The sequence below is a fragment of the Lagopus muta genome, chromosome Z, assembly GCF_023343835.1.
Source record: "Lagopus muta isolate bLagMut1 chromosome Z, bLagMut1 primary, whole genome shotgun sequence".
In the NCBI taxonomy this organism is placed as follows: domain Eukaryota; kingdom Metazoa; phylum Chordata; class Aves; order Galliformes; family Phasianidae; genus Lagopus; species Lagopus muta.
The window spans coordinates 56,824,689-56,941,714 of NC_064472.1; the positions used below are offsets into that span (position 1 = coordinate 56,824,689).

A 117,026-nucleotide genomic window follows, 5' to 3' on the forward strand; every position below is an offset into this window, starting at 1 on the left:
CATGTGGGATAGCCCCACCTATCATCTGCTTTCATATATTAATTATACATTTATGCTTAAGCTATACATGTGTTAGATTTCCAGAAATGATCATACACAAATGGTGACATTGTTTCTGAAAAGTTCTCTGCATATTTCTCTGCCTTTCTGTTCTTGCATATTAGGTATTATGAGTCTCTCTTGGTGGTTCTACACACCTCTTCCTATAGCCTTCCTCACTTGTCCTTTGGTTACATCTTCCTTCAGGTATGCACACTGCAGAGGTGGCAGGGATGACTCGTTTTTTGTTTTTCAGTCTCTCAGTTCTTGACCACATAGTTTCTGTTTGTTTCTTCCTCATGTCTGCATTTACATCCCAGGTGTACCTCCTGCAGCTGAAGCAGTGCTACCAAGATTGCCTTATAATGTTTACTGTTTACAAATATTGGCGTAGTGATAATGGCAAGAAGCAAAAGAGAAAGGGAGAAAAAGAGTCGTTTCTGAGCCTTCTACTGAAATCATCTGCATAGGCAGGAAGTAAAAGCAGTTTTGAGCCTGGAACCCTGATATAGGTTCAGTGTTGTCCCATACAGTTAAGTTTATGTGGGGTCCAGAACAGTCAGGATGTATTTGCACTAGGAATAAACACTGTCTCAGAGAAAGCCCCTCCCAAAGGATGTGTTTTATGAGGAGGAGATGTGAGTGCAAGCCATCCCCATGTTTTTGAGGACGTCGAACATACACACCAGATCTTTCTACTTTTATTGATGCTTCATGAAGTAAGTAAGACACTAAATAAGGTCCTCTAGAGAGGCTCTGCATGGATATGTAGAAATATCAAAACAGAAATGTTATGTCTTTTTTTTTTTTTAATTTTTATTTTTAACCAGTCTGAGTGCTGTAGGAAACCTGATATTGCTCACCCGGCACTGCCCTTGAATGGCAGACAAATGGTGTTTCTTCATCAAAGACATGCCTCAGATGAGCACAGATGTAGTTTTCTATTTAATAGATGGTACCTTTTGTTATGCTGTTATTGCCCATAGAGATATTATTGCTTCTGTGGCTTAAAAGCAGTCCTTGCTTTGAAAATTGTGGGTGTGTGTATTATATTGCCTTTGATTCTCTTTTCTGCAGGGCTCTTTTATTCTCTCCTTAGTGTCTCAGCTTTGTCCTAGTGTAACATTTCTCCCAGAGGGCTGGATAGATTATTCTTACTGTCTGAAGAAGCGTTTGGCTGCTGGGAAACATAAGCAAATACCCCTTCAGAATGTCACATATATTGTACTTCAGTTTCAAAGTAGAACATTAATGTTCATCCTTCATTTTTTATGAGAAAGTCTCAGCAACTGCTTCTGAGTATGGGACCTTAGTGTACATTTGATACACTCTATTGATTACACCCTACTACAATGAGGTGCAGTCAGAAATAGACAGGATCATCCAGTATTTGGTAAGAAATACATTAACGCACGTCTCCTTCATACTATATTAACCTGTTACCATATCTCTTCTCTCTTTTTTTCCTTTTCTTCTCCTCTTTCCTCTTTCAAAACCTGTCAAGAAATGTGGGCTAGTACAGTCCCTGAAAGCAACAATCATGTTCCCTTGTGTTTACGTCTAGATTTATGTCAAACTACCTGGAAATGCAATCACTGAAGGGACTTGAAAATTCTCATTTTAGGTAGACTATAAATAATACAAATTACGAGACAAAATCACATATGGTTTTCTGATAATGCCTGTTGCTTTCCTTCTAGATAGCTTTTTAGACTCTATAACATCCTGACTTTTACCAAATCTGTTCTGTGACTGTAAAACAGTTGTGCCTGTTGATTGAATTACCTTGTGGCCATTTAGTGCAGCAAGTATGTGAATATTTTGCCAAACACAAAATTACAAGAACCTGGGAAGGAAACTTCTTCACTCAGTTGCAGGGTAGAAAAAGTATTTATTTACTATTTTTTGCTATGAGTGATGATTTCAAGGACTTTGAGATATATCAGGTTACCTTCTTACTGTGCAGGGAAGTATACTGGCAATTTCCAGAAATGCTAGTAGAAGCTAAGCATGTTTGTCCTGTGTGAGATAGGAATATGCTCCTGTAGTTGTATCTCTTTAGCCAGAAAGGTGTCTGGAAACGCCAAAAATGCTCCCATCAAATTTTATAAAGGAGGAGTCTGGCATTTGCCACTGCAGAGAATTTGCAGAGGAATAGTGATCGGTCAGCAAGGCAACTGCACCAGAACAGTCTTTGTCAGTGCTGTGTATCTTCATGCCTCTCTTCTTGCAACTGGGAATTGCCCTCAGTGGGGGTGCAGTGGATCTTCTGTATTGCCTTTTGTCACAGGTGAAACGGTAGATGACAGCCTGCAGCAGTTCTAGATGCTGGGGTTTATTTATATAAAAATCACAGTGCATGATAAGCTTCCTAACTGGTGGTCTTGTCTCATGTCTCTGTATTAATTGGATGACTCACAATGTGCTGCTTCTCTTCAGTCCAGCTATCAGCAAATTTATATTCATTCTCTCCTGGTTGCGGCTATCTTCTGCCTGAGAGTTCAGAAGATCAGTTATACTCTTTCATTATCTCCTTCTCCCCCAACAAGTACACTCAATTTTGTGCCGTTCACAAGGACTTTCTATTTAATTTTGCTTGTTGTTTTTTTTATCCCGTGAGTCCATGGTGTCAGCCATTCATTTCTCACCACAATGCTGTGCCTATCTCACAAACAGCTTCTGCACCAACGCCTTCTGCACCTCTTGGTACTTGATTTGCTTGTGAAAAGGTGCTGTGGGCCTCTGCCACTACCAGCAAACACGAGTGCCATCCTGACACCTCACTAGGCACTATTATCTTGTTTCTATCAAATGCTGCCTACCCTGCTTACTGCTGGGAAATGTTAATGGGGTAGAACTGCAGCTAATACAGGGATGAGCAGTGCAGCACAGCAAGAACCACAAGAATATGGTGCCATGCAGCTCAGTAGGGTTTTTCTGTCAGGAGACTGTGTGAATCAAGGTGGTGCTTTTCATTTCCTCATGCTGCCATCACTTGTCATAACATTATACCCTGGAGAGAGATGCAGATGAGCAGTGAACACACAAGCAGTTGTTATGAGCTCAAAAGTTCCTCAGGGCTGAACCAAAGCCAAATACTCTCTTATATCATAGAACTAGATAACTGGTTGGAGAATGAGTAACCTGCTTAGATCACTTCATAAAACAGTCAGGATCAATTTTAATTACACTTGTGCTGATAAAAAGTATTTAAATTTATGTATCATTTGTTCTTATCATCATCTCCTCATGGGATTTTTTTTCTAGTGTCCATTATACTTTTTCCTTCTGTGATATTACAGCTGTGGTTTTTTGTTTTACCCACTATGGATATGAGGAACAGCTTTTTTCCTGCTCTTTACAGTAGACTCTTACACCTTTATGTGATCTGTAAGGTCTTTCAGTTCCACAGCCTTCAAGCGATGGCTTGCCCCCCACTCATGTTGTGGAAGATGTTAAGAACAACAGTGCCATTCTGAAAACATTAGTGGTATCACGACTTTTATGTCCTACATCATTTGTGTTTTACTATATATTTAGAAAGCTAAGTAAGATACTCACTGCACTATTTGAACTTGCATTTGGGATAAATGTTAATATTAAACTTGCACTGTCATTATTCTCAAAGACAACAGGTATATGCAACTCTTCTCAGGTTGTTCAGTGCCTCTGTAAGAATTGCTGACTACAGCTTAGAATTGCTGAGAATAGCTTAGAACTGCTATAGCACAGTAATTCCATGTCTCTGTCATTCTGGATAATGGGCTTGGTGGTTTGTTTGGTTTTGTTTTTTTTTTTGCAGAAGGAATAGTTTGCCACAATTTCTGCATTTTCTTTCTTCCCATAGCAGTCCTTTGTGTTTACAGAGCAAAAAATAGCCTCCTAAACTTTGAAACTGAGATTAACTATCTCCTGTTTAGCACAAGCCACAGTGATTCATGTTGATTTAAGTTACCGAAGTGTTGTAGCTATATGTCTCTGAGCATCAGCCTCAGCATGGAGACATCTCCAGAAAGTGCTTTCCTAAGATTTAGATTTACCCTCTTCTCAACAGCATCCTCTGGAGGTCCACAAAAAAGATGTAGCGTACAACAGTGCTGTACAAGCTGTACAGGAGCAAGTATTCACTTTACAGATGCTGGACTTTGTCCATGCACCATTTCTTTTTATAATTCTCAATCCAAAGACTCTGTTTTTCAATTGGCCAATTAAATAATTAATGAGAGAGCTTATGTACTTCACCTTTTTCTATTTCAAAAATTGAGATTAAATATCAAAGTGACATTCAAGCTAAAAGACGGGGTTTCCACCATTTCTGAAGTCTGGTAATAAGAACTTAATTTGGAAGAAAGGAGGAAAGAGCAAGGTACTTCTGGCAGTTAAAGAAATTAATTACCATAATAACATCACTGCTGTATGTCTCTACTTCTGCACTGCAACAGCTCTACTTTTACTTTAGGTGGTCTTGTTGTACAGATCATTTTATCTCTAGCCATGAGCCACTGAGCACTACAGGATAGGTGCTACTCTTCCTTAGCAGTTCACATATACTTTCCCTGTAGAGCATAAAGGAGATCCTGAACGCCATGGATGTGTCATCCAGCAACTAATTTGTCATGTGCTTGGAAATCATCTCAAGATTTGTTAGAATTCTAATTGTGTGGCTCTTTCTGGCCTTCAAAGAGAACATTTTCCTTGCCTCAATTTATGTTAGACAGTCTAAACTGAAATAAATGGGGAAATAGTGAATTCAGCACCTCTTGGCACAGCAGTATTTGTCTCCCATTGGGATACTCTTCAAAGGCTAGAACAGGTGGAGGTGGTGATATAAAGAGAAGACTCTGTCTTCAAGGCAGAGTCCAAGTGCATGGCAAAGTGGCATGTTTGCCATACCTGAGGCGGCTCCAAGGATGTGTTCTTTTTTTTTCAATACTTTGCTCTTACACTCCTGCATAAAGGAAGAAGGATTGTATGCACATACATAAAATGAAGAGCAACTAAATCTTGAGCACAGATTTAGAGAGAACTTGCTACCATGCAGTTCAATACAAGTATTTCCTCAAGAACTACATTTTTCTATAGTATTAACTCCCTTGGGAGCAATAAAAGAAGTGTGAGGGTTGTATGTACACAACAAAAGTGGCATTGTCCTTTCTCCTCAGCTTTGGCACAGCTTCAGTTGGTTATATCTTTGAGGCTAGGCCTCTGCACATCAAGAAATACGAAAAATTTAATGCAGTCCTCAGAAGAAGAACCTGGGAGATAAATGATACAGAAAATTAGGCACAAGGGATTCAAGATTCTTATTTTTGAAAAAAAGATGTGCATTGGACCACTTTTGTGATGGTTTTTAAAAGAGTGTTGGGCAAACACATAATGAATTTCAAATCAGTATTCCCTGGGAAATATATAAATTACCTCCAGATGGATATTCCACGCTTAGGTTTCTTTCTGTGCTGGAAACTCACTGGCCACTCCATCCTTGCAGAGTCTCTGTGTGAGTACATCATCTGGGTTAACTTTTAAATGTGATTCTCAAAGACGGACTGTGCTACACAGTGCCAGCCTCTTCCTAACTCTTGAAGGACAAATACAGAATGACAGAGGCCAACCTTCATATTTTCCAGTGCATCCTCACATCTAGGAAATTTTTCTCAGCTTTAATGAAATCACAATTCAAAGACTAGATTTTGTCCTATTTTAGTCAATGCCTCTCTATCTGTCTTCCTGCAGATGGAATGTACCTGCTGCAATGGACAGCTTGTCTGAACTGCTTGTGCAGCCAGTACTTCGGTTTGTGTAGCTGAGGACATCTTTTATGTCACAAAGAGAGAGCCAGTACAGTGCCATGCATTCCTACCACCAGTCTGGAGATTTCTGCACAAAGGAGATATCTGTGGACAAGCAGTGAAGAAACCACTGTTCACTTTCTCAGAAGCATGTGTAGATGCTGTTTCTCATCAAGCAAAGCACTTCTTTCTGGTATCTCTTCCCTCTTCCTTCCTGATGAGGATGCTGAAAGGAAGATCCAGGAGACAGCACTCTAAATGCTGGGAGGAATACAGTGCATACTTCTTCCTTTGATCTTCATTGGGACTTTCACGTCAAAGCCTTTCCAGGACAACCTCAAAGGATTGATTATGTGAGAAGTTTTGGTATATAACTGAAATAGTAACTGAAAAGTAGGATCTGGTCCTTCTCACATTCACAGCTGTACAGATCTATAGGAAATCTGGGGAAGTCAGTGCCATTACTTCTATTTAAGTGCTGTGGAAATGAATTAAGAATCAAACCTACCACTTCTGAGTATTTCTGCATCTGCAAAGGAGCAATGTATCACTTGTAAGTGTTTATGGCTCCAGGAGATCTTGAACAAAACTGCAGAATCAGAACATGGAAACTGTGAAACCCACAATAAGCCTTCAGAATGAAAGAAAAGCCCAGCATCCAGTGCTACAACTGTCATTTTTAAAAGTAAAAGTGCCACGAGTGTTTAGAACAGGAAGATTTGACATACTGTGTATCACATTCCTATTTTGATATATATATATACGTCATTTCTAAGCACACACTGATGTATAGAGAAGGGAGAACCTTTTGCATTTTTGTATCAAATTTGTCCAAATTGCTGTTTTTTTTTTCCCCTCATATTTTATGAAGAAAGTATTTGTGGTTTCTTTGACAGTAAGTGAATGTCATCCATCTTTTTGTTGTTTTTGCTTTCTTTCAGTATAATGTCATGTATATGCATTTCAGGTTCTGCTTCTCCGCTGGAAAGGCAGGTAAGAATGACAGTTTATACTCTAAGTAGAGATGGACATCATTAATCCCTTGTGTGGATGTTGCACTTCAGAAATGGATGTGTGTTTAACTTGTACTAAGTGAACAGTTAGTGCATGAATAGTGCAAGAATAGCAAATATTAACGATATTTCTGAACTCAGATTGTAATGCCTGTTACTACCATTAGTGATAAGCATGGATTTTCAAAGAATGATAAGGAGAAAGAGAAAATACTTCTGATATATTTTGTACGGGATTTAAATTTTTAATATTGCAGCTAGAATTGTTTTATTGAAAAGGCAATCCATCTAGTTTGCCTCCAAAAACAAAGCAGTACATGGAGACTGCAGCAAAAGGCAGAACCTGGGAAGGAGAGGAGAAAAAAAAAGTCCTATCAACTCTTTTGTGATATTCTTTTTAAGAATTTGAAGTGCTATCATATTAAACTTTCCCCAGACTTCCACCCAAACTGATTGTGTATTATATCTAAATAAGAAAACAGTAGAGAGCTTTGTAAGAGCCAGCAGTGATTTGTTTAATTAAGAGGAAGTTCCTCTCAGTTCAAGCAGATGGAAGAGGGAGGTCAGGGACTTTACGCTGTCGTTTCTCAATGGTTTTGTATTCAGCTGGGTGGGCCCCAGCGTGTACTGATGGTTGATACAGTTCCTCAGCTGCTGGACTTGGCACATCCCCTTGCTGAACTCCAAGTTTTTTTCTGCCTGCCCATTTCTCCAGTCTGTCAAAGTCCTTACAGGTGGCAACAATCCGCTGATGCAATGTTCCAGGTCCAGGTACCTGTCCCAGAAGAGAAGAAGACCCACATACTCCAGAGGACTTTGTGTTCAGAGATAACACACCTGGCAAAGTCACGAGACTTCTCTCTCTTCCCTTCTGTTCACCTCAATTGCAAGTCTCGCCTCAGCATTAGGGTAAGGCCTTCGGTTCAATTCTAATTATGTTGTATTATAGTGTGTTACCTTGCATTCCGATACCTTATTTTATAAATTAGATTGTTTCTCCTCAGATCGTTGCTGCTGTTTTTTTTTTGGGCCCAACTTTCTACCCTATTCCCCTTTTTTCCTTTTTTTTCCTTTTCGTGGGGTGTGGATCTGTGGATCCCTCCACCCCAGTAGTCACAGAATCAGGCTGAACCAGCCCATAAGCTGCTGACTCTACTGGTTACTGGCATTCCAACTAGATCTTGCACCACTCGTCACCACCATCTAGGCCCAGCTGTTCAGCCAGCTTTTAGTGCATCTCACTGGCTGCTTATCCAAATAATTTTCATGAGAATTTCAGTGCATAAGGACATCAGGAGATGTACTGAGTGAGTGCTGTGGATTACTACAAGTCATGGTGAGCAATACTTCTGCACATGCATTTGTGGTCAGTATGCAAACATACACACCTATAAAAGGTGGTGCATTTGTTGTTATCAGAACATTTCTTGAGTGATTCTTATCAGCAGCACAATTTTTTGCACTTAAAGAGTAAACTCTAGCATGAGCTAAATAATAGATGTTAATAAATGACAAAAATGAAATCTTGCTGTTTCAATCAACAATCACAACAGGTACATCTCCATTTTCACAGCAATAATAGTCTTTCATGTTGATATGAGTGGTTTGCCTCAAAGAGCTGATTGCATATTTTAAGAACTGGGAGGTCAGACCTGCAGAGAGCAAGAGAATGTAACACTTGAGTCAGAAACAGCATTTCTTGAGAAGGAAGACTTTCTGGTTTGAACTCAAATTGTCTGTTGAAAGAAATCTAAATGATTATGACAACTTGCTTTATATCTGAGAAAAATAATAGAAAATAAAATTTCTGGAATTTCATTGAGCTGATTGGACTTGACTGGGATGTAGGAGCCTGCAGTCTAGTCACAAAACAGCTCCTATATAAACAACAATTTTCCAGTCAAAATGTATGCAGCAGAAGCCCCACATATTAAAAAAATCTGTGTTTCCAGCTGGTTGCCTGTTCTTGAAAGTAAGGAGGAAATCCATGTATTTCTGAAAGATTATTTGTATCAAAAGTCTTTTAAACTGTAAGATATACTGCCGTTCTCTTTCACAGATGGAAATCACACTGCACTATACACTTCACTTGTAAGAGAGAGGCTGGAATATATCTATTGATATAATGTAGAAATGTCATGAAGAAGACAGAAACTCAACAAGATTCAAGATAGCTGATTACACCTAATTATTTACACCTAATTATTTACTGCATAGAGGATAGGGTTAAACACATTAATCTGGGCTGTTAGGTCACGAGGTTAGGAATGAACACCCTTGTTTTCTAAACTCCTTACAGCACAAAGGTATGAAGTCTAAGAGTGGCTGAATCCACTCCTAGTCCTAGTCCCAGAGCTGTTAAACAGTTTATGTCCAAGGGATTACACGTGCACCATCAATCTAATTTATAATCTCAGTGAAGGTAGCAAAACAAAAACTATTGGCCACTTACTAAGGTGTTGGCAAGGCATCTTGATGACAAGTTATAAGGCTTAAGAGATGTCTCTACTCAAGGAGGGATCCTGCCTTCATCCAGATGCCAAGCAGGAAAGCCCATGAGGCTGTTGGGCTGTTCACTGTTCAGGAGGTTAGACGATCAATTCATAGTCATAGTATTTAGCTCATGCTCAGCTGGACAGTATTGCTGTTAGTATATAATACTGACAGTACTGCAGTTGATATCTGTCTTGGTGATGACTTGATTGATATTAGTTCTGAGCAAGGTCATGGTACCTCTTTGTGAGCAAGGCCTTGGGCATAATGGACGCACTGAAAGAGACAGTTGCAGGTGGTGGGGGTGAGCACACTGTCACAAGTTCGTGTTGTTGAATAATGTAAGCATTGTAGGACACAAGAATATGGTTGATGGAGGTACGGGGATTATAACTTTTGCTTTTTGACACTGTCATTATTTTGTTAAATGACTGAAACTAATTCACATACATTTCCACATCTTTGCCTACTGTGCCATTTATTTGTATCATGCTATAAAGAGAGTTGAAAAACATCATCACAGATTATCCCTGCCAACTGACTGACCTTCACTGATACAGAAGTCAGGAAAGAGCTTGCTTTCAGTTTGTGTATCTTTGTGGACTCCAATACATCCTCAGCACAAGCAATATTAGTTCAACCAGTTCAATTGAATTGTAAGTTGCCATCAAACCTTCTCCAGAAACGCAAAGCGTCATTGCCATGTCATACAATTTCCTATCTTTGTAAAATATTACCATATGGTGATATGATAACTAACATTGTGGTCCTCTTGAATTTAAGTTCTTTAAAAAACCTTTAAGGAACTAACTCTACCTGCTCTTCCAAAACTTGAAGGCTTTTTTCAAGACAAAACTGGAGTCAGCTGTTTGGTTGAAGCAGATTTAGTAATATTTCATCTTAACTGAGAACTTTCAAATAGAAAGTTTGAGCTAAAGGCCCATAAACTTGTCTCTCTGCTTGGCACTGCATCTTCCTTCCAGGACTTGTTGGACATCACACAGTATTCCTCACACATCTGTCACTTCATTTTCTTTATTTCACTCCATCAATACCATAATATTTAACTTATCCCTCATCGCGTGGGGAGATCAAAAGTCATATTGGTCATGCAATGATGGCAGGAGAATATGCTATATTATTTTTGATTCCTGCTCTATACACTCTAACTTTGGAGGGTTGCATCCTAATTTTTTCATACATTTATGGCCTTTGCTAAGGGAATATTTGGGAGAATTTTCAATACAGTGATGTATACTAATGCAGTTACCATGAATTAAGGTGCAACAGTAAACTGTCTACAAAACTAAAACAAACAACTTACTTAGAAGGGGTTTATTGTGTGGTTTTTTGTATTCGCAAATAGGAAAATCCCTGGAATTTTGATATTTGCATTTACATTATTGAGTTTAGCATATCATTTCAGGGGAAATGAAGAACCTACACAGTCCCAGAGCAATTTCTTAAACTTTCTGCCCTGCTTCTGGAAAGAAATCAAATGAATGACAGAATGGAACAGATTGGTCTCTCCTAAAGGCTAGCTGGTAAAGCCCCCAACAGTGTCCCCAGTAAAGAGGGAAATGTCTAAGGAGAAATCTTAAGAGGCTCTTGGTCTCTCTTTGGCTATGATATTTCTGTCTGTGAATAGACTGAAGGCATCATGCTGCAGAACAGGGAAGATGGTGTTCTCCCATTTGCACATGGAGTGATCACACAGACGGCAGTTACAAGGATGGCAGGTGGCTGCTTTCTCAGTACATTGTGCTGAAACCTGAAGAACAGTTGTATGAGACAGCTGCAGTAGTATTGTAGTATTGTTAGTAGAAATTTTCATGCTTACTCTCAACAGACAACCCAACTTGGATTTTCATTGTGACAGCTGTCACAGCTGTAAATTGCAAAGAACATGGCAGGGCCACTGCACTGTGACTGTTGTGGATTATCTGCCTTGCATAGGATTCATCTTAGCTGGTGAAGATTGGTGATACTATTAAAACACGATATTTAATGTCCCTGTGCTCCCACTGCTCTATCACAGTCATTAGCTGGAACAGCTACAGATGTAAATTATATAACTAACACCTTTCTGATAAAATTACATAGAATTTATCTGTATTGGCAACGCTCACTACTAGTAATGATATCTTCATGCTGCTCTTCATCCAAACATTTTGAATTATATTATCTGTGACTGCTGCATAGAAATTAATCACATAGAAATATGTTTTTATGGGTATGAATTTATCTACACAAAGAAAAATGAATGCTCTGTATAGAATGTCTCGAAAAGAAAATATTAAAAATGCTTTAGAAAGATAAAAACTTCCTATTTTAGAAAAGGATGACATGCATTTCAAAGCATTCTGTCTTCATTATTTCATTGTCTTCCATGCTCTCAAATGTATAGCAATCCCTATAACAACACTAAATAACCCTGAGAGCCAATTTGAAAAATCTGTAGAACATTCAGATATTCAAGTTTCCATTGCAGGAAGTTGTGTCCAATCTGAGGACTTCTTTCTGATCATTTTTGTAATATATTTCTGAAGAGACAAAATGTGTCTGAATATTAACTAGGAAGCTGCTTTGCTCTATAGTGTTTGGTAGAACAATGTTAGAGTATGTCTACTCCTAAGCAACTCATCCAAGTTAATAGAGTGAGATCAGCTTCTGAAGAACTGACTGGTAATCAGAGCCTGCTCACAGCGCTCTGGAGAAATTCTTCTCTCACCACAACTCAAATATAAGCTGATATTCCCTGAGTCAGGTTTTTGAGCCACGATTTGTGTCTCTGACTGGCTTGATTGCAGATGATGTTGCTCAAGCAAAACTTGCTCATATCTGAAAGCTGTGATATCTAGAAATCTTGTGCTTGTGACACAGGATCAAGAACAGTAGTGGACATCTGTTCTTCCCTCTAGCAGGGGAACTGCAGAAGACATTGTACTCTTCAGTTACCAAGGGTTTTTTGAATTTACACCTCCTTTATTGAGACATGCTGGGGCAGAATGTGAGCTGTCACATTAACAATGTCACTGCAGAGTTCAGTGAAAAAGAAACAGCCCATATGCAAAGTGAGAGAACATCTTTTTAAAAGGCTTCTTATAAAGACTAGAAACAACATCAAAATACATCTTAGAAATCTCCTGAGGCATTTGACTTGAAGAACAGTTTCAAAGAGAGTTACAACATCCAGCCATTACAAATATGGCTAGGAAGTGAACTGGACTTTGTATAAAGCTTTCTTTCTACTCCCATGAAGAGTCTAGAACAAAGTCAGTTGCCTTCAAGGAAGAATATTACCATACGTTGTAGGCAGCTCACTGAAAAATGGATTGTTTGTGTAGAAAGGCTTATTCTAAACAGAGTGGAATACAGTGGAGTGGAGTGGAGTGGTGTGGAGTAAAGTAGTTCAGTTAGAAGTGATGCATAAAGTACAGTTGGTTCAACTGTCTGTTCATTTCAAGATTAAGTAAAAGTTAAAGAATATTAATGAGGACGGTATTCAAATGTCTCTTGAGCACTGGCATAATCTGGGGCACCTGGCTAGTAAGACTGTTCCAATGTTTGACCACTCTCACAGTAAAGAAATTTTTCTCAGTGTCCAATCTGGTGCAGCTCTGTACTGTTCCCATTCTGCCATGGATTCCCAGGAGGAGAACCCTGCATTCCCCTCTCATGACACTGCAGGGAACAGTGAGGTCACCTCTCTGCCTCCCCTTCTCCAGATGAGGTAGCCCAGTGCTCTCAGCCTTTTTTCACACTACGCACCTTCAGTCTGTCGCCTGCTTTGCTGCCCTTCTCTGGACACTTTCAAGGACCTTCATGACCTTTTTATATTGTGGAGAGCAGAATCGCATGGGGTGTTGAAGATGAGGTCACATCAGTGCTATGTATAGTGGAAGCATCATGACTGGCTGTGCAGTTGCCTCTTGGCTGCCCAGATACAGTGTTGGCTCATGCTGAGCTTCTGTCACCAGCACACCCAGATCCTTTCATGCTGAGCTATTCTCCAGCCACTCTTCGCCTATCTGTGCCCATATCTGGCATTGCTGTGTACTTGCTGTAAAGATGGACATGTTTCTTTGTTAAACATTATCCCACTGATGACTGTCCAATGCCCTAATATATTTACATCTCTCTGTAATGCCTCTCATCTCTCCAGGATGTCAACAGCACTATACAGATTAGTTTCATCAGCAAACTTGTTGAGATGCTCTCCTGCATCCTCCCAGGTTCAGGCTGTATGTTAGGAAAAATGTCTTCTCAGAAAGAATGGTCAAGCATGGAAAAGGCTGCCAAGGGAGGTAGACACCATATAAGGATAGAAGACACTGTCTCTGGAGGTATTCTCTGGAGGTATACGCGTTTGTGGTGTTGAGGGTCATAGTTGGCATGATGGTGATAGGTTGATAGTCAGACCAGATCTTAGAATTCTTTTCCAACCTTAATTGTTTTGATTAATAAGAATCTATTAATAAGACTCTATTAATATGGTATTATTATTAAATATCTTTATCAATAACTTAAATAGTGGAATTGAGTGCACTCTCAACAAGTTTGCAGATCAAACAAATCTGTAGCTGACACAACAGGAGGAAGGAATGTCATCCAAAGGGACTGCAAAAGCTTGATAAGTGGGCTCGTGAATTTAGTAAGATTCAACATGGCCATAGCACAAGGTGTTGCACTTCAGTTGAGGCAACCCTAGATATATGTACAAACTGCGAGAACTCCTTGAGAGAAGCACCGTGGAGAAGGGTTTGAGCATTCTGGTGGATGAAAAGCTGGTACTGAGCCAGCAGTGTGTGCTTGTAGCCCAAAAGTCCACCTGCACCCTGGGCTGCATCCTGGGCCATCAGGATCAACAAAGGGATGAGTACTGCATCCAGGTCTGAAGCTTCCAGCACAAGAAATACATGGAACTGTTGGAGCAAGTCCAGAGGAGGGCCACTCGGAGGGCTAGAGTACCTCTTCTATAAAGAAAGGCTGATGGAATTGGCTTGTGTCAAACCTCTTGTCTTGTGTCAAATCTCTTATCTAAAGAAGAAAATGTTCTGGGGAGACCATATTGCTGCCTGTCAGTACCTAAAAGGAGCTTAGAAACAAGATGGAAATAAACTTTTTACATGCTCCAGTAGTGATAAGGCAAGGAGGAATGGTTTTAAACTGAAAGAGGGATGATTTAGATTAGCTGTTTGGAGGGATTTCTTTACTCAGGGAGTGGTGAGGCACTGGAACAGGCAGCCCACATAAGCTCCATCTCTCAGTTTGAGTGGAAGGACTAAATCCAGAATCGTACAGAAGGACCCGCCTCAGGTGATGGAAGCAGAAAGTCTGGAGACTTACCCTAATTTAATCCTTTAAGTCTGCTACATTTAAGATCTGCTCTCACAATAAGATGACAGTGGGGACACTGGATATTTATTTTAAATACTATGAGAATTGCTGAAGCCAGTGAGATAAAATCCCCAAGAAATAACTTCTTGATGATAGAACACAGCATAGAGTAATGTGTAATGGTTTTACTACTTAAATATCTCTTTCACTTCTCTTCTTAATCAATGGTGACATTCACCATGGATCCTCAGAAATTCATTCTCAGTCCAAACTGCAGTAAGGTTGGTTAAACTGATGAGACAGAAGTGTTTTGTGATGGTCTTCACAGCAGATTTGAGATAGCATCAGTTTTAATTCAGATCCTGGTCTGCTCTCACTAGCTGTGACATTTTATTTTATTTTAGCAGATGTGTTATTTCTTGAAGTTTTCTATCTCTTTGCCTATTCTTATTCAAACATATGTTTACATCCACAGCAGGGATACACATTGGGCAGAGAAGTAAACTGCCCTACAAGAATCTCCACAAGTAGATCTCAAGGTCTCTTGTGCTTTAAAGAGCTCCTTTCTTGCTTCACATATGCATAAAAACATTCCACGTTTCTGAGGTGGTATCCTCAGCTGCTATAAAACAGTCCCTTCCCCCTGTGGTCAGATGAGCAGCAATGGAGAAGCAGTGTGGTACACCCTGTTTGAACCTTGGCCCATGTCCATGCTGGTGGTGCTGTCTGCAGACCAGATCTTCTGTTAGTGCCTGGGCAGCACTGCTAGAGTAAGAGGAGCTGGGTCAATTTACATCACACTTATCTTGGAGAGATGTCAAGAGAGCACAGGGATTTTAACACATAGAAAACACTCTCACCAAGTTTCAGCCCCTCCCTTTACTTTTGAATTTATATACCTTATAGAGCTGTTAGCACTGAAGCTAAGGTCTAGCAGTCTCCTCTTTGTATCAGTTCCTGGGAAGGACACACAGAATTTGGTAGTTTTTTTTTTAATTCCATCAACATTATCCCATCCTCCTGCCATGAAGGCATCTGGAAGAGTGTCTTTGCACATGGTAAGTCAGGACTGCCTGCACTGAAGTGATAAAGTTTTACTAAGTGCATATGGAAGCCAAGAGAGTAATCTCTCCATTCAGCACATACTATTTTTAGGGTCGGAAGGACAGCCTCCCTTGTATGCCACTCACAAGGTCTGCTGTCTAAGCCCACTAGGACAGAAGCCTAGAGGCACAGGAATCCCTGAAAAAGACAGCAAGTGTCTCTGCAATAGAAAGAAGGGAGCATAAGGAGACCATTCTAATCCAATGCAGAGGAATTCTGGTGCCCCTGGCTCTGAGCAGCGTAAGATTGACAGGCAGTGCCACACTCATTCCTGCTCTGAGAAGTGGCCTCTAAGCCTTCTGCTGAAGCTTTGGAGGGCGATAGCAACATAGAAGATGTCCATTTTGCTCTCAGTTTCTCTTCTCTCAGTCTTCATTTTTCTTAGTACTCAATTTTATTTTAATTTCTCTCCTTTTTATACTCCCCACTGCAGCTCTGTCTTTGTTGCTATTGTTCCTATCTCCTGGTCAAAAATCAGCGAATATTTTGCAGAAGACACCTCTGATGCCCACTCTCCCATTTTCCCTTTTCTTTCTTTAAGGTTTTGAACAGGTCCATCTCCCCCTGAGCAGCCTCCTGTCAGCACCTCAGTGAGCCATTCTCCTCATGGCAAAGCACAGACAATGAATCACAAGGGTGAGAATCAGAGTAACAAAAGCACCACCAAGAGTTCATTTTAATTGCAGACATGGACTGATGAAACAAATTGCGCTTCCCATGTGAGGGAAGGGTGGGTGGAAGCATTTGTTTGACACAAGCCAGATGCTGTCTGTGTGTTGGTAATAATCATCTGGAGTGCTACAGAAGGACCATGGTTTATAAGAACTGCAAAGCGCTGTGACTGAAGGGTAGCCTGCCAGAGCCGGTGTGTTTCCAGGGTGCCTGCTGAGTGTCGGGATCAGTTTTCTGCTGTACAGAAGTACCCTGTTACCTAAAGATAGCGCTGACTCTCTTTTTACCCCACAAGAAATGGAAGTGAGAAGTGGAACTTTTTTTTTGCCCACCCACTTCTGATTTCTTTGACCCTAGGTGGTTTCACTAGCCATGCTCCGCAATCTCTTCATAAACACCTGTGCTTATAAAAGTGTGTTCATTGCCTCACCCCCATTAAGCACAGGCTGTTTGCATACTGGGATTTCAGAGATACCACTCCTCATCGTGTTTTTCTGGGACTGAGCTGTGGGAAGATGAATAGTTTCCTTTGCAGAAGCTTGCAAGAGTTCTGTTAAACTCCTTGTAGGTTTTAATTGGACTTTTTGAATCAACATGAAGATTTATCAGTGCTGTCAGTTCTGAAATACCTGAAGTTTCTTTATTTAATGAGGAAAAATTGATGATAGCAGTAGGGAGTAATGGAAATGAATCCAAAATACTACATGATGCTTTGGTCTTGGGGCAGTGCAAACTGGAAGACACAGTTATTTCCACAAGCTAGACTGCTTGTTGTGTCAAATGCCTCCTTGAAACAGTCTAAGCCAAAGACTCAGAACAAGTTCTGGAAATTCAGAAAATAAATGAAAAAGGAAAAAAAAGAAAGAGAAAAAAAAGAGAAATGAAAAACCTGATTGGAGAGAAAATGTTTTGGAATGATCATTCTGATGCACTGGGAAGGAGCTGAAGATGAGACAGTGGTTTTATTTACCAAGCAGTGTAAACAGGTGTGAACCAGAGTAATGGGTAGAGTAGGTTACATCACCTGCTCTCACAGACCTGCAGACTTCCCCAGATACCTTCCTAGTTTCTTCCCCATCTTTCTTGGATTCCAGTGTGGATTTCACCTCCTTTTAGTGCACTGCAAATGAAAAGAAAGACATGGAGACACACTTCTCTATCTTCCCCTTGCTATCTGCAATCTAAGAAGAAAAGGAAGGAAATTGTGAGTGTGCAGCTTGGCAAATGACCAGTCCACTAGCAACATCTCTAAGGCATGGTGCAAACAGGAGAGACAGAAACACATGTTCTCTTGTTCTTTCAGTTGTAAATTTCCCAGTTCTAAATTTCTTTTTGCTTCTGTTCTTCATAACTTCAGCATGAACTTTACCCTTCAATTCTTACCCTTCCTTCAGATCTACTTCTTTTCACTCATTTCATGCTTGCCAGCCACTCACTTTGGAATGGTAAAGGCTTACTTGATACTTTGCTTGTTCCTGCATTTGCTACATCGATTTATAAGCAGTTTAAGAAATAGCATGAAGGACATTGTAAGTAAAAAGAATTTAAGGTTCTTGAGGCTGAAAAAAATAAGAAAAAATGAATATATCATATTATTCAGTGAGACACCAAATTTATCATATCAAAAACATGAATAATATCATACATAACGATCAAATTTCAGGCTGCACATACTGTCATGGAGCTCGCATAGAACTGCTTGTGGAGGATGGGACCTGTGGTACTTCTTGCTACAGGATTGCTTGTGGGACCTTGTCGTGTTGTGAGTCTGATTACTCATGGCTTTTGTTTTCAAAGGAATGCAGAGCAGTTAGAAAGAAATCCTGCACTCATTCAGTTGGAAGGAGGTGTTGGAAACCTGGTAGTTTTTTTCACTTTTATTTTTTAGTCCTCTTCCTTTCCAGCAGAAGCGAACGTTCCTTGAAGTTTCACATATTTCAGCCAATACCACAGAATCACAGAATCTCAGAATGTCAGGATTGGAAGGGACCTTGGAAGTTCATCTAGTCCAATGCCCATGCTGGAGCAGAAACACGTAAATTACGTCACATGTAGCTATTTTTAATCTCCTGATGATATAAACACTCAGGGGCTACCTGAAATTTAAAACAACATAGAGAGCTCTTACAGCCTAGCATGCTAGGAGTTGGTTCATTGTTTCTAAAGAAATGGCTGAGATTGCTCTTCTAAGATTTGAGTTGTCTCCACCGGAATACTATGACTGAAAGTTAGCATTCAGAAAAGTACATCTGAACTGTGAATTCAAGATTCAGTCCCTCATTACTAGATAACTGTAGTAATCACTCAGCTGTCAGGTTGGAGCCAGTGATGTCATGTCTGTAAATGGTTTTCAAAGGCACTCATTCCCACTGCTTATTTAGGTGAGTGCTGGTGAAACTTTTATTTACGCTATGATGTATGTTCCTTTATTTTTTCTGTTACAGATCAAGGATCTGGCAACTCATTTTCACCTACAAACTGAGCCTGGGTTCCTTGTGTGTCAAGATCATCTTTTACTTCAGAAATGCAAAATTGGAGGATGCTAAGAAAAACCTTGGTTTGACATGTTCATTGAAAGGTGCCACGTGTGTTGTGTCTTTGTGCATTCCTTTGAATTTGTGCAACAGGTGCAAGGGCATTCTTTTGATTCTGGAACACTAAATTCACTTTTTGTACTTTTTATTTTTGGTCAGCATAAATTGCTGAAGCTTGTCATCAATTGAACCTGAAAAAACACTTCACTGCTCATAATTTGGGCTTTGTCCTGATTTTAGAGATCCTTGTTAAGCACTGAAACACGGGAAAAAAAAAATGTTTATTTATATTCTTTTTTCAGTTATTCTGCTTTGATTTTTAAGAAAGTGTGGATGTGATTAATAATACTGGAATTACTATAGAGAAGGAGAAGGACAGCAAATCAGTAGTGCCAGTAGTGTGATAACAGCTGTCAGACTACCAGAGGCAGTGGCCAGAAAAGTGGATGGCTTCAGGGGTCCAAGCCTAATTGTGTTTTCCCTTCCTGGCTGGAAAGTGAGAAGTTTAAAGTAGGATGGCAACCATGTGAAGGGGAGAAGATGTGGATACTTTGTCCATACTGACTTTCTCTGTAATTGTCACCATTTGAACACTTTTATCTTGATGAGGGGGCACTCTGAAGAGCAGAGAATTTCACACGTTTGAGATATTCTAGGATTCTTCATTGAATACGCAAAGTTTCTCCTAAAATAGTTGCGAGGTCTCCTACATATTTTGGGCAGGAAGCCTGTGGGTATACATGGGCTCTCCTGCAGTATGTGGGGAGTCACATCAGTGAATTTGTTGTCCCTGCTGATCTTTCATGTGCTTTCACAGAATCACAGAATCACAGAATCACCCGGGTTGGAAGGGACCCCAAGGATCATGTAGTTCCAACCCCCCTGCCTAGCAGGGCCACCAAACATACACATTCAGATCAGGTTGCCCAGGACCCCGTCCAACCTGGCCTTAAACACGTCCAAGGACGGGGCATCCACAACCTCCCTGGGCAGCCTGTTCCAGGGCCTAACCACTCTCCTAGTAAAGAACTTCCCCCTAACATCCAACCTAAATCTTCCCTCCTTCAACTTAAAACCATTTCCCCTAGTCCTGCTGTTGTCAGCCCTTTTGAAGAGTTTACTCCCCTCCTGGGTGTAGGTTCCCTTCAGGTATTGATAGGCTGCAATGAGGTCACCCCGCAGCCTTCTCTTCTCCAGGCTGAACAAGCCCAACTCCCTCAGCCTGTCCTCATAGGGGAGGTGCTCCAGCCCCCTGATCATCTTAGTCGCCCTCCTCTGGACCCTTTCCAAAATCTCAATGTCTTTCTTGTACTGAGGGCTCCACACCTGGACACAGTACTCCAGATGGGGCCTCACAAGAGCCGTGTAGAGAGGGACAATCACCTCCCTGTCCCTGCTGGCCACCCCTCTCCTGATGGAGCCCAGGATCCCATTTGCCTTTCGAGCTGCCAGAGCACACTGCTGGCTCATGTTCAGTCTCTCGTCCATCAGGACCCCCAGGTCCTTCTCTGCCGAGCTGCTCTCAAGGACCACTCCTCCCAGCCTGTACAGGTGCCTGGGGTTCCTCCGGCCCAAATGCAAAACCCTGCACTTTGCCGTGTTGAACCTCATTAGGTTCACCCGAGCCCAGCCCTCCAGCCTGTCGAGGTCCCTCTGAATGGCATCCCTTCCTTCCACCGTATCAACCGCACCACTCAGCTTGGTGTCGTCAGCAAACTTGCTGAGGGTGCACTCAATTCCCTCATCGATGTCATTAATAAAGATGTTAAAGAGCACCGGTCCCAAGACAGACCCTTGGGGGACACCACTTGTTACCGGCCTCCACCTGGACATAGAGCCATTGACCACCACCCTCTGTCTGCGGCCTTTCAACCAATTGCTTATCCATCGGGTCGTCCACCCATCAAATCCACTTCCCTCCAATTTGGAGATGAGGATGTGGTGGGGGACCATGTCAAAGGCCTTGCTCAGGTCCAGGTAAATGACATCGGTCGCCTTCCCTTCGTCCACCAATGCTGTCACTCCATCATAGAAGGCCACAAGATTAGTTAGGCATGACCTTCCTTTGGTGAAGCCGTGCTGGCTGTCTCGGATCACATGCTCATTCTTTATGTGACCGAGCATGTTGTCCAGGAGGATCTGTTCCATGATCTTCCCAGGGGCGCTGCGGGGTCGGCGTGCGACGGAAATAACTGAAAATGTCTCAGAATCCCCACAAGCCGCATTCAAGTGAAGAAAAGTTGAGTGCCTTGGAGGATGATCAAGAGAGCTTGGACAACTCGGAGCAGTCTGTCAGGAAGAGAATACAACAAAGTGTTCCAGGTTCACGTGGAGATGATACACCAAAGTCTAGCCCTCCTCGGCCTGTGTCAGTGGAAGAGTTAATGGAAACAGCTAAGGGAATAACCAACATGGCACTAGTACACGAGATTGTTGTTAATAGAGACTTCCAGATCAAACCGGCTGAGTTACCAGAACATAGCTTGGAAAAAAAAGTAAGAGAGATTGTGCACAAAGTTTTCTGGGATTGTCTGGAAGCTCAGCTGAAGGAAGAGCCACCGACATACGACCACGCAATTAAACTGTTGGGAGAAATTAAAGAGAATCTTCTGTCTCTTTTACTTCCTGGTCATACAAGATTAAGAAACCAGATTATGGAAGTTCTTGATCTGGATTTGATAAAACAGGAGGCCGAAAATGGGGCTCTGGACATTGCTAAGTTGATAGAATTTGTTACTGGAATGATGGGGACTCTCTGTGCTCCAGTTCGAGATGAAGAAATTAAGAAACTGAAAGATATACATGAAATAGTTCCTCTCTTCAGAGCAATTTTCTCTGTGTTAGACCTAATGAAAATGGATATGGCAAACTTCACTATCGCTAGTATTAGGCCAGAATTAATGCAGCAGTCTGCTGAATATGAAAGAAAGAAGTTTCAGGAGTTTCTTGAGAAACAGCCAAATTCTTTAGACCTTGTCACACACTGGTTGCAGGAAGCAGCAGATGATCTTGCAAAGCTGAGACATAAAAAGTTCCCTCCCCCCAGCACTGCTGTTGGTGCTGCTGGTGGAGCTGCTGCGTTGTGCTCCACTGCCATACAGAATCAGGCATATCTGAAGCTGCTGAAGTGGGATCACGCAAACAGGCCTTTCCCAGAAACAGTGCTCATGGACCAGAGGCGCTTTCAGGAAATACAGCTGGAACTGGAGCAGCTCCTCAAGGCTGGGACTGTCCTTCTGGTCACGTTCAATGCAGCGGGCGCAGCTCTCATCGATGTGCCTGGATTTGCTGAGAAAATCAAAACCATTGTCAGGGTGCTGCTGACAGGAATGCATCTCCCCTCCTTTAACCTGAAGGAGTCTTTGGCCACCATTGGTGAGAAGGTGTGTGCTGAAGTCAACAGCCGCCTTTCCCAGCATGGCTTTGCACCGTTCACAGCTGAGAAAGAGACTGTGCTGAAAGGACAGATCCAAGCAGTGGCCAACCCTGATAACGCCATCTGTAAACTAATAGATTCTCGAATTCAGAAGTTTCTGGAGCATTGTCTTGCATCTAGTCACCAGAAAGCGGTGCCGACTGTTCCTGGAGGATTAGGCCCTATTCAGAGAGAGCTGGAAGAGATTGTTGTCAAGTATGTTCGTCTTGTCAACTACAACAAGATGGTCTTCAGTCCTTACTACGATGCTGTTCTTGGCAAAATACTGACTAAGGAAGAACCCCAGCTTGTAGGGATGCCGGAGGAATCGTGAACACAGTTTGTGTACCAATGCAGTATTAATTTTATCAGCTATTTTGAAAAATTGCACCAGTGTTTTTCTAGGAAAACAGCTCTCCATGTGAATACTATTTCCTTTTAAGTCACTCGTGCTGCCTGATGAGGAAAATGCGTGAATTGCTTTCAGAGAACTCCAAGTCGTGCAGCCTCCAGCTTTACAGCAGGACCTCTTCTTGGATGAAGATCATAGTAGTTAGTTTGTCATAAGTGCCCTGCGAGTGTCAGTGAGACACTGTATTAATTTGAACTGCCTGGGGGCCTGAAGGCTCTGAACACACTTGTATTCTGTCCCTCTTTGCGCAGTGGCCTTCTCAAACTTCCATTCTTCCTGCTGCAGTGTGTTAAGAGAGGGCTACCTGTCTTTCCATCCACTAACATGCCATCATAGCAGAACTGTGTCCCATGCTGTCACCTGACTGCCCAGGTGCATCCTCCTTTTCTTCCTACTCATAATAGAGCTGCTGGAGAAGCTTCTTTTCTGGAGAGGTGTTGCATAAGGGATGCTAAGTTGCAAAATGAAGGAGAACACTACCTTTCTTATTTGATCTTTCCCCTTGTACAGAGAGATGAGCGTTCATGTGCACGCTTCTGAAGAAGACAGTTCTGTGCCAGGGCAGCAGTGGATCTGTGAAGGAAAATCACAGACTTTCATCCTTCACAGTTTTCTGTTGACCTACCAGGATCTGCCGTTCTTTAGGTCAGGGAGCATCTACTCAGTGAATTTCACAGGAAAAAGTAGTGAAGCTAGTTGTAAGAGTACAGCATTTCCACGTTAACTATAATACAACTCAGGCAGCTGAGATACAGGTAGCTCTGCATCAGGAAAGCTGTGGATGAGATCAGTTATTCTGCTAGAAATGTAGAATAAGTTATGTCTCCAGAGATACACACAGAGTATAACTAAAATTTCTACCTCTTCACTATTTAACATTTTCATGACTACTTAACATTTTCCTTTGCTATTATATGAACACCTCGAAAATCTAGGCAGCTTAGCCCTGCAAATTTGCTTCAAATGTTACCAAGCCCTGAGCAATCTGGTCTAGCTGTAGATGTTCCTGTTCATTGCACAGGATTTGGGGTAGATGACCTTTAAGGGTCCCTTACAACCCAAACAATTCTAATAGGAATTCTACTGCAAAAATTTTATTTTCCAAAATAGTGATCAGGCACTGGAAAGAGGTTCCCAGGAAAGTGGTTGAGTCGCCATCTCTGGAGGTGTCAAGAAACATTCAGATGTGGTACTGAAGTACACTGTTTAGTGGGGAAATATTGATGCTATGTAGATGGTTGGACCAGATGATCATGGAGGTCTTTTCCAACATCAATGATTCTGTGATTCACAGGGAGTTTGTATTCCAAAATCCATAAGTACTTAGTAAGAGACTGCAAGCAGCCATAGACTACTGAGGCAGAATGGTTTAGATGCTCTGCTCCTTGCAGTGTCCACCCAGTGAATGCATTCTGTGTCTAACTTGAGCTTTGTCTTTGGAGGAGCAGTGAGAAGGTCCTTCCATCTCTGCAGATTCATTGCTAATCAGTAGAGACTTCTTATCCCTGGAGCTTCCAGTTTGTCTCTTGAGAGAACATAGGCTTAGGCACTCTCTTTATCCTCCTGCCACTGAAATCAGAGTATTTTACCCTTGGGACCAGTAGAAGGAGAATTAGGGCAATACTGAGCTCTGTTGAGAATCCCACTCTTTAATGAGGAAAAAAATGGGATGATAATGACTGTGTTCTAAAATCTCTTTGGAGAAGATAAAATTTAAAGTGCACTGAAGAGAACAAACAGTGATGCACTCGCCTGCCTGACATTTCATCCTTAGATGATGGGTTTTCCTCTGAATTTCTAATTGCCTATGAAATACTATATGTCATCTAGTGGATGTTAACATAACAGAGCGGGAACTATAGAAGAGCTGGTAACTTGTAGTAACTTCATATGGCTATTGTGAATTTCTCCTTGTCTTGCAGCATGATAACAGAAAAAAACAGGCATACTTGCTGATCAACACAGAGACAGAGTAATTGCCCAATTTATTTATTTAATCATTATTTTACTTTATGACAGTGGTTAAACAAGCATTCATCTCCCACAACAACAGAAAATAAGTTCAAAAGATTAGATGTTTAAATTATACTCAAGTGAAGCACATGCTTCATATTAAGTGAGAGAACACCTATCTATAGGGTGAAACTATACAGCTTGCCTTCTGCAGGAAGTTAGGATTAACTATCATACAAGTTGAAAAATGCAACGGAACCTTGTTTTTCTGTTAGGAAATGAAAGAAAATGGATATCATCCACCTTTTAAGAAAACACTATTCGAGGAAGTCCATGACAGTAGGACCCTCCACCCCCTGAAGATTTGCTGATAACTATTGCAGAAAAAATCAAAGATGTAAAGTCCTGTGTTCCTACCAGTTCACTAATGTTTTTGGATTAGAAACATTGAGTGGGGATTTTTGGTCACTTTCACCGACCTACACAGATTTCTGGTTGATCGTGCTGCCACTTGCAGCTTTGTTTGAACTGCTTTTTCCCATCTCCTTATCTTCTTTGCTCTCACTCTGCTCGCTGCCACAAGATACAGTGTCAGTCCTGATTTAAATCAAGAGAATTGTGACAAGCAGGTCGAAGGAGGTGATTCTACCCCTCTGCTCTGCTCTTGTGAGGCCCCATGTGGAGTACTGTGTCCAGTTCTGAGTTCCCCAACACAAGAAGGACATGGAATTGTTGGAGCAGGTCCAGAGGAGAGCCACAGAGATGATCAGAGGGCTGGAGCAAAAAATTGGAAGAAGGCTGATTTAGGAACAAATAATTCGTTACTGTGACAGAGACTGACACAGGTTGCTCAGTGAGGCTGTGAATGCCCCCTCCCCGGAGGTGTCCAAGATGAGGCTGGATGGGGCTTTGAGCAGTCTTTACATGGGCTCCAGTAAACACTTTTTCTACTTTCCAATGCAGAACATCTAGTTTTCTTGTTTCAGTTACACCACAGTTAATTTTATGTATTATTCTTGATTTGTACAATGCAGTTATCTTAAATTCTGCTATACCACCCTTCATGCCATTAGGCAGACAAAGAAAGATTTTAACATTGTTTGTAAAGATTGTGTCAGGATGGTCCTGAACCTAAGGTGAGGAGCAAAGCACCTTGTATGAGAATAGTGGTACAACAGCCACAAGGAAGCCCACGGATATCTTCCCATACTGAGGAAGACAAATCTGTGTTTTGGTTCTAAAGGAAGATGCACAAAGTCAAGGCGATTGGCCTCTGAGGAGGGAAGAGGTAACATTGCCTCTAGGGTAAGTTTAATGAGAGATGAGCTCTGAAAGCAAAAAGTAGCAAAATCACTAAACAGCAAGATCATATTGCATCTTTTGCATCTGTTATTATTTTATTTTAACTGAAAAAATTTTAACCTTTTTCTTCTGCTGCCATGATGGCTACCTGGAGCATTGAGCATCTATAGGTGAGACCATACTCACCCGAGATGTGATTTTTATTTCCAACACTCGAGGGCACTGTTGGCTTAATTTTACGACAGTCGCACTCCCACGGCTGGCAAGGCACACTTTGGATCCCACTCTGAGGAGCCTTGGCCTCTGTTGGGGTATGCATCGTAGGCATCTTCTGATGTTCCTGCTCAGGCCCAGCCTCAGTCTTGATCCCCTCAAGTGGCATGGGAACTCCCCATAAACTATGGCGTCCATGTCTCACAGTGTAGAATAAGAGCTTGACAAGTGCTATTGCAAAACCAGTCCGATTTCAGCATCTTCCAGTTAATGTAAGCAGTTGGGATATTTAAACAAGGATTTCAGAACAAAGCTTCCCCTTCACTATGATTGGAAATACCTTCTTTTCCAAGTGTTGATCTTGACATTAAGTAAAAAAACACAAAACGACAACATTATCTGAATTGCATTTGCAATTGGTGACAACCGAATTATTTAGAATTGTAGAATCACATTTGTGACTCTATCAGGCAAAAACCTGATTTTATTTATTTGTTTATTGGTAAATCAATCAATTCCTCATCCCTGGCCATGTCTATAACAAGACAGTGATAATACCAGGTAATAGCCACGGGACTAAGGGATCAAGAATGTGTCAGCCTTCTGACACCAAGTAAAACTGAAGAACAAATCTAAAATCAAGTCACTTTTTGTTTTTGTTTTTGTTTTTTTTCTCAGACGTGCAGAAAGAAACAAAGGTATTTTGTTTTTCAAAATAAATCAAGGTTTCTCTGTTTTGAATTTCTCACAAAATTTTGGTTCAAACCTTTTTTGTGATATAGCCAACAGACTATTTATGACTCTTAATGACAGGGACGCGTGGCCAATTCTGATGTCCTACATATCAACAGTATTTTATTTTATTTTTCTATCTCCTCTGTTCTATAATATTGAAGGAGACCAGTATAGAAGCTTCCTGATCTCCTAGTGGGGTGCATCTCTGTCATCATTTCCATTTTATGAATGGGAACTGAACTCAGTTTAGGCTTGCTGATATTTTTTGAAGGAACAGGGAGCAGAAGCTGCCTTGCCTGCTGTCTGGCTCAGCAAATGAGCTTTCTTATGAAAGTTTATCTCTTTTTGCAGCCCACTCCGTACAATTATATCACTCTTCCTACAGAGCACAAATACATTTTAAACAACTTAATTGGACTTTTTACTGATAATGTGATACTTATTTTCAGACCACGGACTAAGATGAGCAGCATCTCCAGTAGCTTCTAGCTCCTGTGTTCTCATTTTCTTCACTGAAACTCAAGCATTTTCTTCATCTTTTTGAATTCTTTCTGCAGATTTTTTCATCTCACAGGAACTTGGGAAAGTCTGAAGCATTTCCCATGGAGTCAAGCACATATTAATGGAAGGGGGGAGCAGAAGATTAACAAAAAAGGGGGGGGGGGGGGGTGTCTGATCAAGCTGCAGTGCAGAAATATTTGTCCAGTGTTCCTTATCTAAAAGTGAATCAGTCTGGTAGGCAGCACCAATCAGGCAGGAGCATGTATCCCAGCTCTCAACAAATTACCCATCTGCAGTCACAAACGTCAGGAAGAATTTCAACTGAGACATCCTTTGTGGTAGCTTTTCTATTCCACAATCTGCAGTGTCAGTTGAAAGCTAAAGTTGACAGCAATGTTGGGTTGAACAGATCAGAGGTATAATTGGATATGAAATGAGAACTGGTTTTGACACTGAAAGGTATCTCAGCTATAAATCTGAAATACCAATCTAATGTGCAGGGAGTCAAGCAGGGCCAAGCAGGACACCATCATGGGTGAACAGAGACTCCTGACTTAAGAGTTCAAATATCAGAATAAAATGAAGAGAAGGTAGAGATGAAACAGTGGACCAAGAAGACAAATGGAGACCTGGCCTGTGGGTGCAGAAGTGGAATCGGGGAAGTCAAAGGCCAGTTGGGGCTAGAATTACCTAGAGGTAAGGAGGGCTGGCATAAAGGTCTAGTACCAGGTTTAGATCTGGAGGATGGTGGTGCAGCCTGTGGCAGGGGGATTGGAACCTGATGATCCCCAGGGTCCCTTCAAACCCAAGTCATTCCATGATTGCATGATTACAAGGGCTTCTCTAAACAGACTGTCAGCATGAGTTAGGTAACAAAGTGAAACATGGTCCCAGTACTCTGTGAGGACATGTTGACAGAGGCAATAGAAATTCCTCAAATGAGAATTTCTCCATTCAAGAGTGTTGCTAAGAAAGGTGCTTTGAGTGTTTAGTGAATGGACGTACATTTACATTTACCTATACATGTGCCTATAAAGGGAGGTACATACATTAGCATACTTATGCTCCATGTATATATGATTACATGGAAGGGTAGGTGATACACCTATGATAATACTAGAGCAAATTTGGCTACACAAAAAAAGAACATTTCACTGAAGCTTTTCGCCTTACTTTCCTTTAGTAAATGAGTAGTCAGTACCTTGGAGTCTGACTCTGTGCCAAAACACGTTCTGCATTTGTCCAGTTTTATTTAATATTTTTATCATTTACCCAGATAGTGGGATTGACTGCATTCTCAGTAACATTTCAGAGGTCACCAAGTTAGGTAAAATTGTTGATCTGTTTAAGGGTAGGAATTCTTTGCAGAAGGATCTGGATAAGCTAGATTCATGGGTTGAGTTCACTCTCATGACATTCAACACAGGAAAGTCCTGGGTGCTGCATTTGGGTCACAAGGGTCACAAGGTATAGGCTCACGGACACATCTGCACTTGTTCACAGATGGCTAAACATGAGCCAGCAGCATCTTAGGGCCAACAGCATCCTAGTTTGTATCAGAAATAGTGTGTCCAGAAGGACAAGGGAAGCGAATACATTATTGTAGGTACATTCTTACTAGTGCCAAGGAATGGGGCATCCACAACCTCCTTGGGCAACATGTTCCAGTGCATCACCGCCGTGAAAAACTTTCTCCTAATATCTAACCTAAACCTCCCCTGTCTTAGTTTAAAACCATTCCCCCTTGTCCTATCACTATCTGCCTTTATAAACAGTCATTCTCCCACCTGTTTATATGTTCCCTTCAAATATTGAAAGGCCTCAATAAGGTGGCCCCAGATCCTTCTCTTGTCCAAGCTAAACAAACCCATTTCCCTCAAACTTTCCTCATAGGAGAGGAACCATTTTGAAGGTTGTGCAGCTTATATATACGTGGTCCCCTCTTTGTGTGAAGGTATCATGGCACATGTTTTGCTTTTCTTTGGACGCTGTCTCTACCTAAGCAAACCCTTCTCACAGACGACAGTCCAGCTGCAAAACCTTGGCATGTAAACTCAATCCATTGTGTCAGGCAACAGTTGAGACAGAGGACAGAGAGAAACCCATGGGCCCTGGTGATGAGGTTTGCAGCCCGGTGTGGAGAGAGCTGGCTGGAGCCATGCTGGAGAATGGTTTCTTGCTCAGGAGAGAGCAGTGCATAGCTGCGTCTACCTGCTCCTGAGGAACCCTTGCAGCACAGTTACCCACCCATTGGCTCCTCCTAGAGAAGCTGTTGGAGTTTGGACTGGAGCAGCAGGCAGTGGGATGCTCTGAGAACTGCCTGGACGGTCACACCTAGCAGGTGGTGAGAACAGGAGACCGAGCCACCCATTGCCATGGATTGTTGGAGCACAACAGATACAAAAAAGCTTCAGGCCAAGGCTGCTGACTGTTGGGTGCTGTCCTGCTAAGCCTGAAGGATGTGTGATTTGGTGCTCCATGCTAAAAGAAAGGCAGGAAAGTCCTGCCTCAACTGGGAGCCTCCAGCAAAACATCCGAGGCTGGATGAAATTGTGAGGCTGAGACGCAAGGATAAAGTAAGCCAAGAAAATGGCAGAGGTGTTTGGCAGCCTCCAGCCAGATGTCCTGGGCTGGATGAAATGCTGAGGCTGAGGAGGAATAGAAAACTAAGCCCAGAAGATGACAGCCTTCTTTTGCAACCTCCCGCAAAATGTCCAAGGCTGAACTGAAGAACAAGGCTCATGAGGAAGAGAGAATGAAACCTGGGAAGGCAGGACCTCCTTTTGCAATCTTCTGCTAAGTGCCAAAAGATTGAGATGGACCTCATTCCAGCATCCTCCAAAGGAAAACTTCCAGCTGAGAACAGGTGGCAGTTATTGAGGAGTAACTGATTAGGGGAAAATACTTCTACAGAGAGAGGATATATATTTGAACTTAATAGAAGTTGATAAAACTTTATGTATTCTATTTCAGCTGAAGTTCTGTGATCTCATGTTGATGGGAGAATTCATCTTGTGAACAGGCATATGAAGCCAATTTGCAAAAGTAACTGAGGCATTTTGTGTCTAATACTGAGCCTAACACAGACAGGTACTGGCAGTGTAATCTATCAGTCATTGTCATCTGGAGCACGTGAAGCCTGTGGCAGCTGCAAGAACAGTAACGCAGGCTATTGTCCTTCTGACCACCCCAGGTATTTCTGAAGCCTATTAATGGCATTTTTAGGTCTTGCCAACCCCAGATGGTGGCAATATAAACCTGACTATTCAAAATGACACTGGGTCAGTAGGCAGAGCTTTCTACCCAAGTTTTCAGATTTCGTTTTTGGCAAAAAAAAAAAAAAAACAAAAAAAAAAAACCAATATTTGAAATGGTACAAATGAATCATGAAATGGCCTGGGTTGAAAAGGATCACAGTAATCTCCTCATTCCAACCCCCTGCTATGTCACCATCCTGATAAACAGCTGTTCCCCTTCCTGTTTCTATGCTCCCTTCAAGTATTGGAACGCCACAATGAAGTCTCCCCACAGCCTTCTCTTCTCCAAGCTAAACAAGCCCAGCTCCCTCAACCTTTCCTCATAGGAGAGATGCTCCAGCTCTCCCTCCACATCCTTCCTGCACTGGTGGCCCCGTGCCTGGACACAGTACTGCATATAAGATCTATGAGATATATAAGGCCCTGTAAGATCTGAGTAGAGGGGGACAATCATGTCCCTCTCCCTGCTGGACACCCATTTTTTAATGCAGCCCAGAACACAGTTGGCCTTCTGGGCTGCAGGCAGGCACTGCTGGCTCATGTCCAGCTTCTCATCTGCCAGGACCCCCAAGTCCTCCTCTGCAGCACTGCTCTCAAGGAGATCTTTGCCCAGTTCCTGTAAGTAGCTGGATTGCCCCGACCCAAGTGCAGCACCTTGCATTTGTAATGATTCTGTGATTCTACGATCCTGTAAAAAGTAAGTCTTGGACAGGAAGTTTTGTGGCACTGGGCTGCAGGAGAGTCAGAAAATCATCTTTTTTTAATGCTGTAGGGCAAACATTTCCAGTGCTCAGTCAAGAAGCTGCATGAAGCCCAGACAGCCCATCCCGCAGTCGCCTCCTGCCCCACACCATCATGGTGTCAGCAGTGAGTGGCCCAACCCGGCCCAGGCATGCACCCATCACTTGCAACAGCTGAGCGTCAGCGTGTGTGATCAGCACTGTCTGGGCTCCCCAGGACACGGGGAGGGCACAGTGCAATGCTGACTCAAGCGATGGCAAATAACTGTGCATTTTGATGCAGTGCCTAAACACAGTCCTGTGAACAGTGAAAAACATGTAGCTGTGCTTTCCATTTTGATAAAGGGATTTGAGAATAAGTTTCAGGATTGCAAAAAAATCACTAAATTTGTGGTGTATTTGCAACTCCATTTTCAGTTGACATAACTAAGTGAATGCAAATTTTCAAATGGAATGCATAGAGTTGCAATCAAGTCAAAGAAAATTCTGATCGTGTCACTCTACCAGACTCCTACTTCACAATCACATTTGACTCGTGTCATTGTTTTTTGGAAGTATGCACATTTGTGAGCAACTGTTTTCAAGGACAAAGTACGGAGGAGTAAGATTGAATCAGAAAACTCTGATAGCATCTTGAGAGCTCACTAGGAATTGGTACTGCTTCCCTTGAACCAGACTGATGCATTAGTTTCACTAAAACAAGATCAAGTAGCTCACTAGTTTTGCAGTTGGTTGCTTTCTTTTTCTCTTTTGTCATAAAAAATACTTAGAAAAATATTTTGCTGGTTATCACATTAACTGTATTATTTGTCTATCTTATTTATCTTGTATGCGGCCCAAGACAATTCCTCTTCACTCTACGAGGTCCAGGCATGCCAAGAGTTTGGACGTACATGCTCTAGGGTTCAGTATTAGAGATATATGAGGTTTTTCTCTTAGGAAGAACAAAAAACTAAAGGAAGAAACAAAATTATTTTGGAGAGAGAGAGAGATTTGTTCTCTGTATACTCAATAATGCTCACCTCAAGGGAATTGTGTGCTGGCTTTCTTTGAAAGCACTATGAATGTAAAATCGGGGTGGGATGTAGTTACTGGGACACAGGCTGCTTGGGCCACACGAAATGTGCGAGTGCTCTCTGCTCACGACCCACCTGGAGCTGCTGAAGATCCTAGTGGTGCTCTGTGATAGCTGTCAGTCTCAGTGCTGGCACTTCCATATCCTCGCCGAGGTCCTTCCACCCTCACTGGCTATTCCTTAACTCCCAGCTCCATGCACTGATCACAGGCTTTCTCTGGGGATCTCTGGCACCACAGCTCTGCCCTCTGTGGAATGTTCCTCCTACTCAGTCCCAGTCTCCATCTTCCAAGCTGCACTTGGTGGCAGCGTCTCTCTCTCCTGCTGCTTCCCATAATCAAGTTCCATTATCTCAGAAAGCACCCTTCAAGCAAATATCCCAGCCCATTAGCCTTCTTGTGACCCGCTGTCAGCTGACGAGGCAGAATTAGTCTCTCTGTGATCTTCCAAGTCATGTTCCTTCTGTTGGCCTTTCAGCTTCTCAGACATGACCAGTCACATACTCAGCCAGAATGGACATAACAACGCTCTTTCTGTGTGGGACCTGTCGGGTATTTAGGCAGAGGTTTATCATGCTGCTGACAGATGGGAACTTAAAAGCCCAGACCCCGGCCCTGAGACCTGGGCTGACCTGTCAGCCACTTCTGCAACAAATGACCTCACAGTTGCTCTCTCAGTCAACCTCCTGGTTTCAGCCCACCACTGACAGAGACAGAAGCGACCTCCCAGCCACCTTTGTAGCCCTGTCTCTCCTACTGGCCCACAAGAATCTGAAAAAGAGCTGACTGTCATTGTCACAGCATTCCCACCCATCTCCCTCATGTGGCCTTCAAGCTGATCAGACACATGTCACCTCATGTTCCTCTTCCAACACAATATGACTGGGATCTCAGGATCCCTCCCTGCTCCAGGGAGCCACACGGTTTAGTGTAGGGTTAGGAGAGAAGAAAATGGTCAGGGGGTTGGAGTATGGGTACAGAAGGCTTTGAAGTCAATATGTTCTGATCAGGATTCAGGGATTAGCCTTTCAAGGTGAGGGAGTAGACCTGTTTTAAGAGAGGGTTTGGTGTTCTGCATAGAGTGTCTGATCAGTGTTCATGGCACAGGCTCACTTTGTGGGCTGGCTTTGTTGAGGGCTGGGGCAAAGGTTAGGGTAAGAGTGAGGCAGAGGGACTACAGGTTTAGGCTTTAGCATCAGATTTGAGGTTAAGGTATTGGGATTAGGATACTGACTTTTTGTCAGGGAAAAAGATTGCATTTATAGATAGCACTGTGGGGTAAAGTTGCTGGTTACAAAAATGCATTGTGTCACACTGACTTCACAGAATAACAGAAGGGTTGAGCTTGGAAGAGACTGCTTGGCGTTATCTAGCCCAATCCTTGCACTTGGAGGGTCACCTAGAACATTGCAAGGATCCCATCCAGGTGTGTTTTGAGTATCTCCAGAGATGGAGATACCCCCACCTCTCTGTGCAGCCTGTTCCAGTCACACTCGGGGTGAAAAAGCTTTTTCTTGCATGGAGACAGATCTTCCCGTGTTTCAGTTTGAGCTCATTGTCCCTTATCCTATTGCCAGGCACCACAGAAAACAGCCCAGCTGTTCCTCTTTGCTGGACTCTCTCCAGAAGTTCCTGTCTGCCTCGAACTGGGGAGCCCAGAACAGGACATAATACTTGAGATGTGGCCTCACCTGGGAAATGCAGGGGGGTGGAGATCACACCTCTGATGTATCATCAGCAAGAAGGTAAACAGTTACTTGTAAATCTGAATAAAGACCGGAAAGCAGCACTCGTGGAGTTGGGAATAGCAGCAAACATTTCTATATGGACCAGGCTGATGCCAGCAAACATCTCTGTGTGTTTTGGGCTTCTGTGAATGCATAGCTGATGTGCATTGATCTGCTGAGCAGGACCTTGCACTCCCTGGTCACTTATCTGCCAGGGATTGATGTGTATTTTGAGGAACAAAGCTTTTGGAAGTTGTTTCCAGAGCAGCCCAAGTCACACTGCTGTAAAATGCAAAGCAAAGGAAGAGGCCTTCTCTGAAAGCTGGGGAAAGTTCAGATGCAGACTGAAATCCCTGTAACATCTATTACGTGCTTCAGAAATTTCTCAAGTTTGAATGAAATTAATTGTACGAATGCTTGGTAAGAAGAGTTTCTACTCATCCCATGCCAGCAGTATGGAAGTAGTATGTTTCTGCTAAGTCAGCAGAACAGGACAGCCAAAGATTGAAATTTTCTCCATAATGTTATTGTCTGTTCTCAGAACTGAAAACCATGCGTGCAGAATACTTGAAGAGCTGATGCCAAGTGGATGGAGCCAGGCTCTTTTCAGTGGGACTGTCATGGTTTTATGATCTTTGGTTATCAGTATTCCACATGATAACATCATGCAGAGCACTGGGAGTTTAATTGTTAATGCTCACTGAGCCGAACCAGCCCGTAAACTGTTGACAGGTGCCCAAGACGCGATAAGAGGCAGTGGGCACAAAGTGGAACACAGAAGATTCTGTCTGAACAGCAGGAAGCACTTCTGTATTGTACTGGTAGCAGAGCCCTGGCAGGAGTTGCCCATAAAGGTGGGAGAGTCTCCTGGCTGATGACCTTCAAAACACACCTGCACATGATACTGGGCAGCTTGCTCTAAGTGTGCCTGACTGAGCAGACGACTTCCAGGTGTCCCTTCCAACTACAACGATTCTGTGATTCTCTGAGATGTAGTGTGGCTGAAATCAGTGTTTCTACTTTGGAAATATTTGCTTTTTGACAAGTGGCGTACTTGTTTTGTGGAAATATTCTACCTGAAAGGTTTGGGCTGCTCTAATACGGGCATATCACAAACGTAGCATGTATGCATTGGTCTGAAGTTCATGCTACATGTCATCCTAGGAAAGTACAGCACAAAAGCCATTCCTGATATTTGATGCTATATGCATATGTATTATAGAAGCTAATTTACCATCCTTAAAGTAGATAAAGAAAATAATATTGTTCCCACTGTCTTTCTAAAGAGATCTTTAGCAAAAAATTAATATGTATAGGCATGTGTGAGCACCAGTATTGTCCTTGTTCAAAGTGGCTTTGAAAGAAGTCATTTGAGATGACAAATTTAAAAGTTGGTGTGCGTGATATGACAGGGCTCAGGCAAATGACATAACCAAGTGAGGCAAAGCGCATTCAAAATTACTGAAAGGATTTACTACAGCATGTAATGGAGCTGTCAAGCAGACTAGGTCTCTCATTTGGTTGTTCCTGTTGGCTCACTGCACTAAGTATGACACGGCTGTGCTTTCTCAAAGGTGACAGGCTGTTGCATCCTGACTGCACTGGATTCTGTGATAAAAGTCCTTCATGCAAGGCAATGAATAGCTGAACAGGATACAGAAAATCTGAATCTTGCTTACCTTGAAAAACTGTCTTACAGGGATGTGACGGCTCAAATGATCCCAGAAGCCTAAGGAAATCTGTAGCAGCAAGATGGTGGAGAAGAGTCTTGGTTCAAGTATGGAGTCGGTCCCTTTCCAGCTGATGAGCGCAGTAGGGAAGGCTCAGACCATGCTGTGGAGAATGTGAGCTCTTCAGTTACCGAGCACCATTCATGGCAGTGCTTCTCCTCAAGACCACCCGTGACTTAAAAACTTACAAGGCTGCAGAAGCAGTGGCCATGGAAAAAACAAAGGATCAGGCCAGACTTCAGCTGTAAATGTGATCAAGTGAGTAGCAGTACCCAAAGAAAAGAGCTACATCAGGTAAGCTATTCAGATATGCTTCTGGTTGGTTTGGCAGAGCTCAAGGCCTGAGTGGCACCTTCTGGAGCCTTTTCCATCAGGATTATTTAAGTGCATGGAAGCAGTGAGAGCTCTTGTCACAATGCTGTTTTTCACTGGCAACAGTTCTAGCCACGGTGTGTACTTTCCTACGCTGTGAAGCAGTTGGATACCAAGGGAATAGGCATAGTTTAAATGCCAAGACAGATTACAGCAAAACAGACAGTTTGGAAGGGGCTGGACCACGGCCAGGCAAAGCAGTGCTGGGGGTCTGCTGGTTCTCTCCACGCCAGTTGGTGCTGCAGAGGAATTGTTGTACTTGACCATTTCAGTGGTCTTGCACACCAGTGTGCAGGTGGTGCTTGCTGGGACGGAGCATCTCCACCGCATTACACTGGGCAGAGCCCCTTCCCCATGATCCAGCACACAGTGGAGCACTCTGCCTTGCCCCTCACAGTCCATACGGCAGCGGATGCTGGGGGCCTGGCAGTCCCTTAACTTTTCAGTCCATTAAGTGTTCATGCTCTCTTCCCATCTTGCTGTTGTTCATAAACATGACAGACAATAATCAGAAAACAAAAGCATCTGAGTTCTCTCTTCTGGCAATGCAGCACATTCACAACCAACATCAAAGGTGGGCTTTGGTAATCATTAGCGCAATGCCACGTTTCAACGTGATCAAAGCAACCAGTGCCCAGTCACAATAAAGAAGATGGAGCTCTGATTCAGACGCTACGTGAAAGGCAACGAGAAAGAGAGCTGGGGAGAGGGTGAGAGAGAGCATGTTAAATATAGGGGGGCATACAGCTGAGATATCCTTTTACATCAGAACTGATTTTCATTTCAAACCCAATTACACCTCGGAGCTGTTCAGCCCAACTTTGTTGTCATCTTTAGCTTTCAGTTGACATTGCAGATTGTGGAATAGAAAAAGCTACCACAAAGCATGTCTCAGTTGAAACTCAGGAATCCTGACGTTTGTGACTGCAGATGGGTAATTTGTTGAGAGCTGGGATACACGCTCCAGCCTGATTGGTGCTGCCTACCAGACTGACTCAGTTGTGGGTGAGGGACTCCAGCTATCACCTAATTAATAACAGGAGCCATTTTGCTTGCTCCAGTATAGGGTAGAAAGCTCTGAACGTGGGGATGCTTGACTTAGTGCAGCTGTGTGCCATTAGCCAGAAAAATTAATAAAGCTGGAACCTCAAGTGAAGAAAAGGAAGCAATGTAGGTAAATAATTTGACTGTCAGAGATGGTTAAAATTTAACCCTGATTTTCTCTGACATCAGTGATTCTGGGCTATGTGCTTAGAGCAGGGGTTTGCAGTCACAATCTAAGCAGAAGTGGCAGCATCTATAGCCAGAGAACGGGAAGAAAGGAGAAAGTATGAGGATGCTCTTACCTGAAAGGGAGGACAGAAGATCATCATTCCATGATAGAGTAAGGCTGGGATAACGGAGAAGAATTTGCTTGTAGGGAGACATGAGTACCCCTGCACTTTGTACTCTGACCTTCCATTGTCCCTTGTGCAGCATTCAAGAGGATTGTGCAGTTCCCTCAATGTATTTAAGAGAAAGAAACCGTGTCAAATCTCTCCATTCCCCAACCAGCTGTCTTTCAGATCACATCTATATTATATTCTAGCAGGACAGTATGGTATAAGATGTACGTTAATTAATACTGTGTTGAATGTTAATCTGTATGGATAAGGACAACTGCATCTGCTGTAACATAACCGTAAGCAACTCACAACACTTTGGACGTAACAACTCCTGTACACAGTCATTGTTAAGTAACTTTCAACACAATTATTCAGAATGATTAATGCTTTTTTTTTTCCTGAGGTGTCTTTTTCAATAAACAAGGCCTCGGAATGTGTGTTTGTCATTGTTTCCATACAGTACAATACAGATGGCCACTCCGACAATTCCTGTAAGAGGTGGTTGCCTTGCTCTGAAAAGCATTTACATTTGGGATCCATGATGTCCACTAACATAAGTTCTTGTAAGAGCTCTGACATTTAGAGAAAATATAAAAATTACTTTGATTGCTGAAGTTAATTTTAACAAAACCTCTAAACAGTCTGATGAAGTATGCACTGGATTCCAGTTCTATTGTTACGACTTTTGAATTGTGCATTATGATAAGAAAAACTAAAAACATCTCGAGAAGGCAAAATTTGAGCATAGAAAACTTCCACATTTCATGCTTATCTTTGCACAATATCATTACGCTTTTCCTGTGCTTTACAGAACAGTATGGATATTGAGGTTGCAGAAGTCAGCTGTGTTGAGAGGTAGAAGATGGAAGCAATAGCTGTTTTGCAGCCCAGCACAATATTGCTGTTCACTTTGGTCTGTCTTTCTGCATATGGATGATCCTGGATACCCACTTGCTGCATGGGAGATTAGTGCCTCTGCCTCCTCACAAGATGAGACGTTTGTTCTGCACTACGCTTAGGCTAAGAATATCTACCAAAGCAGTCAGTATGTATGTAGAGGTGATAGGAGACTCATTAAACTTGTGAACGCACTTATCAGAGGAACAGGTGTAAATATATTTGGTAACTTTAAGTTATGCAAACGTGCATTCTACTTTCTCTACAGTCAAAGGTACTGATTATTTTTCATAAGCAGGTCATGTAACGTGCTAGTGACTGCTCAGAAGTAAATATCGCCAACAGCAGTGCAGAAAAAAGTGTTGGACATGAGTAGTATGTACTGTATTTCAAATACAAGTCATCAGTCATCAGCAGGACTGTAGTTGTTGATGCTAGCATTTACGTGACCATGATGAAGAAACAAAAATCACAGTGGCCTACAAGCAAAACATTTGTGTGTTTTTAATTCCTTGCAGGTCCTGTTCTTTCAGCTGTTTTACAGACCTCTGCATATTTCTCAAGCTTATTGAACTTCACAAGGCTCTCTCCTAATATTCCCAAATCCACCTTTATTTTGTATTTACTGGAATGGAAAGAGTGAACTTAGGCATGGATATATACTGAAGAACATTCTGTTGTTTTTTTGTTTTGTTTTTTTCCTCTTTTCTTTCCTTAAGCCAGAAAGTGATCTGCTTCACTGCTGGTCAGTTGGCAGGGAGGAGAATCCAAGAATTGCTGTAGAAGAAGAAAACTGGGAAGAACTGACTGATTCCTGTCACTGCAGAGGTTTTCTCCACTCAGCAGTAGCAAGAGATAAACAGGTATTTATTGCTGGAAAAAAAAATATATCTAAAATTATAAATACCAGCAGCCTATCTCCAACAGATGCAACCCAGTGCCAGTCTTCTGTACATTTGGAAAGCTATTTCTGCATGTTTTGGGAGTGCCTCGTGAAGTAAAGTAATGAAGCTATTGTAAATATGTATGCCGAACTATGGATCTGAATTAAGAAGTGATTAAGTTGTTTTTTCTACATCAATAGCGTAAAACATACTTATTGGCTGCTTTCTGTTTGTTCTCTGTATAGGAAAAGAAAAGTCAACAACCTAAGAGCAAACAAAAACCAAAAGAGGAAGCTAGCCACGTTCAGTGCTGAAAAGTAAGTTGCAAGCACTAAAAAGAAATAAATAATGAAGGTTTCCACAGCAACCTAGGTTCTGTAGTGTAAATTGATGACTTTCATCAATACATTTTGTTATATAATGATAGAACAGATACTCTTAAAAAGTGTTGGATGCATTCGAATTTAGATTATTAGAAGGTTTGGCACGCTCCAAAGACCTGACATCAATTAATTGAGTTCCAGAGGCTTCAAAAAATGCCGTGTGCAGGGTGTGGTTTTCTTCCTGTGGTCAGCCCTGTGCACTGAAGCTGTGTGTCTGGGTTAAAGATCTTATTAATAACTGTATACTGTAAGTATGCCTGCTTGGGTTTCTGCTCCTCAGAGTAATCTGGGAGGCGTTCCAGAAGAGCAGCAGGAGCGCAGCACTGCTCGCTGTCCTTCCAGTCAGCACGGCCTGGGGTGAACACGGGCCTTGAGAGAGGACATCCACTCCTGCTCCGTAGCAAGGAACAGTGAGAGAAGCCCTGTCCCTGCGCCAGAGCAAGATTTTGTGGTGTTTAAACCGGTTCCTTGTGAGCGAGATCCAGGCTGTGACCATTTGGCTGCCCTCAGCTCCCATCCCCCTAGGGTAGCGATTGGCTTTCTGTGCTTTTTAAAAGACCTTTAGCTCGTAGGAGGGTTTTAGGTACTGGTTTTCACCTAGAACTGCCCAGCGCGACGCGGGTCCCACGAAGCCCCGGTGCTGACGCAGCGCGGCCCGACTCTGTCAGCGCCGCCCCCGCGCCTCGCGCCTCGTGCGGCCACATGAGAGAGAAGGGGAGGCGACGGGGGGAAGCGCAGTGTGAGTTGCGCCATCGGTGGCGGGGCGCGGGGGTGCGAGTCCTTCGGCGGCGAAAGGAGCAGTGGCGACGGGGCTCGGGGCGAGCAGCTCAGCGGGACCGCGTTGGGAGAGCTGCCGTGCCGGCGGCGGGCGGGAAGGGGAGGAGGCGACCCACCGGGCGCGGGCAGCCTGAGGCGGGGGTGCGCTGCTGCGGCCGCGGAGCTGCGCCCCCCTGAGGGAGAAGAAGGAGCAGCGCAGCCGCCCCACTCTGCGCAGGGGACACGCGGCCGGCGGACGTCGTAGCGTCAGCAACTTGTAGAGCCCGGGCGAGAAGGAGAAATACGGCGTGGGTAGGTGCTGCCGACCCCCGTCCCGCTGCCCTGCCGTCTTGCCCGGCCTCGGGGCGCCGCCTGCTCCGGGGCCCGGTGGTGCCCACCGGCAGAGAACGTTAGCTGTTCGCTATATAATAATAGAAGTAGGCAGCATGTGCCTGGTTGTCTCCCTAAACATATCATTACCATTAGGGATTGTCTGTATAGGGTTTTTTAAGTTCCGCCGTGGGTTGTGGTCATCGGCTTCTGCAAAACTTCTGCAAATATGAAAAATGCCCTCTGCCTTGCTACAGAGATATGAGCCACGCTGCTGATGTGTGCTTTGGACTGTTGGCTCGCACACAGAAGTTGCAGTGCTGGTGATGCTTCAAGCAAACTCAGGACATGCCAGCAAGCAGCAGAATGCAATGCTTTAGGTTAGTGTAGCACCCTCTTGGTTTGGTGTGTCCCACACAGCTTCTGTAATATGCAGATGAATCAAGAATTCACTGTTGTTTAAGAAAAGCTCATTGAGTGTAGTGTGTTAGAGGAGAAGCTGTGAGGCAAAATCTAATCACCGGGATTATGTAAAATTAACAGACTGCATTGCGCACTGTGTGGTGGTTTGGAGGATGCAAAGTTTCTGAAACTTGCTCGAGTGTGAAGCCCTGGTGTAAAGCCAAGCCTCTTGTCATGGTGCTAAACTTGCAGTTATTGTTGCAGTTTGTGGTTCCGGAAACAATTCCTCATCTTCCACATCGTGTTGGTTTTCCTCCTTTCTGTGGTTGTTTTTCCTTGCTGTGAGATGCTGGCATGGTGAGTTTGGGATTCAGGGGGTTTGAGCTCTGCTCGGCCAGTGAGAGTGGGTGGGAAACATTGTTCATGTCGGAAGTTTGGTGCCACAGGTGGAGGCAGTGCTGAGGCTGCATAGGGAGCTCTGTTAGCCCTCCGTGCCAGATGCACTGTGCTGCAGAAGGTGTAGGTGGAGTTTTGTTGCTGGGAGATGCGCTGCCAAAAATATAAAAGGGAAATAAAGTAGGTTTTGATTTCTTGAAATCTTGGTGATTTAAATTATTCCGCCTCCACAAACGAAAGAATGTGTGCTGAAGGAATTTTCTTGGCATGAGTTATTAGTATGAGCTTCTCTCTTGGGTTTTATTAATTTGTTTGATTTATCACTCTTCATCCCAAGAAACCCACTGTGCTCAGTTGTACTTTTCTCCATGAACTCCTCAAGCTCTGAAATGTTTCTGATGTGCCTTTGCACTGAGGCAGTATGTGTCACATCCTTGTTGGGGGAGGGGGAGGAAAATATGTGTCAAACCCCTGCAACACATCACACAGCTCTCTGGTGAAACACAGCAGTTCCCCTGAGCAGGCCTGGCTGCCTGCTCTGTGCTTTGGGCACAGGAACACTGTGCCTCAATGTAGAGAATTTGGATGCAGTTCTCTTTATTGAAAGCAACTCTTGATTTGTGCCTTCCTTTCATCTCACTCTGGGTGACAAATGATGAAATATGTCGACAGTCCACGAAACTGCAGCATTACCTCTTTAACATGGTCTTCTGATGTGGAATACTGATGGGAAAACCACAAAACTGTGACATTTACATCTTTTTCAGGAGATTTCCCCTCGCACTGTGTCAATACAGAAGGGTTTTCTTGTAGTCTGCAGTGGCTTTCAAAGAGTTTCAGAAGACATTTGTCACTCACTTGCTGGCACCCTTTGCAGCTACACCGACTTGTTACTGCATGAGAATTGATTAAAGTAATTGATGGAACATCAGAAGCTTTCTGGCACTTCCAAAGTTCTAATGCCTGTATAGCTGCAGCTGAAGAAGCCTTGGATGCCTGCAGCTCTGTGCAGCACTGCCTGGCTTGCACAAAAGTCCTCACATACTTTTGCAGCAAAGATACTAAAAAATCGCTTTGGATATTCAAAATAAAGAAGTGGAAAAACTCCATGACGCAGCTGAAGTTCTTCCTTGATTGCTCGTCCCTGCTACTACCTGCAGTCTGCTGCGATCGTTTCTCTTCAGCTCCCTGTAGAAATGCTTGTATGCAGCTCCTGTGCTCCCAGCTGCTGTTGGGAATGAATGCCCTGGGGATGGCAGCAGCTCTCCTGTGGGCACTGCTGGGCACAGCCCATTGTATACACTGCTGCTCAGCTCTCCAAGTGCGTTATTGCAGATAACGAACTCCAGCCCGTTAGTGCTCCAGTGGTTCTGAAGCAGCCTCTCTCTTAAAGTATTAGTTGCATTAGGCTTCTGAAGCAAATCTTCTGTAACAACAGTGAATTAAAAGAAAAAGCTAAGTGGGTGAAAAAGACACTAGTAAATAACTGCTAATTAAAAATATGGCAAATGCTTGTGAGCTGATTACCTAATTAATTAAGCTGCAAATTTTTGCTGCTTTGTATGTACAAGGAGCATTTAGGTGATGCTCAAAAAAAACAAACAACCCCAAACCAAAGATCTACATAGTTGATGCTGTACTTTGTGGCTGACCATGCTACATGTGTGGGTGCTAAATCACAGGGAAGCGCAAAGACCTGCCTGCATGAACAGCACCTGCTGTTGCTTTGTTTGGAGTTACTGGGGTTAAAATCTGTTGATTGCTTTATTTGCATAAAGTGATTTTTGTGTATTTATTTTAATTATTGAGTAGGTAATAGTAAGAAGTAAGTCTCTAAGCAGGAATGCGCAGAACAAATGCTTCTCTTGCTGCTAGGAAAGGCTGGAGCATCTTAATGTCCTAGTTCCAGGTCTGTACTGTAGCTTCCGCATTTTGATCAGTCTCTTCATTTTTTTCCTCTGCTGCTATATATTGGCCTGGGCATCTTGCAACACATAGTAACGTATGGAAAAGCAAGACTGTAAAACTCAGAAAAAGTCTGCCTTGCCTCCATGCAGCTCCTGCCATCGTGCTCAGTTCTTGTCGTGAATTAGTCACACAACACAGGGTTCTCTTGCCAGAAAGATTTTATTGCTCTAATGATCATGATCATGATGTATGTCTCTCTCTCTACTTTTTAAAGCTAGTCTTTTATATTCTAACACGCATATTCAGTACATTTCCACTAACAATCCATTGGCTAGAAAGCAAGCAAATTCCTTAACAAGTCTTCATATCAGAGAATTCATAAGCAGAGGGTTATGACTGGGTATAAGAAATATTATGACATCTTATGACTGGGTATAAGAAACCCCTGTTTATTCAGACTCTCTGTCCTCTCCGGAGCCTCATTACCAACAAGTCAGGACTTGACGAGGCCGAGCTGACCTCTCTATCTCCCACATCTCTTCCTTCTTTACTAATGAAAAAAGCATGATTTAAAGCTTGTATCATTTTCCGAGCACACTGTAGTAAGCAAGGAGTGCAAACTAAAATACAGAGAAAAGCAATAAGACAAACTAACCCTATCTTTAACACATTCTGTATCCACACTCCTGGGTTTCTGAAGAAGCTTCCAAATATATCCAACCTGTCATCAACCTGTAATTTCTTAACTCCTTTCTGCAAATCCTGAATGCTCTTATATATTGATTTTGGATGTTCTGACAAATTCATGCAGCACATGCCATCAAAATCCTGACACCCATGACCTTGAGCTAACAGCAAGAAGTTTATAGCAGCACGATTTTGTAATGTAGCATGTTGTACTGAGTCTTTATCTAGTAGCAGTCCACTTAGAGCCAAGGAAGTAGCATTTGTTTGCTTGGCTAGCCAGCATCCAAGTTTTTTAAGCGTGCTCAATGCTTTAACTGATGCAACGCCAGGGGCTAAAAAGGATGCTGCTGCTATTCCCCCAGGATTCCAAAATTCTACGTTATCCTTGCATTCTGATTGAAAAGCATGTCCAGCTTGCTTAAAGCGCTTTTGATGGTGAGTAATCATAGAGATATTAGGTGTTAGTAAAGTTAGTCTTCCCAAACTGCATGGACCTCCTTTGATGTGAGAGGGGATAGCAGACCATGCTCTGTCCCCACAAATGAGAAAAACTCCTGCTGGCAAGCTAAGCGGATGGCTACTAGATCTTGAGAAGTTAGGTGAAGTATAATTACACCAAGCAGAATGATTTCTATAAGCAGCTAAACTGGAATTAACACACTGAACTAATGATTGGTTCTTTCCGCTGTAGTTAAAATACAAACAATAATCCATTTTAACCGAACCCAACAGTTCCAGTTCTTGTGGTTCCAGATTGCTCTGTTGCAGACGTAGTACCCATCCATCCCATTTGTCGACTACTGCGCTCGTGTTGAATGCTATCTCAGCAATGGAGTTTGGGATGGGCCATTTGTCTAGGGGTTGTCCCACCAAACATGAGAACGGGTTTCCTGGTGACGCAGTTGACAAACAGAGTGTGTCTTGTCCCATCTTGTTGGCGAGGGTGACCCATACGTTCTGCTTTGGTTGAGCTGGAATCCAAAACGCTGATGAGAGCGCGATGATCATGTTACAGCAGATGATGAAAGGGATGGCTGTACCCATCTCAGGCCGGTTCCTGTTGAAACACAAGCATAACCTCAACCCCAAGTTATCAACAAATAAGGTCCTTCTCATTGTTTGGAGCTTATATTTTTTACCATAACCTGTGCTTTTGCCTTGCCAGGAGTTAAGGTATTACAGCCAAAAAAATGCCTGGACTTCTATTGTCCTGCGATTTAGAAAATTGAGAACATAGCATTCTTCAGCTACTCCTTCCTGCAGAGTCATACCCTTGCTCCCCCCTTTTTTGTTTTTGAAGCATGGCCTTTAAGTACCACAGGTTCGTTTGATAATAGCTTGGCCTGTGGGAGAGTGGGGTAAGCCTGTCAGGTGCCAAATTTCTAAAGAGGTCAGTCCTCGAAGGTTAACTCCTATAGAAGGTGTTGGTACAACAGTTTGACAGTCTGCGGTATGTTCTGCCTGGCCTGATCTGTGGTCAGTTGAAAGGCATGCTGCAATGCCTTTGCATTTTGATGATAAAAATCATGAGATAACCATGGTTGGGCAAACTGATCAGGAACAACAGTTGCTCCTGCCAGTTTGTCCGCCTGTGCATTACCCTTGGAAATGGGGCCTGGCAGAGGGGAGTGAGAACGAACATGCTGAATGAAGTAAGATTCTGAGCGATTATCTAGAAGCCATTTTAAGTGCAAAAGAAGTGCAAACAACTGCACGTTAGTTGTCTCCTTTAGATAAGGGTGTGCCGGTCGCATTACAGTGCCTGCAACATAAGCAGAATCTGTTATTATGTTGATGGGTTCTGACCATCGCTCGAACACACTGCATGTTCCACAACTTGTGGAGAGCCGGTGGTGACATGGACGTCACTCTCCCAGGTCCTGGCAGTATCTTTCCATACAATGACTGCGTGGCCAGTCCTGCAGGATCCATCTGCAAAAACACTAAGAGCACCTACAAGAGGGGTTAATGATAATTTAGAAACTGGTAACAAATACACAGTGAGAAGAGATTGTAAAAGCTTGTGCGCTGGCAGATGAATACTGATCTGCCCTGAAAACCCCACCAGTGCACACTGTAGCTGTTGTGACATGCGGAACACAAAGTCCCATTGCTTGAGATCAAATGGAACATAGATTGTTTCTGGATCTGTGCCATCTAAAGCTAATAAATGCTCCCTTCCCCTGCAAATGACCATAGTTACCATATCAACTCTGGAGGTAACAATCTTAGCAAATTTGTGTGGCAAAAATGCCCATTCTAAAATTACCAACGGGTTGGGATCCCCTTGACCCACTGCGCTAACAGTCCATAGGGCTGGAAAGGAGAACTAGTAACAAAAAGACTGATAGGATGATCAGGTTTTCTTCAGTGTTCTGTTTGCTGGGTCATCTTCGAGATGGCAGTATTCAGTACTGTCACTGCTGCTGGTGTCTAATGTTGTGGTGATGATAAGCCTGGATCTCCTTCCAGTAATCTGAAGAGAGGATGAAGACCTGTAGAAATTCCCACTAGGGAACACACCCAATTTATAGCCCCTAAGAACTTTTGCAGATCGTTTAAGATGTTAATTTGGTACTCTGAGTCTGAGGCTGGATTCGAGTCAGTGAAATCCTCCAGCCCAGATGTAGCCAAGGTAGTGTCTTTTGGATTTTGTTCTGTGCAATCTGCAATCCTGCATGAGTTGCTGCTGTTATAATCAGTGACACAACTTTAGTCACCGTCACCTCTGTTGGTGTGGCAACCAGGATATCATCCATGTTGTGATATATGCAGACATCGGGAAACCTTTGGCGTAACAGGAGATAAAACAGTGTCAATAAGTTGTTGACAAGTGGTCGGGCGTTCTTTATGTCCTGAGGCAACACAGTCCAATGGTATCTGCGATGGGGTTCCCCATTGTTAATAGAGGGAATTGAAAATGCAAATGTGGTGCATCATCAGAGCACAGTGGGATGTTAAAAAAATAAGTCTTTTAAGTCTCTTGCTATTATTGGCCATGATTGCGGAAGCATAGTGGGGGAAAGCAGCCCTGGTTGCAAAGTGCCCGTATCTTCAGTAATAGCATTAATCTTTCTGAGATCGGGTACCAGTCTCCATTCCCTCATCGTTTTTTGATCACAAAAGCAGGGGAATTCCATGGGCTTTTAGTCAGCATTATATGTCCAGCTGTTACTTGTTCTTGAACAAGGATATTTAACTGCAGTAATTTTTCTTGGGATAGGGGCCACTGGTCCACCCACATGGGTGTATCAGTTTTCCATACTGAACATGGGATTTGCTGCAAGGCAGTGGCCCCTGGGAGAAATCCATACTGATGGAGAATCCCCACTGTCCCATACAATCTCTCCCCCACAGAGTGACAGGGCCATGTGAGACACAAGGTTTCACGGAGGCAGCTCTGCCTTCTGGCCCAATGATTATAAGAAATGCTGCGCTTTGTTTTGGCACGGTGTGCCCCCCTATGCCTGTTAGTACTGCATTGGGATTCATAAGTGGGCACTGTGGTGGCCAGAGTGTCACAGGGATGATCATAACATCTGCACCGCTGTCAGGGATGCCTATCACTTTTAGCTCTTGTTTCCCTTATCACAGCACGCAAGTCAGATTTGGTCTCCCCTGCGAGACTTTCTGAAACCAGAAAGCCTGAGGTTCACTGGTTGATCCAAAGCTATTGTCACTCCATGGGATGTTGGTTCATTGGGGCGGGTTAGGCTTAAAGTAAATCAGTTGTGCTATATGACTTCCCACAGGGACAGTGCAAGGTGGGGTTGGTGTCCACAGCATTATCTTTATTTTCCCAGTGTAATCTGCATCAATAACACCAGGCAAAACAAAAAGACCCACCTACGTTGCAGAAGACTGTCCGATTAAGAGTGCTGCCATGACATTTCCCAGCGGTCCATAAATTCCCGTGGGGGCTAAGGCGACAGTGGTATCATTTAGGACTGTGTCTGAGGAGGTGGCTAAGTCCACACCGGCACTACCCCGGGTTCTGGCATACAAGCTGCAGCAGATGCTTGAGGGGAGTTTACTGTCATTGTGCACCCCCCCTCGTGCTTCTCTGTGAGTTTCCCACTGGAGGAAGCAGCTGGCCATTGATACCACATTTTGACCAACAATCTCATGCTCTGTGATTGCTCTTCTTGCATCTTGGGCATAATTCTGATTTCCTGTCCTTCCGCAGACACTTTGCGCAAACGTGACCAAATTGGTTACAGCCAAAACATCTGCGCTGCTGGTTAAGAGATAAAGTGGCAGACGCCTGGGCCATGAGTGCAGCTTGGTGCATGTCAACATTTGTACAGGCATTAATAGTGGGATACTAATCAGTAGTGGGATTTTTTAAAGCAAGTAACATCTTCTGGCAATCAACGTTTGCATTTTCAATTGCTAGCTGTTGAAATATGAAAGCTCTTGCCTGCGTCTTATTGACCTGCTTCTTTAGCCAATTCTTAAGCCTGTCCAGAAATGTTATATATGGTTCTTGGTGCTGCTGTTTGATGCTCACAAAAGACTGTCTCTGCTCCCCCGCCTCAGGCACGGCTCAAAGGGCACGCATTGCCAGCTGCTTAACTTGCTGTAGCCCTTCTGCAGGAATTCTCACCTGCTGAGCTGGGGTGGAGAAATTCCCCTCCCCCATCAAAGCACTCACACCTACAGCCCTGAGCGGATTTCTCTGCGGCAGTGCTTGATTTTCAGTCGCCTGGGTCTGCCAATCCTCTGTTTTGATTCCCACATAGTATACTGCATATCGGTCATGATAAGATGACACATCATTTTAAAATCACGTGGTGTGAGAATGGAGCTATTACATATGGGTTGAGTCAAATTCACAGTATACGGGGAACTGATGCAGTGGTCTGTGACCATACGCTGTAAATCTCACAGGATACTACACGATATAGCCTCCCACCATGACTCTTGTTCTGGGTCTGTAATTACAGGAAATGCCCGTAACATATCCCTGTCTCCAGCTTTCCTAGCCTCCTTCTGAACGAGCGCCCATGCATTGTGTGGATCGTGGGGAAACAGATGCAGCTCTTCATCAGTTTGTCGGGCCAGGATCAGTGAGATTATCAGGGCCCTCAGGAGCGTGGTGGCAAGCCCCCCCACGGTGTTGGTAACGAGGGGGTTGCTGTCACAACGGGTAAATCTGAGGAGGACTCTGCAGCTCCTTCATCCTCGGGTGGACTGGGGTGACCAACAATAGGCCCACATGACTTTTTAAAGCTTCAAAAATTTTTCTCCAGGTTTCTTGCAACCCAGACACCTGTAGAGGATATGTCCAACAATTTCACCCCGATCCCCTCCCATGTCTCTGGCTTGTAAACTGTCTGACTGGTGATGGAGGGATCCTTTCTGGTGGCCCACACAAACATTTGCTGTAGATCAGGGGAGGATACTGACACCCCCCGCCGCTTGAGTATATACTGAGAGGTAACTAGGACGTTTTTCTGTTCCAGGGTCATTTTGTTCCCCATAGTGCGCACACTTACCTTCGTCCAGTGAGAGGCAATCGAATAGAAGGGATGATCTTCTGTCCGCTGTGTTTATCTCAGCACTCCCCTATACGGGCTTTCCACGTTTTTCTCAGTGTCTGACGCGTTTTTTCTCAACACCTGACGTGTATTTTTCGATGTGTTCTGGACCAGTCAGTCTTCAAGTTAGGCTGAGTCTCTGGTCTGGTCCCTGTTTGGGTGCCAATTGTCGTGAGTTAGTCTCACGACACAGGGTTTTCTTGCCAGGAAGATTTCTTTATTGCTGTAATAATCTTGATGTATGTCTCTCTCTACTTTCTAAAGCAAGCCTTTTATATTGTAACACGCATATTCAGTACATTTCCACTAGCAATCCATTGGCTAGAAAGCAAGCAAATTCCATAACAAGTCTTCATAATCAGCAGAGAGATTATCTTATGGCTGGGTACAAAACACCCCTGTTTATTCAGACCCTCTATCTCCTTTCCAGGGCCTCATTATCAACAAGTAGAGACTCGATGAGGTCGAGCTGACCTCTCCATCTCCCACAAGTTCTCACTTCCTCACGTGTTATACAGTGAGTAGGTGAAGGAGTACTTTGAGGTGATTGACACTATAGATTCCTTGCATCACCAGATCAGTTTATTGCACGTTTAAAATGAAAAGTTCCAGAGAGATGGAGAAAAGCCTCTCAAAAATTGGGAAAATCTCCCTGTTTGTTGGAGGGGCCCTGGACAGCTTGGTCTGCTGGGTTCAGCCAGCCCAAGGCAGGGATGGGGCTGGAAGGTCCCTTCTAACGCAAGCCACTCTACTGTTCTGTGAGTTGGTAAATTGGGAAGCAATATCAGTCACTGCAATGGGTCCTGTGTTGTGGGATGTACATTGTATTTCATCTTCTCCTTCTTACCTTGCTGCCAGTAGCTGTAATGGTCTGGCAGCAGTAGGAATGTGACTAAGGATATTCTTCGGTGATGTGTCTTGGGACCGAAGCCATACGGAGGCGTGTGCTCAGAAACCTCAGAGTAACAGTTTTCTGGGAGATGGTGGTAGTTGTGGGCTTGCTGATTTGTCTGGAAAACTAGGTGGTCAGTGCATTGGAGTAGTTCTGAGTTCTGAGATTTTGCCCTGAAGAGCACAGCTTTTCTTTGTGGACTTGAGAATGAGCAAATGAATTAATTGGTTGGGGTCATAAAAGAGGTACATAAATGTTATTTGACTGAATGAGAAATGAATCACCCTTCGAAATGCCTGCAGAAGAGAACAGCTCCTGAGGGGTGTGTGAGCAGAGACTTTCAGTATAGACAGGAAAGCCTAGCAAGGCTTCATTTAGTGGAACAAGCAGTGCAGTTTCAGTTCAGTGTACGTCTGTACTTCTGTTACTGAGATAGCCTGTCATTGGATATACTGTTTTGTGCGAAGAAATGAGTGTGTCTTGGCTCATTTACCTTAGAAAACAGCAACCAGACGACAGCATAGCTATTCGTATGAAAAACTGTTCTTCAGAGCTGAATGAGAAGTGACCTAATACTAGTTTGAGATCATCTAAATGCTAGCTGCCCATGTTATGGTAGAAGCTAGCCAAGATTTTCAAAGTACAGGAGAAATAAAGTTGAAAAGGTTTTCAGATAGTGTGTGAAGGCAAGGGACCAGGCAGTTATTTTAGCAGTTTATTGTGTGGTTTGTATGGAATGTTGTGTGATGCTGGTGTAAAGATTTGGAGTGTTGCAATATGGGTTCTAACTTTTGTTGCTTTGATGTTTTTCAGAGCACTTTGCTTGCTCATGGTTATGCTGTAGGGTGTGTTTGGCCAGTGCCTTCAGGACTTCTGGTATTTGCTGGTGGAATGGGGAAAAAGCTCTCTGGCCTGTTCACAATCAGGCTTATCTCCTAAGGATGGCAATTCTCAGGTGTACAAGCTATGTGTCCTCACCTACCAGTATCTCTCCACCAGTGATGAGCAACGTTTTATGATGGGAGTTGGCAGTTTCAGACATACACTTCCTACAAATGTTATGAAAGTTGCTGATGGGATAAGAAGGGAAGAATTTTCTAGTGATTTGCAATACGAATGCAAGTAAGCAGTTGCTGATTCACTCAAAAGAATAGGTAAGAAAGTTCCCTCAGGAGTTTTCCTAGTCCAACTTGTTGGTTTTTTTTTCTGGAGGACGTGGAGGGGGAGCTGTTAGTGTGAGTGTGGAGTGACTGGGAGGCACTTTTTGGGCAGGAATGGAGATGAGTAGAGACTGGCACTGCCTTGGCTTTGTCGTGGGGTTACATATGAAAGGGAATGAGAATAGATTGCCCGATTGTAGGAGTATAGGCTTTGTGCACATTCAAGAAATAAGTTCATTGGTTTACTTCTGTTGTGTAGCTGTGCTTTGGAATAGTCTCAGTGAAATTATTTGTTGGCATTTAAGTGCCCACAGAAAGAGGATCTTTGGAAATGAGGAAGGATGTTTCTTCTCCTTATCTGCATGAGCACATGTGATGGACCTACAGCAGTTTTTCTGATTGGGATGTTAACCAGTGGTTTGCGATAGTTCTGGTGGGAAAGAGCTGTAAAGGCCTGTAGACCTCCAGCCTTTACTATAATCAAAGTTATGTATAGCATTTCATAGATTAAATGGGACATCTTCTCAGGTTGTAATTTTCACTGTGCGAGAGGTTGAAGGAAGCATGCAGTATGATCTTGTTCAAAGGCAGGTGCACTGATTGCTTTTGTTATGATCACTACCTTTTTCTCTTATTCTGTTTCAAAATCCGTGTGCACGCTGAACTTCAAGGCACAGCGATGGAAGACCTCAACTGAGTGACTGATGTTAGAATCCAACCTCCCTTCAGGTGTTTGGAAGCCAAAATCAACTCTATAATCTCTGAGATCCTGGAAGCTCTGTGCAACTGTAGTTCCTTCCTCTTAAGATAACCTGTGTTATCTTAAACAGTCTCTAGTCAAAACACAATGAAGGCGATAGGAAGGCTGATAGCTATGGACACAGCAGACTGAGGGCTTTGCAGCACATGGAGGTCATTTCCTCTAGACCTAATTCAGTGCTTCTTCACTTTCTTTTCTAAACTCTTGGAGCACTGGGTCTTAAGGAGAGCTGTGGCACAGAGGCAGATCGGTCTGCTGTCTGTGGTAAGCTGGTACCAGCACTCTAACACAGAAACAAAGGTTTCTCTAAATCTTAGGATGTAGGGAGGCTTATGCACAGTTTTAGTGTTGGTAGTGGTGATTGATATTTTTTTTTCTAAATTTGCTTTTTTTTTAAAATGCAAGTCAGTGAGTTACCCAGCTTAAGTTCCAGATGATTTTGCCTGCTGTTATTTTAATACTCCTCCCCTTTCTGTCTTCTTATCTCATTAATGAAGCCTCACGCACACATCAGAGCCAAACGAACCGCTGTTTGAGCAGGAGCAGGTTCAAAGCAGTAGTGGCTTTTTACAGGCCCGAGAAGTTCTTCAGTTGCAGACTGTGTAGGCTGTGATATTTCAGCTAGGGCTTTCTTCTGGGGTGCAGAAGCTATGTGTGCTCTTATCTGCCATCTTCGTCTCACCCTTCTCCTGATGGGAAATGTGCAAATAGATCGTAACCACCAAGGTAACTTCACGTGACGGAGTTACTCGGCTGTTAGCCAGCAGGGCTGGGAGTTGTATGGTGTTGTCGGTGTCAAATGGGGGGCTAGGGTGGGCAAGGAGGGCAGGAAAGGGCCTGTTTGTGGCTAGCTGTTTTTGGGGAGCTGTGGGGAAGGCAGCACAGCCATTCCTCAAGGATGCCTGGTGATAAGGCAAGGAGCAGTGATCACTTACTGTCAGGGACATGAGATGAGTTCTTGCAGCACTGGTAGCCAAGTGCTTGAGCAGGCTGCCTTGGGAGGCAGTGCCACCTCTGTTGTCCAGCACAGTTGGTACTGAGCTGCTTTCTTATTGTGTCTCCTGGTGTTCAGCAGTACATTGGAGCTCTTGCTGGCTCACGCTATCAGTGAGGAGTGGTGCAGAACAGCACCACAAGGGGTGGGATTCTTCCCTTTGTAGGCTGGCATGAGGCAGCCCCTGTTCCTGCTCTAGGGGGACAAAAATGGGCTGCCATGTTCTTTCCACACAGAGGGAATGGTGTTTGGGTGGGGGACTTCTGTCTCCCAGGAGAAAATGGGGGAGCTGATAGCTGAGAGTCAATGTACATGGGAAGGGTGAGCGACCAGGACTTGTGCCTGCAGGGCTGGGTGCTCAAAGCCAGCTCCTCGATATAGGTAAGACATAGGTGACGTGCAGGAAGGGTGAAACTTCATCAGAAATCTCCGAGCCCCTCGAGAACTCAGTAAGAATTGCAGCCACATCCATTGAGCCAGTGTGATGCATTAGTGTCACAAAAGCAAGGTCAGGGTCATGTACCTTGCTAGTTTCATTTTTGCTGTTCTCCTTCTTTAATCTGAGTGGAAGCATCCTATCCTGGTTAATAATTCATCATGTAAAAGCTCTTGTGCTCTGTTTGCAGCACTTCTTTCAACTTTTCCATATGGTGTTTTGACTTTTTTGGCAAAGGATATGTTTTTGGTAAAGAGGAAGACTGGCGCATGATGGTTTACTGTGGATCTTATACAGTACTGTATATAGCTGTCTTGCCTATTTTCCCAGGATAGTGTTCTGCTGTGCCATGCAGAGAGGGTTTGGAGGTGCCTGAGCTGATGCCAGGAATTGTTAATATCAGTCCTGGGCTTCTGCTCAGAGTGATGGGAGCAAGATGAGCAATTGTGGGTTAAATGTGAGGTTAGGAATATTCATTCCTATGTAGATGGACTGAATGGCATCTGTCTGCAGTGTGCATTCCTTCTAGGTCCTTCTGCAGTGCTGCCTCACATAGCAGCAAAACTTGGCTACTTCCCAGCTTTTCTGGATCACTTAGAAATATTTTAATAAGAACAGGCTTCAGCGTGGATTTGTGTAGAGCTTCCTGGTCAATCTCAGAAATAAATCATCTTTCTCTCTAGTTTTCTTACTAGTTTCTGATCCATGCAAATACCTTCCCCCTTTGTCACAGCTAAGCTCAGTTTCTGCAAGAGCTTTAGATAGCGGGTGTTTCAGAACAGCCACTTTTCTAAAATCCTGGTAGATTGCATTGACTGGATCTTTGTCATCCATATAGCAAGCGGCTTCTTTAATTATCTAATGTGAGGAGTCACTTAACTGTGGTAACTGTGATTACTGGAAAACATGCCCACTCTCTTCTGAAGGTGCTATGTTTGTGCTTTTTTTCATTCTGTTCTTTGGAAACAATTTCTCTTACTGCAGGTAACTTGTAAGGCCCTGTGTCAGTGCCTTTCCCTAAGCTAGGGGAACATTTCTGAGTCTGTCCTCTCCTGTTTGCTCTTCAGATTTCCAAACTATTTCTCCCCATCTATCTCTTCCTGTGTGATGCACTTCTTGTCTCTTCCTATTCTCTGCCACAGCTGGAGATTATCCTCCTGTGCAAACAAGTTTGTGCCTTTCTCATTAGAGTTTGCAGAGGAAGACGTTTCTTTTGCTGTGGCCCAGCAGTTCAAGCAGCACAGTTAAGGCACTTATGTCCTGGTGATGGCTATGTGTGTGACCAAACCTTTCCCTTTGGATGGAATTCTGGTTTAACTGCTGGCTGAAAAGAACTTCTATGGCATCCTTACAAAGTTCAAAGGCTGATGAGAAGGGGTTGAATCACCCTTATTGGTGATTGAAATTGTCCAGCACAGCAGATTTGCATAGCCCATATCTAATAAACGAACAGCTTCCTTCTAAGAATTAACAAATCTATTGGTATGATTTCTTATAGGACTAAATATATGTAAGTCATTATTCCCGATTAAGAAAAAAAAAATGATCAGAATTTAAAGGTCATTCGTGTGGATTGCTGGAGGGGCAAGGAGAAGGTTGCCAGAGCTCTGATGGTGGCCTGCTGGTGAACCATTGGGAGATGCTTCTCCCTCTCCCAGCTGGGAGAAACATGAAGTGATTTTCTTTAATTGAAAACTGCAGTTGTAAGTTCTTCGTGGGTTCTCCATTACTGCAGGGGGGTCTAGTTGTTGCGTTGCTTGGCTTCCTGGTTAGCTGATGGCAGTTCTGCACAAAGCAGCTCCAGTCATAAGGGATTCAGTGTCTTTGACACGAAAAGGCATTCAAGGTGGAGATGAACAGCAGCTCCATCACAGGGAGACATCTCACCTTTAGCCAAGCACTTGTATTTAAGGGGAGCATTCAAGAGAACTGTGAAAGTCTGGTGCTTACTGCAGGTTGTGGTCCCAGCTCTTGGGATCCCACTGGCGTCACTGTGCTGTGCTGTGTGCAGGCGCTGGGCAGCCAGTCCAAGGGGTCTGGGCCTGTGTGCTGAGGGCAAAGGGCTTGGGTGGCTGAGTTATGTCTGTGCCTGTGTGAGTTGTATGTGCTGATGGGCAAACATGGGAATTGGAGCAGTGGGGAATGAATCACAGTTTTTAAATTTGTGTTTAAAATTGAGGTTAATTAAATTGCCTTCAGAAATGTTTCAGAAGTTCAGTGTGGTAGTTCTTGAAAAGTACAGATTCCTTTTTATTCTGCAGGGTATCCAGTTGAACATCATAGTACACATTAGTATAGGATTTTCCTAGTGTATTAATTGCACAAATGTTAATTGCAATGGTTGCAACTTGAAGGAAATCTGTTACAGCTCTTCATTATTTTCTTTGAAGTTAGGACTGTGTGCTCTGATGCATTGTGCAAGAGAGTAAGAAGTGAGACAAGGAAGTTTTTGTGTCTAATATGAATCTGGAATTGGTGATTGAAGTGATCAAGCCTTGCTTGATTCAAAAGTTTCATAAGAAATGCAACTTTTATGTCTCTGCTGAGCTTAACCTGTGATAAGGGCTGAAATGGAGAATGTGATGCAGAGAAGTTGGCTGACAGGTTTTCTGGGCAATTGTGTGATAGCTATTTTTATTTAGGGAATGAGCTGAAGTGCTATGCTTAGAAGGAAAATTAACGCTCAGATTCAACCCCTGCGTGTCTCCTTCTTTCCCTGCCCTTTAGTGATATGCTCCTTTCCAAGGAGCTGTGCTGCAAGGCTTGGTCCTGGAGCCAGGTGAGACCATGCAGATCCTGGAGAAATGTGAAGGTAACAGTGGTGTCCAGGAGGCAACTCTGTTTGCTATGTAAGAATGTAAAAATGTTTGAATACAGCAGATCTTAATAAGTTGCTGTGGAATAATGACACATCAAATCAAAGCACTTGGATGAAGAACTAGCCTGACCCACGTTTTGTAGGAAAGGCTGAGCGCTTCTGGCACTAATGCAGCCTGATGGGGGAGGGTCAGGGTGTTTTAAGTTAACCATCCATCCAGAAAATATTGACCCCTGACCTGGTGTTGTGTTGCAGTTGGGTCTTGCAAGAAATTTTCATCACATAAAGTGTAGCCTGTGTTTGTTTTAGCCATATTTCCTAAACGTTACTGTAATGTGTTTTGATGAAGCATACCAGTGTTTATAGCTTAGGAATAGCCGAACACACGAAAAACATTAGTTGTGAAACAGAGAGATGCAATTTAGGAGCATGCTGAATCCCATGTTCTTTTTCTTCCTGAAGGAGAATGCCATTGTTAACATTATAGCTGTAAATACAGTTCTTGTGTGGCTGTAGATGTCTGTGTGTGAATAAACTGCACATCCCAATCCCTTGCAGTATTCCTGGGACTAATCTGGCTGAGGTTGTTGCATTTAAAAGGAGAACGTTTTTTATCCTAGCATTCCGAGTAAGCAAGTGGTGTAAAACATGTTTATTGAGAGAGAGAGAGGCTGTGAAGGTACAGTATGAGGATGTTTCTCTGTACGCTGAGGTTGAATAATGTTTTTAATAACTTTTTTAATCCTGAACAATTTAAAAACAAATTCAGAACCCAAATCCACAAATTCCAAACTCACATTCCACAAAACCATGGGGGTTTTTTTGTGTTTGTTCAGTTTACATTCCTGTTTCTTCTCCAGTGCCAGATTTCCTATATAAACATCCCTGCTGCTTGTCAGATGACTGCTTTTTCTTCTCTCATGCCTAAAACTGTCTTTTGCTTTTAAGGCTTTCCCCTTGCATTGAGGGGTTTTGTTCGATTAGCTGCTGACTGAACTCTTCAGTGAAAATGTAACTGAATATTTGTGATTCTTTTAGAAAAGTGGTGGCTTCCTCACCTCTACCTGTAAAGCTCTGAATGCGAGTTTTGCAGTTCAGTGGTGATGTTTAATCCATAGAGAAGCATCTTGTAAACAGTACATCTGGTATTGCATGTGCAAATTGATAGTATTTTATTTAAAAACAGTGTGGTGTAATGGCTGGCTTTCAGGTAGTGGTGTTCAGATAGTTCAGATAGTGGTGTTGATAGTGGTTGCTTTACCAGGTCTTGTGAACACCGCAAGCTCAGGAGAAAGTATTTGAAAAGAATAATATAACTCTGAAGGAATACAGTGATATTGTTGAAAGCAGGCATGATATTTTCAAACCATTTCAAGTAATCCGGGAAACTTCCAAAATTGAAGAAACAAAGGCATGGTATCCAAAGGAGCAGCTTGCTTACAGAAAAGCAAAAAGATAATCCAGTTTGTCTCGTCACAGTGTCACAGTAATTGGGCTGTGGGCTGTGTGTTTTTTCTTTAATTTGGAGGACAGTTCCTCAAAGGCAGTTTGTGGCAGTCTTCAGATCATTGAGGAAGGTAGGCCATCTAGTATGAGGTTTTCCTGTGTGCATGGAGGCTTTAGTGCACGTGGGTTGTTTGTTTGTTAAGCACACTATCCTTTTTTTTTTTTTTTTTTTTTTTTGTGAGGAACTTTTGGCATGAACTTTATATACCCAAAAATGATGGGTTAATTTTGCTACATCTGGAACTGCACAACGTGGAGCTCCTCTGTCATTTCCGTGTGCCGTCCTTGAGCATCACCAATACTTCTGGGCTGTGCCAGGACTGAATATGGGCTACCACAGAGGTTGTGAGTCCCTCAGAGCTGTGGGTACAGGGCTGGGCAGCTGCTCTTGTTGGCCTTGTGGGGTAGGAGTGGTACTAGGTGAGCTCTGGAGCTCCCCATCAGCCTCAGCCACTGCTTAACAGTGTCCTTAGTTGGAGTGAATTGTGCTTCATCTTACGCTGTGCGTTAATTGCTGGGGATTGTTTTGAACAGAGTGGGTACACTGCTGTTAACTCATGCGAATAAGGGTTGAAAGGATAGACATGCGCACGAATGTGCTAGTGACATGGAAAAGAGTTCAAGATAGATAAACAGCAGTGTTACCTGTGCTTCTGAACGTGGGTATTTCTAACGATAATGAGTTACTGAATAACTCTTACAGCAAGGACTGTTTCACAGTGAGTGGTGTGGAAAGCAGTTGTTGCATTTCAAGCACACTGAATAGAAGAGAGAATTTCCTGTGTCAGGTTCTTGTGTAGCTCTGCAGCTGACCCTTGTGGGCCTTTGCAGGGTGAAGGAACAAATGTGCTTACCTGCACATGCGTACAGGTATGTATATGTATGTATGCCTGTATTTGTGTGCAGTGGAGCTTTAAGGCTATTAATGCTAACAATAAATAACTGGTAACACACTAACAGATCCTTTTTTTTTTAATCGTAGTTGGGCAACTTTTTAAAAGCTGCATGGTATAATTTCTGTGTTAGTAGCAGCATTCATACGCCACACATGTAATATAGTTAGCTCCCTTGGTATCCAGCAGTGACAGCATGGCCAGATGAAGGCTTTTGGTGTGTGGGACACCTGAAAGCTAGCACTAGATGGTTTGTTTTGCAGTTTTGAAGAATTCAGTGCTTGAGAGTGGTATCTATGCCACGCTTCCAAGCCTCCAGTGAGATGGCCATTTTCCTCTGCCTTTTGTGTGCCTAGGGAGCATAATTCACTTGGCCCCACACAGCTGCCATGGAAAATATTGCCTGACTACTACGGACAGCAGGGATGACTTCTGGATGGCCTTCTGTGTGGCTGAGGCCAAGATGAAAAGCTGAGATCCGGCTGTGCTGCCGTGGCCCTGCTGGCAGCAGGCTGGGTGGCAGTTGGGTGCTGCTCCATCTGTCACAGCAGGCTGCTCTGGGCAGTGGGCGCCTTTGGGCAGCTTTTGAGGACTGCTCATTGCTGCCAGCCCTCTTCCAGGTCACTGCGCAATGCTAGGTGCATACAGATAGTCTGCAAGTGGCTTACTTGCAGATTAATTGGTAGAAGCAATTATTGATGTGTGCCAATGTGTCCAAAAGATAGCTGTTCTCCAGGTCTGATGGTTACTCAGAAGGCTGGAAAGACTTACTTATCTAAAATTCAACATAAGAAGCTAAGATACATTTATGTGTTAGATACATAATCTAATATATCTGTAAGATCTACAATATGCATAATTTAATTATAATTTCTTAATGGAATAAAAACTAAACGCAGTTCAAATGCTAGTTGTCGGTTGTACAGCTGTCACAGCGTTAGCTATCACGCAATTTCAAAATCTGATTTGTAAATTTAATCGTTAAGTGGTATTCAAGAGAACAGTTATCCTGTCATAATAGAGTTCTTTGGGTTTTTTTTGTACAGTTGTTGTAAAGAAATCATTTTTTTCCCCCAGTAAATTCTGCCCCAGAGTCCTTTCGATTAGAACTGCACTATTGCTATGACTTCTGAGTGGGACACATCTTTGTAAAAACTGCTTTTCAGTCCGAATATGCAGATTTCTAAAATTCCAACACTGTGGATTTCTATATGAACATGTCATTGTTCTTTCCCACTTCTTCAGAGGTTTTGCTGAATTGTAGCAATTCAGAGGAGATTCAGAGGAGCTGAGGAGAGAGCATTAATACTTCTTACGGCTGAAAAAGCTGTACAGGCAAAGGGAAGGGCAGTGACTTGCACGTGCTACCAAGTGCATTCTTCTTCAGCTTTTGTTACTGCCTACAGGTTGCCTACAGTGTGACTGTACATGTAGACAATGTGGTTTGGACATGAAATTGAAGTATGATGTTAGTAGCTGATGTAATTGTGAGAGTTTGGAAAGTGAAAATTTTGGGAAGGACGCAGGCTGAGGACGGCAAAGATGAGAAGGGTGTGACAGGGAAGTCAGGACTGAAGGGAGGTGAGCGACGTGAAGGAAAAGCAAACAAACAAAAAAACAGATTGAGAAATAGAGATAGTAAGGAAACTGGAATAACAGCAGCTGCTACTGTTGTGGCACTAGAGCAGGGCCGTAGGACCCAGAAATCAACTCAGAGAGAGACAGGGGAGCTGGAAGAGCCCAGGGAATGCTCCACTCCACTGGAATGAAAGCAGTGGGCAAACTGTAGAGAAAGAGGGAATTGTCTTTGGTTGCAAAGCCAAAGGATGGGAACCTGGGAAGTTTACCCTAGCAGATCCACTGGTTAAATTGCAGCTAGGGGAGCAGGATAAAAGGGTTTATCTTTTGGTGGGTATGAGTGCCTCTTATCACCCATAAATGATTTTGTAACAGTAGTAGGAGCTACTGCATAGTAAGAAAAGGCTTACTTTTGGGGATCGACTAAATGTAGGCTGAGAAAGCAAGTAGGAATACATAAATTCTTGTACAGGCCAAGTTATTCTGGCAAGAAATTAAGTAACACTGGAGCTAAGGATCAAACACTATTAACTGATTGGAAATTGTAAGTTTGCCTTTAACACAAACTGGGAAAAACAAGGTTGTAGCCCCAGAAGTTACAGAAATCTTAAATAAGGTCAGCTTAGGAGTGTGGGTATCACGGATACCTGGCAGAGCCAAAACTGCAGCCCTCAACAGAAGTTAAGTTAAAAGCAAAAGTTAGCCCAGTTCAGCGTAAAGCAGTGCCCTTTGAGGCTTTGTGACTGTAGAAGGATAAAAGAAATAATACATAATTTTTGGAGTTTGGATTACTAATTGAATCGAAATACAGCACTCCAAACCTGCCAATGAAAAATTGGAAAGCAAGTGCTACACTTTGGAACAAGATCTGATGGCAAGTAATAGAACAGTTCAATGCATACACTCAGTGGTAGCAAATCCATCCACTTTATTAACCGAGTTAAGGAATGAGTAGGTGAAGTTTGCCTTCTGGATTTGAAAGACGCCTTTTCTGCCTGGTTTGGCCAAAGGTTATTTGCCTTTGAACAGGAAAACTCCAATATGGGGAGAAAAGACTCAGTTAACCTGGACAGTCTTACCCAGGGTTGTGAGAACAGCTCAATGATTTTTGAGAGCTGCTCAACTCGTGAACCTGAGATTGGGTTCCTCCAACCCAAGGTAGAACTTTACTGCAGTACATAGTTGCCACAGGAGCAAAAGAGGACTGTGTGCAATGGACTGTGAGTTTGCTGAATGTCTTGGTTTAAATGATTATCGAGTTTCTCAACAGAAGCACAAATAACTCCATAGCAAGTGACGTATTTGGGATATGAGATTACAGCTGGACTTGAAACCTTAAGGACTGTCAGGAAAGAAGCCATGTGCCAAACCCCTGAGCCACAACCTGCCAAGGAACTCCGTACGCTCCCAGGAATGACAGGATGGGGCTGACTGTGGATACACAGCTACGGACTGTTGGTAAAGCCAAAATATTATATGAAATGGGAAGCAAGGAGGGCATCCCCCAGCTGAAAGAGGAACTTGTGAAGGCCCCCTGCTTTGGGGCTACAGACATGGCTGATCCCTTCTGGCTGTTCTCGCATACAAAACAAGGAATAGCCCTGGGAGTCCTTGCCCAGAGCCGTGGACTCTATCAAAGGGCAGTGGCACACTTCTCCAGACAGCTTGATGAAGTGAGTAAGGAATGGCCGGGGTGCTTGAGGGCGGTGGCTGCGCTGGTACTCAACATTCAAGAAGCCAGTGAAGTTATGCTAGGCCAACGAATAATATCTCATACAGTGTCTGCTGTATTGTAGGTAAAAAGAGGGCACTGGCTCTCACTCCAAAGGTTCCTGAAATACCCAGCCATCCTGGTAAGGCAGGATGATGTAGAAATAATTGTAACTAATATTGTCAACCCAGTATCTTTCCTTAGCAGAACTCCTGGAGAACCAGCATTTCACGACTGCTTTGAAACAACTGAAGCTGCATATTCCAGCCAGTCGGACCTGAAGGACAAACCCTTAGAAGATGCAGAGGACAGCTGGTGTACTGACAGCAGTTTTGTGGGACAAGGAAACCGTAAGGAAATGCAGTAGCTGCAACTGACAAGATAATCGAAGCACAACCATTACCTGAGGGGACTTTGCCTCAGAAGGCTGAAATAACTGCCTGGACGAGAGCCTTACTTATATTACATATGCTGATTACATATTTGGGGTGCTACATGCTCACAGTACCATCTGGAAAGAGCAAGGATTGCACACCCAAGGAAAACAGCATGATGTAAATCTACTGAAGAGCGTGGCTATTATACATTGTAAAGGACATCAGAAGGGTAACACTGTACAGGAAACTGGAACTAAGATGGTGGGTTAGGTGGCAGAACAGGCAGTTGAAGAGGGCTTTAATTCCAGACGGTAAACTTAAAGTCTCTGAAGCTGAGTCAGAACCTGTAAAATACTCTAGAAAGGATGGGAATCTAATTAATGATTTAGAAGAGAGGGCAATGATGGCAAACTGATTTCTCGGAACTCTATAGGCTATAGTGAATATCTCTGCAACTCTAGAAATAGTAGAAAATGCCACAACAAACACATTACGAGCAATCCAAGAAGAGGTATTCTCTTTGTCCAAAGTGGTACTCCAAAACAGGATACAATTAGATCTGTTAACAGTTAAAGAAGGAGGAGTATGCACAATAATAAATCAGAGTTGCCGTGCTTATGTAAATAAGGATCTGAGAATTGGAACAGACTTAAGGAAAATCTGGGAGCAAATAAAAGTCCTGCATAGGACAAGTATCGATAACAGGACTGGGAAACAGATCTATGGGGCTCACTTACTAGCTGGTTACCAAATCTAGGATGGTTAAGGTGGCTTTTCTTGACATGCATCGTACTGGTACTATTGGTGATCCTTACCTGTAAGTAATGAGGTGTTCTTTGTGCCTGTGCCGGAATACTAGAAGGGAGTATGAGATATGGAAGAGACATGAGTTCAGAGAAAAGGTGGAAAGTGGGGCTTATTTCACATGCTAAGAAAGAGTAATCTAGCAGGTGGAAATCCTGCTAGATTAAAGAAAAGGGGGAACTGAAATGTGAGAAGGGCCCCATAAGTGAAAGGCTTCACAGTGACTGAGAATAAGGGGGGTGAATGGGGATGGTTAGAGATAGTTTATAGAAGCAAGAATGTAGACCTTGTTAGAAAATAAGGGATGGCAGACACTGGGTCGTAGATAGTGAGGGAGATGAAGGCCATGCAGATAAGGGTTTGAGAACAGCCCGAGGACATTTGGCAGGGAGGTGATTAGATATCCATGTGGCAAGAAGAAACTGTTTTGGGGCGATGCCTCCCCGAAAGGTCAGAAGTTTACAGGGAGAAAGGTCAGAAGCCTTTGCGAGGAAGACGACAATCGTCATCCCACGACCCACTACGCACGCGCAAGAGGGGAGGGTCTGCATGCTAATGAACTCTTGGGGGTGTAATGAGTATGTATCCGAATTCTGGGAAGGTTATTGATTATCTATTAGTTTGGTCTGGGTCTGTAGCACAATTTTTCTAGGTGGTGTGCAGGTTAGGAGGAATGATCCCTGGTTTCTGTGCAGCACTGATTAAAACATATCTGCTTTATAACTACTGTGTGGTTATAGGGTTTGATTCCTCATGTCAGTATGGTATGGTGCAGTCTGTGGAAAAGCAAAGGTGGAACAGGGCTTGAAGATACAGCAACTTGTCCAGAGCACACTGCCATGGGCATACAATTCATTCTGTTTTCTTCTGCACCACTTGAGTTCAGCTTTGTGCATACTGAAAGCTAAAAGCTCCAGGTGTTTAAAATCAGTTCAGTTAAGAAACTGGGGAATTCTTGCAGCAGCACTTTGTTGGGGTGACAGAGTGAGGAAGAGAGAAAGCACCAATGCTGAGCAATTGTTGCTCAATTCTCAGCATGGTTTTAGCCACCAATCCACAGTATGCAGGCTGATGTAAACTGCGTTGCCTCCATCCAAGCCCCACACCCTGTGCAGGGGTTCATTTATTCAAAACCAGTTGGAGTGACCTGCTTGCCTTTGCCTGGGCTGGGCAGAGTCAGGCAGCTTGAGTCTGTTCTGAGCTACTGGAAAAGAAAGTGAGGAAGCAGTATGTGTGTCCATGAAGTGCAGCCTTTCTCTGTAGAAAACCTCCATCCTCTAACTCAAGTGCTCCATGCTAATGTCATCTGTCCTCAAATTTCATGGTTAAACCGGGTGGTGTTTTTAGAGCTTTTTAATTTTTTTTTTCCAGATGACTCCCTGTGTTGCAGTGACATTAACCCCACCTAGAGTGGAAGTGGAAGTAATTGGGTTCTTCTGTTTCACTGGTAGCTTTGGCTCTTAGTCCTGATGTATTGTCCTGTCTGGTTCTGCTATCTGATGGGGGGTGCAAGAATGTTAATTGGATTTGTGAAATGAGATCCTGAAGTCTTTTCTTGAGGCATGCATAAGACCAGACACATCCAAAGGATTTATATTGGTTTAAACAATGTTAGAAATGTATCGTAATGACTTCTCCTGTCTGTAAAAGAGCAAGTTTCTGAATTTCTGAGTTTTTCATTAGGTAAATACTAGGAGGAGACTCCTGTGCCAGCACATGGGAAAAATGATTGCAGATTGTGCACTGAGCACATCTTTAAACAGTAGCTTATGATTGTTAGAGAAGTGACCGAGTATACTGAGCTGTTTTTATTCCTGATGAAAGAAATAGGAGCATTCCAAGTCCTTAATTGCTTGTCATTGTTGCAGAGCCAAACAAAAAAATATGTTAAAGTCTGACCTCTGTATTGACAGTGGTTTTTGAGATGATCTCAGTGATTGCAGTTTCTTGTCAGCTGCTTCACTGTAACATAAGCAATGACAGAATGTAATGTAATGTGTTTTCTCTGGTTTTAGAATGGTAGAGGTGTTTCCATTAAGAAGCCCAATGTGAAGGTAAGTTTCTCCACTTACTGGTAGATTATCTCTGCTTTGCTGTTGCAACCCTACCCAAGGTTGTGCTTACCTTTCACTTCTCCATGTGAGGAGATTACATTTATTTCCGTAATGTAGAGAGCAATTTTTGTCACCCCCAAAATCAGAAATCTTCCCCATATGCACAATTAAATCTTTCTAATACTGATAAGTCTCATCCAGTTGGACCTTTTCCACGTGACTCCTAGAAAACCTTAGAAGGAGGCTGATCTTATGCTGCTTAGTGAAGCACATTTAATAATTTGTGTTATCATTTTAAGATAATTACGGAAAAGTGTCTGATGAAAAAGGGTGCTTTGTTTCAGACTTTTACCATTTAACTACTGCATGTGGTTATTTTCCAGTTTTACCCATTTTGTTTCTTGAACTTTTTTGACTGTCCTGATGAGTGCATGTGTATTTCTGTAAATGTATGTATCAGGACATGTAAATACTTTCCTCCTTTGTTGTCTTCTGGTATAAATACAGCTTGTATTTAAAAAGGAAAAAACATTGGATCCCTCATGTTTCAGACTACTTTTTTTCCTGTTGTTACTGGAATTGTTTCCTCTCCTTGGAACAGCCTGTGCTTGTTTTGTGTGTGCTGCTACCTCTTCTGCTTGAGTACATGCTCACTTTTGGTCAGAGAGCCCTTCAAACCTCCCTTGGTTTCTTAGGTAACAGCACAGGATTACAGAAGTACAAAGCATGGATTTGAAGAGAATCAGGCAAGAAACTGAAGTAGCTATTTTTTTTTTTTTTTCCCAGATTTTGGTAGGGCTGAAAGTATTTTTTCCTCCTGAAGCTGTTACTTGTTTAACCTCTTTTTAATTCCTCAGTGTCTGTCTTGCCTGTCAAGAGGGAGGAATTTTCCTTAACATTTTGAATACAATTTTCTTAAAATTCCTTTCAAAACTCTCAAAATGCTGAAAAAAATGTCTTCCTGGATTATTACACAGTGTTGAAGTTCTAAAAATTTAAAGCTCACATTTGATTACAGAAATAATCGTGAGTGGCTGACTGCTGTTCTTCACCTGCAGATTAACGGTGCTGATATTGTGTTCCCCACACGTCCTTACAAACCAGCTGAGCCTGCTCTGAGCGTTTGGGACTTTTTTTTTTTAACAGAGGTGATGGAGTACAAGGATGATTTTGGTTTAAATGACCTATTTTCTCATGAGATGAAACATAGAGAACTTGATAGCACAGGCAGAGTTGGAGTCCCTCTGTCATGTGAGCAGCAGAAGGCTGCTGGAGCTCTTCTGGGTGGGTTTGGGCAGTTTTTTGCTAGAAGGATAGCCCGGTTTTATGCAGGTAAACAGAATACTTGTTTCTTCAGTGAAAGACTGGGATAGGGGCTAGACACAAATTGAATGGTGGATGTTTTGTTTTGTTGCTTTTTTTTTTTTTAAACCTAAGTCCTTGTCACTGAAGGCAATGTGGCATGCTGAAGAGGAGGCCTGGAGTGGTGCTGATGTCATGCTGTGAGCTGCACAACAGGCACTGGAGCTGGCTAGTTTACATCTCTGCAGTCAGCGTCCCTGGTTGTTACTGCTCTTCCTCATTCCTTTCTGCTAACTGCAAGCTACTCATTTCTCAGAGCTCTTTCTACTTGTCACACTTCATGCCTGTTTGCTTGTCACCTGTTAGCATGCCGTTGGGCTCAGATGCTCTTTGCAGCATGAAAGTTTGCTAAATGTAGATCTCTTATTTTGATCATGTCCATTCAGAGGCAACAGCATGTAAGCTTAGCATGAGACTTCTCATTTGGTCATAGTTGGTTTATCCATTGTTTTTATACCAGAAGACATTCCACACAGAACAGTGTTTCTGAACACTTTGGGAGCTTTGTGGGATGAACATTGCTTGTCCAGTTTGAATGCTGGCATGAGTCTGTAGCAGTGTTTTTGTCACAGTGATGAGGGAGAGGGTGTTAATGTGGTATATGGGCAATTATATACACATTTAAATAAATTGTATAAATATATTAACACTGAAAACTGCAAGTGTTGCCTTTCTAACTTACAGGTTTTTCTCTTGCAGGGGATTTTCCCTGCAACCTATATTCACTTGAAAAAGGCAATTTTTAATAACAGAGGGTGAGTGGTTTTCCTTCTTTTAAGAAACTGCAGTTTCTTTTCTATAAGGGAATCTAAGAAGTAGTTATTAAAATGTGTAGTGCTTTTTGTTCATTGTAGTTTGTGATTATTAAGTTCTGAAATTGAAACAATTTTCTGCAAAGCTCTCTTATAAATTCCTTGATTTTCCTGTTTTGTTTTTTTTTTTTCACACAGCAGGAAGCACTTCTGTTATTTATTCCTTTCCACTTTCCATAAAATCAGGACTTCAAAGGTGTTGCCTGATAGGCACCTATTTTAAAGAATTCTATTTGTATTTTTAATTTGTTGTTGCTCCTCAGTGGCAGAATGCGATATTCCATTCTGTTTGTTCGGGAGGCACTGGCACGTAGGCAGCAGGTGTCATTTCTGAACAGATTTTCATGCATTTATAGCTGACAAGGTAACTACGTTACTTGGGAACTTTCAACAAACGTCTAACCCCCCTATCTCAGCCCAAAGAATGACTAAGGTATGCTCTGCTGAATTATCTTTTACCTTCACTGCAGCAGAAGGGCTGACTAGGCCTAGGGTTAGTTTAGTTAATGTGAATAGCAGTGCTGATGCTGACGTGATGGCAGAGTTCTTAGTGCAGTTTCCTGTGAGGTTGACTGATACTCCTGCATGCTCACAACTGCTCTTATCTACCTTTTCTACATTAGGACAGTTGTGGGGAGATTTGGAAGAGCACCATTTCAGACGGTCACCCAAGGTGGAAGGTTAAATTGGGAAGATAAAACTAAAAGATGACATTTAGTGAAGTGCCTGCAGAAAAAGGTGTGACTTCCAATAGTCTTGCATTGTATGGTTATTCTCAAATGAGCTGAGTAAACTTTAGTAAACTTTTTAAGGACAGCAGTAGAACTGATGCTTCATAACTTTGGAGTGTAGTAAAACACATAGCTTATGTAGAGTGACTGCTCCTGATGCGCACTCTCCTTGTGGGAAAGAATAGTTTCCTCCAATTTGTCGTTACTAGTGCTTGAAGTTAATTCACTGCTTGTGAATGGCAATCAGTTCAGAATGTTTGCATTCTCAGTAGGACAATTACATTAATTTTTTAAAAGTAAGTATCTTAAGATTGGTATACCAATTGATATAGCAGAATGTAGTTGGAATGTAATGCAATTCTGACTCAGAGATTATCATCCTTTGTCATGCGTTGGTAAAAATAAATAAATCCAATTCTGCCCCTGTATTTAAGAATATATTCCAAGTACTGGTATGAACACTTGTAAAATAATAAAGCATACTGTATAATATTCTTAAGTATCGTGCTTCTGATCACAAGCATATTCTGTGGAATATCTTATCTTATCCTTTAGCACCATGTCCATGCATCCCTTAAATACCTCCAGGCATGAGAAATGCACTGCTGCTCTAGGCAGCCTATTCCAGTGCTCGACCACCTTCCCTGTGAAGAAAATATTCCTAATATCCAATCTAAACCTACCCTGGCACAATGTGGACTGTTAACTTCTTCCTCCTTACCACCAATTGTCTGTAATATCTTAGTGTAATAAGAGGAGAGAGTGTTCTGCTTCTCCTCTAATTGGTAAAGAAGACATTGGCAGTGAAGGGATGATTTCTGTTATTTTGGCTAAAGGATGTCCTATTTGGGTTTAACTGAAATTCAGTAGTAAAGAAGTCTTTTGGTTAGGGAAGGTCCATAAATGGTAGATCACCTGGGTGTTTGGTGGTACTGGATGCTCATTAGAGGGATAAAAGGGTCAGACTGGATTAGATGGAACACAAATGGAAGGACCCACTTACAGACAAAGTAATTCAACATGCTCTAATCACGAGAAGTGTTTTCACTGATCTTGGTTAGAATGATTAAATATTGAACACATAACTAGAAAATGCTTCACATAAGCAAATTCTTGGGAAAGTAATGGAGGAACAGCTGAAAGGAAACTGGAGTTGCTTGAGTGTTATGACAGACAAGTTGTTACATTTTTCTTTAAGTTGAAAGCTCAAAAAATGTCAGTGTTAGTGTTCTACAAATGACTACAAATGACTGTGCTGACACTTACTTGTTTATACCTTTTCCAGAGTACCTCTCCTACTTTTTGTCCTCTTCTTGTTTTGGCAATATGAAACAGTTGTTCCACGTGAAGATTCTGTTGTGACTGAGGTCACAACAACACTACAGGAATGGACTGTGCTCTGGAAACAGCTGTATGTGGTAAGAACATTGTGGTCTTCTCTTCTGTGTTCTTGCAGTTTTAAAATTTTGCCTTCAAATCTGAAATCTTCCTTGTTTAAATTGTGTTCTTAAGTAGATAAGAAATGTGCTTAGTAACACCAAAATGGAAGATCTCTGCAAGTTCCCTCAAAGAATTAGTACAGTCTGTATTTGTTTTGGTGTCCGGGGTTTAATACAGGAAGAACTCAAACAGAAGCCTTTCCATGTTATTGCTCCTTCCAGTATTAAAAATAGACACTCGCTTTCACTCATCTATTTCATATAATTTTCAGTTGCTGATAGACAATGTCACCTAGCTCCACTTCCATTATAACCTCACTATATTTTTTTTAATGGCCAAATCCTATGGAACAGCAAATAAGAAACCTGCATATTTGAAAACATTTTTTTCCTTTTTATTTATTGACAGTTTTTTTTTTTCTTACTAATTCTAAGCTGTAACTATTGAATTAGGACCAAGAACTGTAGGTGGTTGAAACATGAATTTCCTTTCTTTCCTTAGTTTAGAGAAATACCTCTATGTAGAACCTTATTTACACCTGAAGTGTTAGTAGTTAGATATTTGGGAAATAAAGGCAGAAAAGATGAGTCTGGTGTATCTCTAGCACAATGAGCCACATTCTTTTCTCCCTTCAAAAAGCAATCAAGTCTATTATAAAATCAGCCTCCTTTGTGTTGCTTCCACTTCTTCCGTGATGACACATGCAATATACAATCTTCTTAGTACCACTGTTATATCCAACACTCCTTGTTTTTTCCATTCCTAATACTTACCTCTCTGTTGTTGTATGTTTCTATAAGGTAGATTTTTCTTTCTCCTCAGTGTCTTATGAAGAAGGCAACAGGAGTATGGCAGTAGTATTGAAGCTGAGAAAGGAGAATTATTTTACTTAGAAATGAGTTAAACTTCCATTCTACTGATCTATTTTGTTTTGACTGTTATAGCTACATTTTGAGGAGAGGGAGTAAGAAAGGCCTAGCTATAAACTTCAATGTTTTTATCTGTGGGACTTCTTTCTATTCTAGTGCATTACACACAATGTTATTGTATTCTTAAATAACTGGGGAAAAGATTTACTGGCTTCATGTAACTTGGGAAGCAGGTATCAGCTTCAAAAAAGAAGTTGGCAGAGCTTCAAAGCGGAGGAAAAAACATTTTGCTTTTTCCCTCTGAAATCATACAAAAAATAATACAGAAATTGCCACAAAATCACTTAGGTCAGAAGGGGCCTCTTGAGGCCGTCCTGCTGGCTGCTAGCAGAGGCAGAGCAGGTTGCCCAGAATGATGTCCAGTCAGATTTTGATGCTCTTTGTGACAGAGACTCTAACATTTCTCCGGGCAAAGCTGCCGGTGTTTGACTGCCTTCACAGTAAAAAGTAAAGCTCTCTTTACTTTCTTTGTTCAACGCTTCTGATGTGGAAGTGTAGCTTTCCTGACGTGAAAGAGCAGTCTTTGCTGTTGTTAGGGAGTAAGAGAAATGTGTCCATTGGCAATCCACCCTTCTGAGGCCTGAGGAATTGTAGTGGGTGTGCACGTGGATGTGACAGTGCTAGTGTGCTGTTTGGTTAGAAGTGACAGAAGGGTCACATCGTAAAATGTGTTACGGGACTGAAGTGAAATACTTAGTATTGGGTCGGCACCAGCAGACATTTTTATTAATCCCGCATTGAAATATGAATCATGTGAGAAATCTAATTAATGTTATTCATCATGCTGATGTGCCTTGTCAGCTTAGTAGGAAAGTTCTCAACTGTAGTGAAAGTTAAAATGCTGGCTGTTAGCGCAGATGTTTTCAGTAGGTCAGTACCTATGAATGGCAACAGGCACTCTGCAGTGCAGTAGTGCTACATAATAGACAACCGCCAAACAAAACGTAGAGCATCTCTTGGCAGCTCTGAATAGTCTGAGCTGTTCATCCTGTGTTATGGCAGACTTCTTGTTTGGATTATGGTTTGGAAGATGAGTTTGTTTCAATTAAAAATTCCAAGAACCTCCTCTGGTACAACAATTGGGGTGTGTTGTAAGGTTTCTGCCTGCCTCTCAGTTAGACAACAGACTCAGGAATTGCAATGTCTGGGGAACCTGGAGCAACTAAAACTGCCTGAAAAGGGGTGCTCTGCTGATCCAAGACAAAGAGCTTAGCTGAAAGAAGCTAAGGGGAGAGGAGAAAGCTAAGAAAGGGGAGGATAAGGCAAAGCTCAGGTTGGAGAAACCACTGTAGAAAATCAAGTCATATAAAGCCTTCCTCACTTCTCTCTGACCTCAGAGCCCGTGCTCTTACCAGGAAGAAACTCTGGGGAAGCTCGAATAACTATCAGTTAGGAGCTCTGCAGTACTTCTGATTTGTAGACTATAAGATATATATATTGGAAAGATGGGCCTGAGTACCACGCAGTTTTGCAGTAGTCTTACAGTTTCTGCTGACAATGTGAAAACTAAATAATGCTGTTTTTAGAACTAGAAGCTGAGACTGTAGAGAAAAAGGCATTTATGTGCAGTGAGTTCTTAAGGGAAGGTTGTGCTTAAGAAAATTTGAATCAAGATGATGTATGGTGATGTTCTCTGTGCTTTGTAGTATCATAATCCAACTACTCAAAACATCTCTCTCTCTAAGTGCTAAGAAAGCAATATGATTTCTGAAAATACAGGAGGTTTCTCTCCATCTGGAAAGGTGTAGAGATACAAATAATACTGGTATGAATGCCAGGAGAAAATTTATTCAAGGCTTTTAGTAGTTTGTGTTGAATGCTTTTTGTAACAGTGCTGGTTATCTGGTTAAAAAACTGTATGCCCATCTAAAAGTACTTGGAGTAATCTGTAACAGATGATAGTAAATATTTAATATTTCTAGAAGAGTAAATGCTTTTTTGGTTTTGAGATAATAAAGAACATTTCTTATTTCCATTTGAATAAGTAGTCTGTGTGCAGATGTGGTGTCCTGGTACTGGAAAATAAAGAAGTGCTCCTTCTGATCTGCCTGTCTACAGGCATTACAGATGATGTTATAATCACAAAAGAACAAAAGAGTTAGGCAAAGTAGACTAAGATAATAAGGAGAATAAATGGAAGGCTTACCCGTATGTCAGGCTCACCTATAGAAAGCACCAGAAGGGATCTCCAGATGAGATCCTTCCCCACTGTAAAGGAACACAGTAAAGGAACTGTGCCTGGGACCTCTGTCCTAAGGGAGCTGGTGACTTGAACGTGCTGCAGGTTTCCAACCTGGAGGCATTATTGTAAGAATCTACTCAAAAAAATGTGGTGCCCAGTGTAATTTTCTTCCTGTGTTTTTATGGGTCACACACATCTTCACATTGCCCAGGGAGGTGGTGGAGTCACCGACCCTGGGGGTGTTCAAGGAAAGGCTGGATGTTGTGTTGAGGGACATGGTTTAGTGGGAGCTATTGGGAATGGGTGAATGGTTGGACTGGATGATCTTTTAGGTCTTTTCCAACCTTGGTGATTCTATGATTCACTGGTAGCCAGCTCTTCAATAGGTCTAGGAGGGGTGCAGCCAGGCTCCAGCCCTTCTGGCAGCACAGGTGAATTGCCTTCAGCTGTGCTCCTGTGGCTGACTCATGGCTCGCCTCAGGTGATCAATCAGAGGTTCAGGCCATCACTCAGCAGTTCAGTCGGTGTTAGTAACTACTTTGTGTCCTTAAGGTCACCATGCTGTATAACCTACTGACTTGGAATTTTCCTGTTTCCAATGCTGTGAAATTTTTGGGAAGGAGTTAACAGGAACTGAATGTTTTAACTGCATGCTGTGTAACCTGTGTTTACTGTGTTGCTTATAACATAGGTGGAGTTTCTGATGACCGTGGCAGCCGAAATGCATGTGAGCATATGGGTGTATGTTTATTGTCAAGAAGTCTGTGACACTGTTTTTCTCTTGTGTTATTCTTTAGCGTGGCACATATACTCTGTGTTGTTCTTTAAGGTTGATTTGGATAATGTAACGTTTTCCTTTCTCTGGGAAGCCTAAGAAATTTAAAGGAAGATTCTGCTTGTACCTTTTTAGTATCACAAAGGCATATAAGTTGCCAGAAATTTCCTTCTCTGATATTGCACTTCTTATGTACTGGGAGGGAAAATAAAATTGTGTTCTTATTTGTACTGCTGTGGAAAGCCAAGCTTATTCTTGTGAGTACTCCAAAGAGGCAAGACAGGGCAGAAAAAGGAAACAAAACAAAGTCTTCAGGGGAGACTTCTGGAGGCACTGAGCTGGATAGAGATGCACAATTGCATTTGTAGTGGTGACGTGCACGTGTGTAGCTGTCAGGCAGTTGCCCAGACCAGTGTGTGACTTCCATAGAGAGAAAAATAATACCAAGAAGGTGGATAACTTTCTCTTACCCCATTGGTTAGATTTGTTATTCTATACTACTTCTAAGTAAAGGATCTGCGAGTTCTTCGTCAGCTTTAGTTAATTAGGTCAAACAAGACTCTTGAGAGTTCTGAAGTCAGCTTAAGATATCCCTGCAACTCACAGATGGAGCACAGCAGCTATTCTAGCAGTAAAAAAAAAAAATTCCTCAGAGTTACAAGATGTGATGTAGGGATGATTTCTGTTGAAATAGCAGATTACAGAAGAGAGACCAAACGTAACTGCCCAATTTAGAGTTTGGTCAGATCAATAAGTGTGTATGGGAACTGCTGAGTCACGGCCTGAACCTCTGATTGATCACCTGAGGCGAGCCATGAGTCAGCCACAGGAGCACAGCTGAAGGCAATTCACCTGTGCTGCAGGAAGGGCTGGAGCCTGGCTGCACCCCTCCTAGACCTATTGAAGAGCTGGCTACCAGTGGGGAAGGATCTCTTCTGGAGATCCCTTCTTCTGGTGCTTTCTATAGGTGAGCCTGACATACGGGTAAGCCTTCCATTTATTCTCCTTATTATCTTAGTCTACTTTGCCTAACTCTTTTGTTCTTTTGTGATTATAACATCTTAATATCCACTGATTGTACATCTTGATATCCAATGATTATACACAAGGCGATTTGCTACGTCTCTGCAGAAAAGAGAGCAGGGGAAAGAATGTGGAGTAAGATTTAATCCACTGGGAATAGGTGGAATCCTTTGCCAGCTAAGTTTGAAAGACAATTCCTGTTGACTGCTTCTAAACCTTCTGAAGCTCCTATCTAATGTAAAAGTGGGCAAAAGGACGTGGTGCAGTTGGGGCTGGTCTGGGTGTTGTAAGGCTTCGCTGACTACTGCAGAGGGGCATTGGTTCAAAACTTGCATTGTAGAACAGAAGTCCTTTTTTTGTACACTGTCCTTTACAAAGTCCTTTTTTTGTTCTATCACTGGTGTAATTTTTAATCTGGTATTGATATATTTTTGAGACTTTTTAATTAGTATGGTGGCTTTTACTCAAAACTGATGAAACCATAAAAGTGATATTTAAAACAAACAAAACAACAACAAAAACACAGCACCACAAAAAAAAAAACAAAAAAACCCGAGCACAGACACATGCAGTGTCTGAATACTACTTGAGAACTGTCAGTTCTCATCTGGGAGGTTTTGACTTCATTTTAGCTCTGTAATCACTGAAAAGAGGTGTTTCTTTTGTAAATGTATCTCAGTTTCAGTTGTTTGCTGGTTTTCCTTACTTCACTCCCGTGAATGTACAGGGTGGAAACACAGTGCTGAAGATACTTCACACACACTGTTATTGGCAGGTGAGCTCCTGGAAAGGTACCATATGTGATTGCCTTTCTTCTTTCTGAGCCAGTTTTGAGGTTGCCTGCAGACAGGAAACTCCTTTAGCATGGTTGTTCAAGTGTTGTGAGAAGGATGTTTGGAAAGAGTCATAGCAACTTGACTGGTGCAGGTTGATGTTAACAGAAAACTCAGTCATCTCTAGTCCTGTGTTCTATGATTCAATAGCATTATGGAAGTGTTTTGTATTTTTCTTAGTTACAGTGAAGGATGGGTGTTCAGAAATTTGGCCGTGAGTGTAAGTGACAGCTGATGGTCTTAGAAGTGCTGTGCTGAGCATGAAAGAAGCAAAGAGTAACTATTTCCACTTTGGGTTGCATCTGCTTCTTCAGTTTGTCAGAGAGTGTGCTGAGTAAAATATCTAATTGCTTAGCAATCCTAATCAAAGGCTTTTAGCTGATTTGCCATTTGAGTACTGGAAAATATTTGAACATTTTCTCAATTGAGTTGTGAAAGGTATGTGCAGAATGATTTGGAGCACGATGAGCAGTTCAGAGTGTGCAGGGTGGATAACTGCATAATTTGGTATGTTTGGTCCATGGAAGGTGAAGCTGGAGATGAAGTGTCATGGAGTGTTTTGTGTCACTCTACTTAATATCTTAGACATTTTTGTACCTTAAATCGTAGAGGTTTGTGCAGCTTAAGAGCTCTGGAACCAACTTTTGGAAAGTTGTGTGAAGTCCTCCTCATGCTTTGTTCAACTGAGAATTGCATTTACTTCACTATGTGTAGTTTTTGTTAAATACCTTTAGTGAATGTCATGAGTTCTGCAGTTCCTCTTTGGTGGAACAGGCCTCGGGTCTGCATTTATTAATTATTAGGTCACTGCCATAAAATGCAGTCAATTTCAATACGTCTCTTCTCTAGCATCAACTTGCTGAAGTTCCATTGAAATGCTTCGTATTTTGAGTTTACAAAGGATTCCTGTAATTACTCTTTTGATTCTCTACTTTTAAGAAAATTAGTTCTGTTGGTTCCTTAGATTGATTTGTTGAAGTCTGAGAGCTCTGACGGATTGAAGTAGTCCCATATTTTGAGGAAAATAAAATTAGTTTGTAAGCAGGCCTTACATCATTAATATTTGAAAAGCTACAGTAATAGGATTGAAATGTACTTGCCTTTGAAGAGCACAGAATTTATGGTTTAAGTTTGATTTAAGGGACAGTATAGCAAGCAGCAGTACATGTAGCATGTATCACTTCTCATTTATGTCTGCATATAGATTCACATATTTATTAAGAAACCAAACATCACGGGGTATATAACAAAAGGTTGACTATGAAAACAGAACTCACAAAAACTCTTTATCCCATCATATGAGAGGAATACATGCTTTGAGTTGCCATGGAGATGGACAGATTTCAATAGACTTTTAAAATACAGTTAGATGCAAGTTACTGTCTGGTGTCTGTCCTTGACAAGTCTTACAGTGACAAACTGTGCATGGTGTTTTTATAATTTCTTTCTTTCTTTGTAAAAGAAGCATTGTTTAGTCATTAAGGTAGGCTATCATAACATGCTCTTTTATTTTGCAAAATAGAATAGCTGCCTTTCCTAATGCTGAAATTCATAGCGAATTGCTTTTTTTTTTTTTTCTTTTTTAATAAGAGAAAAATGGTTTGCAATTATGCTCTTCTTTTTCTTCACTACAGTTTTCACTGTTGTAAATTGGTCCTGGTATACTAAGTCAAAAATACAAACCTTTCTACTGTTTGATTTTATAGATTGTTCGTGTTACCAAACAAGTTTGGGAATTCTTTCTTCTTTCTGCAGGGCAGTTAGCTTCTAAAGTCTGTTCTAAATCATCTCCATAAATGAATTGCAGGTGCCAAAGAACAACAAAAAAAAAACCAATATAAATGTTACTCTTAAATACTTGAGTAGAAGTTAATCCAGTGTAAAAAAAAAAAAAAAATCTTCGTGATCTGTCTTTAAGATGGGATCTATTTGACATTAAGCTTTATTTGATAGAGGAAAGAGAGCGAAGTTTCAGTTGAAATTATCAAGTCAATCATATGTCCTGTATTTGTGACCAATGACTTGTTTAATCGGGTGGATACAACTCATCGGCATCACGGAGGTGCTTGCCGTATGCCAGTGCCTCAGCACTTCTTCCTCAGTCTAAAGGCCTTCACCTACAATATAATTGAGAAGACACTGATGTCTTTTATTCTTCTGATGATGTTCGATAAGGCAAGCAGACCGCGTAGGACTTCATACATCACTAAAATGTTCTCAAGAAAAGACATGAGGAAAGCACGTGTGTTACTGGAGGAAAGCATACAAGCTGCCATTGTGAGCAACTGAAAGAACACTGATAAATTATAACTTGTTAGTCTTACGAGGCACACACAAACTCAGTAATGCTAAACATTATGTATGAAATATGGTTCTTGTAAATAACCAAATCATTACAGGTACAGAGCAGTTGAACTGTGTTTAAGCTTCTCACTTTGCATTACTGAAGGTTTTAGTAGCTGTTTTCTTAGGGCTGTTAAGAATCATCACTAATTTCAGTGTCGTGCTTTATGGCCCCAGAAGAGGACTGTTGTATGTTTTGGTGCTGAACAGGGGCTCTCATGTTTTCATCCACTCCTTGCTTTGCAGGCATGTTACAATAGAGCTTGTTTTCACCACTCCTTTACTACCAATATCAACTGGCATATTTCTGTTCATCCTTGTGTCTGGGCTGGGTACGTGCTGCTCAGTACATGGAGATAACTGATCCTGATGTCAGCAAATATGAAATGTTCCGCGTTTGTCCATCACAAATGTGTGTTTTGAAAACATCAGACTGTGTAGAAGAGTACTGCAGTATATGCCACGTGTCTTGGAAAGGAAGTAAGGATAGTGTGGTCGGATCTAAAGTACAGCATGTCTGGGTTTTTTTGAACTTTGATTAAAGCATGTCCTGACAGTTGACACTACCCACTTCTGATCCTGTGATGGAAACTGTGGTATATATACTTCAGCAAGTATTTCCCTCTGAACTGAGGGAAGAGTCCTCAAATGTTCTTTCCTTTCTTTGGAAGAAGGTTGTGCTGTCCAGGGGAGCTCAGAGTAGAATGGTAAAGGCTTTATGTCTTCTCAAACTAAATCCCACTCAAAAAGAATGTTCTATGTTAGAAAGCTGTAATGACTTGATACATCTTAGGAATATATCTGCACCATTGAAATTGGCAACTTAATAATTTGTTTTGCAGAATGTGGCAAGAATGTCTACTGTGATGCTACATCACATTCTCCACCACTGCCTGAGACGTTCTTGTCCTGATACTCAGCGTGTGTCTATGATTTCTCTGTGAGAGACCTAACAGTAGATACCTGTAATGGAGGAAAAAAAAAACAAACTGGCAAATAAAATGAGCCATAATTACTTAGTACCACAAAGCAGTAAAATTATTTATCTGAGGAAAGCTGCAGGAAAGAGGAACTGACAAATTGCTGTGACTGTGGAAGGCCTTAGAAAAGCTTCCCCAGAGTAATTGTCTTGGGCTGGACTTTGCATAGTATGTTAACGTGGAGTGGGAAGGACTTGAGAAGACCTCTTGCCAGTGATTGAGAAGAAAAAAAGTAAGAGTTATGATGTGTAGCTCAGTGAGTTTTAAATATAGATAATAACGTTTTGATGTGGAAATAGTTACTGGTTAGCACTTTGTATTATGCATCTGCTGTGGCGAAAGCAATGTGATTCTTATTTTACCATACCATGAAAAACATAGAAAGAAGTTCTAATGAGATTAAGCTCTGTTTTGGGAAAGAAACTAGAAAGCAGAAACAAAACACTCTGCTTTAAGTTTTAAGTGATGTGTATAGGTCTGCTTCAGAAGGTGAAGTCTCTTTTCTATGTGCCTCGGGAAATAGTGCATTTAGAGGAAAATGAAGCAGAGCTTCCATTTGGTGATTCAAAATGAAAAGGACAAATTGACTTTTCTTAGCTGGTTATTACATTGGGGAGTTTCTCACCTGAACTCTAAGATTAACTGAAGAGAAAGTCAATTCGCTTTTTTATCAGCTGAATTTTCTGTCTTTGGTACAGTAGGTAATCCATGCTAGCAAGGAGGTTGTGGGTTTGGGTTCTGCAGAAACTGAACTTAAAAAGATCACCCAGTAAGCAAACATGATGGTATTTCCACATCAGTGAAATGCACACCCACAGCAGTAGCCTTGTTCTGATCATTAACTCAAATTACTCTAATTGGTGTGAAAAATACATGGGTCTCTGAAGTCTACTGCACACTGACTGGAGGCCACTGCTGTTTGCATTTCCCAGTTGTAGCTATTATGACATGGAGCAGGGAACTGACAGGAAGGAAGGGGCAAGTGTTCTGGTAACAATAGAAACAGGAAAGGTATAGCATGAGGTGTGCTATCTTAGTGTGATTTCTTGTTCTCAAGTGTTTTGAATGATTGACGGACTCTCTAGGAAATTTCTTATGTGAATCCACATATAGCCAGATCTGTATCCTTTCTATCTCAAGTGAACTTGGTGGGAAATTTGCCCCGTTCAGGGTATGTAGATCATTTTCTAGTTCCACGTAAAGATTCCTTACATTAACCCTGCAGAGGGGAACTTTCTCTTTCATTCGGACATTCAAGGATTCCTGTTATAAACCAAAGAAGAGAAAACTACTTGTGCATTTTTAATGTTAGTTTCTGCAATGGAGATCAGAAGAATATTGTTGCTTTGGATTTATTTTCATCTGTTTTGTTCTGTGCCAGTCCAGATGAAAGTGCTGCAGTATTTACAGCCCTTTGCTCCGTCCAGGTGCTGTTGCAGTGCTGTGAAATACCATTTTGAAGGTTCTGTTTCGTGCAGCCTGCATATACATGGTCCCCTCTTTGTGTGAAGGTATCATGGCACATGTTTTGCTTTTCTTTGGACGCTGTCTCTACCTAAGCAAACCCTTCTCACAGAGGACAGTCCAGCTGCAAAGCCTTGGCACGTAAACTCAATCCATTGTGTCAGGCAACAGTTGAGACAGAGGACAGAGAGAAACCCATGGGCCCTGGTGATGAGGTTTGCAGCCCGGTGTGGAGAGAGCTGGCTGGAGCCATGCTGGAGAATGGTTTCTTGCTCAGGAGAGAGCAGTGCATAGCTGCGTCTACCTGCTCCTGAGGAACCCTTGCAGCACAGTTACCCATTGGCTCCTCCTAGAGAAGCTGTTGGAGTTTGGACTGGAGCAGCAGGCAGTGGGATGCTCTGAGAACTGCCTGGACGGTCACACCTAGCAGGTGGTGAGAACAGGAGACCGAGCCACCCATTGCCATGGATTGTTGGAGCACAACAGATACAAAAAAGCTTCAGGCCAAGGCTGCTGACTGTTGGGTGCTGTCCTGCTAAGCCTGAAGGATGTGTGATTTGGTGCTCCATGCTAAAAGAAAGGCAGGAAAGTCCTGCCTCAACTGGGAGCCTCCAGCAAAACATCTGAGGCTGGATGAAATTGTGAGGCTGAGACGCAAGGATAAAGTAAGCCAAGAAAATGGCAGAGGTGTTTGGCAGCCTCCAGCCAGATGTCCTGGGCTGGATGAAATGCTGAGGCTGAGGAGGAATAGAAAACTAAGCCCAGAAGATGACAGCCTTCTTTTGCAACCTCCCGCAAAATGTCCAAGGCTGAACTGAAGAACAAGGCTCATGAGGAAGAGAGAATGAAACCTGGGAAGGCAGGACCTCCCTTTGCAATCTTCTGCTAAGTGCCAAAAGATTGAGATGGACCTCATTCCAGCATCCTCCAAAGGAAAACTTCCAGCTGAGAACAGGTGGCAGTTATTGAGGAGTAACTGATTAGGGGAAAATACTTCTACAGAGAGAGGATATATATTTGAACTTAATAGAAGTTGATAAAACTTTATGTATTCTATTTCAGCTGAAGTTCTGTGATCTCATGTTGATGGGAGAATTCATCTTGTGAACAGGCATATGAAGCCAATTTGCAAAAGTAACTGAGGCATTTTGTGTCTAATACTGAGCCTAACACAGACAGGTACTGGCAGTGTAATCTATCAGTCACTGTCATCTGGAGCACGTGAAGCCTGTGGCAGCTGCAAGAACAGTAACGCAGGCTATTGTCCTTCTGACCACCCCAGGTATTTCTGAAGCCTATTAATGGCATTTTTAGGTCTTGCCAACCCCAGATGGTGGCAATATAAACCTGACTATTCAAAATGACACTGGGTCAGTAGGCAGAGCTTTCTACCCACGTTTTCAGATTCCGTTTTTGGCAAAAAAAAAAAAAAAAAAAAAAAAACACCCAATATTTGAAATGGTACAAATGAATCATGAAATGGCCTGGGTTGAAAAGGATCACAGTAATCTCCTCATTCCAACCCCCTGCTATGTCACCATCCTGATAAACAGCTGTTCCCCTTCCTGTTTCTATGCTCCCTTCAAGTATTGGAATGCCACAATGAAGTCTCCCCACAGCCTTCTCTTCTCCAAGCTAAACAAGCCCAGCTCCCTCAACCTTTCCTCATAGGAGAGATGCTCCAGCTCTCCCTCCACATCCTTCCTGCACTGGTGGCCCCGTGCCTGGACACAGTACTGCATATAAGATCTATGAGATATATAAGGCCCTGTAAGATCTGAGTAGAGGGGGACAATCATGTCCCTCTCCCTGCTGGACACCCATTTTTTAATGCAGCCCAGAACACAGTTGGCCTTCTGGGCTGCAGGCAGGCACTGCTGGCTCATGTCCAGCTTCTCATCTGCCAGGACCCCCAAGTCCTCCTCTGCAGCACTGCTCTCAAGGAGATCTTCGCCCAGTTTCTGTAAGTAGCTGGATTGCCCCGACCCAAGTGCAGCACCTTGCATTTGTAATGATTCTGTGATTCTACGATCCTGTAAAAAGTAAGTCTTGGACAGGAAGTTTTGTGGCACTGGGCTGCAGGAGAGTCAGAAAATCATCTTTTTTTAATGCTGTAGGGCAAACATTTCCAGTGCTCAGTCAAGAAGCTGCATGAAGCCCAGACAGCCCATCCCGCAGTCGCCTCCTGCCCCACACCATCATGGTGTCAGCAGTGAGTGGCCCAACCCGGCCCAGGCATGCACCCATCACTTGCAACAGCTGAGCGTCAGCGTGTGTGATCAGCACTGTCTGGGCTCCCCAGGACACGGGGAGGGCACAGTGCAATGCTGACTCAAGCGATGGCAAATAACTGTGCATTTTGATGCAGTGCCTAAACACAGTCCTGTGAACAGTGAAAAACATGTAGCTGTGCTTTCCATTTTGATAAAGGGATTTGAGAATAAGTTTCAGGATTGCAAAAAAATCACTAAATTTGTGGTGTATTTGCAACTCCATTTTCAGTAGATAGTAGATTAAAAAAATAATATTGTTCCCACTGTCTTTCTAAAGAGATCTTTAGCAAAAAATTAATATGTATAGGCATGTGTGAGCACCAGTATTGTCCTTGTTCAAAATGGCTTTGAAAGAAGTCATTTGAGATGACAAATTTAAAAGTTGGTGTGCGTGATATGACAGGGCTCAGGCAAATGACATAACCAAGTGAGGCAAAGCGCATTCAAAATTACTGAAAGGATTTACTACAGCATGTAATGGAGCTGTCAAGCAGACTAGGTCTCTCATTTGGTTGTTCCTGTTGGCTCACTGCACTAAGTATGACACGGCTGTGCTTTCTCAAAGGTGACAGGCTGTTGCATCCTGACTGCACTGGATTCTGTGATAAAAGTCCTTCATGCAAGGCAATGAATAGCTGAACAGGATACAGAAAATCTGAATCTTGCTTACCTTGAAAAACTGTCTTACAGGGATGTGACGGCTCAAATGATCCCAGAAGCCTAAGGAAATCTGTAGCAGCAAGATGGTGGAGAAGAGTCTTGGTTCAAGTATGGAGTCGGTCCCTTTCCAGCTGATGAGCGCTGTAGGGAAGGCTCAGACCATGCTGTGGAGAATGTGAGCTCTTCAGTTACCGAGCACCATTCATGGCAGTGCTTCTCCTCAAGACCATCCGTGACTTAAAAACTTACCAAGGCTGCAGAAGCAGTGGGCATGAAAAAGCAGAGGATCAGGCCAGACTTCAGCTGTAAATGTGATCAAGTGAGTAGCAGTACCCAAAGAAAAGAGCTACATCAGGTAAGCTATTCAGATATGCTTCTGGTTGGTTTGGCAGAGCTCAAGGCCTGAGTGGCACCTTCTGGAGCCTTTTCCATCAGGATTATTTAAGTGCATGGAAGCAGTGAGAGCTCTTGTCACAATGCTGTTTTTCACTGGCAACAGTTCTAGCCACGGTGTGTACTTTCCTACGCTGTGAAGCAGTTGGATACCAAGGGAATAGGCATAGTTTAAATGCCAAGAGAGATTACAGCAAAACAGTTTGGAAGGGGCTGGACCACGGTCAGGCAAAGCAGTGCTGGGGGTCTGCTGGTTCTCTCCACGCCAGTTGGTGCTGCAGAGGAATTGTTGTACTTGACCATTTCAGTGGTCTTGCACACCAGTGTGCAGGTGGTGCTTGCTGGGACAGAGCATCTCCACCGCATTACACTGGGGAGAGCCCCTTCCCCATGATCCAGCACACAGTGGAGCACTCTGCCTTGCCCCTCACAGTCCACACGGCAGCGGATGCTGGGGGCCAGGCAGTCCCTTAATTTTTCAGTCCATTAAGTGTTCATGCTCTCTTCCCATCTTGCTGTTGTTCATAAACATGACAGATAATAATCAGAAAACAAAAGCATCTGAGTTCTCTCTTCTGGCAAAGCAGCACATTCGCAACCAACATCAAAGGTGGGCTTTGGTAATCATTAGCGCAATGCCACGTTTCAACGTGATCAAAGCAACCAGTGCCCAGTCACAATAAAGAAGATGGAGCTCTGATTCAGACGCTACGTGAAAGGCAACGAGAAAGAGAGCTGGGGAGAGGGTGAGAGAGAGCATGTTAAATATAGGGGGGCATACAGCTGAGATATCCTTTTACATCAGAACTGATTTTCATTTCAAACCCAATTACACCTCGGAGCTGTTCAGCCCAACTTTGTTGTCATCTTTAGCTTTCAGTTGACATTGCAGATTGTGGAATAGAAAAAGCTACCACAAAGCATGTCTCAGTTGAAACTCAGGAATCCTGACGTTTGTGACTGCAGATGGGTAATTTGTTGAGAGCTGGGATACACGCTCCAGCCTGATTGGTGCTGCCTACCAGACTGACTCAGTTGTGGGTGAGGGACTCTAGCTATCACCTAATCAATAACAGGAGCCATTTTGCTTGCTCCAGTATAGGGTAGAAAGCTCTGAACGTGGGGATGCTTGACTCAGTGCAGCTGTGTGCCGTTAGCCAGAAAAATTAATGTGGTGGGAGGCATGCATAGTGGTGTCATTCTTCAGGCCACCGAAAAGGACTGATAATTTTTTATTCTCCCTGACCTCCACAGCTCAGGCTTCAAAACTACCCAAGGGAAACCTTAGAATCATAGAGTGGCTCAGGTTGGAAAGGACCTTAATATTGCCTGATTCTAATCCTCCTGCCATGGACAGGCACATCTTCCAAAAACATTAAATATCAGGAAGCAGGACACTGAGATGAAATAGAGATGATTTGTTTTCCTTTCCAAGGATAGTGGCTGTGATGGATGAAGCTGCCCAGAGCCCTATGCAGTGTGGCCTTCAACTCATCCTGGGATGGGGCATCCACAGCTTCTCTAAGTTGCCTGTGCCATTGCCTCACCATGCTCTGAGTAAAGAATTTCTTTCTAAAATCTAATCTCTTCCAGTTTAAATCCATTTGCTCTTGTCCTATCAATATCAAACTGTGAAAACGTCAGTCACCCTCCTGTTCATAAGCTCCCTTTAAGCACTGGGAGGCTGCAACGAGGTCTCCCCAAAGCCTTCTCTTCTCCCTGTCTGTACACATATCTGGGATTGCCTCGACAGAGTTGCAGCACACATGGAGTCTCACTGGGTTCAAGTTTGCTCCAGTCCCTTTGGGTAGCATTCCTTCTTTCTGTTCTGTCATCAGCTCCACACAGCTTGGTATCATCCACAAACTTGCTGAGTGCACTCAATCCCACCGTCTGTGTCACTGATGAAGATGTTGAAGGCTACCAGTCCCATGGCGGAACCGTGGGGGCCACCATCCACATCCACCTTCTTCTGGACATTGAGAGACTGACCACACCCTCTGTGGGGGTCAGACACCCATCACCCATGTCTTAAAATACTTCAGACATAAAGAATCTTCTGCGTGCTGGGAATGCCATCCCAGTGACTGGCTGCTGCAGTTGTGTAATCACGCTCTCTGCTCTGCATTCAGATTCAAGGATACTTGAATTCAAGCAAGTTTGCTGAAGTCACCACGCTGAGTGGTGCAGTGGACACAATAGAACGGAGGGCACTGAGAGGGGCCTTGACAGGCTTGAGAAGTGGGCACCTGAGAACTTAATGAGTTTCACCAAGGCCAAGTGCAAGGTGTTGCATTTGGGTTGAGGCATTCCCAGGTATGTGTGAGGCTGAGGGAGCTGGGATTGCTCAGTCTGGAGAAAAGGTGGCTCTGGAAAGACGTCATTGATGCCTTCCAGTACTTGAAGGGAACTTACATGCGGGAAGGGGACCACATTTTTTTGTGGTCTGATACTGATAGGACAAGTGGGAACAGTTTTAAACCAAAAGAGGGGAGATTTAGGTTAGATATTTAGAGGAAATTCTTTACCCAGAGAATGGTGAGGCCCTGGCACAGCTGCCCAGAGAAGTAGTGGATGCCCCATCCCCAGAGGCACTCAAGGCAGGGTTGAATGGGGCCCTGGGCAGCCTCATCTCGCAGGTGGCAGCCCTTCCCATAGCAGTGGGTTGGAAGCAGGTAATCTGAAGGCCCCTTCCAACCCAAGCCGTTCTATGTTTGTATGATTCAGTGATACTGATTCAGGGCAAGATGGACAGAGAGCTATCAGAGTTTGCATTTTGGAGCTTGGGAGTTCGGGGTTGCTGGTAGTGGATTTTGTTTCTTTTGTTTTAATTGTTTGTTTTGTTTCTTTTTTTTTTTTTTTTAATTAACCTAGATTTCTGAAAGTCTACTCCCCAGATCGTAGTCTAGAACTGCAGCTGAATCAGTCTGTCTTCTCTTCTGTAAGTGAAAGTACCTGAGTTTCCTAAGTCTTTCTCTGGAGGACAGATTTTCTACACTGACTTGTGAAAAGGATGTTATAGAGCGTGTGTTAGAAGGAGAAAACAAGCAGAAGATCAGACTTAGTAAACAGGAACACATTGTCAGGGCATGAAAGTTTTGCAGAATCAGCAAAGCCTCAAGGAATACTGGCATGTTGTGTAGACAGTTGTCTTGGTTTCAGCTGGGACAGAGTTGATTTTTCCTTCATAGTGGCTGGTATGATGCTGCTTTGACTTTAGGGGAAAAATGATGTTGATAACACACCAACATTTTAGTTGAGCAGTGCTGTACAGTGCCAAGGACATTTCAGTGACATTTCAGTGTCTCAGCTTCTTGTACTGCCCTGCTAGCAAGGGAACTGAGGGCACAAGGAGCTGGGAGGGGACAGAACCAGGACAGCTGACCCAAACCGGCCAAAGAAGTATTCCATACAGAAAGGCATCATGCAAATAAAAGCTAGAAAAGCAGCAGAGATTTGGCAGGGCGGGCAACCCTTCCTTGGGGTTGGGCATTGGTTGACGGACAATGAGCAACTGCTTGTGCATCTCTTGGATGTAGATACATACATGCATATATATATATATATATATATATATATATATATATATATATATAAAATTATCATTACTGTTATTTCTCACTCTTCCTTTTACGTATTTATAACTAGTTGTAATCTCAACCCAAGTGTTCTACTTCTTTTTTTTCCAATTCTCTCCCCAGTCTCTACTGGGAGGTAGAGAGGAGTGAATGAACGACTGTGGTGCTTGAGCTGCCTGCTGGGTTAAACCACAACAGCAGCAATATAAACATGAGTTTGTCAGCTGCTAAGAGAAAGAGAAATGGAAGTTGCTGTTTGAATTGTGTGTTGGAAAAAGGTGTCATGGGAAGTCACAGAGGATAAAGAGCAATGAATTAACAGGCTGGGTATGTGGAGTACTGGAAGGAAATCATTTAGCTTAAAAGAATGGGATGGGGAATAGGCTTCAGGCAGAGAGCTGCTTGTTTGTGTTGGCATTGAGTGTAAAACTGGCGCTGCTTTGTTCACACCCACAAAGTTTTGTGAGTGTACACAGTAGAGCAGTTCAGCTCTTAATCTGAATCATGAAACAGCTTCAGCTGGATAGTTTTCACGTTTTGCTCCATCTTCTGGATGAGAGTAGCATAAGCTGTTCTACCTACTGGAACCTCTTCAAACTCATCTACTTCCTACTTCAGAAGTGAAGAGGATTTCCTTTCCAAAAGCTCTGAAGTCACAAGCTATGATAATATAGTCACCTGTGCCTTTTCAGCATGTAATTGAGCATTCTTCTAATCTCTGCAGAGAGCTGGGTGCATAGCTGCTGGATCCCCAGGGACTGGCACATGAAGTACAGGGCATAAGCCAGCAAGCAGAAAATGGCGATCAGCCTAATCTGACCAAAAGGATTCCGGACAATTTTTGCTGCTCTGGTTTTCAACTGTGAGCACCCTTTTCCAGTAATCTTGGTCCTTTGTTTAGGAAATGGTCCTGTGTCCAGGACAATCAATGCCCAATGGTTCTGTGTCCAGGAGAAGGCCAGCTGTCTCCCAGGGGACATCTTTATCAGTGACATTGATGACGGAATTGGCTGCATTCTCGGCAAGTTTGCTGATGACACCAAGCTGAGTGGTGCAGTTGACACGGTGGAAGGAAGGAATGCCATTCAGAGGGACCTCAACAGAATCTAAAGCTGGTCCATACAGACTGGAAGGAGTAGTTCTTGAGAGCTGCCCTGCAGAGAAGGACCTGTGGTTCCTGGTGAATGAAAAAGCTTAACATGAGTCAGCAGTGTGCTGTTGCTGCTTGGAAGGCCAGTGGTATCCTGGACTCCATCAGAAAAGGGATGGACAGCAGGGACAGCAGGGAGGCCTCTGCTTTTATGAGGCCCCACTGGAGTATGCATCCAGGTTTGGAGCCCTCAATACAATGAAGACATGGAACTGTTGGAGAGAGTCCAGAGGTCAGCCACAGAGATGATTAGGGGGCTGGAGCACTTCCCCTACAAAGACAGGCTGAGGGAGCTGGGCTTGTTCAGCATGGAGAAGAGAAGGCTGTGGGGTGTCCTCATTGCAGCCTTTCAATCTAAAGGGAGCCTACAAACAGGAGGGGAGTCAGCTCTTTGAAAGGGTAGATAATGGCAGGACAAGGGGAAATGGCTTTAAGTTGAAGGAGGAAAGATTTAGGTTAGATATCAGGGGAACTTCTTTACTATGAGAGTGGTGAGGTGCTGGAACAGAGAGAGGCTGTGGATGCCCCTTCCCTGGTGGAGTTCAAGGCCAGGTTGGATGGGGCCCTGGGGAGTCTGGTCTAGTATTAGATATGGAGGTCACTGTCCCTGCATGTGGCGGGGGGGTTGGAGGTGATCCTTGAGGTCCCTTCCAACCCAAGCCATGCTATGATTCTATGAAAAAGGTAATTGCCTTTTTGTGACTTCTAACCTATCAAGCAAGACATCCACCTGACTTCCACTGAGTAGTTGATGACAATGCTGAACAAGGAACTGTTATGAGTTTTGACCGCAGTTTCAAATAACGTAGGTGGCAGATTCAAAAACTGATGTCCATCCAGTCCCAGGACTACTGGCACCTGTGCACACCAGTACCAAGCTTAGTTGTTTTCTTATTTTTCCTGAAGCTGCTGCTGAGTCTAGTGGGACCTATGCCTGTTTTCTCTGGCACCACTGGCTGGAGGAGGGGACAAAGCTCCAGACCGTGCAGCTTTCTGGGGACTTAGCTTAAAAGAGTTGGGAAGAAGGCTGTTGATCAGGTGCAGTGACCCTTCAGAAAACATTCTGCTCACATTATTCCCCAAGAACTATCTCTTCTACTCTGTTCTCTGAAGTAAATGTACTGTCAGTATTTTTCATTGTCATCTCAGGTGGCCCTTTGACATCTGTAGCAAGGCAGGATGATTTCTATGCAAAACAGTAATACATCCCCACCTGGATCAGTCACTCTGCCTTTTCTGCTCAGATCTGTGTCCAGGCAAAGGGAATTAAAGGAAAATTTGTCTCCTTGCTGTGGGTAGGGAGAAGTGGGGGAGAGCACTGTTGTTGAGAATGCCTTCTACTTTCTTCACAGCTGTGGTAGCAGAGCCTGAGTGGACTAGACTGAGTGGACTGAGTGGACTGAGTGGACCTGACTCTAATCGTACAGTTCTTAATAATGAGACATTTCTCATTTCCCAGGAGGTAGCAGTCCACCTGGTACTGTTTTCTTGCGTTTGTACCTATCTCAACCTTCAAATGCAGAGTTGCTGCATGGTTTGATCCATGTCTAGAGGAAATATATTTGCAAACCCACTGATCATTTGTGTGAACCTTATCACCACCTGAAGAGATGCAGTAGCCATGGGGCAGCTCACCCTTTGCAAATGATGTGTATAAGAGGCAAACAGTCTGGAATGGTCCTGCTACTACATTAAAGGAGTAATCTCTTCAGGGTTTAGTCCCTCTACTGGCTGCAGGGGCTGAACCCTGTCCTGAGGGTGCTTCCAAGGGCAGACCTGGCACTGTGCTTTGATTTTAAGTGGACTGCAGGAAAAGGCAGGTCCTGTGCCTCCTCCTGCTCTTCCATGCGTTTTTCATTTCTTTGGCAGATACGTGGACCCTAATGCCCAGGTGCTGGATGAGGCATTTGTCTGTAACAGTAACATGCTGTTCAAGGAGCCTTTTTCCATCATCCCCAAGGAAAACTTGCAAGCCTGTGGTAATAGAGGCAACATGAGAGGAGTCACTGAATATAACAGTGGTGGAGGGTTTGCAGAATTGCCTTTCAACTAGGGGCAGAGAAGCAAACACCAAAGATCTCTACTCTTTTTGCTCCCCAGAAGTGCCTCACGGAGCAGATAATAAAGGTGACCATTGCATCAAGGCTTGCAGTTGCGATAGTAGGAATTTATACTGCATTTTACAGCCTTTTTGGACTGTCAAAGCCCTGGTTGAAGCCTCACGCTGAAGTACTAGCAGTATGGCTGGTCAAGAACCGGAGGGGCCTTCCCAGGCTTTATGCACTGCTCTGTGCTTGCAGTGTGATCTTCCTCTCATCACCTGGTCTCCCTTCTGTTGTGTCTCACTAGCCTCTGCTGTCTCTCTTCAGTGTTATGCCTGAATGACTGACCTCTTCCTTGAACTCTAACAGTTTCATGTTTGATTTATGAAGTAACTCAGAGATGCATCACTAAACACAGCGCAGTTAATGATTACAAGGTCTAATATTCCTCTCAGCCTGCTAATTACAGCTCCCCAGTACCAAAGGGGCAAGAAGAAACATGGCACTGGCAGCCATTACATGAGCACTGCACATACCATCAAACACAGGAGACAGGGGTAGGCCGTGGTGCAGCATGTATATGATATCTAGCTGGAAGGTGTAGGGAAAAGTACAGGTAAGTGCATGAGTGTGATGCACAGAGGGTCTGTGTGCCAGACAGGCATTCAGAGGGGAGATGTGAACTACTAGCAGTAGTCCTGTTGGAGAGCATTTTTCCCACAGAAGAAGCAGGGACTAGCTGAGAATTCCTGGGAGGCAGATGCACCACGGTGGGAGGATGACATCACCAACTGCAATTGTGCATTATCTTTTAGAGTTGTGGTTGATTTGAAGCTTGTTTCCTAGTCACCTGAGAAATCCATTTCCAAGACAACAACAAAATGCATCAGACAGATGGCTTAGTAATTTCAAAGCCTCTCCAGAGAAATGAAGTGTCACCATAAGCTTGCACTGTCTTGGCATTAGAATGAATGAGATCTCATCATCTGCAATAGCTGTATGTTAGAGGAACATGGTGTAGGCTGGACACTTGTAGATATTCTGATGGTCCCCACTGGCATAGCTTCATGATTCTCAGATTATCACCCTATCTCAAAATCACATTCTGAGCCAATGTTAAATGACTTGCTTTGTGTAGATGTTTTCTCTGCATCATCTTCTTCAAACCATGTTCTCATCTACTGTATATCCACTAAGAAGAGTAAGGACATAGTGGGCAATCTAATAGTGTATGTTCTGCTTGGGGTGACATGAAGAGAATAAGTCATGGGCATGGATGAGTACCTCATTTTTCTCAGCCAGGGATAAGGATAAACAGAAAATTATTAGACATTATGTTGTTGTGTGGCCTAAATAACCAGCTGCAGATAAGTATTTTGGCCAAAATATGCGTCTGACAAGGATCGCATTTGTCAAGCTTCAGATGTGCACGTAAACTCCTTTATTTATTATTTTTTTGTTCTGTTTTCTTTTGCTTTGGAGAAGGAGTCTGCATATGCTGCTTGTTGGATTTAGGGAGTTGGATTTAGGAAACTGGGGTGGGCTCACAATTGCTCCCTTAAAAATAACTGCCCAAGAAGGGAGTGAAGCTGTGAAACAGCAACAATATCCCATAACTCTAGAATGGATAATAGGTCTAAAGCCTGTAATGCAGTCTTCTGGAACTCTGTATGTCATCCTATAACACTCCAGTTTTGCTATTACAGAAGGCAGACGGCACTTATTGGCTGGTGCAAGATTTAAGAAAAATTAATGGAACAGTTCTCAAGCAACAACCCCATCGTTCCTATCTCTATGTTTTAATGAGTCTGATCCCACAAAAACATAAATGTTTCAGTGTAATAGGCTTAAAAGATGCTTTCTGGACCTGTGTTTTAGACTCAGAGAGTTGAGATCCTTTTGCCTTTGAATGAGAGGGCCCAGATCGGGACGAAGGCAGTAATATAGTGACGTGTAGAATCAAACCCTGTACCCGTAAAGCAGTTATAAAGCAGGCGTGTTTTAATCAGTGTTGTGCAGACACTGGGTGCAAGGGGGATCATTCCTCCTAACTTGCACACCAGCAAGCATAAGTGTTACAGATTTATAAGCAGATCTTATACATATTCAGAAGATTCATCTACATATTCATTGCTTTCCAGGAACTGATTTACATGCCGTCCCCCACTCTGACGCGTGCGCAGTCCATAGCAAGGGTCTCCCTCTGGTGGTCGTGGGGATGAAGTCAGAAGTCTTCCTCGGTCTGACCTTTTACCTTACAATAGCTCCCCCATCCAAACAGGTCAAAACCAGTTGCTTTAGGCTGTTCTCCCCTTATGTTTGCACAGTTCCTTTGGTCCTGACTGCAAAGAGGTCAGCGTGTCCCACTGATCTTCCCTTATTGTTCTTCTAAGTTTAGTATACTTAATCCTTATGTGAGTGGCTCAATTTACCTCATTCCTGATCTCAATTCTCCCTTTTTTAAACCTAGCAAAGTCTTTTGCTAAATGATCCCATTTTGAGAAAGGAAATTCCTAAAATAACTTCCATTCTCCATCTTTGCCGTAGTCTCTTTTTCTTCCAGTCTTCATAGCTATCTCCCAACCCTTACAAAGCCACAACATAAATCTCAAAGTTATACACATCAAAACAAGTAGGGAAAATAGTATAACAAGGTTGTTTCAACTGTACAAAATCGGGTAGCCAACTAGTTAAGTTTTTCTACAATTCAGTACAGCCAAAGGAAGTATCATCTAACTTGGTGGAGTACTTTAGTATGTTCCCATATGGTTTGCAGATCAGTTTCTATTCTATGGGTCTCATCTATGTAAGCGCAGCAGCTCTGATTAATAATTGCACAAACTCCCCCTTCTTTTGCAGTTAATAGATCTAGCGCCATCCTATTCTGCAGCACTACCTTACTTACCATTGACACTTCTATTTGTAATGCTAGTATTGTGTCTGTAGTTGCATTTTCTATTATCTCCAAAGTAGCTGAAATGTTAACTACTGTCTTTTCTAATTCGCTTACTCCCAAGAACAGGATAAACTACCTAGCAAAGTTATGGAAGCTGGTCAGTTTTCTTCTATGAAGGGGTTATTTACACATTTCATCGTCTTCCAAGGAGTTCAAAGTATCCTGGGAGGAGGAACTGTTCCACTGAAAAAGGAATTATGTAGCACTAAATATCCCCATACACAATGTCCTCTCCAGTTCCTCAGTAGGGTCCTCCTTGCCTGTCCATCATCACAAAGCACCACAACCCTGGTCCCAAGGGGCACTTTTCTGACCCTTTATAAAAGGCAGTATTAAAGAAAGGGTCATCTATTTCATCCTTCCTTGGACCCTCGAGATTACAAAACTGTACTCCATCCTGAAGAGATACATTAAATTCCCCTACACTTATTGATCTACCTGTACCATTTCTCCTAAGTATTGTAATATTATGATCTGCCCAAAGTTGTAAATTAAATTTAGGTCCCTTTATTTCTATAGTCATATCTTAATCTGTGCACCTACATCTACCTCCTGCCTTGCTCCATAGTGTCCAATTTGTAGACGGAATCCCATGTTGAGGGAGTTCCATCCCTCCATCTCTTTGCAAGGCATTGCACACCCAACAATTCGAAATATTCAACCCAAGTGAGATTTTCTGTCATTTGTATAAAAGCATTATCCTGCAAAGCTAAAGCAAGTTCTACAAACACTATTTGCAAGAAATAATATATTCATGTTGCCTTCGTAAGTTTGAGCTTAAGAGGTTCCTTCTCTGCAACAGTCCACAGTGGTCGATCAGTCCTTCCTCCTTCAGTGCTGTGTGAGTAGTCAGAAGCACTTGATAGGTCCCTTCCCTTCTTGGTTCCAAAGGTGAATCTGAGAGAGATTTAACATAGACATAGTTGCCTGGTAATACATTGTGCATTGGACCATCCAGGCCCGTGATCCTGTACCAGGTACCATTTTCTCAATTTTCTTTAACTGCTTTGCCAAGCTGACCGTATACTCACTCAACACCTCAACCCCCACCTGTAAAGAACCAATTTCCATAAAATACTGAGGGGCATAACAATGTGTCCAGACAAGCGTGCACCCATCTATCAGCTTGCTCTCTTCCCTTCTAAATCAATTAGATCCCTTCCTCTTTAGAATACTGTACAGGTTCTGACTCAGCTTCAGAGACTTTAAGTTTACCGTCTGGAATTAAAGCCCTCTTCAACTGCCTGTTCTGCCACCTGACCCACCATCTTAGTTCCAGTTTCCTGTACAGTGTTACCCTTCTGATGTCCTTTACAATGTATAATAGCCACGCTCTTCAGTAGATTTACATCATGCTGTTTTCCTTGGGTGTGCAATCCTTGCTCTTTCCAGATGGTACTGTGAGCATGTAGCACCCCAAATATGTAATTAGCATATGTAATATAAGTAAGGCTCTCGTCCAGGCAGTTATTTCAGCCTTCTGAGGGAAAGTCCCCTCAGGTAATGGTTGTGCTTCGATTATCTTGTCAGTTGCAGCTACTGCATTTCCTTACGGTTTCCTTGTCCCACAAAACTGCTGTCAGTACATCAGCTGTCCTCTGCATCTTCTAAGGGTTTGTCCTTCAGGTCCGACTGGCTGGAATATGCAGCTTCAGTTGTTTCAAAGCAGTCGTGAAATGCTGGTTCTCCAGGAGTTCTGCTAAGGAAAGATACTGGGTTGACAATATTAGTTACAATTATTTCTACATCATCCTGCCTTACCAGGATGGCTGGGTATTTCAGGAACCTTTGGAGTGAGAGCCAGTGCCCTCTTTTTACCTACAATACAGCAGACACTGTATGAGATATTATTCGTTGGCCTAGCATAACTTCACTGGCTTCTTGAATGTTGAGTACCAGCGCAGCCACCGCCCTCAAGCACCCCGGCCATTCCTTACTCACTTCATCAAGCTGTCTGGAGAAGTGTGCCACTGCCCTTTGATAGAGTCCATGGCTCTGGGCAAGGACTCCCAGGGCTATTCCTTGTTTTGTATGCGAGAACAGCCAGAAGGGATCAGCCATGTCTGTAGCCCCAAAGCAGGGGGCCTTCACAAGTTCTTCTTTCAGCTGGGGGATGCCCTCCTTGCTTCCCATTTCATATAATATTTTGGCTTTACCAACAGTCCGTAGCTGTGTATCCACAGTCAGCCCCATCCTGTCATTCCTGGGAGCGTACGGAGTTCCTTGGCAGGTTGTGGCTCAGGGGTTTGGCACATGGCTTCTTTCCTGACAGTCCTTAAGGTTTCAAGTCCAGCTGTAATCTCATATCCCAAATACGTCACTTGCTATGGAGTTATTTGTGCTTCTGTTGAGAAACTCGATAATCATTTAAACCAAGACATTCAGCAAACTCACAGTCCATTGCACACAGTCCTCTTTTGCTTCTGTGGCAACTACGTACTGCAGTAAAGTTCTACCTTGGGTTGGAGGAACCCAATCTCAGGTTCACGAGTTGAGCAGCTCTCAAAAATCATTGAGCTGTTCTCACAACCCAGGGTAAGACTGTCCAGGTTAACTGAGTCTTTTCTCCCCATATTGGAGTTTTCCTGTTCAAAGGCAAATAACCTTTGGCCAAACCAGGCAGAAAAGGCGTCTTTCAAATCCAGAAGGTAAACTCCAACTACTAATTCCTTAACTTGGTTAATGAAGTGTATGTTGTCACCACTGCTATTTACTTGCCCTCAAATCTTGTACAAACTACAGTATTGCTATAGTTGGATTGTATTTGGATTCATATTCAGTTAGTAATTCAGACTCAAAAAAATAAAAAAAAAGAATAAATCAAATCTTTTATCCTTCTACAGTCACAAAGCCTCAAAGGGCACTGCTTTATCCTGAACTGGGCTAACTTTTGCTTTTAACTTAACTTCTGTTGAGGGCTGCAGTTTTGGCTCTGCCAGGTATCCGTGATACCCACACTCCTAAGCTGACCTTATTTAAGATTTCTGTAACTTCTGGGGCTACAACCTTGTTTTTCCCAGTTTGTGTTAAAGGCAGACTTACAATTTCCAATCAGTTAATAGTGTTTGATCCTTAGCACCAGTTTTATTGAATTTAATCTCTGCATTCATTTGTTCTAATAAATCTTGCCAGAGTAGCCTGGCATGTACAAGAATTTATGTATTCCTACTTGTTTTCTCAGCCTTTTTCTCCATTTTTTTTTCTACATTTAGTTGATCCCCAAAAGTAAGCCTTTTCTTACTATGCAGTAGCTCCTACTACTATTACAAAATCCCTGCTCTCCTAGCTGCAATTTAACCAGTGGATCTGCTAGGGTAAAATTCCCAGGTTCTGATCCTTCAGGTTTGCAATCAGAGATGGTTCCCTCTCACTCAGCTTGGTAAGATTTCTCCACCAGTGTCCCATTTCCCTGCAGTTTTCCCACTGCTTTCATTCCAGTGGGGCAGTGCCTTCCCTGGGCTCTTCCAGCCCCCTATCTCTGAGTAGATCTCTGGATCCTACCACCCTGCTCTAGTGCCACAGTAACAGCTGCTGTTATTCCTGATTTCCTTACTTTCTCTGTTTCTCAATCTGTTTTTTGTTTGTTTGTTTGTTTGCTGTTGTTTTTTGTTATTCCTTCATGTCGCTCACCTCCCTTCAGTCCTGACTTCCCTGTCACACCCTTCTCATCTTTGCCATCCTCAACCAGCGTCCTTCCCAAAATTTTCGCTTTCCAAACTCTCATAATTACATCAGCTACTAACATCATACTTCAATTTCATGTCCTCCTCTCCAGAAGCTTCCAGTGCAAACACTGGGATTTCAGGTTCCCTAGATGCCTGCAGATGAAGGCTATTCTCACTTCCAGTGCCCTACGCTCCCTACCTCCCCCTTTGCAAGTAATGCTGTTTACAGCAGCAGTCTCTGTCCCCGGCTCACTCTCTCACACCAAGTTCTGCTCCAGGGGGCGGTGCAGGGGGGTTGCTCTCTTGCCAGCGCAGATAAACTCACTTTTTCTTTAACCCTTTTTCTTTTGTATGTTATTCCACTATTTGTACTCTCAATTCTACTTCTGTATACCATTAACAATTTCTTACACCATCAAAACAGTTTTCACATTCCATTCAGAACCCACAAATGAAACAACACAGTTCTTCAGTTTCCAAAAACCCTTAATACCATATAACTTTCCCCTAACACTCCATATTGTTCATTTATAAACACCTCGCCACAGAAACAGCACTCACACACCTCAACACAAACAGAACACAGTATTACATAAATGAGTCGACAGTCATTCCCCAAATGGGCCGGGCATCTCTCTATGGATTCATCATCCCCATTCATAAATTCATACAAAAACATAAAGACAGACAGACAGACAACAATCATCGTTACGCTCCGCACTCACACTGCAGCTGTGCCATGCCTCAAGCATTCAACACATTCGCTCGCAGTCACACATAATGCCAGCTTTACAATTTGCCAAAGCAGAGCTCGGACTCCTTTCGAGTGCTTTGATGGCAGTTACTCAAATACACGGTACCGAACACACGCAACAGGTGGTGATAGCAGTACAATCTGTGATTCCCAGTATGATGGCCACAAGAATCCAAGTAGTAGTTTAACAAAATACCTGATGTTACCAATCCCTGCGTACGACTTACGGGTCCCCTTTGTAGGAACTCCCCGAGGAGTTTTCCTACCCCAGCCGGCAACCAACCCAAGCTGTGAGCTCACTCTCCCAGGGGCAGCAGCAGTGGCTGTACCCAGCGTAGGACGTCTCCACACGGCTTACGGGTCCCCTCATTCCATACACATACCTGGTCCGCCAATGGATGGTCCTTGTCTGCTCCCACAGCGATCGGGTGAGGAAGGGGAGTCCTTCCGAGAAATCTCGGGGTGCGCTGAAGGCGTCCCCCTTCTCAACCGGTCCTGCAGCCGAGCAGAGGTTGTCCCATCTGGGGTGCCAAAATTGACTTGCGGAATCAAACCCTATAACCACACAGTAGTTATAAAGCAGGTATGTTGTAATCAGTGCTGCGCAGACACTGGGTGCAAGGGGGATCATTCCTCCTAACTTGCACACCAGCAAGCATAAGTGTTACAGATTTATAAGCACATCTTATACATATTCAGAAGATTCATCTACATATTCATTGCTTTCCGGGAACTGATTTACATGCTGCCCCCCACTCTGACGCGTGCGCAGTCCATAGCAAGGGTCTCCCTCTGGTGGTCGTGGGGATGAAGTCAGAAGTCTTCCTCGGTCTGACCTTTTACCTTACAATAGCTCCCCCATCCAAACAGGTCAAAACCAGTAGCTTTAGGCTGTTCTCCCCTTATGTTTGCACAGTTCCTTTGGTCCTGACTGCAAAGAGGTCAGCATGTCCCACTGATCTTCCCTTATTGTTCTTCTAAATTTAGTATATTTAACCCTTATGTGAGTGGCTTGATTTACCCAATTCCTGATCTGAGTAGGAGGACTGTTTTACCACAAGTGTTCATGGAATCACCTAATTTATTTGGACAACTGCTGGAGAAAGTTTTGGAAAAGTTTCAGGATGAAGAGGGGGTAAAGCTGTTAGAGTATGTGGGTGATTTGCTGATTTGTGGAACAGAGGAATCCAAATTAAAAGAGACTACAAGTAAATTCCTGAATTTATTGGGGAACACAGGTTAAGGGTGTTTAAAAATAAACTGCAGTATGTGGAAAGAGAAGTCAGATACTTTGGGTATGTAATTTCTGTAGGGAAATGGAGAATTCTGAAAAAATTCAGGACATTGTGCAGCTTCCTCTGCCCAGGACAAAGAGGGAGTTGTGAAAGTTTCTAGGTCTAATTGCATGCTGTAGATTATGCATAGAAGCATACATACCAAAAAAAAAACAACCCAAAAACAAAAACAAAAAAAAACACAAATATCTCAAACTATTAGAGGGAAAACCCAACATATTAAAATGGACAAAAGAGAAAAAATAATTAGTAGAAGTACTGAAATGAAATGGGACTTAATCGCAGCACCTGGGTTAGAACTGCCTGCCTTAAAGGAACCATTTCACCTTTTTTTAACTGTCATTGAAGAAGCTGCTTTAGGAGTTCTAACACAAGAGTAGGAAGATAAAAGAAAACCTATTGCATACTTGCCTAAGCTATCAGACCCTGTATCTGGAGGTCAGCCCATATGTGTCCAGGTGATAGTAGCAACTGCCTTATTGGTAGAAGAGAGTATGTGTGTACCCTTTGGGAGTGTAAGGAAATTGTTGAGTTGTTGATTTTATGTGTTTCCCACCCCTCCTGAAGAGATTGCTGCACTTTGAGGCATGATCATTAAAAACAAACAAAAAAAAGAATCCGCTCTTCAACCTCTTGGAAAAGCACAGTGCCAAAACCTCCCCCGTGGAGCTGGAGTGGGCATAGAACAATTGGTCCAGCTTAGAGGGAGTCGTGGATTGCATAAATTCTCTCCACAAGTAAACTTGCATGGGGGAGGGAAAGGGAAAATCAATCATTTGTGCAGCTCTAGGAGCTGCTCTTGCTGCTGCTGTAGAGATTCGCATTGAACAGCACATGGCAGAAACCCAAATTGTTCAGTCCTTGCAGGAATTGGTTATACACCTGCAGGACCAAGTAGAAGATCTTAGGGGACAGTCAGAAAAAGAACATTCAAATGTCCTGCTTCAGCAAGTCCTTAGAGAAAATTGTGTCAAGAGAAATGAGAGGGAGTTCCTCAGGTAGTGACTTCTATCCAGGAGAAAATCTGGGGGATGTGAGAGCCCAAAAAGACAAATCAGAAAACCTGGTGACCCTTCTCTGCCCTTTGATAGAAACTGGGCATGCATATGAAGAGAGTGAAGGTGGGTATTCAGATGTTAGTATCAAGGAGGTCACCTATTCTGAAAGATTTTGGTCACACTCCTAGGGAATCAGAGACAGAGTATGTATGGAAAGTGCCACTGACAGGGAGAACAGATCCTGTTAACTGAAAAGGAATCAGAGGGTTATTGGGGACCTGGAATACTTTTCACCACTGGCAACCACTGTGCCCCGTAGTTCCTTACTCAAAGAAATGCTTACTGGGATGATTACTCCCCAGGACAACTGATGTTGATTGATTTGCTGCACATTGGTCCTGTTCCTTTAAGAGCCTCTTAACAAATACATCTGAAAGGCTCAAAGATGATCAGGGGAAAATGTATCAAATTAACCATCTGGATTTCACCCACCTTCCAACATTTGGGACCAGGAAAGTTATTGTTGTTTTCTTTTCCAGTTATGCTCTCTCTAACCTTGGTTCCTCTGGAAGTGGGAAGTTCTCTCTCTTTTGTTTTCCAGATGCTAACAAATGCTGATCCTGTTGCTGTACCTCACATGTTCCCTTCTCACCCTGCTCCTTTCTCTGGGATCCCCAGGGACATTATGATAATTAATGTCACTGTTTCGGACAGGCATATTCTTCAGATTAATTTTTGTAATTACTTATGCTGACCCTATCACATTCACTGGCTGGTCACAGTGCCCATATTGGGCATACTGGGCGTATGGGACTGAATTCTAATTCTAACAGAGGCTTAACCCTTTCTACCATGGTTAAGCACAGTGATGAAATATATTCAGGAAATGAATGGGGCCAAGATAGTGCTGGCTGACTCCCGCAACTCTGGGGAGATGCAGAACAAAAAGTAGGGTGCTGGATGCAACAAGTGATCTATGTGCATTGCAGCACCCCTGTAATTTTCCCTGTCAGCACTGGGAACCAATGGGCAGTTCTTTTCTAATGTATTATCTCAATGGGAAAGAATTAGCATAAAAGACCACCAGTTAATTGTAGATGCACTTGCCATAACTCAAAATCATGTCTTCCTAAGCTATTAGTTGTAGAAGGTAAAGGAAACGCTCTACCCGCTGAAATTTGAAGGATGATTTGGGACAGTGCAAACAAATTTGAGAGAGAATTTCAATCTTAGTGGCATCTAGTTAATTTTACTCATCCTGTTAATAACTTTGCCACAGCTTTTGTCCTAACAATGTGCAATGCTTCAGTACATACCGTGTACCCAATCATTGCACTGGGACTGAATCACAATGGGGTTCTGCCCTACCTATTGGAACACAGAGTACAGGCTCAACAGAATGGAAACAAATGACAAACTGTTGATGTTAGTTCATGTGCTGTATGGGAACAGGGAGGATTTATTTGTGAGAGTAATACCATCAAGACTCAAGACATTTGTCTCGACACTGAGCAAAATATTTGCCATTTTTAGAGGTATCCCAATAAGACCCTTGAAATAGTGCTCATTTATATTGGAAAAGGATGTGTGTGCATGAGGACCTCTTACAATTTTATACTCGTAGGTAATATTACTGTAGATACAAGCAATCGTTCAAATGTCTGTTTGTAACTTCACTAACATTATGGGGTGTGATTTTAATTATTCAGTGCCAGTTACATCATATTAGTTCAATTATACATCAATCCAAGATTTGCCACCTGTCTCAATTGGAATTAATCTTGCTTAGGTAGAAAAATTATTGCAACATGACTATCTGTAGCAACATTTCTGTACCACCTTTCTTGTGGGATCAGGAAAGCCAAGGTGCAGGCAGAACTCAACTTGGGCAAGGGATGTAAAAAACAATAGGAAGACATTCGACAGGTACATTGGCCAGAAGAGACAGGCCAAAGTGAGTGTACCGCCTTTGGTAAATGTAAAAGGAGAACTGGCTTCAACAGACAAAGAGAAGGCTGAGGTACTGAATGAGTTCTTTGCCTCGACCTTCACTGGCGGCCTGGGTGAGTTCCAGTACTTCTCATGTTCCTGAGCCCTGCATCCCTAAACCTCCAGGTGGGGACCAGGGTGGTTCAACACGGCAAAGTGCAGAGTTTTGCACTTGGGCCAGAGGAGTCCCAGGCATCCATACAGACTAGAAGGAGCGGTCCTTGAGAGCAGCCGTGCAGAAAAGGACCTGGGGGTCTTGACAGATGAAAAGCTTAACATGAGCCAGCAGCGTGCCCGCACAGCTCAGAAGGCAAATGGTATCCTGGATCCATCAGAAGAGGGGTGGCCAGCAGGGACAGGGAGGTGATTGTCCCCCTCTACTCTGCTCCTGTGAGGCCCCATCTGGAGTACTGTGTCCAAGTGTGGAGCCAGCAGTACAAGAAAGACAGGGAGCTGTTGGAGAAGGTCCAGAGGAGAGCCACCAAGATGATCAGGGGACTGGAGCACCTCCCTATGAAGACAGGCTGAGGGAGCTGGGCTTGTTCAGCGTGGAGAAAAGAGCACTGTGGGGTGACCTCATTGCAGCCTTTCAGTACCTAAAGGGAGCATACAAAGAGGAGGGGAATCAATTCTTTGAAAGGGTTGGTAACTGCAGGACAAGGGGAAATGGTTTTAAGTTGAAGGAGTGAAGATTTAGGTTGGATGTCAGGGGGAAGTTCTTTACTGTGAGAGTGGTGAGGTGCTGGAACAGGCTGCCCAGAGAGGTTGTGGATGCCCTGTCTATGGAGGTGTTCAAGGCCAGGTTGGATGGTGCCCTGGGTAGCCTGGTTTAGCATTAAATGTGGAGGTTGGTGGCCCTGCATGTGGCAGGGGGTTGGAGATTCATGATTCTTGAGGTCCCAACCCTTCCAACCCTGGCCATTCTGTGATTCTGTGTTTATTGCTTGTAATCATATTTATGTGAAAGTCTGGCACATGCTGAGACGACTGGCCCAGCTCGAAATACGCAAGGAATCTGAAAGTTGGCCTAGGTATTAGATTACTTTTCCTAACTTTTTCTAGCCTCCTGGTGATCCATGGGTAAGGTAAGTTCTGTTGTGCGCATTGGCAGCATTCACATTTTGCTCCTTTGCTTTTGTGTGATTTTAACATGTATCTTTCCCTTCTCCCCTCATTCCTCTTAATCTTTTTTTCTTGAAACCACCATGGGACAGTGATAGCAAGCTTTGCTCCGTTGGATGGTGTGAGAAGCGAGAATAATGCTTGGCTCAAAGTTTGTTCAGAGGCAGCCATCTGAGACATGAGAAGCTGGAGAATGCTTGGCTCAAAGCCTGTTCAGCAGCACCCATCCAAGCCATGACCTGCCCAACAAGTTTTTGAAGTTAATGGCTGACTACCATGAGCAAAGTGGTAAGAGGACAGATGTGCTGTTCCTCCTGATGAACAAAAATGTGGGTACCCCGACAGCTACCATCACTGTGGTGGACAGGACACGATGCCCCTGATAATTGGGGTAGTCAGGCCCGAATAGTTCTGAGGAAGAATAGGGAATCCCATTTGCCAAAAAGCAGCCATGTAAGCCAGTGAGATGTCACTGACCAACCTGCCGCCTCCCTATGGACCAGTGAGGCATTGCCAGGTTCCCTGGTGGTGACTATCCCTGCTCTGTAAACTGTTTGCTAAAATTTCTTTCTCTACTATCACTGACTTCCCCATCTTCCCCACATCCCTTAGTAGCTTAGAACCTGTAATGCTGATTATGCTCTAAGATTTACCACCTGTTCATACTGGGCTGAACCATACAAGGGTGAAGAAATTGTTATTCTTAACAATCAATACATATATTAGAGTATGGAGAACAGCAAGATGATTAGTTTTGATAAATTATTATTATCAATCATCACGCCAGGTTAGTAAGGTACTTTTCTTATATTAAAAATATTTCATAGTCTAGTTCAAAAACAAAAAAGGGTAAAAGAAAAAGAGGGGGAATTGTGAGAGGTGGATTGTGTTTTTGCAGTGGAAATTTCCAGTATTTCTGTATGTAGCATAGGATAAGCTGCCTGTCACAAAGGAAGTTGCTGAATAGAGTAAAGTTGAGACTGGGGCGTTCTGACCTAGGTAAAATTGGCACAGGCACTAGGTAAGGCAATTGTGTGCAGTAGGGCAAGCACAGAACAGAACTGGTGTGCAGGTTGTTGAAAATATTGTCCTCATCATTATAAGAAGTGCAGAACGTACCCAAAGACAACGGGTTGGTAGCAGACATTGTATGGAAGCATAACATAGCTACAGCATCAGAAGATTGTGAACTCAACTAGTGAGTGACTTTACCTGCATCACACCCAGGCTACATAATAGAATGGATTTCACTGACTGGTTATGCAATTTCTCCCTTGTCAGTAGTGGGTTGTGCGCCCATCATTGCAATAATGAATAAACTGCTCTTCACAGAGATCTTTGCCTGATCTGTGATGAGAAATTTTTGATCTTGAGCGTGTTTCTCACATAGCAGTAACACCGCGTAACAGTGTGGCTGTTCTGCAGGGATAACTGGCTATTCTGAACTTTCTAATCTTCCTTGCTAATCATGGAAAGCTTAGGCACTCATTGCTGCTGGAATTACAGAGAAAGCATAGATTTGTCTGGTTCTAATGGAGCTGACCAAGAATTTGATTACTGTTTCAGAAAGGGTACTGGATGCAAGCTTGAGAGTACTTTGCAGTCAGAGGTAAAGGTGTGATATGGAAGTAAAAACAAACAATATGTGAGAAGATTGTCGTGAAGATCTAGGCAAAAAGAGTAAAAAATGAAAAAGGACGCAGAAAAGAAAGCAAAAAGCACAAAGTGTCCTGTTAGAAGCTGTGGATGGCACGAGGAAAGAACCCATCCTCAGGATGAGCAGGGATATATCCTGAACAAAACAAGGGCTAAGCTGAAGAGCAAAAAAATCAGACTGCCCATTGAAACAAGCATGAAGAAAATGACCAGTTATTAACTTCATCAGTTATAACAAAGTTGTTCATTAATCAGGAAATGTTCGGGTATGTATTGCAATGCAAGTCTCCAGACAAAAGAACAGAGCACCCTGAAAGGCAGCCTTATTAGTGTATGTACAGAAAGATTTGTTGCTGTGAGACAAAGTAACTGTAATGCTAAGATGGAAATGACAGGCCACCACAGGCCTCCCATATTGGAGAAGGGGTTTATGTCTGCCTTTTGAGATACACAGTTCTGGGAAAACTGGTGCTTCTTGCTGTTGCAGAGAGGATATACATACATAGAAGGGAGGAGACGATGGCAGCATCTTAGCTTTTATCCAGGTGTTCTTACTGGCATCAGCCAACCCTGCCCAGTTGCCTCTCATCCCTTCCCGTCAGAGCTCAGCAGTAAGAGTAATTCTGCTTGCTGACATGTTTAAGGAATATAGCACAGGATGTGTCCTAAGAACAAGCAGGACTGGGGTCTGTTAGATGTCATAATACCCCTTTAGCAATGGGCTGGGATTGGGTACACCAGTGGCCAACTTAATGACAGTTTTAGCCCTGGGCTGGTTAGTGGGCTTTCACTGGGAGGAAGGGTGAAACCTGCATGATGGAGTCTGCCTCACTAGTTGAAGGAGGGACCTATAAAAACAGGTATGAATGTCTGCAGGAGCTGTCACAGACAGATGGAAATGGTACCACGATTTAACTGGATCTTACTTTCCAATCCAAGCCAAGGTGGAAAATGACTGAAAAGAACAGTTTGTGGACTGGGAGATGACAGTGGAAAAACAGTGCAGTGTGACCATCTGGGAAATGAACTCTGCACAAACTGCAGTCTCAGCTCTGGCAAATGTTCAGATGCCATCATGCAAACAGTGAAATCAGACAATTAACTATGTGGTAAGTTGAAATGACTTGAAAAAAATTGAGACATCTTGCAAAAATTCAGTAAAACAAAATGCAGGTTGTAAATGCAAACAGCTCTTCCATCATCAGAAGCAAAACGGGAACCTGGTAATTGATTCAAAGATATTGGCAAAAATGATGCAGCTGAAGCCTATTTTTCCAAAATAAGGTATAGACTCCTCCCCTGGAAATGAGATTTTCCACCAGCAGTCTACCTCCAGCCAGGAGTCTTCCTTCAGCTCCCAGGGGCACATGCTAGTCTCGGCAGGCACCCAGCTGTGAGGGTAATTGAGCAGTGCAGCAGAGCAGGTTTGGGATTTACAGCAGTCAAAGGCTTTAAAATGAGATTAGATAGCTCTTTAAAATCAACTGTAATCCAGAGTCAAAAGAAAATGCTATTGCTGGATGAATTTTCTCTAAGAGTTTAACAGGCAAAGGAAATGCAACAAGCAAACTGCCACTGCTGCCTAGCGTTGTTTTGGCAAGTCCTGACCATGCTGTTGGGGCCTGGTGACTGTCACAGCTGGGAAAAGGAACAATTCCATGCTACGTGCCAATCATGGCCTACCACTAAAGCTTCCTTAGACAGGGCTTTGAAGTTTCCCAGTGCCAGACCGAAAATCAGACAAGAGCTGGGCTTGATAAGACATTCCTCTATATTTACAGAGATACCAACAGTCCTGCACACCATCATGAGTGCATCCCATTAGAGAAAAGGCTGTTAACTCTCTCCCTTCCTGGTTGGTGAAAGTGAGTGATTGATAGAATGCTTCATGCATAAAACATGAGCATTTAAGCATTTACATAAATGTAATAACTCACATTTAAGAGTTGGACTTTTATTTCTAATTAGTTAGGAATTGTTCATTAGAAACAAAACTGTATTGGAAAGAGGATATCAGGAAGAGATCAAACTTTCAGATGAAGTTAGGCCTGATAAATTCTAAAAAATATTCCTAGTGGGCATTTTTCAGTGTGGGAATAGAGGGTCCGAAGTAGGTTTTCCGTCATGAGAATAGCCAATGTATGCTTTTTTCAATTACTACTGTCAAGAATATAGGTTACAACTATTACTAATTCCAGGTTTGCTTTGAAAGAGCTGAATCTGGACTACTGTAACTATTTGGGAAGCACTGAACACAAAATGTGCACATCAACACATGCACAGGCTGTGATGCGTCATGCATGCCCATCTCTGACCTCTGTGGTGTAAAATGGCACTGGAGTAAGCTTCAGAAAGACTGTGCAGTGCCAACGGTCACAAAGAACTTGTGTGTAGCTGGAAATGGTGCCCAAATCAACCAGGACACCACATCTCAACAATACCTGCCCTCCTGCTGCCTTTAGTCTGTCTTTTCTCTCCTTAAACACTAGTGCTTGTTCCTTTTTCCTCTGCAATTAATTAGCAGAAAAGTATTTATTCACTTTGAGGGGAAAAAAAAAATCTTCCTCAGCCTGCTGTGTGTTTAAGATATCTGTAAATCTCCTGAACAAATTGTTTCAAGGTCTATACTGAATGTGGGATTTAGTGCACTAAAATGAAGGAAAAGTTTAATGGAAAAGTGTGGTATGAGCCAACCATGACCTTGCTCTATGTATAAAGCTTAAAAATGTGTAATCGTTTAAGAGTATAACTTTTGTGCTTTGGCAATCATGATATTGTGCTGCATCCGTAATTAGGAAAATGGTAAAGGACATACAAGGAAGGACACTTGATAAGGGAAACCAGGATGTACCAGATGCTCATTAAGCAAGACTAAAACTGCTTTGTTTATTATTAGCAAATGTTAGGAAAAACAATAAATCTGTCTTGTATAAAATGCAAAGTCATACAAGTAGGTGGTAATCATGTGTATAAATATGTTAAGGATTGTGGAATAAAGATGATGATAGCAAGACATTCATATTGAACGTGTGGCTTGTCCTTCTGCGCTGACTAAACAATACAGCAACAACTGAAGTCTTAAATCCTTATGGAAAATAACTATTACGGCTTCTACATATGTCTGTGCGTCTGTTTATTCAACAGCTCCCCAGCAAAGCTGGATACTCTTAGTCCTGGCATGTCAATGACATCGATGTGGGAATCTAGTGCACCCTCAGCAAGTTTGCTGACCACACCAAGCTGAGTGGTGCGGTTGACATGGTGGAAGGAAGGGATGCCATTCAGAGGGACCTCGACAGGCTGGAAAGGGGCCTAGGTGAACCTGATGAGGTTCAACACGGCAAAGTGCAGAGTTTTGCACTCGGGCCAGAGGAGTCCCAGGCATCCATACAGCCTGGAAGGAGCAGTACTTAAGAGCAGCCCTGCAGAGAAGGACCAGGGGGTCTTGATAGATGAAAAGCTTAACATGAGCCAGCAGCGTGCCCGCACAGCTCAGAAGGCAAATGGTATCCTGGATCCATCAGGAGAGGGGTGGCCAGCAGGGACAGGGAGGTGATTGTCCCCCTCTACTCTGCTCTTGTGAGGCCCCATCTGGAATACCAATACAAGAGGAGGTCTGAGGTCTGGAGCCAGCAGTACAAGAAAGACAGGGAGCTGTTGGAGAAGGTCTAGAAGAGGGCCATGAAGATGATCAGGGGACTGGAGCACCTCCCCTATAAAGACAGGTTGAGGGAGCTGGGCTTGTTTAACCTGGAGAAAAGAAGGCTGTGGGGTGACCTCATTGCAGCCTTTCAATACCTAAAAGGAGCATACAAAGAGGAGGGGAATCAACTCCTTGAATCGGTAGATAACAGCAGGACAAGGGGAAATGGTTTTAAGTTGAGGGACGGAGGGTTTAAGCTGGATGTCAGGGGGAAATTCTTTACAGGGAGAGTGGTGAGGTGCTGGAACAGGCTGCCCAGAGAGGTTGTGGATGCCCCGTCCCTAGAGGTGTTCAAGGCCAGGTTGGATGGGGCCCTGGGCAGCCTGGTCTGGTATTAAATGGGGAGGTTGGTGGCCCTGCATGTGGCAGGGGGCTTGGAGATTCATGATCCTTGAGGTCCCTTCCAACCCTGGCCATTCTGTGATTCTGTGATTCTGTGAACCTTTGCTATGGAGCATGTTGCCTCGCATTGCCCAGGCCATGCTCTCATCATCATCCCAGATGTAATGGCTATGCCACTGAGAAAGGGCACATGTTGCCCTTCATCAGAGAACCTACAAGGAGTGGGTCTGAGGAGCATGGGACAAGACCTTCCTGTGCAGCCATCCCTATGGTACAAGAAGGAAGGTTGGCCTTACTTGCTGTTATCTTATCCATGGCTATACTGCTTTAAATGCTAGTATGTCTTCACTCTTCAGAAGGCATGGTATTTCTGTGTTGATACTTGCTGAGCTCTTGTGTCTGGTTCCAGTAAGGCCAGAGCTGGAGTCTTCTAGGGCTGCTAACCTTTTGTCCTGCAGCTCAGTTGGCTACTAGTTTCTGTTGCATTAACCACAAGAAATAAAGATAATCATAATTAAAAACTCAATAAAACGGGTGGTGCCATCTACTGGGAAATGGTGTTTTTACTTTTTGATCCATAGATAGGACCAGGGAACAGTAAAGCAGTCTTACAGCAGGAAGGGGCAGTAAGAAATGATTCAGTTTTCAGACTTGGAATATTTTGGACCTGGAAGTATTCATCCTGCTGCAGCAAAATGGATATTAAATGCCCTGCAGCTGTGACAGACAGATGCAGGATGTTTAGAAGGTAGGGGATAGTAGGGGAAAGCATTGAGTATGAAAAACAGCTTATAGAGAGAATCTCTGCTGTGTTTTTACCCAATGTATTTTTCAAAAAACTGGACAGAACACTCATAAAACATGGTATACTCTTGTCACCAAAATCTGCCTTGGAACCTAAAGCATCTGAAGAGCAGAGAGCTCTGGAGCCTCAGGAGAGACTTTTTGGAGACCATCCTCAAATATCCAAACATCATGGTACTGGTGTTGCCATAGTTTTGGTTATGAATCAGTTTGATTTGGTATGCTCAGCAGGCCACTGTGTCCTACTCAGCAGCAATTTCTCTTCTGTATTCATATACATAAAACACATAAACAAACATTCAGTCAGGCTTTGCTGAAGCACCTATACACAGTTTATAGATGCTTTAACAAGCCAATGTGTCTGGACTAATTATGCCTCCATTTAATTTAGTGGGAGTTTCATCTCTGCAATCTGTGTGAGAATTAAAATGAATGCCTTGGAAACACACATTTTGAACTGTAAATCCTCTCTTTGTAATGTTTGGAATCCTACTCCATGCCTGCATGAATTGCTAGCAGCTTTTGTATAACAAGAAAAAAAACAACTTTGTAATATTTCAAAAATCCAGAATTTTTTTAGATGAGTCCTGTTCTGCTCAGTTTGGTTTGGACAGATGAGATCATCAGGGCCATTTAAATTCTTAAGTATACTTTGCAGGACAGATCTGGGACACTTTCAGAACCAAACATGCACTTTGGATGCTGGCTGAAGGGTGATTATGGCAGAGAAGGTTGGAGGGACACTCCAAATACTAAGCTACTTGAATGAAATGCAGACCTGTTAACACGAAGGCCTTAAGAGCAATTTTTCCCATGATCTCAGAATGGCTTGAGTTTGAAGAGACCTCAAATCCCACCCAGTTCCAACCCCTTGCCACAGGCAGGGCTGCTCCCACCAGCTCAGCTGCGCAGGGCCCCATACAACCTGGCCTTGAGCACGTGCAGGGATGGAGAACCACAGCTTCTCTGGGCAGCTGTGCCAGGGCCTCACCACCTCTGGGTAAAAAAAATTCCTCCTGACATTTAACCTAAATCTCTTCCAGTTTAAAACCATTCCCTCTTGTCAGTACCAGACCACGTAAAAAGCTGATCTCCCTCCTCTTTGTAAGCCCCTTTTAGGTACTGGAAAGCGTCAATGAGGTCTCCCTGGAGACTTCTTCAGGCTGAGCAGCTCCATCTCCCTCAGCCTTTTTTCACAGTGGAGATGCTTCAGCCCTGTCGTCATCTTCCTGGCTCTCCTCTGGTCCAGCTCTAACAGCTCCACATCCTTGTGCTGGAGGCGCCAGACGTGGATGCAGTGCTGCAGAAGGGGCCACACGAGGGCAGAGTAGAGAGGGACATCTTCCTCCCTGCTGCCGCCCCGCTGTTGATGCAGCCCAGGATACTGCTGGCCCTGTGGGCTGCAAATGCACACTGTTGACTCACAGCCAGCTTTTCATCTACCTGAACCTCCAAGTCCTTCTCCGCAGGGCTGCTCTCAAGAAGTTCTTCTCCCAGCCTGTACACATATCTGAGATTGCCCCAGCCCAAGTGCAGCAGCTTGCGCTTGGCCTTGTTCAATCTTACCATGTTCACATGGGCCCACTTCTCAAATTTTTTGAGGTCCCACTGGATGACATAAGAGGGATTCCAACAGAAGGGTTATGATTATGTTTGTCTATTCTCTAGACAGCAACTGTACCACTCAGCCTGGTGTCATCAGCAAATTTGCTGAAGGCACACTCAATCCCACTGTGTATGTCATTGACAAGAATGCTGGAGAGCACCTGTTCCAGAGTGGGCCCATCACTCAGCACCAGCCCCCAGTTGACCAGACCTGTTGACCCCAACCCTCCAGCTGTGACTTTCCAATCAATTATCTAATTGTCCAGTTTTCAAATCCATCCCTCTAATTTAGATATAAGGGTGTGATGTGCAACCATGTAAAAGGCCTTGCACAAGTCCAGGTAGATGGCATCACATACTATGTTGTGAGCTGGGCTCCTCTGTATATTCAACGACTTGTTGTCAGAGGAAATAGGAGTTGTATTTCCTCATCAGTGGACCTTTGGATGAAGACAGACCTTCCACTCTTCTCATCTGTCTCCTCTCCGTTTTGTGGGCTTTGATAGTCTTTGTATTTTTTGTCAGTCCTTCCCACCCTTAGATGTGTTTGAGTTAGGTCTCCCATGTGATGGGAAAAACAGAAAGAAAATCTACCTTGAATTCTCTTTACTCCTAGTGTTGTTTTTCTTTCTTACCTTCTTGGAGAAAAACATCACACGTTCAACAGCAATGAAAAGTATTCGGTCTCCTGTGTCTGGTTTGTAAGTCTAGTGATTTTTTTATGTATAGATGGGAGAAGAACCTTTTTGAAATTTCTTACCTCAAATTCTCAGCCTGAAAAACTGCTGTTCCCAGAAGGAGCCAAAAGTGTCTGACAGAAAACTGCCTTTGGATCTCCTTTGCTGCTATGTGATGTGAATGGCTGTTTAATGGGAGAAAGGCACTACTGTCCTGGTCCCCCATGCTGCCAAATCTTTCAGAGAACTTCTGGGATTTTAATATCTAAGACTGCTTTACCTCAGAAATACTATGACTTTTAGCTCCCCACCTCTGGAACACCCCAGTGCATACTCCCATATGCATGAAACTCTTTAATATTCTTCCTGTTCTTAATCCTTGACTTTGAGAGAGTTTAAATGCCTCTTTGAAGGGAAAAAAAATCTTGATTTGGAGAACAAATGTAGCATTCCCAGCATTAGGAAGCACAAATTACTGCTTCTCTGAAAACCACGCATGAATGAAGTGGGGTCTGGGGTGTGAGGAAGGCAAGGGGCTGAGAAGGCTGGAGAAGGCAATTGGAGACATGATGCTTAAAATGATTTCCTGCAGAACCATGATGTCAGTCTGTGTTTCATGAGGCCTCTTTGAATAGAATTTTAAGTGAAAACATGTCTGAATAATTTGTGTTCTTTTAGGAGGATAGGGAAACCCAGAAAAAAACATCTGTTTCTGCCAAAAGTGTTTTATTTTCAGGTTATGAAGCCTGATGCTATTCTTGTTTATGTTGCTTTCACATTCATCAAAATACTTACGATACTACTCTAATGCTGCCCTTGATTTGTATTATTATCAAGCATCTTACCAAAAAGAGCTTGAGAGAACTTGGGGAGGAGCGAGTGTGAGCCCAGCGTGAATGTCTGCACAGCCTTTAGAATGTGAAGCTTAAAGCAACGTAAAGCATATGTCATACCCCCAGCTCTGTGAGCCAGTGACCTCAGAAACTTCAGTTTGTACACCTTCACCCTTAGTTTGCTTAAAGGAAAGGGAAAAGTTTGTCATGGTACATTAACGTGAAGGCCGTGCGTGCAAGTAGTTCCAGGGAGATTTATAACCATGGAGCTTTCTTTTCAAATAGCCCTTGAAATAGTGCTCTGGGAGGGGAGAAGTCAAATGTTCCTCTAACACCAGATGGGCAGCAAGCAGCTGAGATTTTTTTTCTCCTCTCTTTTTGTGCTTCAAGGAGAGTGGGATTGGATTTTTCTGAGCTGTCTCAGGGAGGCAGTGGTAATATTACAGGCACAGGTTCATTCCTGTCATCCCTGGATGATCTGCTGGGGACAGAGGGAGTATTGCTTCTTTCTCTTCCATGAGGAGTAACTTATATTAGATGTTTCTGAGGGGGGAATGTGTCAGCTCAGAATAATGTGGCAGGAGGTATTAGGAGCAATAGAGAGATTTGTGCTGATTTAAAGTGCTTTATGGCTAAGAACTTAATTTGGCCCAGCAGAAACTGAATTTTACGCACACAGTGAAGCCCTGCCAGTCTGGCATGCAACAGAGCTTTCAGTAGCTGCCTGGATTTCAGCGTATGCACACAAAGCCTTGTGCCCTAACTCCGGTGAACAGTTAACTCTGTGCCTTTCCCAGCCACGCTGACCCCATGTCCCTGCCAGCTGGTGCTGCCAGCTTTGAGGAACAGCGTCTCACCTCTAGTAAGCCCACCTGAGATGCACGTTTTGATGCTGCTTTCATGAAGGGTTTTGCTGGTTTGAGATAGCTGGAAATGGCTTCTGTAGAGAATGAGATCTGTTCTGCCACAGATGGGGAACACCAGGAGCTGCTCGTACACTCACAGGCCAGACTTTACTGCCACCCTTACTGTCTGGTGACACATGGAGTATCAGGTGAAGACTTGATGAAAAGCTCAACACACACCACCATTGGAAACAAGCAAGTAACTGCATATTGGAAATGGCAGAAGGAGATAAGATGTCCTTCTCTCTTGTAGAACCAGAAATACTACTCAGCAAGCTTTTGTGAAGCTGTGATGAACTAGAGTGTTCCCATTCTCGTCTCTTAAACTATGCTGTAACTTCTGGTGCCCTTGCATGGTAAGGGTCTATGTGGTATAAAGGAAAGTGGGGAGATGCCAGCCTAAGGCTTTGCTTGCCACTCCTTCCCAGCAGCACTTCCAGCTTCTGGGACAAAGTTTCCTTGTGCACAGTCTGTGCTCAAAACAGAGCTGAAGAGCTGCTTACCCTTGTTTGTGGGGTGTGACAGCTTAGGTTGTTCATGTAGGTCTGAACCTGTCGTGGGAGTCCTGAGGAACCTTGTCATGACAAACTACAGTATAGCAGACTCAGACTCCTGACTGCTGCAGGAAACTGCTGGGATATTTGTTAAGGTTTCCTACACATGAAAACCATTGTTGGCTACCCTGTGTATATAAGAATTGCAATGAGCAAGGGCCAAAGCAAGGTAAAGCCAAGTGGCTTTTTGTACTTTTCAGATCTGATAGTTAAGGAGTGTCCATCAAGAGCTAGTTTCCTTTCAGTGACGAGATTTCCAGGTTGTAAACTGATTCATGCCACGTCTTTCTACTACCAGAACCAACAATTTGGGAATTCATCTGTTTTAACTCTTACTGTGGAGGCTACACTTCTGCCATCAAACTCTATGAGGTGACTTCTGTAGAGGTCTGCAGAACTGACATAGTCTAGGAAGACTTGTACTCTGGTAGATATGCTCTGCAGGGGCCAGTTGTCTTGAGGTCACAGAGTCATAAAGGTCACAGAATGCCCTGAGTTGAAAAGGACCACAATGCTCATCTAGTTTCAACCCCCCTGCTATGTGCAGGGTCGCCAACCAGACCAGGCTGCCCAGAGCCACATCCAGCCTGCCTTGAATGCCTCCAGGGATGGGGCATCCACAACTTCCTCCTAACAGGGCAACCTGTTCCAGTGTGTCACCACCCCTGGGTGAAAAACTTCCTCCTAATATCTAACCTAAACCTCCTCTGTCTTAGTTTTAAACCGTTCCTCCTTGTCCTATCACTGTCCACCCTCGTAAACATCCATTCCCCTTCCTGTTTATAAGCTCCTTTCAAGTACTGGAAGGTGCAATGAAGTCTCCCTGGAGCCTTCCCTTCTCCAAGCTAAACAATTCCAGTTTCCTTAACCTTTCTTCGTAGAAGAGGTGCTCCAGCCCTCTGATCATCTTAGTGGCCCTCCTCTGGACATTTTAATATGGAAGAGTTTTAAGTAGATGCATTTTTAAAGTAATGTATTTCACTGCTAAATCTTTAGAGATTGTTACATTTGATAACTTTGCAAATAAGTTTGACATTTGCCCTAGCATACGTTGTTATTGGTGAAACATTTGATTATCTTTGTGGCCTTCAGCAGTAAATGCAACTTAACACACTTAAAAATACACTTTTAACATAGCATTATTGTCACAGCCTCAGAACTGAGGTGCCTTCCCATTAATTGCTTTGTGGAAACCCAAACAAAACATTATTTTCACTGATCAACTGAGGTGACAGGCATACAGATAAGGAATGCACAACTTCCCTCTACAAGTGAGATAAATCACAGACTGCTCCTCAGGACTGTAAAACTAGCATGTTTCCATTCCTCCCTTCCACTACCTGCTGTGATGAATGCAGTGGGAAGTGTTTGCCAAGCTATTAAATGAAGACCATCTCTCACCATAGTATACATTTCACCATCACTAACTGCTCTTAGTTGTATGTTAAAAACCTGGTAGCAGAATCCAGTCCCTCTTTTATTATGGGGAAAATAGTGGCTCCGGTTCTGTAAAAGCAGTATATTGAACTTCTTATTGTAGAGTACTCGTATATGAACGGTAGCACTGAATAAACAAAGCAATTTTATGTTTCTCATTGTCTAAAGAGACTATGTTGTTATTATTATTATTTTCTTACAGAAACCTTTGTAATCATGGATCATACTTCCTTGCAGGAAATGCAAGCTTATGTGGCTTAACAGCAAATAATTTCTTCAGGAAGATCCTAAATATCAGAAAGGCTGCCATAATATCCGTCTGGTCTGTCAAGCTGAAAGCAGCATACAACATGCAGATGCACTGGGTGTTTTCATCTCTGCTCTGAGATCACAGGGAACCAGGCAGACTAAGACCAATCTCTTCCCACACGAGCTGTTCCCATTTTTTAGTTTTTTTTAAATTATTTTTAATTTCATTCTGTACCTCCGAAACTAACAAGAGAAGGGGAAATTACTGCACAAGAGATAAACCATTGTATGAGTAAAGCATCATCTTCCTGCTCCAAGAATGAGTGATAGTTACTTTCAACAGCAGTTCTTACACATGCAGTGTGCACTTCCGGAATACTCTCCCTGTGGTGAACAGGTGAGGTCCGATGGTGATCAAATGATGGCATACTATTACCAAAAAAAGAGATCAGTTGACTTCTTCACTCTGTACACTTTAAGAAGAAGGTTACCCGACAGTTTTTTAAAATTGCTTAACATCTACATGATAGTGTGAATCAGGTTGTG

At 43.1% G+C, this 117,026-nt stretch overlaps 2 protein-coding genes and 1 long non-coding RNA gene across 3 annotated transcripts; 2 read left to right on the forward strand and 1 right to left on the reverse strand.

Annotated features, from left to right (window-relative positions):
• The first annotated feature begins 21,161 nt into the window (after positions 1-21,161).
• On the forward strand, positions 21,162-22,828 carry LOC125686934 (T-complex protein 11-like protein 1). Its single transcript, XM_048931546.1, has one exon. It carries the CDS (start codon positions 21,183-21,185, stop codon positions 22,731-22,733), a length of 1,551 nt encoding a protein of 516 aa, XP_048787503.1. The 5' UTR covers positions 21,162-21,182; the 3' UTR covers positions 22,734-22,828.
• A 17,881-nt stretch (positions 22,829-40,709) lies between these two features.
• On the forward strand, positions 40,710-108,369 carry LOC125686700 (uncharacterized). The gene is made up of 7 exons (XR_007373870.1): positions 40,710-41,032; positions 65,928-65,966; positions 68,028-68,083; positions 68,764-68,878; positions 70,157-70,289; positions 83,804-84,128; positions 103,808-108,369. It is a non-coding gene; the product is annotated as an uncharacterized LOC125686700 (long non-coding RNA).
• LOC125686699 (uncharacterized) lies at positions 43,967-50,334 on the reverse strand. Its single transcript, XM_048931018.1, has 2 exons — positions 49,942-50,334; positions 43,967-45,500 (listed from the first exon to the last, which is right to left on the reverse strand). Exon 2 carries the CDS (start codon positions 45,485-45,487, stop codon positions 44,210-44,212), a length of 1,278 nt encoding a protein of 425 aa, XP_048786975.1. The 5' UTR covers positions 45,488-45,500; positions 49,942-50,334; the 3' UTR covers positions 43,967-44,209.
• Positions 108,370-117,026: the final 8,657 nt, after the last annotated feature.

Bases quoted from the DNA above. Each gene is read 5' to 3' on its own strand.
- LOC125686934 (XM_048931546.1), top strand. From the start codon at position 21,183: ATGTCTCAGAATCCCCACAAGCCGCATTCAAGTGAAGAAAAGTTGAGT.
- LOC125686699 (XM_048931018.1), bottom strand. From the start codon at position 45,487: ATGGGTACAGCCATCCCTTTCATCATCTGCTGTAACATGATCATCGCG.